Here is a 104,854-nt window from a genome sequence, read left to right on the forward strand (position 1 = left end):
TCTTTTTTTTTTTTTTTGGGAAACAATAAGAGGGGGGGGGGGGGGATGGTTTTTACAGCATGTGAATATTTATTTTAAAGAAAATAATGTTCCAAGATTTATCCAGGTGTAAAATCATCCTGGAATTAGTTGTCGCTTTTTGAATAAAATTATAAATTTTATATACATACGACTGAATTTATTTCACTTTACCTTCTAATACTGTTTATAAGCATTCAAGTTCCCTGTTTTGTTCATATCTTGACCTTTACTGCTTGTGCGCTCAGGGTAATTTTGATCTAGTTGGGAACAATTTCCCTGTCTTTTTTGTCCGTGATGGTATGAAATTTCCTGACATGGTCCATGCTCTCAAACCCAACCCTAAGTCTCACATTCAGGAGAATTGGAGGATTGTAGACTTCTTCTCCCACCATCCAGAAAGTCTGCACATGTTCACCTTCCTATTTGATGATTTGGGTGTTCCACAAGATTACAGGCACATGGAAGGTGCAGGTGTTAACACCTACACATTGATCAACAAGGCTGGGAAGGCGCACTATGTCAAATTTCACTGGAAACCCACTTGTGGGATCAAGTGCTTGTTGGATGAAGAGGCTATTAAGGTTGGAGGAGCTAATCACAGCCATGCCACACAGGATCTCTACGACTCAATTGCAGCTGGAAACTATCCTGAATGGAAACTTTACATTCAGACAATTGATCCAGATTATGAGGACAGATTTGACTTTGACCCACTTGATGTAACCAAAATCTGGCCTGAGGACATTTTGCCCCTGCAGCCAGTTGGGCGCTTGGTCTTGAATAAGAACATTGATAACTTCTTTGCAGAAAACGAACAACTTGCATTTTGCCCTGCCATTGTGGTTCCTGGGGTCTACTACTCAGATGATAAGCTGCTCCAGACTCGTATCTTTTCCTATTCTGATACTCAGAGGCACCGTCTCGGACCAAACTATCTGCAACTCCCAGTTAATGCTCCCAAGTCTGCTCATCACAACAATCACCATGAGGGTTTCATGAATTTCATGCACAGGGATGAGGAGGTACTTAAGCTAGCTACTGCATCTTTTAGTCAGTCAGACTTGTATGCTACCTTGGTGCCTTAGGCCCACAAATGGTGTAAGATGCTAAGGTGGTATTGCAATTTTATGCTTGTTTCATTCATATAGATTTACTCTGAAAAGTTATTATGATCACAATTTTTAGGTCAATTACTTCCCTTCGAGGTTTGATCCTGTTCGTCATGCTGAGCAGTTTCCAGTTCCTCCTGCTGTCTACACTGGAAAGCGTGAGAAGGTCAGTTTCCACCTATTGCATCTTTGTTTGTCACAGTATAATTTAGACTGGGGGCGGTTGTTGAATGCGTTCACCCATGTTACTCACAATTGTATAAGCCTTACACATTTGTTGGTTTGGCAAAGCTGTTACCTTGCTGAGATCATCTTCAAGCAGTATAGCATGTGCTTGATCTTCTTGATTGCATGATAAGAAACGTGAAAAAGAAAATAAAGTTGCGTTTCTTTTTCCTTCTCCTTGTCCTCAACTAATAGGAATGTTGAAAAATTGAAATTATCTTCTTTCCTGGATTTTATGGCATAAGTTAGTTCAAGTTTGACAAACAAACATGAAAATATGGTCAAAAAATGAATTGGAGTTCACACTGAATTTGTTCGTTAATGCAGTGCATCATTGAGAAGGAGAACAACTTTAAGCAACCAGGAGAGAGATACAGATCCTGGGCACCAGACAGGTACCTGTGTTCCTCCATGTTTTTAATATAATACTTGGATACCATGTATGAATGTCAATTTAATATATATTTTTTCTTTTGCGTCTCTTGTTATCTTTTTCTAGGCAAGAGCGATTTATCCGCCGATGGGTTGATGCGTTAGCTGAGCCACGTGTCACTCATGAGATCCGCAGCATCTGGATCTCATACTGGTCTCAGGTTAGTCTCTCTCTATTGCTTCAAAATTTATAGATGTGATTATTGAAATGTCAAAATTTGAATGGTAGCGTTGGATTAATTTTGATATTGCACTGATTTGATATTCTCTGCTGGCATTGTCTACAGGCTGACAAATCTCTGGGTCAGAAGATAGCATCTCGCCTTAATGTGAGGCCAACCATGTGAAGGGTGGTGCAAGCAATGTTTTTAATTGGAGAGAGTACAGTAAGAAAGAATACATGTGAGAGGATTCTGGTCATTTGGAAGGATAAATCAGTGTTGATCCTGCAATTTGTGTAATATTATCATATACTAAAACTTGCATGTTCCACTATTTAACCTGATATTCAATCTAATAAATGCCGGTTGTATGTGCATATTTTATCTATGGTTACGTGGAGTTGAATTGTCCTTTCATTTCCTTGTATACTGTGCGGTTGGGCTAAGTAATATTTGATGCGTTCCCATTGGGTCTTGCAAATGGTATATGTTAGTGGATTTTAGCATCAAAACCATACAAGTGTTCATTATCCAGTATTGTAATTGTAAAAAAATTTACAATTGTGCTACAGTAGCATCTTATTTATATGATGCTTCTGTAGCACAATGGTATTCTTAAAAATCATTTTTGAATGGTCTCTTTCCTACTTTTTATTAATAATTCCAACAAAAATTCTCTTTCCTACTTTTTGGGTTATATATTTTATTGTGTAGGTGTATTATTTTAATGTGTTGTATAGGAAAATAAAAGCTAAAATGTTAGATGTGTTGTAAAATAGTATGATATAATTGATAAATTAGGTTTTGAGATAGTAAAATAAATTTTTTTGAAGAAACCGGATATGAATGCATGTTCCAAGCAAGATTCAGGTTAGTCCATCTCTTAACAAACCGACCCCACAGTAAACTGTTTTGTGAGAACAAGCAAGATTCAGGTTAGTCCATCTCTTAACAAACCGACCTTTCAATCTCGAAGGACAACTGTGGTCACTAAAGCCCTCTATTTATCAGCCAAAGCTGTATCTCACAATTCATTTTAAAAGGTTTGTCTGGTTTGTTCCATGGTTTGGTTGTCAATGGGGCTTTCACTTTTGAGGTAATTAAGGTTGGAAATATTTTTGAGTTCATTGTATTTATTGTTTGACCACCAGATGATCTTGTTAACTTGGGAGTGTCTAGTCTTGAAGCAACAATTATGATGGATTGCATTTGAAGTTTTAAGGAGGAATAGTGTCATTTTTATAGAGGGATGGAAGAGATTCAGCGAAAGATTACGGCTAGTTTCAGAGACTATGTTTCAACTTTCAATCAAGTGACTCGTCCAAAGACCATAGAAATTTGTTGTGGAACAGACCACCGATAGCTGTATCCCAATCTAGAAGAACTGTCACACGAGCCTTTTTATCTGCCAAAGCTGTGTATCCCAATCTTGAAGGATAGCTGCCATAACTCATTTCTATGGTATTTGGTCTAGTCATTAGAACCTTGCTTTTAGAGCAACACAAATTCAAGACTTGGGTGATGGAGTTAGTCGTTCATCCTTTATCATTGTCGTTATTGGATTTTGGCCAGTGGCCGAGGCCATAGGAGTGTTATTGGAATAGTGGGATCCAGGAGGAGGGTGCCTGCCTAGGGATCAAGCTCAAAATGAGAGTGCCATTGTTAAGGAGTTGTCTAATAGGGAAAAAAAAGTTATCTTATGAGTTAAGAGAGTCTCGTGAGACCTTCCTCTCACAATATGTGGGATTTATACTGTGAGGACTGCGTATAATGTGCTTCATTTCCAGCAAGTTAATACACAACAGGGTTAATCATTAAATCATAGGGAAGGTGAGCAATTTTGAAGGAAACTGTGGGGTGTGCGGGTTAATAACAAACTGAAAATCCTCAAGTGATGAGCATGTTGAGATAATTTGGTCAGACGGAAAATACTTTGATACTCGACTTGTGAATGTTGCGGAGCTAAGGCTGAAACGTTCACCCATGCTCTTTTGATTTGCTCATACACTACAGAAGTTTGGCAAGCTGGTCTAAAGAGAATTGGTGCTTTAGTCCATAATATTGTTTTTGAATGCAGTAGATAACTTGTTGAACCGTCTACAAAAACCTGAAATTGGAAATTTTTTTAATACAAATTGCATGTATGCTTTTGATAGTATTTGGTGTACAGGAAATGAGACCAGAGTAAGAAAGGCATTCGGAATGCAGTTGCTTATGCTTCAGAGTACATGGAAATTAGTCATTCATCCTATATTAAGTTTATTATTCTGAGATTTTGTTATATTGATTTTGCAAAGTTTGCAATAGTTATTCTTTCTCTAATTGTAGAAGTTGTTTGGGCTTGATTGTTTGATAATTTTTTTGGGTTGGGTAGTAATATTTTAACTGGATTGGACTAGTGCATTGCTAATAAATTAAACCTAAGGGCATTTCCAATCAGGAAATTTTTCATCCAAATTTTAATTAAAAAATCGCTTTTTCTCTTTTATCTAATTATTTTTTAAAATAAAACTAACAAACTCTTCATTCTTTTCTCTATTCAATTAAATATTCATTAATTATTTTTTTTTTTTTTTGGAAAGTGAGAAGAGAGGGGAGATGGATGAATTTTATTTGCAAAAACAAATGGCTCATCTACAATAGCTCTCTTGGTGTGGCTATCACAAAGTTTTTGCACGATGTACAATGCAACTTGTTATTAGTTTTCTACAATATTTCAATAAGATTTAGCTTAACTGGTTGGTACCTCAATTTCCAATAGAGACATTCGGGATTCAGATTCTCACCCTTAACTATCAAAGTATAAAAAAAAAATTTAAATAAATTTCATTGTAAAAAATCATAAACTTTAGATATTTTACAGACAAAATAAAAGACACTTCAGAATAGTATTGGGATTTAATCATACTATGTGTGTGTGTGTGTGTGTGTGTGTGTGTGTGTTTACAATTTGAAAATTGCATGATATAGTGGCTCATATAGATAGGATAGGTATGTTTCATGCCTAGTAAAAAAAAAAAAAAAATTACAAATATCCTTCAATTATTTTTTTTTTTGCATTCTTGATTTCGTCTTACTAAATTTATTTATTTTTCCTTTTTGTTGGACATTATTTCAATTATTGCAAAAACAACTAAATTTAAGTAAGAATATCATATTTCAAATCAATTGTTCTCCACATAAAATAAAATAAAAAATCAATTGTTTCTCATATAAATAAACATATTTATTCTATTTGTTATCTTTCTAATTACATAGAATAAATACTACAATTTTAGTTACACACACACACACACATATATATTACATGTCACTAAAAGGAGTTAGGAAATTTAAAGGGTTAAGATTAATTTTAGTAAATTCACAAATTTTTTAAGTGGTTTTTGTGTCAATTATTGTCAGAGCAACTAAACATGAGAAAGAGTGTCATATTCTAAATCTATTATTATTATTCCAACTAAAAATTATTTCTTATATAGAGTTTATAAAAATAATCATATAAATTCATTTAATATAAATAATTAGTGCACAACTATAGATAATTAATATATGCATTTACTCTATTGGCTAATTCAATGAATTGATACTTTGATATAAATACAAACTTTGTTGAAGTATAAGGCTAAAGGAAGGGAACATCAAGGAATGCGCATCATGACATAACCTTATTAAAAAAAAAAAATTGTAGAAGACTATAAGACTAACATATTATAATATTTACCGTTAAATGTAGATTTTATTTTTTAAACTTATTAAATGATTATGAAATATATAAATAATAATTTAAAGAATAAAATACTTTTATATCCTAAAATTACATAAATTTAAGCAACCTCTCAAACGCTTTCTCAACCACTCTATTCTCACAACCAAATATGGAGACCTCAATCACAAACACTCAATTCATTATCTCAATGAAATTAAGGAAATCATTTGTTAGTATCAATATAAAGAGAACGTGATTAAACAAAGAGAAATTGGCTAAAAACACATCAATTTATCAAAATTTAATTGTTTTTAGTTGGGCTTTCGTATCCTTTAAAAAAAATGGAAAATCATCATCAATTTTTATTTTTAATCACTATGGTTCATATTACACAAAATAGTAGTAAAAAAAAAAAAAAAAAATCTACAAAGAAACCTACAAATTATGAGTTCTAACACAAAATAAAATAAAAAAAGCTAACTTCATAAATAATCAATTAGAATGTTTTTTTTTTCTTTAGATCTAAAACAAAATACATTTATGACTTTTCCAAACACCCAAAGACCCAAAGTGAATCACAACTTTCACAAAATCCACAATGTTCTATTTCAACATCAAAATTGTAAGTTACCGTCACTGAATAAAAAATGCAAGCCCCTTTCCTTGGTCATAGCCTATTCATACGGGTTAGGAATTAGGATCAAATGGTATTACAATGTTGGAGTTATGTAGATGTCGTTGAAAGGTTGAAGGTAAATGACATCATTTTTTGTCTAAGTGTATTTGAGATTAGATGGTATAAGGGGCTGTGGGCATGTGTATATAAAGGAGTAGGATTGAAAAAGGTGAATGGAAATGCAAAGAGTTTTTTATGTGTGAGAGAGAGGAAATGTCTTAAATATTGAACCAAATGAAACAAATAGTAATCTTAAGACATTGAATAAAAAATGTAACAAAAAGAAGTCTTGAAATATTGAACCAAAGGAATAATGAGTCTCTATTTTTAAATTTGTTCTTATCTCTAATGTGGCTTAAGATTATTTCAATTCTTTTCATAAAATGCGCCATATAGCAGAATCTCATACTCTCTTGCATAAGGTCTCTGATTATATATATATATATATATAGATAATTGATGATTGATTAGGAAAACGAATGTTTGATAATAATTTGTTGGAGTTTATTTTATGGAATAAAAATCCAAAATTTGGAGCGAAAAGGTTGAAAATGCTAAATTCTCTTTATAATTTTACCTAAATTTTACCCACCCCCCTCCCAAAAAAAACCCCCTTCTTTTCTAATTTTTTCCCTCCGATAGCCTCTCTATTTTTTTTTTTCTCTATTTCATTAAAATAAATGTTTTTATTCTTTTTCTTAATTAATTTTTCTCTACCAAAATCTTTTTATTTTTATTTATTAAATCCTTTATTCTCCACCTTACTTAAATGAGAGAGAGAGAGAGAGAGAGAGAGAGAGAGAGAGACATCTCCAAGGTCATGCGGCCTAGATCAATTGTGCATTTTTTTTATTAAAAAAAAAAAAATCAAATTTGGGTCTTAATTAGCAATGGATTATGTGGTTTCCATAGATCAATTTTGTATGTGTCATTGGATGTAGTGGATTCTAGATTGAATTACGGTTATCAACAATTTTGGGATCAATTTTCTAGGTTGTTGTTTGGCAAAAATGGATAAAGATAAAGCTGCAATGACTTTCTGGGTGTGAACAGTCACTATAACAAAATAAAAAAATTTAGAAAGTGTTTAAGAAATTGTTAGATCAATGATTTTAAGTGACGTCTTAAACAATAAAGTGGGAAGGGTAGATAGAAAAGCCTGTTGTAGATGCTAAGAACCTCAGCAGCAATGTTAGCCAAAAGTAAATAAATAAACAAATAAAATTTGATTGTTGATTCGGCAAAAAAGAAGCTTGTGTGGTCTACTATTAATGGGTTTCATTAGTAATTTAGTATTTCAAAACTTTCTATATAAAGTGGCCTAGATTCATATATAGTATGGCGAATTCTTTTATTTTTTTAATTCTATTTAGTTTTAGTTGAAGTGGTTTTCACGAGTGGTAAGGAGTGGCGTCACACAGCTCAAATAATTGAGGAGCTTTCAGGTAGTGTTATTTAAAGTGAACTAGGAAGTCTTTTAATAACAATTTATTCGCAGAATAGTCTTCTTATATGCCAATTCCAATCTTAATTTATTCAGCAAAAAAGAAAAAAAAAAATTCCAATCTTAATTCTAGGACCACACACTTTTGTACATTTTTTGTTATAAATATCTTATGTAACTAACTGTGAGTAGTGAAGAAAAAATTTTAGGTCTATATAGCAATGACAAATAAATAATTACAGTTTATCACAGAAGACAGTTGTAACAAAAAGAGTATGAAAGTGCGTAATCCTAGAATTATTTAATTTTGGAATCTCAAACAATTCTAGCTCAAAACACTTTTACACATCCTTTGTCACAAGATTTACAACTATCCTATGTGATTAAACGTGAGCAGTGAAGAAAAATTGATGAATTTATGTGAAAATAACAGACAATCAATCACATTTTGTGTCACATAAATTAGTTGTAATAAAAAAAATTAGTTGTAACAAAAAGAGTATGAAAGTGGGGGTCTTAGAATTATCCTTGGAATCTCAAAAATCTTACAGTGACTTCCACTGGGCATTTTTAAAAAAAAAAAAAAAAAAATTCAACCATGAATCTTGATTATAATATAAGATGATGATGTATGTGCAAACTGGAATCGAAAGTAAACATTACAATGATTTCCACTTGGTATTAAAAAAAAAATCGATCTCGATCTTGATACGGCGATTATTATATTCACTTGTGTTGATTAAAGCAGAGCAACTCGAAACCGTGGTGCTGAGTCTGCTGACGCTGTTTTTTAAGAAAAAACTCGAAACTGTGTGGACAAGCACAAACAATGAATCCATTGAATACAACTCACTTTTTTTCTTTCTTTCAAATTTTTAAATTTCGCAAAAAGACAATTCTGGTTGAGTGATTCTTACTAATTCCGATAGCTATCGCTAATAGTAATACCATATTTAGTAGCATACTTATATAAAATCATCTTACAATTGACATTCTACCAAATGCCATTTTTTTATTTACTTTTTAATAGTGCGCAACATAGTTACAATTCATTAAGTTTTATATTTTAAGTTGTTCAATTAAATTCAACTATATTCTTTTTAATAAGAATATATATATAGCAATACGTCAGCACATATATTGGCAAAGCATGCTAAAGATATAGTCAATAGTAATAACTTTGTTTTGTAACATGGATAAAAGAATATTCATAGCTAATTGAGTCGACTATTGCTTATAGTGTACTGAATTTATCTTCGTTTTAATAAAGTTACAAGTTTTTTTTATAGATTAATAAAAATTCAACTACATGGCTAGTTAAAAACTTAAAGTGTAATTACTCATAAAAAATAAAAATAAAAACCTTAAACTATAACATTTAAAGAATTTTTCCTAAGTTTTAGGTAAAATTACAACGATTCTTCAAAGTAAGGATTAGTTTGGTTAGATGAGTGAAAAAGTGAGAGAATATAAGATATTTAATTTTTTTTTTTTTTTTTTAATATGTGTTTGGCTGAAAAGATGGAAAAGTGAGAAGATAGAAAACTCATTTATTTGATTGGGAAGAAAAATGAGAGTATGAAAACTGAAGTTGGTATAAATTTACAATTATATCCTCATTAAATAAAACAAAAAGTATCACATTTTTTATTATTAAAGAATTGTGTATGTTCAACTAATAGATGGGTATAATAGAAAAAGACAAAAACTGTAAGGTTGAATTTATTCAACTATGTGTTGGCTTTATTTCGTGCCAAATTTACTTGTAATTTAGTATTTAGAAACCCTATATTTAAGTGGAAATAATGTAAAGGTTGTGTGTGAGAGAGTGTGAAGAATTGATCAAGTGTGTGCATTAAGAGGCAACTCGCGATTGGATCTCAGGACTAACTTGTGAATGGTGACTCGCCAGAATGTGTCCACATGTGGAGCATGCAGGAAGTTGAAGGGTCAGGACAGCTGGATCACTACATAACAAAAATTACAGACTGGCCTTTCTGTTATCTGGTGACTGGAACTTGCGACTCATCCTAGTCGCAAGTGACTCGCCAATGCACCCTGTTTTGCTAAAAACTGACTTTTCACATTCCATCTCATATCCTACTATAAATACCCTTATACCCACGAAATGTAGAGAGTCTCCAAAGAGAATTTGAGAGAGAAACCCCAGAGAACAATAAGATTGATTCATCCATAATCTTATGCATTTGATTCTCCAAATTCTTCTACTCTCACCCTCTCCATAGTTATACCCATGAGAGGATCTTAAGTTGAATTCTTACTCACCACATTTAGAGCAATGAGAAGGTTCTTGGTGTTTAGGAAGCAGTTCAAGAGAAAACCAATTCATTTTGGTTGATGCAATAGGCTAATTGAGGGATCCGATAAGTTAGAGAAGATAAGGTTAGGCACAACCTTGTTGGAGCAAGAAACTTGGAGGGCTTAAATGCATCGAGTAGATTAGGCTTGGAAGGTTTATTACTATTCATGTATCCCAACTGATTTTCTAATGGATCATTTTATCGCTTGGAGGGTGGTGAAGAGGTTTTTTGTTGGGTTCTTCGATTTCCTCTTCGATAATACGTGTCGGTGTTATCTTGCGCTTGCTTCTCTCTATATCTCTTACTCTTTGCTTTTAATTACTGTTGTGTTGTGATTAAATTCTAGCTTAGAGTAGTTTGCATATTTAGGTATAGCTTATATTTATTATTCCGCATATACATTGTTTGAATATAAGCTTGTTTTGGAATATTTGAATTTGGAGGTCTAAACATTCATAAGTATTTTATACACTAAGTGAGCTTTCAAAAACCAAAGGGAAAAAAAAGGTATGAAGAAGAAAGAGGTCAAAGAAGAAAACGACAAACCCATGTGCACATTGCACATGGGTTTTTTAATCCAATTTTTTCGTCTGTTTCTCTCCAATAAAATATTTTGGTGGGTTCGGGGAGAAAACATCCAAATCCTATCAATTCTCCCTCCTTTCTTTTTTCAAACCAAACTCTCACAAACACCATTTTCTTTACATTGTTCTCTCCCCATTTTTTCATCCCCCTAAAATCTCCCCTACCAAATGGACCTAAAAGGGTGAAAGAGAGGAAAGGGGAGGAGAGGGAATGGGTATCCTTCCTATTGTTTGGATGTTTTAATTTTAATTTTTAGATATCTTAAAAATAAAATAGAGGAGAAGAATAAAGTGAAATGACCATATAGATCAATATAGTCAAGATCAGGATTTTACATAGGACCAGTGAGAAGGTTTTGTGGATTGAACCAAGAATCGGAAGATTCTACTTTACATTAATAAAAATGAAAAATCATTAGTAATGATAATATATGTTAAGAATCATAAGAAAAATAGTAAGTGCGACACAAATTACTCTCAAAAGTTACTAACTACTTAGTACCAAATTACCAATATGTGAATAAATGACAAATTTCAAACTTACAAGTTTCAAGTTCCAACACCTAAAATATGCATAAAGTTCCAAATTAATAAATCTGCCGTTGGCTACAAAAAGAAAATCATCCCAATTCCAAAGTTTCAAAGACTTTGCAAATATTTCAATTGTATTAACATAATGAGAAATGCCAAACCCTTCAAAACCCATTACAACTTAATCAATAGGACTAGACAGTCCTAATCTCACCATAAAGATACATAATTACTAATAATTATAAATAATAAAATGGATAACAGTTTTGTTGTTTAGATGATATATGAACAATCTACATCGATTCAAATTGATTCTATGGAGTATGATCGTAAGAATTTTAGGAAGTAAGATCGTAATATATTACATTTCGATCATCCTATGCAAATCCTATCCCATAAAAGATTCCCCCTTCCAGGGGGCCCAAGCCATCAATGAGAAACCACTCTCAAAGAGTTAGAATTCTAACCTTGAGACAGGACCTACGGGCTAAGGGACAATCTCAAGTAAACAGTGAGGAGGTACCTCTTCTCCCAAAGTTACAAGACTATTTAGCCGAGTTCCTTAGAGGGGGTAGTCCTATGCTCGTAGGTATTCTCTGCCTACCCATTCTGGATAATGCTAACATTTAGATACCATCATTAATTCTACATAGATCTAGATCATTTTTATAGCTTGAGATGGTAGAATCTTAGGATTCTAAGATCAAGGATCGAGATTCTGATAACCATGATATAAATTAACAACTATGACTTTATTTTGCTAATTTTATAAATAATTTTTTTTAAAGATATAAATTAACATTAGAGTAGTGTGTATGTATTAATAATATAACCCCTCTAAGGCTATGAGCCTCTCATCTCCCCTCCTAATTTAGGATAATTTTCCTCAAACCCTTCCTCCTCATTCTTTATTAAACATTCATACAAGGTTTTTTTACCCATCCCAAATCCTTCTCTCTCACTCTTTAATAAAAAATCTAAATAAGATTTATTCAACCCTCTCCCATCACTTTCCCTCTTCTCCTCTCTCATCCCCTCCATCCAAAGTCCAAACATAATAGAGAAATTGGGAGGGATTCCATCTATGTAAATAATTTTTTAAAAAAAGTAAGGACCACTCTTATCATAATAATAATAATACTAATTCAAGTATACAACAGCTATAATATTCAAAACAGCAACATCATTGCATCAGCCAGAAAATAAAATCATCTCTCATTCTCTCTCACCTTAAGTTGACATTTCACAGCAGGAGTTCCAGGTAGCCATTGCGTACGTGCCTGCTTACGCTGGTGTGTGTGTGGGGTCATCCTCTTGTAAACGCCATAGCCCCACTAATATCATATTTCTAAACAGTGTGTGAAGCCGTTGTATTAGAAAGATTAATAATTATTACACAGTGTACACTTACACTAAAATTTTGTATTATAAATAAGCATAGTTCATTCGGCTTCGAGGTTGTATCTTTGGATGTAATAGCAGAGCAGGCCGCTGTCTTTGTTTGGTAGAGTAGACAAGGTACGAGACTCTCGAGGCTTTGACTCTGGAATGAAATAGCAAGCTTTTTTCTTTCTTTTTTTTTTTTTTTTTTTCTCAGACAGTTTTTTCTCTAGGGTATTTTAGAAAGAAAAATGTTAATGAGGACACTTAAAAGCATTGATTAACAATTTATTTTTAAAAAAATTTGACATTAATTTTATAAAAAATAAAAATAAAAAATTGTCAAAATATATATATTTTTTCTTTATAAAATCTTTTTTATTTGGATTGTTAACTAATGCCTTGAAAGCACGCAAGTAGAAAATATAAACCGAAATTTCTTAAAAAATAAAAATAAAAAGCCCACTTGGGTATCTCCGACTCTGAGAATCTTTAATATGGTTATTTGGTTAGTTGGTATTAACTGATTCTTATTCTTTGTTGGGTCTCTTTTTTCTGTCTTCATTTATTTTGTGTGTTTCAGGTAATAAAAAGAGCTTCAATTCTGCTATCATTGAATGTGATTTCTTTGTTTTTTATTTTTTTGTTTGAATTCTACTGATGGAAATGGGTGTCTCTTTTGTTGATGGAAATGAGTGTTTCATTTTGTTGAAACTTGAATCTTAAATATAACTTTAAGTTGTGAAAGTTATTGTTGGCTGACCATCTTGCAGGAATCTATGCAACTTGGTTTTCATTTTTGTTCTCTTTGTTTATTCCTTTTTTAAAATTGATTGTAACGCAACTTTGTTGCAAATGATGGCTTTCTCAATGAAATTTGGCTTGAGTGGTGCTTTTGTTTGAAATATTTTTGATTTATTGGGTGAAAAAGAGATATCCACTCTTTCATAAAATATTGAAATGAAATCTTCTTTCTTTCTGTATTGAGCTTTTGATTAGTGAAGTTTCCAGGCTATTATTCTTTGAGAAAGCTTGTTGGTTATTTCTCTTGTAATTGTAGTTTTCCATGTTGATGATTCAGGACGGTAAGAGATTTCTAGTAACGTTGTTTGCATTTTTAAAAAATATGTGTATAAAAAAATGTATAAAAATACGTATAATGTTATTTAAACACTGCAAATTATTGTTTAAACAACTATAGCAAACGGCCCTGACTCATTTGGATAGAATTATGTTTGAACTTTGAAGAGTGAAGATTGGAAGTGATCCTAGAACTTTGTTAATTGACTCTTTTTTTTCTCTCGCTCGTTTTAGATCAGCTTTGGATTCATATAGTCGCTGGGGGGTTTAGAGATCATAATGGAAAATGGATTTTCAGCACCAGGTACCATTTTGGGTGCTCTGCCTAATTCAGCTATGGAACTGGCCCTCTTCGATGAACTTTTTCAAGATAGATGCTGGTTGGAAGCAGCTGAGGGACTTGAATTCCTTCTTCAAAGTCCCTCCAGTTCTGGTTCAGTCTTAGGCCCTTCATTTGTATGGCCTGCTTTGGAGGCTCGTGACAATTTGAGCCTGAACTCATCTCAAACGGGCAATCTAGATGAGGCACAAAGACCATTGCCTGATGAAAGTCAGGAAAGAAGTCTAGTCAATGCTGTATCTCTTGGACAGAATACGGTTGACGTTGTTGCTGGGTGTTCTAATGAATCAGAAAATATTGTAATTAAAGGTCCTAAACTAGGCAGAAGGTCGCAGATTGCACCCAACATGAATCAAGGTCTTACATATTGTTTAGAAGAGAGATTAATGAAGGCAATTGAATACATTAGAGAATTCACAAGAGGTAAAGATGTTCTTATACAGGTATGGTTGCCTGTGAATAGAGACGGTAGACGTGTTCTAACAACTAGTAATCAACCTTTCGCGTTTGGTTCCAGTAATCCAAGTCTTGCAAGTTACCGAGACATCTCTGCGGATTTTCATTTTGCAGCTGAGGAGGATTCGAAGGAGGTGTTGGGATTGCCCGGTCGTGTTTTCTTGGGTAAGGTTCCTGAGTGGACGCCTGATGTTCAATTCTTTACAAAGAATGAGTACTTTAGAGTTGTTCATGCTCAACTGTATGATGTCCGTGGAACTCTTGCCCTTCCAATCTTTGAACATGGTAGCAGTAATTGCGTGGGTGTTATTGAGGTTGTGATGACTGCCCAGCAGACCCAGTATGGCCCTGAGATTGAAAGTGTTTGCAAGGCACTTGAGGTCTGTATTCTTTGCTTGTTTTTCAGAATTTTGCATTTTTTTTTCTTGGGTGTGTTGGTTTCTCCCTTTCCTTGCAGCTGAAGACTATGCATGAAATTTAGAATTACTTCCAATACTTTTATGAGCATTGCCAAATGACACTATGATGTAGTTTTCTCATCACTATCAAACTTATTCTTATTGCTTGGTTCACCTTTATGCTCATATCTAATGGATATGTTATATTTGTTTATTTCCCATGCTTTGGTGGCCCTAGCATGAGAGATCGCCATTGTGGTTCATACTTGAACAGCCACAAATCATGTGGCAATGCTCTTGATTGAGCATTTCCTATCAAGGACAGGAACTTCACCCTAAAGAACATAACAGTCTGTTCATTTGAAGTCTTGGACAGGAAAATGGGAACAGAGGACAGATGTATCTTGTCTACTTTCTGAGGTTTATTTATATATATTAATAGAGAAAAAATTTTAATATAGTGTCTTTTGCAGATAAGCTCAACTATTCTGCTTGGTTAACTCAACAGAACTTGTAGATTGTTTGTCTTCTCTTGTCAAAGCTATTTTTTTTAGGGTGCATCACTCAATAACTAATGTTTATCCTGAATTTTGCACATTACTAGTTCCTTTGCAATAATATTATATCCATACATGCGCTCATAGCATTTAGAAGATAAAAGTAGATAATATCTTAAAATTTGAAGCCAGAATCACATTTTGTTGTAATCTCCATAGGTTATGTCTAATAATCTACCTTTTTGTGAAACTAGAATGAAATTCCTTAGAAAATCTAAATATTTTGTAATATGATTTATTTGCAAGCTTACATTTGCAATTGTGATGGTCAAATTTTTATTGACAAAAATATGAAGATACGGCCAGAGTAGTGATTTTCAGTTGCTTTATGTCTTTGAATATGAAAAACAACATAATATGATCCATACCTACTCTTCATGGGTGTGAGGTGTTGTGTCAAATGAGATCCCTTGTTGAGCTATGCTCATTAAGGACTTGCTGATTCTGCTTTGCTGATTTTAACTTCCCATCTTGGTGTAAAACTCTGAGGAATTCAGGCATTTAGGAACTTAAATCTAAAGCTTGATCTTCAAAAGTTTGAGGTGTTAGATGAGTAAAACATTGGAATGAGTTTGTATGTGTGGTATAGCAAGATCAACAATCATTATTGGGAAATTGTCTTGTATTGGTCATTTTCAGGAGAAAGTTGCACTGCTACTAATTATTTTCCTCTCTGAAGTATGGAATTTATCCCATTCTAAGTTTCAATTTGTTCCCCCCCCCCTCCCCCCCCACCCCCCCCAAAAAAAACCCCCCTCCTCTCTAAACATATAAATACCATTTTTCTTTCTGAGTTCCATTTTCAGATTTGAATAAAAAATGTATAGGTTTGATTCTAGAACCATGAAGAGATTGTAGCTTCTCTTGTATAATTAACCTATTTATAGGCCAAATGTGAACATACAATGCAGAATTCATATTTATCCTGTTTCTCTAACTGGATCCAACTTGTTAATATGTAGGCTGTTGATCTTAGGAGTTTTGATGCTTTGAGCACCGAGAATCTAAAGGTACCTGGACAATTGTTGCAGAAGGATTTAATTAATTAAATGATCCAATTTTCTTTTAAATCTCTTGTTTATGATTCTTTTTTGCAGGCATGCCCCAAGTCCTACCAAGCTGCATTACCTGAGATTCAAGAGGTTTTGAGATTCGCCTGCAAGACACATAGACTGCCCTTGGCTCAAACTTGGGTTCCATGCATTCAACAAGGTAAAGTGGGGTGCCGGCACTCCAATGAGAACTACATTTATTGTGTTTCCACTGTGGATCGTGCTTGCATTGTAGCTGATCCCAATATGCAGGAATTTCATGAGGCTTGCTCTGAGCATCACTTGTTAAAAGGTGAAGGCATTGTTGGGGAAGCATTTAAGACCAATCAACCACGCTTCTCAAGTGACATAACATCCCTAAGCAAGACAGAGTACCCTTTGTCTCACCATGCAAGGTTGTTTGGGTTGCATGCTGCTGTTGCGATACACCTGCGAAGCATCCACACTGGTACAGATGACTTTGTCCTGGAGTTCTTCTTGCCCACAGATTGCAGGGATCCTGAAGAACAAAAGAACGTGCTTAATTCATTGTCCCATATTATACAGCAGGTTTGCCAGAGCTTACAAGTAGTTACAGACAAGGAGCTAGAGGAGGATACTAATTTGCCAGGTAATGGGACTAGGAAACTTAGTAGAGAAGACATATTAAAAGAGAAGTGCTCTGAGTTTTGCCAACCTCGTCAAGATTCTAACTTAAAAGTAAATGTTGATTGTGGTGAAGAGTGTTCTATGCATGGTGAGGGTAACTTCCCAAGTGTGGGTAAGGCTAAAGCAGGAGAGAAAAGACACACCAAGGCAGAGAAAACGATCCCTTTGGAAGTCCTTCAGCAATATTTTGCTGGCAGTCTAAAAGATGCCTCAAAGAGTATTGGAGGTAAATTGTCATTGCAATTGAAGCTATATTTTGATGCTTTATAGTCCCCCCGCGCCACAAACACCCCCCCCCCATCCCCCCCACAACCCGCACACGTACACAAAAAGAAGAAAAAAATTTCTCCTCAGAAAAGGAAGAAAAAAAAAATGGAATAAAAAAGAAAGAGAAGGCATGACAATGGGTCTGATCTGCACTCATCCCGGGGTGCTACGATTTACTGGATTGTGTATGGAAGTTTTGAAAATTATTGAATTTTTTTTCTTCACTATTTTACAATGTGGTTATAGGCCTGTCTATATAAGTTGTATCTGTTAACAACTGCTCCAAAGTAAATTCTTCCACAATTGTAATCAGCATCAGTTTTGTTGACTGCTTCATCACTCAATGCCTTTAAGTGTTTCTGAATGTCTGCATCTGGGTTATTTATTTATTATTATTACTTTTCCTTTCGGGTTGATTATGTGATAATTTCCACTATCAAGCTCTTGAATTTAACATTTTTAAACATCATTTACTTTCAGTTTGCCCAACGACTTTGAAAAGAATATGCCGACAACATGGGATTAATCGTTGGCCTTCTAGGAAAATTAAGAAGGTTGGTCACTCCATAAAGAAACTCCAGCTTGTAATCGACTCAGTTGAGGGTGCATCTGGTGCTTTACAAATAGATTCCTTCTATACAAAGTTCCCAAAGCTAGCCTCTCCAAATTTATCGGGAACCAACCCATTTTCAGCTTCAAAGCTCAGCGATCATCCACAGCCCATTTTGCTGCCTGAAGGAGGCATTTTCAGTCCTCAAACTGCTGCATCAAAATCATCCTACTCTTCATGCAGTCAGAGTTCAAGTTCAACTCATGCTCCCACTAGGAACGTTGTTTGTTGCAAAGATCCTATAGTTGGAGAAAACTTTAGTGATAGTGCACTACAGAGGATCACAAGTGAAGCAGAACTGCATGCCTCAAGTCAGGCACCAAAGCTGCAGCCAAAACTCGAGAGTCTTAAATCTTTTAATGAGCACCCTAGTGCCGAGAATTTTCCACCCTTACAGAAATTAAAAGTCACGTATGGGGATGAGAAAATCCGTTTACGAATGAAAAACAATTGGGGATACAAAGATTTGCTGCTAGAAATTGCCTGTCGATTTAATATAGATGACATAAGTAGGTTTGATGTCAAGTACTTGGATGATGATTCTGAGTGGGTCTTACTAACATGTGATGATGATTTGGAGGAGTGTATTGATATATGTCGATCATCACAGAGCGACACTATCAAACTCGCCCTCCAAGTTTCTCGTCATCGTGTTGGAAGGTCTTTAGGAAGCAATGCCACTTCTTGATTGTAAGATGCTCTTAAAGCAAATCAATAAAGCCTTTAGAAGTTCAAGTTCAAAATGGTTGCAATCCTGCCATTACTTTCTTGGTTTGTGTTTGTAAGATATATTAGGACCCTTGGGTTCAAATCTGTTGTAAAGCTCATTTTTGTAAGATGCTTGATTTGATATAAGCATGAAATTAGCATGCCATCATAACCTATTTGACTTCTTTCAATTTCACAACTTGCTTAATTAGTGCAATTGTGAATGGGCACCCTTGGGTTCAAATCTGTTGTAAAGCTCATTTTTGTAAGATGCTTGATTTGATATAAGCATGAAATTAGCATGCCATCATAACCTCTTTGACTTCTTTCAATTTCACAACTTGCTTAATTAGTGCGATTGTGAATGGGCAATCGTGAAGTGGTGGGTTGCACAAAGCAGAAAATGTCAACCACTCACAGTCTAACGCAGTTGGAAAGGTGCAAGAAGCAATTAACCTTACCAATGCAATTGGAAATTTGCAAGAAGCAACCTTACCAACACAATTGGAAAGTCACAAGAAGCAAAATATATTTGTTTCAAGAAAGTTAACCTTGAATCCACAAAGAGAGTTACTAGAATCCACCAAAAAATAGAGAAACAAATCTCTGAAATTTTATTAAATTGAAGTTCTTCAACTTTGCTTAGCCTAAAGGCCAATTTAAAGGATTCGTAAAACTTGACCAACAAAAAAATATATTTTAAAGCAAATCCTAATAGATATCCTACCATAATAAGACTCTTATTTGACTAGAAAAATCATTAAAGACGCCTAAAATCAAGTAAATAATAACCCTAAACCTAAAATTTTGAAAATTACATAAAAAATACCAAAATTAATAAATAAAAAATTTTAATTGCAGATTTTTCCCTATATCAGACCTCTCCACTTGGAAAAAACTCATCCTCAAGTTAATATTTGTGATTTGAAATTCTATATGTCAAGCAAACAAATATTTTGAATACTTTGGCCCCTTGATCTTCTTTCCATACTTTCACTCATCAATGGAGTAAACAAATCAATTTGAAATTATTTTTCCATAGTCTTTATGCAATCGTCAAGATTCACCATATAAGAGTCAATGGTTGAATCAAATCTTTCGATCCTAATAAAATCTATAAAATTTGATGTATTTCCTTCACTAAAATAGTAGGATCTTGAAATTTGCAATCATTTGAGTTGATTTCATCGAGATTTTTGACAATTTTCTTTGCAATTTCAGCCTCACGGTCTTTTGATTTACTAGAATCTTCATCAATTGTCTTTAAAACATCGATCTTTTTCTCTATAATCTAGATTTAGGATCTTTTTCTATAATGAGATCTCCATTAATTTCCTAAAAGATTTTCTGTATTTTTTTCTTTGATTTTTGCATAATCTTCAAGAAAGATATTTTATTCAACATGCAATTTCTCCGGTTATGGTGGAATATAGCATTCTTCAAAATAATTCATCAAGTATGAACTTTTTGACTAATAATCTTGCTTTGTATATGACAATATTTCATTATAATACAAATGATAAAATTAATGGCAAGTATCTTTTTCATCCATAGCCATGCTACTGTGTCACTTATTAGCCACAAACCAAGATAAGGATACGACTCTAATACCAATGGATGTAGTCGGAAAGTTGCAAGAAACAATGTTGGTCTGCTTCGAAAAAATAAACTGTAAATCTATAAGGGTTTCTCGAATCCACAAGAAGAGTTACCGTAATCCACTAGAAAATAGAGAGACAAAATTCCGAAATTATATTAAACCAGATTTAAAAATAATAACTGTAAATCTAAAATTCCAAAAATTATATTAAAAAAAGTTAATATAAGTTAAATTGTAAATTATGTTCTACGTCACAGTTGCATAAATCAACAAGTTGTAAAATTGTGTGCATCTAAAATTATTCATATAATATCTGACATTTTGGACAAAAAAAATGTTTCTAGAAATTGGAGAGTGCACCTTAGTTGGTGGAATTTGGAAGGGATTCACAATTGCATGGCTGTAGTCAGCAAAAAGTGGATGGAATAAAAGGTCTGAAACAGGAATCTGTGCATAATTTATTGAAGATAGTATTGTAATTGGGGTTGTCTAATTAAGTTCAGGCAAATGGCTGTACATTCGAAATCCAGGATACTGTATCTTGTAAAGTCAAACAAAAAGATACCACATTAAAAAAAAAGGAAGTTATACTTCATCCTGCTTGCTAGTTTGTTACTTGCTGTATATTTTAATTTTGGAATCTCCTAGAGGAAAATTGAAATGAAAGTGAAATTTCTCTGTTTTTTTTTTTTTTTCTTCTGAAAACTACTGGTTGGTTGGTATATATTAGCACTAACATCAGTTATTCAAAATTTATTTATTTTTATCTATTTTAAGGTAAGGGCAAAAATCCTGCACTGCCCCGCATCTCCACCGTTACAATCATATTGTTCCTGAGTTTTGCTTAATTTCCAAAACATTTTCCCCCACTCTTCAATCATAAGCAGATATGGAGGACAGTGTTGTGAGTTTCCCATAGTGAACTTGACTCAGCTGCTCGCAAAAGAATCAGACTTACTTGGTGTACTGAAGGATCAAGTCAAGATATTTTATGTTGTTCCTAACAACATAAATTAATAAGTAAACCAGATCTCATAATTTATAGAAAAATTATTTAGATAATGATATTTCACTAAAAATATATTTACAATAAAATTAGAGAACAAAGTTGAGATATTACCTTGCTTCAAAAAACATCTCATAAACATGATAAACAATTACTGTTAATTTCATGAATTTTTAGGTGGTGGAGTTAAGGCGCGGACCATGTCTCTCTCTTACGACGACATTCGCCGTTTACGGAATTTTCGATGTAGCAGACTAGCTTCTTATCATAATACCATTTGTAAGATATGATAAGAATTAAGAAGCTCTTAATAGGAATTTCTTTTATCTAGATTCTAGAAATAGAGTATAACAAAGATATAGTATATTTTTTTCAGACAAAACTTATGTACAATATCTTAAATGTTGTTTCTCAAGTTCCTCTCTTAAGATTTAATTTGCCATGTGGTTGCTTAGTTAAAAAATATATTTCTATCCCATTAAAAACTATAAAATACACTTCTACCCCATGAAAAAAAAGCCACATGGCAAAATTTTAAGAAGAGAACTTAAGGAACAATATCTAAGTACTGTACCTAAGTCTTGTTCTTTTTTCTTTTTTTTTTGAAGGGGGGAAACTGACAAAATAAATATCTCGATAGTTTTCTATTACATAAGGATAAAAAAATTGCTCTTTTATACAAGATTTTTAGACTCGGACCTTTCATTGAACCGTAAAAGAGAGAGGTTCAAGGTTTTTGAGGTCGAACCGTGATGACGTCATAATTAATTTAATAATTATTTTAAATAATGGTTGAATCAAATCTTTCGATCCTAATAAAATCTATAAAATTTGATGTATTTCCTTCACTAAAATAGTAGGATCTTGAAATTTGCAATCATTTGAGTTGATTTCATCGAGATTTTTGACAATTTTCTTTGCAATTTCAGCCTCACGGTCTTTTGATTTACTAGAATCTTCATCAATTGTCTTTAAAACATCGATCTTTTTCTCTATAATCTAGATTTAGGATCTTTTTCTATAATGAGATCTCCATTAATTTCCTAAAAGATTTTCTGTATTTTTTTCTTTGATTTTTGCATAATCTTCAAGAAAGATATTTTATTCAACATGCAATTTCTCCGGTTATGGTGGAATATAGCATTCTTCAAAATAATTCATCAAGTATGAACTTTTTGACTAATAATCTTGCTTTGTATATGACAATATTTCATTATAATACAAATGATAAAATTAATGGCAAGTATCTTTTTCATCCATAGCCATGCTACTGTGTCACTTATTAGCCACAAACCAAGATAAGGATACGACTCTAATACCAATGGATGTAGTCGGAAAGTTGCAAGAAACAATGTTGGTCTGCCTCGAAAAAATAAACTGTAAATCTATAAGGGTTTCTCAAATCCACAAGAAGAGTTACCGTAATCCACTAGAAAATAGAGAGACAAAATTCCGAAATTATATTAAACCAGATTTAAAAATAATAACTGTAAATCTAAAATTCCAAAAATTATATTAAAAAAAGTAAATATAAGTTAAATTGTAAATTATGTTCTACGTCACAGTTGCATAAATCAACAAGTTGTAAAATTGTGTGCATCTAAAATTATTCATATAATATCTGACATTTTGGACAAAAAAAATGTTTCTAGAAATTGGAGAGTGCACCTTAGTTGGTGGAATTTGGAAGGGATTCACAATTGCATGGCTGTAGTCAGCAAAAAGGGGATGGAATAAAAGGTCTGAAACAGGAATCTGTGCATAATTTATTCAAGATAGTATTGTAATTGGGGTTGTCTAATTAAGTTCAGGCAAATGGCTGTACTTCATTCGAAATCCAGGATACTGTATCTTGTAAAGTCAAACAAAAAGATACCACATTAAAAAAAAAGGAAGTTATACTTCATCCTGCTTGCTAGTTGGTTACTTGCTGTATATTTTAATTTTGGAATCTCCTAGAGGAAAATTGAAATGAAAGTGAAATTTCTCTGTTTTTTTTTTTTTTTCTTCTGAAATGCAAGTGGAAATTATTATTTTTTATTCGTGTCCTCTACTTGTATTTTACAGTCTCCAATCCATGGCATACGTTTTAAGATCTCCAATCCATGGGACTGAATTATTGGTGGTGGGTAGTGGCTCTGGCGTGGAAGTAACTTGAATTTATAAATATTTATTCACTCTTACGTCAATCCTGTCAATTTTGCAGTATAAAGGAGGCAGGTTTGCCCCCATTTTGATATACTATTCTGCTTATGCTGACTTCACTGCCTTTAGTTTCTGGGTTTTGCTTCGATACAAGCAATTTCCTACTGGTTGGTTGGTATATATTAGCACTAACATCAGTTATTCAAAATTTATTTATTTTTATCTATTTTAAGGTAAGGGCAAAAATCCTGCACTGCCCCGCATCTCCACCGTTACAATCATATTGTTCCTGAGTTTTGCTTAATTTCCAAAACATTTTCCCCCACTCTTCAATCATAAGCAGATATGGAGGACAGTGTTGTGAGTTTCCCATAGTGAACTTGACTCAGCTGCTCGCAAAAGAATCAGACTTACTTGGTGGACTGAAGGATCAAGTCAAGATATTTGATGTTGTTCCTAACAACATAAATTAATAAGTAAACCAGATCTCATAATTTATAGAAAAATTATTTAGATAATGATATTTCACTAAAAATATATTTACAATAAAATTAGAGAACAAAGTTGAGATATTACCTTGCTTCAAAAAACATCTCATAAACATGATAAACAATTACTGTTAATTTCATGAATTTTTAGGTGGTGGAGTTAAGGCGTGGACCATGTCTCTCTCTTACAACGATATATGCCGTTTACGAAATTTTCAATGTAGCAGACTAGCTTCTTATCGTAATACCATTTGTAAGATATGATAAGAATTAAGAAGCTCTTAATAGGAATTTCTTTTATCTAGATTCCAGAAATAGAGTATAACAAAGATATAGTATATTTTTTTCAGACAAAACTTATGTACAGTATCTTAAATATTGTTTCTTAAATTCCTCTCTTAAAATTTAATTTGTCATGTGGTTGCTTAGTTAAAAAATATACTTCTATCCCATGAAAAACTATAAAATACACTTCTACCTCATGAAAAAAAAGCCACATGGCAAAATTTTAAGAAGAGAGCTTAAGAAACAATACTTAAGTATTGTATCTAAGTCTTGCTCTTTTTTTTTTTTTTTTGAAGGGAGGAAACTGACAAAATAAATATCTCGATAGTTTTCTATTACATAAGGATAAAAAATTGCTCTTTTATACAAGATTTTTAGACCAGAACCTTTCATTGAACCGTAAAAGAAAGAGGTTCAAAGTTTTTGAGGTCGAACCGAGGTTGAATCGTGATGACGTCATAATTAATTTAATAATTATTTTAAATATATATAAAAATATTAAATTAGTAAAAGATAACTAAAATAGTCCAATTAAAACTATAAATCCATATTTTAACTATGTCTAATATATTCATCTATAGCCCATGTGGGGCCTGTTATTTAAAAAGATATAGGAATCCTCAGAAGTGGGCTCAGAGCCCAACGGCCCAATCCGAGGACGCTTAGTTATCCGAGGATAATGTAAAAAAAATTATTATTATTACTAAATGGATAATATAGGAGAAAGGGGTGGATATTGTATACAGCGACATAACGCACGTCCGAGGACACCAAAACCCGAGGTGAATGTAACTTTCATTTTATTCAAGAGACTCTGCAAAGTTGTATCTGAACTGAAAATTGAGTATAAACCTAAGGAGGAGTCGGGGAAGGTAGCAAATATCTTCCAAGGCCATCACCTCCACATTAAATGCTTTCCAGCTAACCCTCTGGCCGCATTAATGTGGAGATGATACCTGAACAGTAACTAAGCAGCTTTATGGCCACTAAGCAAAAGTTCCGGTAAATGCTGGATTGGACAGAAAGGAGTTCCCAAGATGAGAACTACACGTGTACGATGGAAATGGAGGATAGAACGGAGTATATAATATAGAAACGGATGATACTAAGGAAAAAGAAGAAGGAAAAGGAACAGAGATTCCATGCATAAGAGAGGCTTACTGAAACCTAGCATAATTAATTTAATAATTATTTTAAATATATATAAAAATATTAAATTACTAAAAAATAACTAAAATAGTCCAATTAAAACTATAAATCCATATTTTAACTATGTCTAATATATCCATCTATAGCCCAAATATGAAATATCTATCCAATAATAATAATAACCATTTTTTTTTTATAAAAAGAAAATTAAAAGCATCATATTATCTTTCCAATTTCCACTTTCCAATGCCCACGCGACCAACTGTCTAGCTCATATTCACAAACCTAAAAAAGCAATAGAAACAAAAGTGAATGAAATTAAAGGAAGAGATAAAAAAGCAATACAAACAAAAGCAGATGAAGAAAGAATTGTTATGTTATATCCACAATATTTTTTGTAATATTTTTACAAGAATCACATCAAAATCTTATGTGAAAGCTTGCTTCTAGTTCTAATTTGAACCCACCATTAAAATTATTTTTTTACTCACCAATATTAGTTAATAACAATCTATTACTTAAAATTTATTATAAAAATATTGTGATAGTATTTCTTAATTGTCATTTCTTAATATTAAATACCACATGTTTGAATAAATAAATAAAAAACCACATGATTACATAAAAAAAATAAATAAATAAATAAACTAAGGGATAAAGATTAAAGACCACCACACATTTTCATACGGACCCTATTTATTACTCAACTCTCAACCTCACATTTACTTTACAGTTATCACATTCACATATTCACATCAGAGAAAAGAGAAGAGAGAGAGAGGAGAATTTGAAGCGCTGGTGGAGATCGTGGTGCACCGATCGAAGGCCAGCGAAGATCAAGGTCGCCGAAAGGACAAAGCCGGTGGAGATCGGCGTTCATCATGCAGCACTACCTCATCCACCGCCCCACTGCCATTCGTCCCCCTCCTCCCCTAGGTCAGATCGGCTTGTTTTTCTTCTTCTTTTTTTCATATTTGCTTGTTCTAATTCAACTTTATTGTAAGAATTGGATTTTGTTTTGTGTTTGGATTATGTGAGACGTTTTTTGAGAGTGAAGCAAAGAGACTGAAACAAAGATCAGACGTTTTCTAGGTCAGATCAAACGTTTTCTAATTTCTTTTTACTTTTATTCAAATTCTTAACCAATGGATATTTTTTTTTTTCCAACCAAAAATAGTAAATATTCTAGTATGGTGCCGTTTAAAGCTTTATTATTATTTTTTTTTTAAAAAAACGGACCTATGAGAACCGTGAGGTCCAACCGCAGTTCACACGGGTCCCTGTTTTTTTCCCATAGAGCAGTTCTTGAGGCTAAAAGAACTACAAAAATAAACGGTTCGAGATTTTTCCAGTTAGACCGTACGGTCTGGTCCGGGTTTCAAAACCTTACTTTTATATATACAAGGATAAAAAAATTTTAAAAAAAAAAATGCTCCTCTCTTTTTTATTTTATGGCAGACATATAGGGCTATGTATAGAAAAGAAATGTGCTATTACAAACCATTTTTAATGGCATTAAGGTTAGACATAACTTCTTTCCTTTTATTGTTTGACTCATAAATAGAGTAGTAAAAAGTTAACGTTACAATATAACATTTTATAATGAAAGTTTGATAAGGCTAAATTATAAATTACACTCCTAAAAATTTAGAGATGTTTGGATTTTATACTATGAAATTTTAGAATTTGGATTTTATCCCCTAAAGTTTGGAGGTGTTAGGATTTTATACCTTGACGTTTCAGAATATGGATTTTACCCCCTAAATTTTAGGGGTGTTTGGATTTCACTCTAGAATTTGGAGGTATTTGGATTTTACATCATGAAGTTTCAGAATTTGGAGGTGTGAAATCTAAACGCCTCCAAACTTTAGGAGTAAAATTCAAATTCTTGAAATTTCAGGATGTAAAAATTCAAACACCCCTAAATTTTAGTATATAAAATCCAAATTCTAAAATTTCAGTATATTAAATAAAAACAATCCAAATTTTAAGGATATAATTTGCAATTTAGCCTACTGATAACATTATAAAGACAATATATTCATAAAGTCACTAATGCCAGCCTACTGATAACAATTTAAAGATAATATGACTTTTAAAGTCACTAATGCCATGCACTAATTGACTTGAGCCAACTCATGATAGGCAGGTTATGATATCAGTTTTTTTTTTTTTTTTTAAGAAGAGGTTATGACATAAGTGAAAAACTTATTATTACTAAATGGCATTATTCAACGTATGGATACTTGGATAGCATCAAATAGGCAATGACTATCCATTGATCATATATTCAATATTTAAAATAATATAATATTTTTTATAAAAATACTCCAACACTTCACAACTTGCTGTGAATGATCAAAGAGGTAGTAAGCCAAATAAGGGACGTGAGTTTTGGCAACAGATTATAAGCTAATTTTTTACTTAAATTATCATCTCACGTTATTTTTTATCTCAACTTTATTTTAAATAATTTAATTTTTTTTGTTTTTAAACAATGAACTAGTTTTTAACCTCTTCTTTTTTCTTTTTTCTTTTTGATAGAAAATAATAAGCAAATTCTAAAACATACAAATATGTTTTCCATACATTCATCACTATTGCTTTGACCGAGTCAGAACGCCTGACGAGGTTGCAAGTAAAGTCATCACAGTTTCCAACCAACACTCCCCTCAAGTTGCGCAAATTGCAGAAATTCATCCATAGTTTAATGTCTTCCAAATCTTGTACAGTACTTTTTTCTGGTACAAGAAAATTAGTTAACAAAAGTGAAGTTGGTATGAACCATAATAGTTGCTCAATGGCTCAGGAAATGGAATGGAAACTCTCCCTCAATGAGAAACTGCAAGAAATTCTCTTACTAAAAAGTCACTGTAATATTAAACCGTTGATATGACGAAATCCATTGCTATGAAGCAAAGATTAATGTAAGAATTGCATAAACAAAATACCAATATGCACGAAGAAATGGTGACATTTTTTATATATTAAAAATAAGAAAAGGGTGGATAATAAGCAGGGACGGAACTAGGATTCATACCTGAGGGGGGCCAAAGCTTAAAATAAAAATAAAAAAAACTTATAAAAAAAAAACTAATATCTATTTCATATTCAACAAAATACTACATACAAAATAAGTATTTCTTAAACATTTCATATTATAAAACACATCAATAAAGTATAACATACAAAATAAGTGTTTATTTATTTTGTCCGCGATTTTTGTTCAGTCCATATTTATTTTTTAATTTTGTTTTTTATAGTTAAAGGGGCATGAATTTTATTTATTTATTTATTTTCTTATAGGTCAATATCTAAATATTTTAGATGAGGAGAGACAAATATATATATATATATAAAAGAGCAAATCTTAATTTTTTTTTTACTATTTTTTTTTTAATTTATAATTTTTGTTGGGGGGGGCAATGGCCCCCCTCTGCCCCAACGTGGGTCCGCCCCTGTGTGCAATGTATCAGAAATTGTGCATGTAATGCGTGTACCTGAAACGACATGCCGCAGCAATAAAACTATTAACGTAGTTTGGGATTTCAGAGGTGGCTGACAAATCCAAGTTGCTCTTTTTAAGGAGACTAGTTCAAGTCCACACAGCTCTGTTCAAGGTGTTGAAGCTCAAAAATTCACAAAAATTTTATTAGTCAAATTAATTTGATAATTAATTAGGTACATTAATATGATTTAGTGGGAGTTTCAATATTCATTATTGGATATTAAATTTGATGGGTTGGAGTTACAAGGGGGCAATGGCCCCCCTCTGCCCCAACGTGGGTCCGCCCCTGATAATAAGAGATTATTGAAAAGGTGATTATATTAGAAACCACCAACAAGAGGAAAATAATATGAGCAAATAGATTCAAGCAAGGTCCAATCAAGCCGTTTTGTTACCATGTAGAAATCAAAATGAAATAGAGAATATTTAGAGAAGGCGTAAGCAAAGAAAGGGACAAATAAAATATGAAGGAATTAAAACATTTATAGAAAAAATGGTGAGGGATGGCTGGATTTGGATGACGATGAATTGAAAAGCTTGCTGTCCAATTGCTTGCAGGGTAAGAGGTATCTGATAGTCATGGATGACATTTGGAAAACTGATGTGTGGAAAGAGTTAAGGGTAGCCTTTCCTGACAACTTGAAAGGAAGTATGATATTGATCACAAGCCGTATAAAAGAAGTGGCAGAACATGCAAGTCGTAATATTCTTCCTTACTTTCTCCCATATCTTAAAAAAGATGAAAGTTGGGAACTCTTATCTAAGAAGGTGTTCCAATGTGATCCATGTCCCCTGGAACTTGAAGCTCTAGGGAGACAAATTGCTGAAAGTTGTAATGGTTTGCCACTTGCTATTGTAGTGTTGGGGGTCTTTTGGCCGGTAAGGAGAAAACATATCGAATATGGTCAAAATTGATTGATCATGTCAATTCGTATCTTACTGAGGATAGGTCACAATGCCAAGATATTTTGGCCCTAAGTTATAAGCACTTGCCCCAACGCTTGAAACCGTGCTTTCTATATTTGGGTATTTACCTAGAAGACTTTGAGATACCTACAAGGCAACTAATCCGATTGTGGATAGTTGAGGGATTTTTACACCAATTGGCAACAGAAATGTAGAAGATGTTGCTGAAGACTACTTGGAGGAACTCATTGGCTGGAGTTCGATTCAAGTGGCACGTACAAGGACGGATGGGGGAGTCAAAACATGTCGTATCCATGATCTTCTACGAGACCTCTGTATATCAGAGAGCAAGGAAGAGAAGTTTCTTGAGGTTTGTTCAGATTTTAACCTTTTACATATGAGCAAATCCCGCAGACTTTCTATAAACTGCGCTACCCCTTCAGACATGAACCTTCGTGATTCTTCAAATTGTCATTCTCTACTAGACTTTGGGTACGGGTACGATGAAAGCGACTTGCAAATTGAAATGGCTTTGCAAAAGGTTTAAATTAGTTCGGGTGGTAAATTTTGGGGATGCTAAATATAGTTCGATCCCTAAGAAAATAAAAAAAAGCTGGTTCTTTTGAGATACCTGAGGATTTCTGGTGCGCTTGATGTCATTCCGGCTTCCATATGTAGCCTTTGGAATCTGGTGACGCTGGAACTGAGAACTTCTAAAATAAAATGCTTGCCGAAAGAGATATGGATGTTAGAAAAGTTGAGACATTTGTACTTGGGTGGGCCAACATCTATACCTAGAGCAAGAACAGACGATAAAGCTTTACGGAATCTTCAAGTCCTTACTGGTATAGCTATAAATCAAGACACTGAGTATCTATTTGCCAAGGACATGTTTCCTAATTTAAGAAAATTGGGATTACATTCTTTAGAATGGCCAGAGACAGGGCTTTTGTCAAGCCTCCGTCACTTGCATCATCTGCAAACTTTGAAAATTTATGAACTTTTTCAGCTTCCAAGTCCAAACTCATTCCACTTGAAGCTCACGAACGTAACCTTAGTACACGCGAACTTATCTTCAACTGCCACTAGTGTGTTGGGTAGCCTTCCCTACCTTCGAATACTGAAATTACAAGGTTTTCGTCGAGAGTGCATAGAGATCTACCTCCACTGCAATGAAAGCAGTTTCCGTCAACTTGATGTCTTTGAAATGGTAGATTTGTGGATTTCATATTGGGAATTGGGAAAAGGTGCAATGTCAAGCCTTCGACGTTTGGTCATTAATAATTGCCCGTCTTTGATCATGCGCCCTGAGGAACTATATATGGTGCTTGACTGCCTTGCGGGATTTGGAAGTCTTACATCCCTCTGAAGAGATGGCAAAAACGCTTCAAGGGTTGCAGAGGAAGAATGGGTGTAAGCTCCAAGTCAATCAACCTCTGGATGCAACTAATTGATAGAATGTTGATGGCTTTATCTGCTTTTGTGTAAATGTTCCTGCCTTGTCTGTCATTTCAGGTTTCAATTATCCTATCTTAATGCTTTTGTTTTAAAAGGGACTATCTTTTGCAATAATTTTTTGTGTTTCTGGTGATTAATCCATTAGATATGTACTGGTGTGTAGAATGTTTGAATAAAAGGTTCTATGGTTCTCTAGTGGCTTAAGTTTTTAAATGTCCTGATACGTACTAATGTGTATCCCCCCAAGGTTAGTAGCTTAATACCAGTGACCCTCCTCCATGCATAGTGAACAGTGATTTCCAGTAATGCCTGCAGGGTTGCAATTTTAGTTTGTAGTGACCTATACCAAATCACATTTAGATCTTACAGATAACAGAGGCAACTAAAATAAATTGATATCTTCAATATTCTTAAAAAGTATTGACAGAGGTACATGGGTGTCTCAATGGGCATAGCTATGAAATGCTTCCCTATCTCTGCTTGAATTGGTCCTCTCTCTTTTTTCACGTGGTCTGTAGTGCAATCTCATTAACTGCTGTGTTGGAAAATAGACTGGGAGTCATGCCCTGTGTTTTGAGGTTGTATTTTTTAGGTGTGGCAACTGTCTGCTCTATTTTTGCAGCTTATATTACATGTAACTTTTTCTTATATTAATAATATATTTCTAACCTTTTTATCTCAAAAAAGGGTTATCAGTCATATTGTTTTACTTAGAAATTTGTTAAATCCGATACAATTGTAAGAGACGAGTTGTAGTCATCCCACTGTAACGGTTTGTGTCCTCAATGACGATGGGATTTTCCGTGAGGTCCAGCAAAGTTGAAGGGAAAGAATGGACGAAGATCTTGAGGAATTGTGGTGAAAATCATCTCAAACTGCGGAAGAGGATGAAGAAATTAGGGGTGAGGAGAGCCTGGTGGAAGAATTAAAACACAAACGCTAGTCGGCCAGTGTGCTTTACTGAAAAATTGCTCAGGCAAAAGAATGTCAACGTTTAAGGCGCCAAGAAATTTCTCTTGCATGGTCTTTGATAAGTAGAGGTCTCCCAGAACAGAAGATTATTAATACTATTACACCAATGTCTGTGCCCGTTGCCTCTTGGATCAAACTTGAATCAATGAGCACTCAATACCTCAACAATTTGCAGTATTATAACTAGTAAAAAGTAAGCTAATCTGTAATGACTCATTGAGACACCCATGATGGAACCACCCGCATCAGATAGCACCAAATTTATTTCTCTATATTTTTGGGAGATCCAACTCCCAGAGCAATTGACAGAAAAAAAATAACCAGCCCATCCTCAGAGCTGCAATGCTAAATCTGGCTTCTGAGGTGAACCAATCTGGACACTAGAACTAGGTGAACCCGTTTGCCGAAATCTTACATTTAGATCAGGAGTAAACGGAAAAGAATCATGCTTATGGTGCATTGATTAGAAAATAATAGCAAAAATAATGAGGATGATGAGAATGGTGGTGACAATAGATCTGTATGGGATACGATACGAGTGAATCATAGAGAACAGAAGAAAAGAGCAAGCATACCTAGCTAAAAGGTTAAACAACTGATTGATCATAAACTTGTGAGAGAATCTCAATATATTAATATTCCTAGCTAGATGAGATTGTGTGTGGCAATTCATTCAGGTTTATTATATATGTATTTGTTCGCGCTCACCCTTTGCGTGATCTTGGTGCTGTGTAGCATTGAAATAAAGAAAGGCAACAACAAAAGAATGAGCCCTAAAAAATGGAACTTACGTTTTCATGCATCACTTACGTCTCTTTTTTCCTTTATTTTATTTTAAGACGTCTACACAATTTTTCCCCCAAATAAGTGAATTATTGTGACATTTATCTCAATTAGATAGATGACTTTTGGGTTTTTTTTTATTATTTAATTTTTTATAGAGAAATCTATCTTCTATTTTGATGTTCTCTTAAACCATTTTTCAAATGGAAAGTACAACAAATTTTAGGAGATAAGTTGTTATTGGTTTCAATTTAAACTCATTACTAAAATTCTTTTTTTACACACCTGTCAATAACAACCAATAATAATCTGCTATTTATGATTTGTTATGAAATTGTATATAAACTTAGCGTATTGGTTTAAGAAATATTTCTAGAAGTTTTTTATGGAAAAATAAAAAAGTAATTTTTTTACAACTTTTTATATTTTTTTATAAAAAGTATATCAAAACTATCATAAAATAATTTATAAACAAATATCCTAAGTTCACCTATTAACCAAACCCATAAATAAATCAAAAATTATATATTTTTTTTGGAAAAGGCCCACTTAGGTATAAGATTCTTATTTTCTCTTCTTTTCTTCTTTACGGGCAGGTCCATTTGGGCTTGATCTCTTTGCTTCAGACCAGGCCCATTTAGATTTGGTCTCTTTTTGTTCGGGTCAGGTCCGGAGTTAAACACAATTGGGCTTTCTTCTTCTTCTTGTTCTGCTTTTTTTTCTTTTCCTAACCGGGTCGACCCGGCTTAGTGTTTCAAAATATCAGTTTGTTGTCTCTCCTTTTGGTTTGTTTCTCCTTCATTTCTCTTCTTACCAGAAATTTTGATATTTTCTTGTGTTCTCTTTGATTTTGAATGGAACGTAATTGGTTTTGTTAAGATTGTTTAGAGTTTTGATTTAGGATTTTGAGAGTTTCCACACTTGAATCTGTCAATGGGGTGGGCACAAGTTCATGAACTACCAAGTGTTTGAAAATATTCTTTTATGAGGGAAATTTCACATGGGTTTGTGTTTAGGTACAGAGTATGTGAGTGGGTCTCTTGAAATTTTACTTGTCTTGCCATTTCTTTGCTCTTTTTTTTTTTTTTTTAAATAGAAATTTTACTATAACATAATCTATGTGTGTGTAAAGTTCTCTCCTGAAAACTTGAACCCCAGCCCTTGTCCCATCTTGAAGTTTATTTAGTTTGACTTGTTAGCATGTGTTCTAAATAAAAAATAAAAAAACTATTTTGACACATCAAAAACTTACTTTATCTATTTTAACAAACCACTTTAGAATATACTCTACATCACATCTTCTATTTCTTACCACTTTATTATATAAATATTCTTTCTTAATTCTTTTTTAATTATTTCTTTTTGCTTTCTCAAGACCAACGATCATTAAAGACTACCAAAAATAGAGAAATTATGAGCATCTAAACATAAGAAAGAGAAAAAAAAAAGTATGAATAAAATGTAGTCAAAATATTTATAGCATACTTGTCCGTGCACTTCTATTATTTAGGATTCTATTGTAGCAAATGTCAAATAAATTTAGTATTTGACATATCATATGAAGGTGATTTTTTGTGTTTAATATGCTAAATTTTAACATTTAGCACACATGATGCTAGTGCTCTTTTTAGAGAAAAAAATCATTTGGTTTATGGGTTGCTTTGATCTAGAGGATTTTGTTTAATTATTTTTCAATTTTGTTTGCTTGATGTCTTTTACTGTCTTGGTGAGTGGTGTCAATGAAATAAATTCATGATTTTGAAAACTTTGTAGTAACTTCTTGAGCTTGGAGAAAAAAATCTTGGGAGTGCAAGACCCATTCTTAGACCCTAGGAGTACTAAAGTTCCTTCTTTGTAGTCACGGGTGATTATTGGTCCACGTTTTTCTTTGGTTCTTTGCCTTAAGTGTGAATGAAATGAACGTTGATTTGGAATTTTCTTTTGATGATTAGCTTCAAGGTGAATGTATGTTGGTGGTTTAGATTATTGCATTCTAAAGTGTTCCAAATTTTAACAAAATGGTTTCAAGAATTTTCTGATAAAAATGGATTTTTAGAATTGTCTGAGAACAGTATCGTTTTTTTAAGATAAAAATTATTCTGATAATTGAGTACCTTTACGTATTTACACACCAAACATAAGATTCGGCGTAAGAATCTTAAAAAGTATCTCGATGTTGGATTAATTTGTGACAAATATGATCCCCTATCACTTAAACCTAAAAATTGGATATATTAATCTATACAAAAATTCTCCATAGTCAGTCTGTAATGACTCCTTGAGACACCCATGATGGAACCACCCTCATCAGATGGCACGGCAATTTATTTCTCTATATTTTTGGGAGCTCCAACTCCCAGAGCAATTGACAGAAAAAAATAACCAACCCATCCTCAGAGCTGCAATGCTAAATCTGGCTGCTGAGGTGAACCAATCTGGACACTAGAACTAGGTGAACCCGTTTGCCGAAATCTTACATTTAGATCAGGAGGAAACGGAAAAGAATCATGCTTATGGTGCATTGACAATCTCTGCCAAGATGCTTGCCCATCAGGTACTTGTGATGTTCCATGCGACTTGAGGCCAGAGCCCAGGCCTAATAGATTTCCAGAGTCTGTTCTCGCAATTTCAGAGAACCTGGCTTCATTCGATTCGATATCATTTTGGGTCACTTGGTACATGGTAGTCTTGCCACTTGAATTTATGCCAGGCATTTGAGAACGCACTGAAGTATAATCAGAATCAGATGTTCCGGTTAATGAGGCAAGTCTAACCATCCTAATTTGGGATGAAAAATCAGACCCAAAACCATCATTTAAGCCATTGATATCAGTGGTAATTATGGGTTTCTGCTGAACCCGAAAAGGAGGCACGGATTTTAGCCCACCAATGCTGCTGTTCAGTGAAATCAACTCACAATGGGAATCTATGTCTGTACTTTCAAAGTCTTCTTGACCTTGCGACAAGAATCCATTTGCAACAACAGTGTTTAAGCTGGATGTGCGGTGATGTAATGCCTTGCTTGTATCATTATCTGGTATTGAGCCATCTGAAAATTTCTCCTCATTAAATAAAGACTGTTGCTGCTTTGGTGCCTCATTTTCTCCTACCCATCCAGGACCAAACTTGAGTCCAGCGGGCAAAACCCTTTCAATTTTCTGAGAAGCAATCTTCCACACTACAGGTCCAAGGCCTGCAGCAAATCGAGTTAGGCTTCTTGCATAACCATGCTCGAAGTGTAGACCTACCTGATTTAGACATTTACATTAGAAAAAATTGTTACAAACAGGCAATAATATAAGGCAGGTCCACAAACAACAATCACACATTAAATTGAGACAAGTAAATGTCATTCTTTCTTCTTATTGTTTTTTTTTTTGGGGTACAAGTGGCAATCAGACCATCTTCGCAATATACAAAGCCAAAAACTTGCCAACTTCATGCTCTTTTCAGCAATCAAATTTTGCTATAGCATTCAGAAAAAGACATTTGCACCCCCCCCTTTTCCCCAGCAGCAAGGACACGAAAAATAAAGAAAGAAAAAACAACAAACCCTTGTACATACCGCCATCAGTTGCTTCAATTCTCCTTCGAGGGTGGCCAAGACAGATGGCCCATGCCCAGAATCCAAGGAATGCTGATAGGTGTCACGCCTATTCTCATCTACTGCAAATTGCTTCTTCCCGTACTTCAATACACTTTTCAAAACAGAAGCTGCAATCCAAGAGAAAATTAGCTTGGCAATTGACAGAAAAGCTAGAATTTTGAAACATTAGAGAAGAATAGATGGTGTATCATGTATATTTATAAAGCAATAAAAACCAATTCAAAACTTACCTGGAAATTCATTCTCCCATTCAGACCACCAACTAGTGCCTGTTTCACTGTTCAAAGACCCATGGGAGGCCCTGACCAATGCATCAACAGGAGGGGACTTGTATGAAGTTAACCCTTTTCTTAAATTGTAAGTATTGGAACTCCCTGCATTACCTCCTCCTGATGCAAGAGTTGCATCTGGGGAAGGCTCTGGACAAACAAGCTCATAGGGAGATCCACTAAGGGACTTCTTCAGGTTCTTGCCTGGAGGCCTGCCTCTCCGAACAACTTTGGGTTGTGGCTCATTATCATCACTCTCTTGCCTCAAATTTTCAAAGTCCTTTTTTGCCAACTCTTGCATAGAACGTGCCTAAGAAAACAGTAAACTTTTAATAATGCAATAAAGAGAAACCCAAACCAACCAGAAATGAGAATACAAGTACAGACATGACCAAACCTGTCTAAAAAATACAGTATCTGGAGCATTGTACTGCATTGCATTTGTACAAATTAGGAGCACGTCTTTCTGCACAAATTAATTAGTAAAGAATTTCAGATTCTGCTGAGTTGACGAAGAAAACAAGTCTTCACTATAACCAAGAGTAAAGGAAACTAACTTCCCGTTGTACAGGATTAAGGTACAAGGACATTTCATTACATTTTTAATGTCTGGAATCAAAAAACAGCAAAATCCCATGTTGTCGGTGCACTTTTGTTCACCGATACCAGACAAAAGCCATTTTATAATCATATTTTTGCACTAGAAAATACTACACAAAAACCACTAGCTACAACAGTAGTAGCCGGTTATCAGAGTTGTTGGACTATATGATCCATGATGTACAAGAACATTTGATTAAGACAGCCTGTGCAATCCCTGGAGCCCGGATCATTTCATATATTAATTAGGTTTCACTTTATATTTTACCAGTAGTTAGTGTAAGGCCATACAGCAAGTTCTAATGAAATAACAAATGTGGGTTATCCTTAAGTTTCCTAGTTGCAGATTCCTTTTGCCGTCTTTGCAGCCTAAAGTTGAATTGAATTAGTTCCTCCTTTTTCCAGTCGTCAATCATACAACAAAATATACAATAATTTGTTCCAAATAATGATTCTTGAAGACACTGAAATTAGCACATAATATTTGTTACAGTGCATTGAAAACTACTACTAGAGAAATTTACAGGAACAATCAACAACTAAAGGCCAAAAGAACACAACTGAAAAACTAATCTAGAGAAAAACAAGATGAAGTATATTTGCAGTATTCCAATAATAATCAATGTCAAAATGACCTAGAAAACATGATATGTTGGCAAAGAATTAACTGACTGTTAAAGATCATTCAACCAATCTTATCAACTATGCTGCAGGAAATCCCAGATCAAAAACTACAAATACAGTAAGTGGTCCACATACACATCACAAACTCTTCAATGCTTTTTGTCCCATTTCACTATTGGCAGCAGAGTATATTGCCAAATCACATTCCCAGAGAAAACAGACAAATCCACATTGACAGATTTGATGTATTTTTTTAATCTCAGTACATAACTTCTTAGCATTGGTAAGTCTAAGTATTGGCTTCTACAATTCGCATATACATTTACCCTGGGGAGCTTTCTGACGCAAACTAATATAACTTTTAATCATTACACCCGAGAGTAGTTCTTTGATGGGACAACTACAATCAACAGATCAATAAATTGATTCTTTCTTCCAACTCCTTAGCCTGTTTATTTGCTACTCCTTTCCCACTGCTTCTAAGATAATACAGTACAAAAGCAACACTTTCAAGACTCGTGATAGGAAGCCCTGTTCTTGAAGTAATGATGTGTTTGACAATTCTTTCATGCTAGAAAATCCAAACTAGTCTTTATCCAAAAAATAAACAAATTTAAATAAATAAATAAATTTTCAAGTGAGCTGAATGCATGAAATTGAAGGTCATAATAGAGGATATTTTTGATAACTCAATGGTTGGGGGAGGGCAATTTGGACTTTGGATGTCTCAACTAGAAACACCAAGCAGTGCCAGTTGAGCTACACCCTACAAGGCTCTTCGCATGTCATGAAGAAGGATACTATTATAACAAGGCATAGTCACAAGAAATTTTTTTTTTTTTTTTTTTTTGGGGTTTTGTTAATTCATGACTTGATAAACAAACTGAGGAGCGAAGGCATGCAAGCCCACGTTTTCAGTGGACAAACACAGGCAAGAACATAAAATAACTAAAAGAAAATCTATGACCTACATAATAATCAAAACTGAATTATAAATCAGAGATTAACTTTTATGCAACTCTGATAAAATGTCACCCAAAACCAAAAACAAAGAGAGTGAAGGTCACTAGTTCAAAATTTTAAAAATCTCCCCTTTCACCTCCCCTTGGCACCAAAACTTACTTATCTGAAAAATAAACAACTTACACATGCGCACACATATTTGTGTGTGTGTTTGCAGAAAATGCTTTTCTAAAACCAACCTCAAACTGTTCCAAGTTGGCATAAGCTCCGCCATCTAATTTCTTCCTCACGGTACCAAAATCCATTGGGTTTTCAACGATGTCATGGTAATCAGGAAGCTGTGAGGAAACAAATTTACAACAAATCAACAAAAGGGTATTCAACTATCACACAGAACTCCAAAAATTACCCAGTAAAAACGCATCACCTCTTCAGGATCCACAGGCTCCGAGAATACTCCATGAGTGTCCTTTCTACAACATAGTTAAAACAAACCCAGTTAGAAACCTAAACCAAAAAAATTCAAAGCCCAAAAAACATAGAAGCTAAAGTAAATAAATATAAATAAATAAAAACACACACTTTTGAAGCCTGTCAAGGATGAACACCAACAACTTTTTGTCTGGCAAAGGTGTCGTGGGACCAGACTCCACCTGCGAACCTGTCCCTGTAAAAAATGTGACCATTATTATTAAATTTACTCTCACTATTTGTAACAAAAGACAAAAGAAAAATCAATCACTACAAAAAAATTCCACACAATGCCTTTTTAGCAAAGAACTGAGATTGATTGACAGTTCGATACCATGAATGGTGTCTGTCGCTTTCCAAACCTTTTCATCCTGCAAAAACCAATCCCAATATCAATGGTGGAAAATACCCACAAAAAGAAAATTAAACCCAAAAGAAAAAAAAAAATCATTGCATAAAATTGATAAATACTTTCTGTCATTATTACCAAAAAAAAAAAATTAATAATTGAATGGAAAGTTTTTTTTTTTTTTAGGGGAATTTGATTATAGCTTAAGGTTAAAGTTTCGCTAATATATTTTATTAGAAGTGAATTTAACAAATACACGGATTATATTTTCTTTTAATATCTTCCATATTTGTAAAGTTTTAAAAAATAAAAATTTAATAGTTATATTATCAATTAAATATTTAAATTTCAAGTTGCTATAGTATAAAATTATGCTTAAAAATAAAATTATAAATCGATCAGTTAAATAGCATACGATTCACACCATTTTTTAAATTTTTTTTTTTGAGTGTGAAGAGCATAAAAATTATTCAAACCCAACACGTGCCAAAGCGTTAACATCACATGACCTTCACACCGCGTCGCGTAATTCACACATGCCGACTCTCCCAATCCCCCAATTCCCAATATCCCCAAACACACCTTATTGAGTTTTTTTTTAACCGAAAAAATAATAAAAAATATTTGAACGGTCCGTTTGGAGATAAAGAAAAAGAAAAAGCAAAGAGAATAAAAAAAAAAAAAAAAAAAAAAAAGAAAGAAAAGAAGAGCAACGAAAATGGGCGAAGTATCATCAGGAACAACCATGACGATGCAACAGCAACAACAGAACAATCAGGCGAAGAAGAAGAAGAAGGGTCGCCCTTCTCTCTTAGATCTCCAAAAGCGCTCTCTCAAACAACAACAACAACAACAACATCATCAACAAAGAAACCCTAATTCCTTCAATTTAAGCTCTAACCCTAGCCGTCGCGCCTCTCGCCGGAACCCTAACTCTGGCTCTGTTTCCGGCGAAGACGATAACGACGGAAGCGGCGGCGACGACGACGACGACGAGCGCAAAGAAAAGAAGCTCAAGCTCCTTCACGGCCTCAATTCTCATCCTCAATACCCGACATTGTTGCCGAACTCCTTGTCCTTTACTTTGAACCCTTACGGCTCTGATCTCCCCCCGAATTCGAATTTCGACGACAATCTCGAGGCCGACATCAAACGCCGCAAGATCACCGCCGTCAATCTCGGATCTGATCCAATGGTGATTGATCAATTTTGCATATTAATAAATCAATTTTCAATTTTTATTATTTATTTCAAACCTCAAAAACAAAAAACGTTTTTGAAAAAAAAAGGCGAGTGTTTGTTTGTTTCTGTTACCGTTTGTTGTTTTTGGATTCCGCGCGCAAATTTGTAGATTTATCTTTTTTGGTGGGTTGGTGGGCTCGTTGAATCGGTGAGTGGATAGATGAGTTTTTGAGTTTGACTCGGTCTAAATTTATTTAGTACTATTATTCTTTAATTTTTATTGATTTCTGGGTGCCCTTTCACTTTTTTTTTTTCTTTCTTTCTTTTTTTTTTCAATTTTATTTCCTAATTTAATTTATATTCTTATATATTGTCTGTATTAATATTTATACACAAAGACAAACAAGCACTACCCATGTCTGGAAGAAAAAAAAAAGAAGCTTGAATTTGTCTTTTCTTTGATTATTTTCCAGTTTTTTTTTCCACACCTGTACTTTCTCTGCTACTAGTTAACTTTTTTATGTAACTTTGAACTTTCCATTCAATTATTAATTTTTTTTNTTTGTATAAATATAGCAATTAAAACCTATTTCTCTTTCTTATTTAAAAAAAAAAATGTATACTCTTTTTTACTAACAAAATATTATATTTATAGAAAAATATACTACCCAAATTATAGAAAAAATGATACTAATTTTTTACTGTAATAGACACTGTAATATAATAGTTATTCTTATAGTTTAGCTATTCAATAGTTTAATTATATTTTTATTACAATAAATAGTTATTCTTTATGAATAACTGTTTTTTAAAATGAAGAATAACTATTTATCTCTAAAAAAAATTTAATTTGTGTATTTGTTAAATTCACATCTAGTAAAAATATATTGAGCAAAATTGTAGGCTACAATCAAGTTTGTAAACAAACTTTTGTTCCTATATTATACTTCATTTTCTTTTATCAAAGTTTAATACGACACTCCTCTTCCTTTGGATTTGTGTAAATATAACAGTTAAAATCTATTCATCTTTCTTTAAAAAAAATGTTTATACTCTCTTTTACTAACAAAATATTCTATTTATAGAAAAATATATTACCCAAATTATAGAAAAAAATAACACTCATTTTTTACTGTAATAGACATTGTAATGCAATAGTTATTACTATAGTTTAGTCATTCAGTAGTTTGGTTATATTTTTATTATAATAAATAACTATTTTTTAAAATAAGAAATACATATTCATCTCTAAAAGGGATGTAATAGTTATTTCTTAGTAAGTGTATTAATTTCTAAAATTAATATACTTTCAAATAAGAAAACTTTCCATATGCACATAACAATTATAAAAGTAAAAAATCATAAAAAAATAACTAATCTCACTTTCAAATTTAAAAAAATATTATTTTAAAAAAATATAATTATATGAGTCAGATATTTCCTAAAATATATATTAAGTTTGTTTCAAAATGCTTTCATTCTATTGTCTTTAGAATTCTATTATTATGTTGTCACCAAACAAATTAATAACAATAAGTATTACATTACACCATCTTGTATTCCTTGTAATACCTATTCATATTCTTATGTAATTACCGTTACAGTCTATCAAACATGCCCTGATTTGTAGATGAATGGCATGCATGTATAATAATATTTTGTTAAAATAAAATATTATCATTGCATTTACACAAATTTCAGTAATAATTTTTTATTATAAAAAAAAACTTGAATAAAGACGAGTGTAAAGACTTGAAAAATGGCCTAAACACTTAGAACAGTGGAACCTAGTACTTTAAGCTCAACACAATAAATTTGTAAGAGAATAGGTTTTCCAAGTCAACTGCAATACTAAGTAATTACAGGCTTGAGAATAACTAGATTGACATAGTTAATATAAACACAAGAGACACAAATTCAATGTAAATTGTTCATTAGGCAAGTCCAAGGAGAGGTTGTTCATTAACAGTAAAAGCTAATATTTTTACAATAGGGTCTTTATTTCTCTCTCTTTCCTTTCTTTGTAAAATTTTCTCATCCCCTTCTTCTAGAGGGGTTCCTTTTCATTATATAGTCATTTCTATTGCATCTCAACCTTCCTTCTGTACGTCTCAGGGGAATAAATTGGATGCTTGTCTCGTTAAGACCCTTTTGGAGGTAGTAGAGAGAGTTGTGAGCTGTGGAGTCACTGTTCAAGTGTCTTTTCCTCATAAATGCAGCTAGTTCAGTTGGTGCAATGCATTAAATGTGGAGGTGATAGTCACCTTCCCAGATATTTCCTCTTTTCGTTGCTCGCACGACTCTAGTGTCTTTCATAGTGCCTTACTTTCTGGTGCAATGGGCTACATAAGGTACTCCTGAGGTACATTTGCTCATCAAGCTCCTTGGACGATGGGCTAGTTGGCCTCCTTTCCTCGGACCTCTTACTCCAAGTTTTAGTCTCGTTCTGAGTGGTCTTGACATCTTCTCTCCTCGGTCTTAGCCCACGTGTCAGACGTAGGTTGACTCATGTGTGGGCTTTTGATCATCCTCAGGCAGGGCCTATAGGCCTTTAAATGTTTTCAGATCATTTACTCTCACAATTGGCATAATATTTTATGTTTAGGAGCGTGTATTTTCTTAAATGTGGAATCAAAAATATATTTAATTATTGTTGATATTCAAATTTTTTTTTATATAGTATTAAGATCAAATCATAAAATAAGAGGCCAAATTGACTTTGATATCAAAATAAAGACGTGTTGACCAGCACAAAAGTGGGCTGATAAGCAATACCCCAAAATATCTACATAATGGATGGGCCTTTAAACGGAAAAGGACAAAGCAACAATAAACGTGGTAAGTGTGCTGGAGCATGCGTGGCAATTAGTTTTACCAATCTTACACTCTATCAGCCCACTTTCTTTTTTCCTTTTTCTTTTTTAGAAGGCTACCATCAGCCCACTTTGACTTTCATTATGAAATTCTCCTAGATTGGAAGATTTGAAAATGTGGATATATATGAGAAAAAGAGATTATCCCATGTTATTATCCCTTTTAAAATTACTAGTTAGGGCGGCACGTGCTAGCCATTAAAAAAATAAAGTAGTGATTAGGATCAATTTTAAATTTTATTTGTATTATAAAATAAAGATATAAATAATTCGATTTTTAAAATACATAGCGATTTAAGTTAATCAAAAGAGACATTAATTTTAAGAATTTTGATAATTATGTTATAAAAAGTTAATCTCATTCGTATAAGACCGTGACAGATCCCAGTCTAATATTTTATTATTTTATTTTGACCTATAACTTACACCTCAATAATTGTGAATATATTGTAATAACAACAATATGTCACGACATTTTTAGCTGTGCTAGATCTCGGTATGATATATATATATATATATATTTTTTTTTTTTGACCCATAAGGAATTGACACATTCGTCACAACATTTTCACAATATCTCTATGTATACATTGTACTTAATTACAATGTAAATTTATATTGTAGACACAAAAAAAATTGGCAAGTTTTGTACACATTTACAAAATTTGTACAATATTTACCATTTTTTGTGCAAATGTGTATAATATTAACCACTTTTGTGTATTTACAATGTAAACTTGCATTGAAAGTACAAAGTAAACATATAAAGATCTTAAAAAAAAAACAAAAAACAAAAACAAAAACAAAACAAAGCTTAAACCAACTAGCATACTTTGAAGGAAAAAAAAAAAAAACAAACAAACAAAAAGTGCACCTCACTAATTGAATAAACCAAAAAAATACTATACATGAACCTTTGGCTCTTCTTATATAGTTAATAGATATGCCAGTTTACATAAATATTAAAAAAAAAAAAAAGTCACTGTAACTACAGTACAACTTGGTACTGTAGCTATAATGCCGCTACTCACGAAGCCAAATGTACAGTGCCAAAGCACTGTACACGTCAATAATTGTAAAAATATTATAAAATTTGTTGTATCAATATAACAATATATACACCAGCTTATATAAATATTTAAAAGAAAAAAAAAGAAAAAACACAAACCAATTACCTAAAAAAAAAAAAAAACCTGGCTGCTCATGAAACCAAATGCACAATGCCAAAGCAAGTACTGTACACATCAATAATTGTGAAAATATTGTGAAATTTTTTGTGTCAGTATAACAATATATATACCAGCTTATATAAATATTTAAAAGAAAAAAAAAACATAAACCGATTACTTAAAAAAAAAAAAAAAAAACTTAAGGCACTGTAGCTACTATGCTGCTGCTCACAAAACCAAGCACAATGCAAAAGCACTGTAGTGGCATTGCCATTTTTTATATATAGAAATTTGTTGTGTTAGTATAACAATATATATACCAGCTTATATAAATATTTAAAGGAAAAAAAAACGCAAACCGATTACTAAAAGAAAAGAAAAAAAAAAAAAACAAACTTAGCTATAGTGTCACTGCTCACAAAACCAAGTACAGTGCAAATATTGTGAAATTTGTTGCGTCAGTATAACAATATATATACCAGCTTACATAAATATTTAAAGGAAAAAAAAAAAAAAAAACCCTTAGCTACAGTGCCGCTGCTCACGAAACCAAGTACAATGCAAATATTGTGAAATTTGTTATATCAGTATAACAATATATATATTAGCTTACATTAATATTTATAAAAAAAAAAAAAAAAACTTTAGGGACTGTAGTTATAGTGCTGGTTAACTAAACCAAAAGCATTGTATATAAAGAAGAAAGGAAAGACAAAAAAACAAAAGCACAAAACAAACCGAAAAATTTATATAAAAAAAAGAAAAAAAAAGAAAAAGAAAAAAGACTCACGAAACCAAAGTACTGTTGCCACTACAATGCTTGCACAGTGCAAACACACTGAGTGCACAGTGCCAAAGCACTGTAGCAACATAGCGGCTTTTTATATAAAGATATTGTGAATTCCAGTTAGCTTAATTTATAAAGACTTTGATAGTTGAATAAGAGATTTGAGTTTCAATCCCCGTTTACATAAAAAAATAATTGGTGTCTTGGTTTGATGATAAAGAGCTATCATCAAGAACGGATGCCATAAATTGAAACTTTCTCAAAAGTTTGGAGTAAATTGAAATAATAATTTTCCATCTAATTCCATTCATTAGTAAATGGATTCACTGCTCATCGACTTGGGCGAGCATCATGGGGAAAACAAATTGTGCCATAGTTGGTTTCCTTGATGTCCAAAATGAATTGCAAAATCATCCCTATTTCAATATCACATTTTTAAGCCACAACCATAGTATATGCCAGTTCTGCTTAGAAAAATAAATGAAAACTATTTCAAAATGTAATATATTTCTCTATATGATTGCTTGTTACCTTGCATGATTCATATAAAAAACAATAAGGTAAACAACATGGTTATTGGGATGGTCCTAGGTGGCTAACCTTTAAAAATAATAAGTGTTAAAGGCATAAGATATAAGTATAATAATTAAACAATAATTCACCTAGTACAATATAACCGTAGGTTCCAACAACTAAAGTTTGGTTGGAGGAATTAGGATCAAGAAGTCCAGTTGTGCCAAAATCAAAGATAAAAGTTTCTAGCTCAGAGTTCAATAGAATATTGTTGCTTGATATATCATGATGAATAACCACTAGTACGCATTCATGATGCATGTAAGATAAGGCATGTGCTATGCTTTTGATGATAGGGATGACAATTTTGCCCTGCCTTGCTCCGCCCCACCTTGCCCCTTGCGGGTTTTCCCCGCCCTGCAAAGGTGGTGGGACAAGGATGGGGCAATATTTTGTCCCCACACCCCGAGGCGAGGCGGGAATGGGTTTAGTATTTTTATCCCCGCCCTGCACTAATAAGGACTATAATTGTAAACTTAGTAAACCTTAAATCACTAATATTTAAAGTGAAACACAAGAGTACAAAACATGAGATAAAATATTTTTTATTCTAAAACCCTATTGCTATTGCTGCCTTCTGACCCATCCCTCTTCTCTATAGTCTATACGTGTTTTTCAAGTTTCAAGCCAGAATCCACTCCACTCCAAGTCCAAGACGTTGCTTTTAGGTTCATCTCATTCACTATCTTCCTTTTGTTTTAGTGTTTCTTAAATCAATTTTTTTCAATTTAAATTTTGGTTCTTTTTTTCTTTCTAAAATTGGTATTTTTGTTTATAGCTATTGAAGAAGCACAGTTGGAAGGAAAAAAGGATGGTCACGTAGTGCTTCCAGTAGGTAGTAGGTTTGTTTCTTATCATATTCCAATTGTTTCAAATTTTTTTTTTTTTGAACATTGTTTCATGCTTCCAATAGGCAGTAGGTTTGGGCACACTTGGATTTCATTATGTATTAGGCAATTTGAAGCTAGATGTGATTCATTATATGTTCGGCCCCACACTTGCTATTAGGTAGTTTTGAATTATGTTGTTACGTATTAGACTATTTAAATACTTTGTTTATTTAAATGCTTGGATTTTAAAACATTTTGTTTTGTTGTGATTTATATTATTGTAACAAATATTATATATATATATATATAATTGTATTAGGGGTGGGGGTCCCCACGGGGCCCCAATGGGCAGGGATGGGGCAAGGTAGTTTGCCCCGCACCTCAAGGCGGGGCGGGGATGGGGAAGGGCAACAACCATGTGGGGCGAGGACGAAGATCCCATCCTCCAGCCCCGCCTCACCCCATTGCCATCCCTATTTGATGATGTTCATCCTCTTAGTGGGGATGGGGAAGGGCAACAACCATGTGGGGCGAGGACGAAGATCTCATCCTCCAGCCCCGCCTCACCCCATTGCCATCCCTATTTGATGATGTTCATCCTCTTAGTCCAATCCAATTCCATTTGCTTCAACATCATTGCTTAGGATACAAAATAAGCTTCCCCTTTCCATGTATTAATAAACCAAAAACATGCATTGTTTATGCAAGCAATAACCATGAAGTTTCACAATATTTCGATGCCTAATTTCTGTTAACATCTTTACCTCGTTCTTGAAACTCTTGTCAAAAGTTGGGTCCTTAGCCTCTAAGCGATGAAGTTTTTTTCAATGCAACAACTTTTCCGCTAGGAAATTGTGCTTTGTAAACACTACCATAACCACCTGTTCCAATGCAATATCTAATGTCAAAGTCCTCTATGACCTTAATGATCTCTTCATATGTAATTTTTCCATCATAATTCCATATTGAGAACATGTCCCCATTTTTTGCACTCCTTGTCTCTGGTTGTGTTTTTCTTAACCCGACATTGAGCGTGAAAAATATACCCAATAAGTAAAATTGCAAAGAAAATGGTAAGGGGAACCAAAATTTTTACTTGGAGCATGGTTTGAGAGGTTGGAGGGCAATGAGTAAAACCTTTGATATCGCCACATAAATCCTTATTGCCAAAAAAATCGTTCGAATGCATAATTTTGGAAAATATCTGGGATTCGAGTATTCGACCCTCCAAAAAATTGTATGACAAGTTAAATTGAGCTTTGTTAATGAGAAAAAGGCGAATGTTGCCCGTAAGGTTATTGTAGCTGAGGTTAACATAAATTAGGAAGGACAGGTCTCTAATGCCAGAGGGAACAGTTCTGGTTAAGTAGTTATGGCTTAAAAATAAGGAGTTTAACAAGGAGCGATAAGCCAAAGTGGAGGGGATTTGACCAACTATCTTGTTATTGCCAAGGTTCAACTCAATCAAACTCTTCATATTGCCTATTTCTAGGGGAATGGAACCGTTGATATGATTTGAATCAAGAAAAAAATATGACAAATTCGTTAGCAATCTTATTTCTGATACTATAAAACCACTAATCCCATTAAAAGACAAATCCAAATCCTGGAGTTTTTTGTGTCTGTCCTATGAAGCATGCCTCTCAAGTTTTCTCTCATATAACAGACTAGTTACTCTTTTTTTTTTAAAAAAAATCTAAATCTAAATCCAAAAAGAAAATAAGAATTAAGTAAAACTATCCTCATCACCCAATTATTCTTCCGCAGTTCTTAAATCATACAGGCTCAGATCTATACAAATTTCATCTTTCATTGTTCAATTATGTCTAATACACTGAGAAAAAAATCTTTTTTTTGAACCAATTGTGAGAAAAGCCCAGAAAATGGTTTATTGAGACAAATAAAAGCAAGCTCAAAGTCTCAAACATGACAAGTCCCTATCAGTTATCCTGCAAAATTTCCTCAACAAAGGACGTGCTAATCCAAGCATTAAAAAAAAGTTCCTAAGGCCTAGGGGAACAAAGTTTTCCAATACATTATGAGACATTGCAAGCAATTTACAAGCCTCAAAATTGGTTACATATTATTCATCACGTGAAATTATTGGTAGGAATTAAAGTTCGTGAGAGTAATATTATACAACAAATAGAGAATAAAGTTCACAGTTTGCTCTTGGGGTCTTGAACTATTTAGCCTCTAACCTAAACGACTATTAAATGGTTTCAATTATTAAGTTCCAAATTTTATGGATTAGATTTGGCCCCGTATCGATCTAACCTAAATTATTTAATGATAGCGCATACACCTTTTAAAAGTCTTTATGCCCTGCAGCTAGGTTTGCGATTATAGTATATTTTTCTAAAACATGTGGCATTTTGGTTTGAGCCAACCTAAATATTAAAATTGTATGTTTGTTCCTAAAAAAAAAAAAGGGGATAAATGTTTCACATTACTTAAGAGAGTGTGTTGTGGCATTTGGTCTGAGCCAACCTAAATATTAAAATTGTGTGTTTGTTTCTCAGAAAAAAGAATGGATAATTGTTTCATATTATTTAAAAGAGTGTGTTGTGTGTAATATAACTTACCCCACCCTCCCTTATCATGGCTTTTGAGTGGAATTGTGGTGTGTTTTTGTATTAAAACCCCTTTCCCTCTCTCTTGTATGTGTGTGTTTGTTTCTCAAAAAAAAAAAAAAATGGCATTAGCAAATGTAATTATCTGTCGCTTTGAATTGACATACTACTATATTTGATTTAATTTTTAAGCATGTTTTCGGCTTGGATATCTAATTATATATTAGTTGTTGATGTGGAATATTTGTTTTTAACTTAAAAGAGTTATTATAAATGGCTTAGACAATTGATTCAATCTCCTAACTCGGTATATTTTCACAAAATGCAACAAGTCCATTTAAATTTATATTTTACAAATATAATATTTTTCTAGGCATTTATAAATATGTTAATATCAAGTGTTATGATGAATTGGGAATGAAACTAATGGGGGATGTCTAGTTCCAATTTCGAGTTAGATATTATATGTGCTTGCTCTATTTCTATTTCTTTTTTCTTTTCTTTTTTTTTGAAGTTGAAGCCCTTTTTCGGGCCATTAGTTTGGATGGCTTGGATATTTTTATATCACATCAAGATATAAAAGAAGGTGGGCGAATCATCAAATCTAACCCTTCTCCTATAAGATGGTCCTCTTCTTTTTCCTTTTTAATCAAGGAGGATAATAGAGAGAGAGAGAGAGAGAGAGAGAGAGAGAGAGAGAGAGAGAGAGAGAGAGAGAGAGAGAGAGAGAGAGAGAGAGAGAGAGAGAGAGAGAGAGAGAGAGAGAGAGAGATCACCTAACATAATTTTTTTATGAATGTTACAACACTCAATATAACTTTTAGAGCATTCACATCAGTCTGACCAAATTTTTCGGTCTATTTTACACTAAAAACCTACTTTTTCTATTTTACACTACCACATTTCCAAAATACCCACATCAGTTTGTCTATTTTACAAATTTATTCTACTTAAATAATATTATTTATATTTATTATTTATTTATTAATATCTATTTATTATTATTATTTTCACTTTCCACACTTTTTTTTTTTTTTTTTTTTTTTTATAGTTCTCTTAGCTGATTCTCTCTTTCCCTCACTCTTTCCTTCACAGCCGCCTCACTTAGCCAGCCGTCGCCGCTAAGCCAACTCGCCACCGCTGCCACCTTAACCCTCCGCCGATTCAGCCTCCCTCTCGCTTTTGCCCTCCCTCTCTCCTTCACCCTCCCTTTTTCCTCCACCATCGACCCTTTGTCTTCCACCCTTAATCGACGACCCTTCGCCTCCCACCCCCAACCGACGACAGCAATAGAAGATTCAGTGGTAGCAATGGAAGACCTGATGGCAGCAAATCCAGCTCTGTTGGGCTTTTCACATGAGTTTTCTGTTGAGTATGGTTTAGGCTAGGTTTTCTGGTGGGTTTGGACTATTTTTGGGTTGGGTTTTCCGGTGAGTTTTGATTGATTTTGAGTTGGGTTTTCCAATGGGTTTGTCTTGATTTTGAGTTGGGTTTTCTAATTGCTTTTTCGTTGATTTTGGGTTAATTTTCTGTTGATTTTGGGTTAATTTTCTGTGCTAGGTTGTGGTGTTTGTTGATGGTACTGGGTTTGGTGCTTGGGTGATTATTTCTTCTTCCTTCTTATTCTACCGTGTTTGGTTGTTGTAGACATTGGGGAAGCTGCTGGTTGTTGTAGACGTAGAGGAAGAGAAGTAGTTTGATAAAGGAAAGAGAAAAAAAAGAATAAGAAAATCATTTGCACAGTAACCATGCATATATGCACGGTTATTATTTATTTGCAAAGTAGTTATGTATATTTGCACATTTTTACAAGTACTGATGTGAGTGTTTTTGGGGTTAAAATATGTAAAATTGGGCACTTTTTTGTATTTTGCACATTTTTGCAACCATTGATGTGGTTGCTCTTAATTGAATATTTCCCTTCTATCATTAAATTGCATATTTTCATTATTCTTAATATGTATGTCAAATTTTGTATTATTTTGAATGCTAGTATTTACTATTTGATCAATAAAACTATTTTTTATGTATATTTTTTTAATTAAAAATTTTAAAATTTCACAAAAACAGAGGATATTTGGCAAAATATAATATAACTGCAGACTTGTCAAAATACACATTAAAAAAAAAAAAAAATCTATAGTTACAATGATAAAAGATGAGCTTTCGAACATTGATTCATTTAATTAAGGAAAACAGGTCACAGTATTACTAAGTGAAGAATCTTTATATCCAATAACATTAACAAAAGTTATATTAGGGATAACTTAGACTATAATCTGTTAGGTATAACTTAGACTAAAACCTACATATATATGTTATATTGTGTGTTGTAAATAAAAAATTAAAAAGAAATGGATTTGCATGAACCATAGCAAAATGAAGTTGTCACATCACATCATGACGCAGTACTGCATTTCATATGAAAGCTTACCGATTGGCTTGTACGTGTAAATTTGTATCAACTGTGTGCTTTGAACGTATCCAAACAATTAATTAATTAAAGCAACCGTAGCACCGTTTAGTTGGGGAAGAAATTATTAGGATATTGAACCAAATGAAGACCTGTGCATGGATGGATTTTTCAATTTAGTTGTGAGTATGAATTAGTGATTTTATTTATTTATTAAGTTTAGTAGCTTCTTTATTTATGTATCTATTTTTAAAAAAATTAAAAATTTTAAGTGCAATTTTTATTCCCGTGGATAATTAATTTTTAAGTGCAATTTTTATCCATTTTTTTATTATCAAATAATCAAATCAATTTTAATAAAAAAAATCCAAGTGCACACTTAATATGAGCACTTCAAAATTAAATGCATGGTAATGAAGGGTCATTAATTAATTGATTAAGGAAAATACTAACGAGTGCCCTTAGGACACTTGTTAATAATTTATTTAAGGAAAGTTTTGATATTACTTTTATGGAAAATAAAAAAAATGTCAAAATATTAATTAATTTTTTTTTCATTTCCCATACAAACTTTCTTTAAATGAATTATTAACCAGTGTCCTAAAAGCACTCGTTCGCATTTCCCATTAATTAATAGGATTAACTTTCTATGCTTAAATTTACTATAAGGGCCATCGGGCCGAGTAATGATTTCAACTCAAGGACGAAGATAGATTAAAAGTTATTAAGACACGTGTGGAAGAAAAATTAATTATATAAATAATAATATATACTGATAAATAATAAATAAATATAAACTCAATTCATTGCATATCAATCAACTTAAGAAATTAATCTAAAAAAATAAAAAATTAGACATGTAATTTGCTTACTCAAAGTAAATTAGAAAATAAATCAATATAATGTGTTAAGAGTATGGCAATTTACACAAGATGAATTAAAACAATGCAACATAAAATTAAAGAACAGGAAAAATAGAAGAAGATAGAGAATTCAGTAGTTAACACCTAGGGTTGTTTGGAGTCGACACCAAATAAAAGAAAGCCACAATGTACCAGCACGTAAGGTTGGTATTGAGTTGGCATCATGACCATTGAGACAATGTCATTAAAAATAAAATTTTCCTTCTACTTCCCACATCAATAATATATCCAGAAAGTTGCATAGATTACATTTATTAAAAAAATTATTTTGAATTTACTTTCTAGGTTCGTTTAGAATCCGTTTATTTTACTGAAACTAAAATTTATTTTGCTGAAAGTACTGTAAATAAAAATAAAAGTTAGCTGAAATAGTACAATTGAACTTATGAATAGTACTAAAAAGTGCAGTGGGACTCATATATAGTAACAAAAATAAGTTAAATAGTAAAATAAGTTAACAAAAATAATTTTTGCCAAACCGATAACTAGGACGCAATTTTTTTTTTTTTTTTTACGAAAATCAAGGTTTTTTTTTTTTTTTTTTTTTGGGGTTTAAGAATCACTTTATAATCGAGACAACCATTTCATGGCGTCCAAAAAACCATACATCAACACTCGGATTACAAAAATGGCAGCTTGGATAACTCTGGACGCATCAAATATTTTAGTGTCGGCGCCTCTGGTTTCTGAAAGTGAATGCCTACTTTACTCACCAAGTCCATCACCGGTTTTGCGGTTTCCTTTTAATGCTTATCAGTTATCATCCAAAAACAAAACTAGGTTAAACCCGGCTGGGGCAACCCTTTACCCTTATCTTAATAGGCATTGAATTTGAGGATATATTAATAATTTACACGTATAACATACGGAGTTGATCACGGTTGTCGATTGCATTTAATTAATACTTAAACTAATTTGAGGATATATTAATACGTATAACATACGAAATTTGAGGATATATTAATAATTAAACTAATTTGAGGATATTAGTTTGATATCACGGTTGTTGATCAAGTACCTTTGAATATCACCAAAGGATTAATTTATCGCTTCCGATGTTGTTAATTGCATTTAAGTATAAAATATAGGAATATTTTTTTAGAATACAATATTTTAACACATACATGAGAAGAGGGAAAAGAATGTTTTAAAAAAACTGACAATAGTATATTACATCTTTTAAAACTTTAAACAATATTATATCTTTAATATATATTTTTTGTTAAATGCAAATTTTGACAAATCCACAATTTAGACTACACTTTCCTCTTATTGATTATTATACATTTCATACTTGTAAAATTTCAAGATGATGGAAACTAATAGCTATCTCATCTATGAAAAGTTTAATTTTTAAGTTTTTATATTTTAAAAATCTGCATAAATGATAAGTTTATAGATCAAATAGTAAATAATATCCTATTTACGTGATATTTGACATTTGTGTTACGAATATAGAGAACATATAATTTAATAATGGAATTTTCAAAATATTAATTCTTTAAAAGTTATCAAGTGATAAAAAAAAAAAATGTTTAAAATTATACTACATGCAACTTGATCTAACAAAAGTCAAATACTTGCCTTGTAGATGATTTCGGAGTATTTTTAATTTGTAGATTTTTATTTTATAAAGGGTAAAATGGTTTTAGACTGTCCTACGTATGAGAATTTTTGAACAGGCCATGGCCACTTGTTTTGTATAAAGTATAAACCACAATAACTCAGAGATGCGGCAGTACCTAATTCAATAGCCTATAAAGTCAGTACAACGTGTAATTGTGGTTAAAGCCGAAACGCATGCAAAATCAGTTGATGGTCAAGTGAACGTTAACTTCTTCCACATTCTTATAACACCAGAAGGTTTCTTCAGTTTCGGTAGTGAGTCTAGTGACTAAAGGCCAAGCTTTCAAACTCTATCAAAACTCAGAATAAGCTTCATAGTTTAGAACAATGTGTATAGCTGCGTTTGCTTGGCTAGCCCACCCGCTATACCCCTTTCTTCTCTTGCAAAATAGAGATGAATATCACAACAGGCAAGCTTATTAATTTTGATTTGTCATTTTATTTTTCTTTCTATACTTTGGTTTAAATATTAGTATAATGAGATCGGTATTTTTTGTGTGCTTGAAGGCCTACAGAACCATTGGCTTGGTGGGAAGGTTGTGAGATACTAGGAGGCAGAGATGAGGTTGCAGGAGGCACATGGTTGGCTTGTTCAAGAGGAGGGAGGGTGGCTTTTATAACAAACGTGTTGGAGCTTCATACTCTCCCCGAGGCAAAGAGTCGTGGAGACCTGCCTGTGCTTTTCTTAGAGGTATACATGTGGCCGACCTTCGTTGTGACTTGTGATTAGTCTGTTAAGAATCCATAACATGCTCCAAAGTTTTGGATTTAGGAGTTTTGGGTGTAATAAAACAAAAGATACTCCTACCGCTAAATAAACCTAATAACTAGTCATTTTATCTACTAATCTTGACTGTAAAACAAGGAATCCTTATCCACTTCTTACAAAGGGAAATTGCTAAATAGTAAATTCCGACTTCTTGACATTCACTCAAGGGGAAAAAACTAGGCTGCCCCTTTGTTATTGACTCAATTTCGTAGTTGGTTCACTTTTTATTTCTAACATGTAATGATTGCAGAGCACAAAGACTCCCAAGGAGTTTGCAGCGGAACTGATTAAAGAGGCCCATCAATACAATGGATTCAACCTTATTGTGGCTGATACCTCTTCCAAAACCATGTTTTATGTCTCCAACAGGCCGAAAGGAGAACCCACTCTCATGCAGGAGGTTTCTCCGGGCATTCACGTGCTTTCAAATGCAAAGCTTGACTCCCCATGGCATAAGGTTAGAACAGAACATGTACTCTTTTTATTCAAAATAGAACAAACACAATGGAAAAGGAAAAATACATACTGCCAAATTGGCTACTAGGATTAGCATTTTTTATAATAACATTATAGGATGGACAAGACAAGAAGAAGAAAAAAAATTCAATGTAGTTTAGGCAACTTAAAACACAAGTTATGCAGAAAATGACGAATGATTTAAGAAGCCTCAATAAGCTAAACAACACAAATAATGTAGCTTAAATATGAAGATATTTCTTCCCTACGTACCATGGATTGTTGTTTCTTATAGCATGGTTTGAAAATAAGATTTGCAACGTGTTTCATTCTTAATCTCCAACACATCAGAACAAAAGAACACTTCCTATATCTGGCTCAGTATATGTCAGCAGAGTCATCCAGCAGAGCCAGAGTATCATCCTGCATACTACATTGTTTAACCCTAAAATAACATGTATAACCAAATAAACAATCAACTTTTGCCTTTTTCTTTTTTAAATTCTTCAGGCTCAACGCTTAGGACTGAGTTTTAAGGAACGGCTTGCTAAACATGGCAAGGGTGAGATACCTTTGAAGGAGATGGTTGAGAAGCTAATGAGGGACACAGTTAAAGCTGATGAAAGCAAATTACCTCATATTTGTTCCCTAGACTGGGAGTTCAACCTAAGCTCCATATTCGTTGAAGTTGACACCCCACTGGTAAATATTGTTAGCTAATATACAATTCCCACACAGGGAATTTCTAAGTTTTACTCATCCCTCTATCTTCTGATGTACAGGGACTTTATGGCACTAGGAGCACTGCCGCATTAACCATAAAAGCCAGTGAGGAAGTTAGCTTTTATGAGATGCATCTTGACAAGGACACATGGAAGGAAAAAACTGTAAATTACCAAATTCAGAGGCTGAAGTCATAAATGGAGAGAATGCAACTGAAAGCCAGCGCCTGAATAAGAGATTGCCCATCTATATACTCACATGTATGCAACAAGCCACTTTGTTGATGTATTTTGTAAATACATAAATAAAGGCCTAACATAGGCATATTTATATCATAACATACTCCCAAAACCAATAATCAAATTAAGAAGGCAATTAACTACTAACAATAATCAAATTAGAAGACAATCAATCATGGATCTCGTGTTCAGAAACTTAGCCATGGAAGTGCCTTTTCTGCAGGGTGGGGTTGGTGGGGGGGAACCCTAGGGGAATTGCACATATGGAAACACCCAGTCAAGCAGACAAGCTGATTGATTGTGTCTATGGTAGGAATTTTTTGCACCAAGAAACCAGAAACTTGAACAATGAAAATGAATTGCATAAATGCAGTAATCCAATTTAGCCATCACTGTTCTGGGGATACAAACTGTTCCGTAAATGTGGGTGCATTTGATAGTCTCTGCCATTACTGACAAACTAATGGCATGGGCACCATTTGATTGGAATATGTGAATCTGGAAGTTATTAGAGGTACCCAGAGTAACACAGAATATGAAGATAAAATAGAGAAAGAAAAGCAATATTTTTTTTCTTTGCTGAGCAAAAGAAAAATGCCTACCTCTAAATTACCATTTTCAAAGATTAGACACTGTAATAAATATAAAAATTATCAATTCATGTGTAAATTGGTCTAAAACAAAAGAAATTTTTGGAATTATCCAAATTTTATGAATATGGTTTTGGGGAAACTGAAGAAACTAACCATTCCCTAGAATGAAACAATTGATATATATATACCTCATTACAGTCAATTGTAATTATAGAAACACAGACATTCATAAAATAAACCAAGACATAAACTAGCAAATAGCAATCTACAGTCCTACGTGTGCAATGAAACACACTTTCAAAGAAACTTGATAAACTCAACTTATATACTGTATGAAATTACAATGACATAGTTGCTCATATATTGTAAACTATATGACGTAAATGAAACTGCAGTTGTGTCCTTCTCATGTTTAAATGTGTTTATTGCATCGATTAATTAAATTGTACTTCTTAAATTAAGAATTTGTGATGTCTTATCTTTGAAAGAAAGATGCAAATATATATGGTATCTTCATTGAAAACAAAAATATCCATGGTCTCTTATCTTTGATACAGATAACATCTCAACCCCTACCCCCTTCAAAACAAAGAAATTAAACAAAAAAAAAGAGAGGATAAGGAGCATAAATAATTACAGTAGAAGCCACAGTAATTTTAAAAACCTAACCTTTTATCTCTTTCAAATTGCAACCATGATGTTGTTTCTCTATCCAACCTGAATCCTGCCAGCTCTGCCTCCTTACAGACCTCCTTACATTTGGCCAGCCTCCCAGAAATCATGTAAATTTTAATCATGTCCCGGTATATGTCATATGTGGGAGAGAAGCCCGCTTCTTTAAGCTTCGAAAAATATCTTACAGCTCTTGAGAGATCATTCAAAGCAACAAAAAGCCTAATTACCACGCGATAAGCTGGAAGATCAATGAGACAGTTAGAAGCCTCCATTTCCCAAACCACAGCCAATGCCTCCCTGTACTTGTTCTCTGAATAACGGCTATGAATCAAAGTAGTGTACATAACAACACTTGGATCACGACCAGATTGTTTGAACCAATTAAACAGACTCTCTACAATTTCAAATTTCCTAAGCCTAATGCAAACTTTCATGATAGCTGTACAGTCCTGTTGGCTTAAACTGAAATCCTCTCTTTCCCCAAGTTCATCCAGTAAGGCCACAACAAGCATTTGTTTATCCGGGTGCTTCCCAAGCTCCAATATTAACTTTGCATAAACACCAGAATCCAACATTCTTTTACCATCCTTGGCTACCAAAAGAACTTTCCTAGCAAGACGCAAGCTTCCTCCTCTAATAAACCCTCTCACCATTGCCTCGATCACACCCCGACTCGCCAAAGAAGTGAACTTTTCTAAATTGAATGGCATCTTCAGCTCATGATCCCTTGCCAGGACCTCAACTGTCGAAGCCAATACCCGATCATCCGGGAAAAGCTGAGGTTGTTTCTGAGCCCAACAGAATGTCTGTAAAGCTCTCTCAGGAAGACCCATGTGACCCAATTCCCGAATTGTTAATGACAAGGACCCTTTCCTTAAAAATCTGGCCCATTTGTTGAGAATGACAGACACATCTGCCTCTGAACTAAGGCTTCTAATTTCTCTGGCTATACCAATCAGAACACCAGGATTTTTGTACACTTTGTTGGATAAGGATACACGTGAAGAAACTGCCATTGGGGAAACTAATTTAACATTATTCTTTGGTGTAGGAAGTCCCACAGGTCTAAGCTTATGGGGAAGTGGGAGTGGAAGTGGCCTTTCTCTATTCAACTTTCCAGGTTTCTGAGGTATTCTTCCTTGGAAAAGGGATGAAATAGCTTCAATCTCGTCTGAATCCCAAACAATACCATCTTCTCCTTCTCCTTCTTGGTTATGTTCGTCTTCTTCTTGGGTATCTTCTTCTACTGCCAAGTGAGGTTTTTGACTATTTATCAAATCAGTTAGAGATGGGCCAGTGGTGCTTTTGCTTCTGTTGGCCTTCTTCAAGAATAAATTAACACCAAAGTCCGGAGGAAGCTTGGTGCGCCGTGGATACTGAAGGTTCTTGGGCAATCTTCTCCTAGTACTTGAATGGGCAGAAGCCATCAAAGCTACCCTGCCATTTCTTCCCCATGGGATGGGATATAGACTAATGGTAGAGAATGTGCAATCCATTGTTTGGAAAATTGGAGGTGTGTGTGTGCGTGAGAGTTTGAAGATGTGTTGGTGTTAAACTACTTAGACGCATTTCGATGTCACTGAGAAATTTCAACAAACGGCTGGTGTGCTTGGAGAGGTTTATCATAAGCAAATACCGACAAGGGAATCATTCCCGTGCTTTTCTGTTTTCTCTTTCCTAAAACACTGTTGCATGTTACTTATTAGTTACTGGATCGTCCCCGAAAGCTAATTTCCTAACCACAGCACATCGGGAAGCCCATAAAGCCCATCAGGCTAATCACTTTTTGTTCATTTGTCAATCAGTTAAAGAAGGCCCGGAAGATTTAGTCTCACACTCTGCAAGCCCAATGGACCAAAATACAAAGTAAAACAAATGTTATCCTGTGTCTCCTTTCTCAAGCTTTTAGGGTTACTATGTTGGAGGTTAATATAGCCTTCGTTTGGATAGTGCTGAAAAGCACTGTGTCTGCATTTCACCCTTTTTTTTTTTTTTTTTTTTGAGAAGAGAGTTTCACGTGCACTATTTATGAGACCCACAAATTTCTTTTTTTAACAAAACTTTCATTAAAAATGGGTTACACGGCACTATTTACACATTTAAAAATTATTTTGCTATTTTCAATTCTTAACAAAATAAGCGGTATTCAAACAGATCCATAATGTAAAATTTAGAATCCAATTAATCCAAAATAGACGAAATTGACTTAAGTAGATCGAGCTAGACCAAATAGACTAAATTGGACCGATATGAACCAAAATGTTATGCTCATGTGACTCAAATGGAGCATAGTAATAATAAATACTTCACTTTAGCTTTTAAGTTTATCATATTTTATATTAAAATAAAAGTTAATTAATTTTCAAAAAAAAAAAAAGTTAATTAAGAGAACACCGTGTTGAACACTAGATGCAGAGCACTCAAGCAACAGGGAAGTGCTATTGTACACAACTGTAAAAATGTAATTAGTCATGATTAAAGTTCATACTTCATAATACTCTTCACCTTCTCATTATTTCAGAATTGCAAAAAGTAAATTGTAGGAGTCAATCGTGTTTTCTCAAGCTCATGTTCATCAACCGAAAGGGAAAGAGGGGAGAAATATGCCTCACCTCTGTGTGCATTTCTTTATTTTCTGGGCTCTTATGACTTTGTAAAATTCATCAGCAACACCACCAGACACCATCTATTAAATACAGACCATGACCCTCTAATTTGCCACAACACTAGAGTTAGTCACAACCATCACATCACGGTTGCAGCCATGACACATCCATCTTAAATGATGAGAAAGTTTATATAATTGCTCAACATTCTAATTCCTGACAGGCTTATGCAGGTCATTACTTCTTATGGCGAGCATATAAATACAAATTCTCTGAAAATATGTTGTACTTGCCTGGTTTATAAATTAACATTCAACAAGAAATGGGAAATTTTTTTTATTAACAATCTCAATAACTGTGAACCCTGTTTATCATGATCACATTGAGCAGATGACCCAAACCCCACCATCCATTCTTCCCATTGATCTCCTCAAGTAATCCTATTAGAAAAAAGAAGTTATAAGCACATTCAGCAATACATTTAATATTATAAAGAAGAGGAAAACTTAAAGCAGTTTGACTCCGGCTTCCATCAAAGAGTCAATGACAGCTTTGACCTTCCCATGATATCTCTGTTCTCTTTTCAAGTGGACAGCAACAGCTGGGATGTTTTTAAGCAATAGGCGCTCCCCCAATATTTTTCCAATCTTTGCAGCAGCAGCCACATCCCGGGTAGTTTCCAAGCTTGGCCTCAAGGCCTTCTCCTGTGAGCTTGCAGCAGAGGCAACAGTGGCAGTTGGTGAATGTATCACCTGGGCACTCACGTACTTGTTTGTAAAGTGCATCTTCAGGACATAAGGCTTAAGATACTGTGTAATTCTTGGAGGCCTAACAGGTGGAGGAATAACCATTCTGTTTCACACATAAATGGTAAGTTGAATCATAATATAAAACCAAGAACTTTTAATTTGCATACTCAAGAACATTATATAGATCCTTTAAAAAATGAAAATCATATGGATAAAATATCACAAATGATTTTTTTTCCCTTGTGCTGGAATATATTACAACCAGTAACTTGATTAGAAAATGATCAGAAAGCCAAAGAAGACTAACTTAAATCAAGATAATAATAATTAAAAAAAAAAAAAAAAAAAAAAGGGCATCAGCGGAAAGCTGCTGCTAGGGTCGCACCTAGGCATGGTCTTCCATGGACTAGGATCCCCACCGTCTTTAATTAGCTTTAAAAGAAAACCCCGGTTGTGCACATTCATTTCCTTAATTTGTCTTCTTGATGTGTGATGATTAAAAGATCTTGTTTTTCAAACATTTTGTTTTTGGCCAATTGACTGTATGATATAACTTTTTTTTTTATTTGGGTGAATTATGATATAACCTTTTGTTATACTCTATAAATAGGAAATGATATTTAGAAAGGAAAAAAAGTTAGAGCTTTGGGTTAGTCTGAGGCCATTATTGATGTTTGGTTGTCAAAAATAGTATGGGTGTTTGGTGAGAAATAAAAAAAGATTAAACATTAGCTTTTATATTAGACTGATACTTTAGGAATTTTTTAAATTTAAGAGGAAAAGGCAGTTCTTCGTATAATGTTCTTGATTATGGACTTTGGAGATATGAAGTCAGAAGATCTCACATTAAAATTTCATTGTTTGATTCTTATAAAAAAAAAAATCATGTTTAATGTTTCATATTTCACAATATGTTGGTAAAATTGGCAAGAACAGTTGTTCATTTATCTTTTGCAGTAGCAGTAAGCATTTTTATTTGATTGCTTCAAGAGAATTGTGGTAACAGAAAAGAATATGGGTAGAAGTATTATTGTGTGAGGGTTTGAACATTGCTTTGAATTTGGCATGTGGTTTGGTGAGAAGGTTTTGCCTATGAGGTGAAGTTCTTTAGGATATAATGGCATGCCATCTCTTATCTAGATATAAAGCCTATAAGGCAATGTAGTGTACTTACCTATCAAAAAAAAAAAAAAGGCAATGTAGTGTACTTATTTTTATTTTCCTTCTCTTCTTAACAATTATATCGGATGGGGGAGAGTTTGTGCATGTAAGTTTAGAGCTCAATAGGCTTCTCTTGTTCATCATGTGAGTTTTACTTAAAATTGTTTTCCTTTCTTCACTGGAGGTTCCTCTCTTTAATCTGGGTATAGTAGATGTAAAAGCTTCCATGTCTGGTGTTCTGTTCTACAGAAAGGGAAAGACAGTCTATCAGCATTTTAGTCCAAAATTGAAGAAAAAATTCATAAAACTTAAAATAGGAAGGAAAATTGAAGTTGTGTATCCGAATGTAATATCATGGTTTCCTTAGGTCTGAAATCATTTGGTTCTCCACTGAATAAGGAGTCATTTTAAGATCAAGTTGATACCCCACCTTAAGCCAGTGATTTTAGGCTCAGTTACCTGGAGTGCAGTGTCTAAGGGGCCTATAAACCACTTCCTATATAAAATTCAGATGTTTTCCCATATATTTGGCTTAAATCTGGAAAGCAGTTGATCATTGACTTCGTGTAAGTTGGGTTGGTCATACAATTGGATAATGTAACCTTTTTTTTTTTTTTTTTTTTTNAACCTGGTGCAAAAAAGTGGATGACTACACCCATTGCCAACTACGATAAGCTGTTGTTGCTCTTCGCAAAAGAAAGGGATTTTGCAAGGGGTTCGAAGGTGGATGCGCACCAGCATGGTACCTCACGAAATGGAAGCTTACTTTATGATATTAATCAAGTGATGTCACAGAATGAAATTACTCTTACTCTGGAGGACTTGAATGATATGAATGATGGTACTAATCAGTTACCTCCTCCTATTGAAGCAAATTCTCAGGCAGATTCTCAACCACCTTCTCAGTCAGCTACATCGTTGAAAGGCAAGAAACGAAAGGCTCCAAGGGATGTATGTGAGGGAAATGCTTATCAAAGGAAAACAGATGTTTTTGAGAGGGAGTTTGAGAGTATAAGGGAAGCAATAAAAGACGTCGCACAGGCAATTAGGGAGGGAAATGTTATTGCAGAAAGAGGCCGACCACGTGTGTACTCAGAACAAGAAGTTTTCACAGAATTGGTGAAGATTGGTGTTGATGTGCAATTGCGCTATAAGGCCTACACTTTCCTTATTGCAAATGCTGGAAGGGTGAGGGCATTCTTTGGTTGCCCAGCTGAGGAACGTAAGGAATTTTTGCTCCAGCTGATGTATAGTCCCCCATAATCTTGGTAGTTTTCATTGTGGTTGATGTGGCTTTTGTAGGCACTGGAATGGCTGGTGTATGGCCTTTGATGACTTTAGAACTCACTAATATAGGTTAGAGTCGTCTTTTGTTTATACTTCTCAGTGTGGAAATATGTTCATAAGTAGTATTTTGGTTTATATGTTCAAATGATGTCCCTACCAGACATTGGATTAGATACAATTAAAGCATGTTAGTTATCAAGCCCGCTATAAATTAAAACCTCTGTCTCTGTCTCTGTCTCTGTATGTTTATGATATTCCTTGTACCAAAAATATTCATTCTGCTGAAGGTGATGCCGAAGCAAATTGAGACAGTATAGTAATATGGGCAAATAGATGAATCTTGAACTCACATGCGTTTCTTTAGAACTTGTCAGTTATTGAAGATAATTTGATACTTTTAGTGCCAAATTTGGCCAATAGCTCTGCAGCTCAACTGGTAATTTTTAGTGTTTTCAATAAAGATGTATGTGATTCAAATTTCCTGATATTAAAGAATATTAAACTTTTCCTATCAAATAAAACTTAGAGTGCCAGATTCAATGTAATCTTGGGCATTTTTAGTGTCTCACCAATTAACTTCAAACCAATGGTAAAAAAAATTAGAAATAATCTGTCTACCAATAATCCAGTATTGTTTCAAATCACTCCCAAAATAATTGTAAAAAATTCACTGGTTGTGCTCCCACAAAGTCAAAATGCTTGTATTTGTTTTTACAATATTTCTGTGCAATTTAAAAAAACCTTTAAAAAAAATTCAAACTTAGAAGCGTTGAATACACCGATTTGTGTCCTTATTACCATTGTGAGCATAATGATTTCTTAAAAGCCGATAAACTATAAAGCCCAGGTAACTAGTTTCCCAGCCCAAACAACCCAAACACATGGACCAGACTCAGATTCCAGCATACCTAGCCCAACCCATACCCATTATCTCACTAAACGAGGTTTTAGAATTTTCTTTTTTCTTTTTTAGGTAAAAACTTATTGGGTCCAACGAAAAACCCCAGGAATTGATCTAAGCACCGGGTTACAGCCTCAGTACTCACTCTGAAGTCTGAACTTGGATCTTCCTTGCCTTTTTGTCATCCCATCAGGTACAAATACTCTTCAAAGTTTTTTGTTATTTTAGTTTCTTATTCCATATGAAAAGAACAAGGTGTTTCTCATTATACTAAGGCTGTTGGTTTCTGATGAATATTTGATAATTGATGCAATAAGAATATATCAGTTGGTGGAAATTTAAGTTCAGAAAACATTTTGAACAAAGCTTATGTTTTTGGTACTGGTTGAATTATGTGGGGGCTTGTTCTTTGTGGCAACCCAACAAGAATGATTAAAAAGTTTAAAAAAAAAAATATTGAGAAATCATACTGCTGAGATTTGGGCATTGAATCTCAACCAACAAAGAATTAGCATTTAATATACTTTCTGTGATATACACCATTTCAATATTCTCTCTTACCCTTTTGTTTAGGAGATAATGTAGGGAAAAGGATTCAAAATTTTGATTACAGGAAGTCTAGCATCCAACAGATATTAATAATCTCTTAAACTCACAGTAACCCAAGAAAGAGTATTATCTGATGTTACTTGGACCCATCAGGACTTAAGTTAAGCTGTAATTGAACCCATCTCAATTAGTTTCTCACTCGTTTCGGCCCCTTAGGCATTGGTCATCAGCGGAAAGCTGCTGCTAGGGTCGCACCTAGGCATGGTCTTCCATGGACTAGGATCCCCACCGTCTTTAATTAGCTTTAAAAGAAAACCCCGGTTGTGCACATTCATTTCCTTAATTTGTCTTCTTGATGTGTGATGATTAAAAGATCTTGTTTTTCAAACATTTTGTTTTTGGCCAATTGACTGTATGATATAACTTTTTTTTTTATTTGGGTGAATTATGATATAACCTTTTGTTATACTCTATAAATAGGAAATGATATTTAGAAAGGAAAAAAAGTTAGAGCTTTGGGTTAGTCTGAGGCCATTATTGATGTTTGGTTGTCAAAAATAGTATGGGTGTTTGGTGAGAAATAAAAAAAGATTAAACATTAGCTTTTATATTAGACTGATACTTTAGGAATTTTTTAAATTTAAGAGGAAAAGGCAGTTCTTCGTATAATGTTCTTGATTATGGACTTTGGAGATATGAAGTCAGAAGATCTCACATTAAAATTTCATTGTTTGATTCTTATAAAAAAAAAAATCATGTTTAATGTTTCATATTTCACAATATGTTGGTAAAATTGGCAAGAACAGTTGTTCATTTATCTTTTGCAGTAGCAGTAAGCATTTTTATTTGATTGCTTCAAGAGAATTGTGGTAACAGAAAAGAATATGGGTAGAAGTATTATTGTGTGAGGGTTTGAACATTGCTTTGAATTTGGCATGTGGTTTGGTGAGAAGGTTTTGCCTATGAGGTGAAGTTCTTTAGGATATAATGGCATGCCATCTCTTATCTAGATATAAAGCCTATAAGGCAATGTAGTGTACTTACGGTTTTACCTATGAACCAAAAAAAAAAAAAAAGTTCCTCTACATATGAATTTCATAGATTTAAGATTTTTAAGTTATCATTTTTTGATAAGCAAGTTTTGCCGAGAGGGGGAGGGGGGAAAAGTTTCAAACTAGTGACCTTCGCTTCATGAGGCGTGGTCCCCAGTTGATTGTGCTACCCCTGAGGGTTTTCATACAAGTTAAATTATGACAAGGAAACAAACCTTTATCAATGCCTTCCACACCTCAGGTTTAGCAGTCCACATTTTTGTTTCCGAACTCCACGTAAAACCATTTGTATCCTTAAAAAGGTCATAACACTCATTGAAATTATGTTTAAGAGTTTTCATTCTATTCTTCAAGTGATCTTTTTCAAATGGCTTGCCAATCTTTTCACGCAGTTCTTTCACTATATTATCATATGCTTTCGTAGTGAAAACCTTGTCAATTCTGTTTCCCATGCTTTGTTGGCGAACAAGTGCTTCAACAAAAAAGTCATCCCAACGTTCTGTCCACTTTACTATGTCCCTTTTATCGACATTAGTCCTTTTTTTGTTTCCCATTTGTATTGTCTGCATATCAAAAGAAATAGGAGATGAATAAAAACTATTTATCAAAAGATAAGCAGGTATCTTAATCAAACCCATTATGTGTTACTTGATGGAAGGTAATGAAATGAAATTATAAAACACACTTGTAGGGAAGCATTTGGATGCTAGAAAAGAAACGAGAGGGGGTAATTACTTCTATTTGATTAGCCAATTAGAAACAGAGACATATTATATATGCTTGTCTCAAAACAATGGTTGGAAGAATTTCACCAAGTGGTGTCATTCAGTTTAAACATTTTCCATTATCGGCATCACCCTAATTGAGTGTATGGTTTGAATTGAAACATTATGAAAGTGTAAGGTCTAATTTGAAACTTCTAAAAATCTGGGGTTTGATTTGAAACTATCCCTAAGTTATGGCTTTAAAATGTAATTTGTCCAAACATAGTTGGAGAAATAGGAATGAACATAATGGGAAGTCAAGGAATGAAGTAGAAATACAGAAGTTGATTATGCAGGATTTTAAGGGTAGGCTCACAGTGAAGAAGTTCAAAATTTTCACTCAGAATTGAGTACTTTGCATATTGCAGTATTTGTAGAATTCCTATAGATGTGATTGTTAAGTAGTCCCTTGTGTGTTAAGTTACTGTTAGTGATTGTGAGGTCTGCCGTCTGGGATTTTTTTTTGGGGGGGTGATAGGTAAGTTACACATACGCACACGCACATAATGGGTTTTGAATCCACGACCTCACCCTCCACACACACTTAGAAGAGGAGGAAATGCCATCTGTACCACAACCCATTGTCCTTCTGTCTCTGGTTTTGTTCTTTTTGGATATTCTCACTCTAACCGCTTTCTTTATCATGGGAAGGATTGAGAACTAGATAAAATAACAGGACTGGTCTAACTTCAAAAAAAATTATGACATCTTCCTTCCTCCATTTCTCTTACCTTATCTTCAGTTTTATACATAGAATAGATATCAAATAAATATGTGTGTGTAGAAATATTCAAACAAAAGGTACAGGGACAGAGCATCAGCACATGTACTTGTCAACAAGAACTTACCTGAAGTTCAGAGATCAAGTGTAAACCATCATTTGCAATATCCAAAACAAATACATACAAGTATTTGCATGGAAGAGTGTGTGTGTGCGTTCAAACACAAGGTGCAAGGACAGAGCATCAGTACATGTATTTCTCAAGAATTGAACTTACCTGAAGTTCAGAGATCAAGTGTAAACCATCATTTGCAATATCTTTTTTGATAAGTATGCATATACAAGTATGCATTCAAGTGTGCACGAGTGTGTGTGTGTATTCAAACAAAAGGTGCAAGGAAAGAGCATCAGTACATGAATTTCTCAACAAGCGAACTTACCTGAAGTTCAGAGATCAAGTGTAAACCATCATTGCAAAATCTTTGCACCAAAACAAATGCTTATGTGTACATGCATGCAAGTGTGCGTGTGTTTTCAAACAAAAGGTGCAAAGAAAGGAGCATCAGGTCATGAATTTCTCAACAAGTGAACTTACCTGAAATTCAGAGATCAAGTGTAAACCATCATTGCAATATCTTTGCACCAAAACAAACGCATATGGATAATACGCATACAAGTGCATGCGAGCTTGCGTGTAGAAACAAAAGGTGCAAAGAAAGAGCATCAGTACATGTACTTGTCAACAAGCAAACTTACCTTAAGTTCAGAGATCAAGTGTAAACCATCATGTGCGCTAACTTTGCACCGAAACAGGAAAAACCTAGAAACGGCATAATAGCATGCCATATGATAAAAGCATTTTCTTTGGATTGTTAATAACTACCAAAACTAATCTGTTACACACATATATACCTATGTCTAATATATATATATATATATATATATATATATATATATTGAACCATAACATAAATAATAAAATTCAAGAGCATAATGACATAACAACAAGATGGTGGTTAATTTTCACTCAATCTTGACATTAATCAACAAGGAACAAGAAAGAAAGATGGCAAACATTTCAGACCAAGCAAATATATATATATATATATATATATAATAATAAATAAAAAAATAAAACCTCTTTGACATCCCATTCTGCATTGTTCTTGAGGAATGAGGAGGCAACTCAAAAAAGTTTACCAGTAATATCTGGAAACTCACTCACTCTACTCTATTTAGAATGTTTATTTGAGAGAGATGAAGGATTTGTACTTAGACTACTCCCGCTCACTCTTAGCTCTTTTTTGTGTGTGGCCATAAGCTATTGAGTATGTTACTAAGAGGACTACATGTGTGGCTATTAATTTTTAAGGGAATACTTCTAATATTTAACTAGTTAAATTGGTTTAACTTGAAAGTTGAAACGTTTGAGGTTTTTTTTTTTTTGGAAAATGTTTGAGGTATGGACTTTTCTTATCTTCTCTTTGTTTACATTTTTTTTTTTTTAATTCTCAATCAGTAGAGCTATAAGGTTTGAAATTGAAGAAACATTTGAAAATTAATTAAATAAATGACAGAACGAAGTAACGGAAACATTAATTTTTATAAGATAATCTCATTTAGTTACAAGTCAAGAAATTTTTTTAACATATTTTTTGCCCCCCCTAAGTCTAAAGTCTGGCTCCGTCCCTGACCATAACAAACCTATACTATTATCTTTAATAACTCCCCACGCCAGCTTTGGTTTATTGATTAAAGTTTCCTTTTTCTTTAAAACAAGAAAAATACTTGGTTTAACCCTAATTCTTTTATCTCTCTCAAGCTGACCTGTGCACAAATTATTGGATTGCATTGAAAAGGCATTGGAATGGAATATTAGATAAGCTCGGGTTAGAGACTTTACAAGAATTATTGTATGATTCAAACCTCACATTAAGTGGTTGTTATCTAAGAAATTTTTGTAAAAAAAAAGTTTTTTTGTAACAAAAACTATATTTATCATTTGTATAATTCTATGTGAAATTCAATTTATATTTTTATACAAGTATTAATTTACTACTCCATCAGAAATGTTACGTACCTTTTCTTGGTTTTAAAGGTAGTTGATAAATTTTAAATTTAAGCTCTTTTTAACCTTTGTTATGGATGTGTAGTAAGTGGCTAACTTTTAGGACAAAGAAACTAAAATTTTGGATAAAACAAAAAATTGATAACTGTTATTAATTTTTTTTGAAAAGAACAACAACACCAAAAAACGTGGATCCTTACATACATAAAATTTTAAATTGAAGCTTTTATTTACTTCTATTATGGATGTGTAGTAAGTGGCTAAATTTATGATTAAAAAACTACATTTTAGGATTTAAAAAAAAAAATGATAACTACCACACAAAAAATTTGTAAAAAAAGAAAAAAAAAAAGAAACAACAACAACAAAAATTTGAGTCTTTTATCGTAAAAGAAAAAAAAAAAAAAAGGTAGTTATGGATGTGCAGTACATGACTAAATTTTAGGATCAAAATACTACATTTTAGGATTAAAAAAAAATGTAGTTGTTAAATTTTAAGTTTAAGCTCTTTTTAACTTTTTGTTATGGATGTGTAGTACGTGGCTAAGTTTTAGGATTAAAACACAACATTTTAAATAAAATTAAAATAATTAAAAAAAAACATCAAAAACAATACCCAAACAAAAACAAACGTGCATCTTGGATGCTTTTCATTTAACCAAAAAAAAAAAAAAAACCTAACATGAAAAAATGTCAGCCCTTTACCATAACAAAAAAATAAAAATAAAAACTATTAAAATTTAGTACTTTGTTTTGTTATTGATGTGTACTAATTGGATACTATTATAAACAGATAACAACTATGTTCATTCTTCTAAAAAAAACACACATTTATTTTTATTTCCATAAAAAAATGTTACATACAGTTTTTTGGTTTTAAAGGAGGTTGTTAAATTCTAAATTTAAGCTCTTTTTGACTTTTATTATGAATGTTGTAGACACTCAATTTTGCACTCATAATTTAATCTTAGAAGATGGCTAGAATGACCATTCCTATACCCAAAAAATCATAGTTGCATTACATGTATTAATTCATTCATTGCATATCATAAAACTGATCTTGAGATTCTAACAGTCATGATGGTATGTCTGATTCCCAAATTGGACCGTAGGATTGAAAGATATCACGTGATCAAGTTTTCACAGTCTACATGCATGTATGGGGTGAAACCAATCATGTGTGAGTAATTGAAATTAATTTTGATTGGTTAATGGTTAAAATTAACTAAATTAATTTTTGTGATTGGTTAAGTATTTTTCTTAAAGTGATATTTGTTGTATGGGATTAAAACAAATATGCTGATAATATTTAAAGGCTGTAGATAATTAGGCTTAAGACACTTTTGGCATAGTAGAACTCAAGATTCGGACTAGGCTATTTCTGGAAAAGTTGTAAAGAATCTAATTTCCCTTCAGCTGTCAAATTTTCAGCTTAATCCAAATTTTGAGTAGATAGATATGATCAAAATACTAAAACTTATTCTGATTTGAAAAATCAGCTTACTCTTATCCAAATCTCCTTTTTTTAGGATTTTTTTCCATACATTTTTTTGCTTATTTTTTAAGCTGATTGGACTTATTTTTTAAGCAAACCTAACTTATTTTATAAGCAACTAACACCTCTATAAATAGGGGAGGCCTCCTAACATTCAGCACCCGTTTTTGACCCATTTTCAGCCCTTTTTCTAGCCCTTTTTTCTTACCTTTCTTTTTCTGACTTCTCTCTCCCCTTACATTAAAGAAGTTCTGGAAGCCCTACTTTAGGAACTTCTTTTTTGTTAAGAGGCTTCACTTAAATCCTTAAAAAAAAAAAAAAATTGTTTCTCTTAAGGATTAAGTTCGTGCAGGTATAAATAATTATGTTTCTCATATGTTATCACANTTTTTTTTATTTTTTTTTTTTTTTTTTTTTTTTTTTTTTTTTTTTTTTTCTGGTGTGAATTTTGGTGAAGTGTGTTTGTTTCAGGATTTGATTGTAGTTGTGTTGTTGGTATATTTTGACGAGCAATTTGGTTTATAATATAAGGTATTGAGAATCTGAGATATGAAATTTGGCTGTAGGAGAGAATGTCTAATATATTCTCAGTCGTCTATTTATTGTTTAGGAGTAGATCTATCATGCTCCAAACTGTATGAGTCAATGACTTGACAAAAGTTGCACATGCAACACATCAATCGTCTATTTATTGTTTAGGAATTAGGAGTAGATCTATCATGCTCCGAACTCAACCGTATGAGTCATCACTTGACAAAAGCTGCAAATCAACTGTCTATTTATTGTGTAGAAGTAGATGAGATCTATCATGCTCCAAACTCAAACTGTTTGAGTCAATCACTTGACAAAAGCAACGTGCAAGACCGTATTAAAGGATTGTGTTTGTTTTACACAATGCTTTTTTATAACTTGAATAAGTGACTTTAAATGACATTTATAAGTCACAGTTACACACATTGGTTTCTCCAAAAAAAAAAAAAAAGTTACACACATTGTCTAGAACAAGTTTTTGCCTTACTAAAAAGAGTCATAATTATCTCCTAAAATTAATGGAGTAAATAATAGCTAATAAAATACCATTAACATTTCCAAGAATAATTCTATAATAAAAAAAGAACTATATATATATACACATTGACATGATCCACAATATGTACCATAGTAAAGAATAATGAAGAAAAGTCCGTGGATTCAGAGTTGCATTGGATAATGTCAATAAGTTTTACATGAGATAGCAAATTAAAATAGGGTTTTTCAATTTGTAAACTTCAATTCTACTATGCTGATTTGTTTTCCTTGGAATTGGTAGTTGAGCCGTCGCAATAGTTTTTCCTATGGAATAATTTTTCCATCGGTTTTCTCAGAGTCACCATATTGCTCATGCTTTTGGTTCTGGTGTTATTCCTATTAGCACAATATTGTATTTGATTGCTTTAATCAAAGCCCTTACATAATTGGACTAAATAATTAACTAGACATAATTGGCACAATCAGAGTCTCTGCCTCTCTTCTTGTTTAATAAATAAGAATTTATTCAATAAAATGGAGATAAAATTGGAACATTTTGCAAATAAGCATCATTAACTATTTCAAAATTGACAAATATTATTAAGTGAGAACACATAAGATGGATCCTTAGATTCTATCTGTGATCATAGCTGACATAATAAACAAGTATTACATTTATGAATGAAAATCCAAAACCAGACTTGACTTGAGGGAAGGACCAGGGCTGAACCATTGAAATTGATTGTAGTGGTGGAATTCAAAAAGAAGAAATTGACTTTACTGATGTCCGAAAAGCCTATTGTTGTCATTCTTGATGACTTGAGAAGTAATGATCTTGTATGCTCTTTCTGTGGGATGAAAACTATCCCAAAAAACATAATCATTCACATCTGTACAGATTGCAGATGATGGGTTACATATTGGAGCTACCTCTATTATTCCCGTACCACAGCACCCTTTCTCCGCTATCTTAAAGCCTGTATATGTAATATACAAAATTATTATTATTATTATTATTTTATAAAGAAAATAGCAAAGATCAATTGGCGAAATAGGAGGTTATTTGCTATTTATTTGATGTTTCAAAAACAATTACTTAAGTAGCCTCAAATGGAATTACTTAGTTATGTAGCCTCATTTGGAACTCGAGTATATGAGAGTCGAGTTTCAAGGGGTAACTCAAGTCTCAAAAACTCGAGTTCCATAGAAAAAAAACACCTAAGTTGAGATTTTTAAAAAGTTTTTAGTGGAACTCAAGTTTTAAAGAGTCAAGTTCTTCACATTGCTAAATAGTCTCATCTGGGACTGAATCCCAAATGCTAGAGTTGCAAATGAAGCTACTTAGCAAAATAGTTTCATTTGAGGTTACTTAATGAAATTGTTTGTGAAGTTCAAATAAATAGCAAAAGAGGCTAGTGAAACAGGATGATGGTAATGGTTGATGACAAAGTCATTAAGATAACAACGTACGATTATTTTAAATAAATAAATTATAATAAAAAAAAAATAAAAAAAAAACCTGCTGTAAAATGTTCTTTGGGTTCCTAAAAATTAACTACAGATCTTTCGAAATTGACAAATATTATTAAGTGAGAACGCATAAGATGGATCCTTAGATTCTATCTGTGATCATAGCTAACATAATAAACATGTATTATGTGTATGAATGAAAATCCAAAATCAGACTTGACTTGAGGGAAGGACCAGGGCTGAACCATTGAAATTGATTGTAGTGGTGGAATTCAAAGAGAAGAAATTAACTTTACTGATGTCCGAAAAGCCTATTTTTGTTATTCTTGATGACTTGAGAAGTAATGATCTTGTATGCTCTTTCTGTGGGATGAAAACTATCCCAGAAAACATAATCATTCACATTTGTACAGATTGCAGACAATGAGTTACATATTGGAGCTACCTCTATTATTCCTGTACCACAACACCCTTTCTCTGCTATCTTAAAGCCTGTATATGTAATATACAGAAAAATTATTATTATTATTATTATTTTATAAAGAAAATAGCAAAGATCAATTGGTGAAACAGGAGGTTATTTGCTATTTATTTGATGTTTCAAAAACAATTACTTAAGTAGCCTTGAATGGAATTACTTCGTTATGTAGCCTCATTTGGAACTCAAGTATATGAGAGTCGAGTTTTAAGGGGTAACTCAAGTCTCAAAAACTCGAGTTCCATAGAAAAAAACGCCTAAGTTGAGATTTTTAAAAAGTTTTTAGTAGAACTCGAGTTTTAAAGAGTCAAGTTCTTCACATTGCTAAATATTCTCATTTGGAAGTGACTCCCAAATGCTAGAGTTCCAAATGAAGCTACTTAGCAAAATAGTTTCATTTGAGGTTACTTAATGAAATTGTTTGTGAAATTGAAATAAATAGCAAAAGAGGCTAGTGAAACAGGATGACGGTAATGGTTGATGACAAAGTCATTAAGATAACAACGTACGATTATTAAAATTAAAAAAAAAATTAAAAAAATTAAATAAAAAAAAACTGCTGTAAAATATTCTTTGGGTTCCTAAAAAGTAGGTTAAGTTTTAGGAATTTAAAATGTTTACATTTTGTTATTTTGACCATTCATTTTAAATTTCAATGACAAAAATAGAACAAATATAGTGAAGGTTCCATTTTTGTCACTAAAATATGTATTCTATTAAACATATTATTACAAAAAAAAAATTAATGAGTGTGATTAAATTTTCGTTTAAACCAAGTTTGAATAAACCATTTTTGACACATAATTAGTTTTATAAACTGCCATGTCCAAAATAGTCTACATACCATATTTCTTGGACCCAAAAAAAAAAAAAATTGTGACAAAAATTTGAGAGTTACCATTCTTTTCAGGGTATTCAATGAGATCAAGTAGAGGGTTGTAAATATCAAGATAGACCATTCTGCTATCAGGCATGTCCTTGTTAAGGGAATCCAACAAGGTAGTCAGTTTAGCATTGAATAACATTGCTAGCTGATTGTGGCCTTCTCCACACTGTCTGTGTAATCCTCCGGCAACAGTTCTTTGTGATGGCACACATCCGATTGGCGGAGCTCCGAGTACTCCAATCCTTCGTGCTCCTAGTGAATAAAGTTCCTTGAAAAGTTTGTCCTGTTTGCTCCAACAATTCCTTGAAGCCTCACAATGTATTCTTTCAACATTCCAAGTTGATCGGACATCGACCAGGTTAACTTTGATAAAAAAATAAACAAATTAATTAATTAATTAAAAAAAAAAAGATAAAAAGGGAAATACACACAACTGTGCGTGCACCCAAAAAAGAGGAACAAAAGTATTGTGCGTGTACCGCTAGTTTGGGTGTCAAGGGATCATATCCAGAGCCACCAGAAGCAAAGCAAACACCTGTAATGAGGTCTTGAGGTTGCAGGTTTGGATCCAAATATGCAGGTAAAAGCTCTTTAATTTCCAATTCCGCCGCTAAAAGTTGAAATGGAATCAGATATTGAACTTTGGGCACGGATTAAGGAAACTTTAAAAAAAGAATGAAAAATTCTATTTTGACTTGTATGTATTCTAAAAGTTCAAGTGCATTTGGAACAACTTGTTTGTATAATATTTATCAAAATATATAGCTTATTTAGTTATTTGTATAAACTTTGAATTTCATTTTTTAGTGTAAGTGAAAAATATAGCTCATATAAAAAGTAGAAAGAAAAAAAGAAAGAAAGGGAAATTACCCTTTTTTTTTTCAAGCTTAAACTGTACTACATTTTACATTTACCATCTTAAACGACGAAAAACAGTGCAGCTAAGATGAACAATAATTGTTGTGAAGGGGCATTTCGGACATTCTAGGTAAGCTTAGAGGGTTCCATTTTAGCAGGTGTTACTTGAAACTCATATACCTCAAGTAACTTAGGGTTATTTGATAACAGTATCTAAATATTGTTGTTTAAAATAATGTGAAAATTATAATTTAAAAAATGTTGTAAAAATATGTGTTTTAAATTACTTATAATGTAAAAAAAAAAAAAGTATTTAGGCATATTTTAAAATACGAAAAAAAAGAGATAATTATATGTTTGATACAGGTGTTTATTTTTTTTAAAAGTAAAAAATATCTGACATGAATAGTACAATTAGTACTATTTTATTTTATGAGCTTGTTCACTCGCCCTTTCTTTTTTCCTTCTCTCATCTCTCTCAGTAGACAGTGCTCTTTGTCCTTCTGAACCCCAGGTCCCAGCATCTTTGCTTTTCTCTTGTTGTTTCTTTCTTTTGTTTGCTCTAAATGTTTGATTTGGTTTGTGTTTTGTGGGTGAGGGTTAAACCCATATGGGTTTTATTTTTGGGGTTTGAGATTTTGTTTCTATGGGTTTTGTTTTGTTGGCGGGGTTAAATTCAACTGGGTTTTTATTTTATTTGAAAGAAGAAGACCACCAAAACAGCAAAACAGCAAACCCAAATAAATAAATAAATAAGAATGAAGAAGAAGACCTTCTTCGACCACGAGTGTGAGTTTGTGCAAGAGAGATAGGAAAAAAAAAAAAAAAAGAAAGAAGAAAAATGAAAGAAGAAGACAAAAGGTGGGTTCCGTGCAAGAGAGGCAAAAAGAAAAAGTCATTTTTTTTTTAAATATATTTACAATAATCTCATTGAGTAACGTTGTTAAGTTTTAGGGGACAATTGTTCATTATTTTAGTATATATAAAATGGATTTTACACATTAATTTTTATTTTTAAAAAAAGTTATTTTGAGGATTATTACTTCTTCAATTTAGAAAAAAATATTTTAAAAAATAAAAAATTTAATTAAAATAATATTTTAAAAAATAGAAAGTTTAATGTGTGCCTTAAGAGCATATATTAACCAAATTCATATAAAATAATATACGGTTTATGACGTGATTTTTCCAAAAATACAAACAAACAAAAAGAAAATAATACCAGGAGAGAGAGAGGTATCATGAGTTAGTACCTATCATGTCCGATGGGACCCTGCCGTTGCTGAATCTGCCTGTTGCAACTTTTCCTTTAAAGTCATTCCCATACGGACGGTAATTAGCCCTAGATGGAGTTATTCGATTGTTGTTGTTGCCTGTATCCACTGTCGAATCTCCGAAGACAAAAATTGCAGGATACGTTTCATTTGGTGGTAGCTTTTTGACAGCCGTGGTGTTGTAGAAGAGAACAAGCAAAATGAGATTGAACAATAATATGGAACAAGGATGGGAGTTCACAAAGAGAGAGTGCATTATCTTTCTACGCTTGCTTGCTCACAGACTCACAGTGAAGGACGTGTACAGGTTGTCGGGGAGTTCAGTTTCCTTTGCAAATGTGATATAAATAGTAGGTCGAAGTTGAAATATTGTTTTAATTCTCCACCTAACCTTCGTCTTTGTATTAATTCTGTCCCTAGCCCCAACAGTGAGGGAAAATTAAATGTGACATGTCTTAATTCATAAAACTAAATAAATAAATAAATAAAAAATAATGTTAGAGATACAAATTTTTTTTACAAACTGTTGATGTGTTTAGCGGTTATTAATAAATAAAAAAATGATGCTAATGGATAGTTTAGATAAGAGAGATGCTACGTCTACTACAATTTTACAACATTTTTACAACAAATAACAAGTGGTTAGTTGTTATTAATTCAAATTTGAAACTAACACTAAGATTACTTTTTGGCCACAACAATAACAACCAGTAACAACCTGTCACTTAGGATTTGTTGTAAGAATATTGTAAAAATGTTATAGACATATCATTTCTCTTTAGATTAAAACCAATAAGAAGTTTGTTACATCAACGGTTTGTAAAAATATTGTAAAATAATTTGTGACTGTAGTATGGCTCATAAATAAATGTGACATGTCTTACGCACTTTAAGTATGGTGATTTTAATAATATGATATTAAATCAACAATTTAAATGTTGAATAGTTTTAGGAATTTTAGTTTTTGTTAGTATAAACTATAAAGCATAGGAGACCCACATAAGAGCTTCTACAGGGATTTTTTTTATTTTTTTTGGGATAAAGTTTCAATTTATGGTGTCTACTTTTAATAATTATGTTTTTTTATTATCAAACCAAGACACCAATTAGTTTTTGATGTAGGCAAGGATTAAACTTTAAATATCTTATTCAACCATCAGAAACTTTATCAGTTGAGTTAACTGGAATCCACTATAACAAATATTTTTTTAGTACACTCCTTTGGATATTTTTCAAAAGGGAAAAATTATTCAACTTAGCATCATTGAAAGATATTAATTTTAGGGGAGGCCATGAAACCCACCTCATCTATATGTATAGTTCTAACTCTATCCTCCATCTCAACCACCACATCCCATTAGCCAATTGCAAATTAACATATATTATATATGGATTAGGTTTTGAAATAGAGCCCAATGCCCCAGTCTAATCATAAAACCACAAATAGCAACAATTGGAATTATCCATAATTTAGAGCTTCTAAAGGTTCATGCTTTCATTATTTCTTGTAAATCTTGAGATTATAAGCATATTTGACACATCCCATTAGCCAATTGCAAATTAACATATATTATATATGGATTAGGTTTTGAAATAGAGCCCAATGCCCCAGTCTAATCATAAAACCACAAATAGCAACAATTGGAATTATCCATAATTTAGAGCTTCTAAAGGTTCATGCTTTCATTATTTCTTGTAAATCTTGAGATTATAAGCATATTTGACTTGTTGATGCCTGAGTCTCATATTCAAAAACAAATGTCTTAAAGTTTAGGAATGAGAAACAAACTTTTGGTAAAGTTTAGGGGTCAAAATAGTATTTTACCCAAAAATTAATAATAAGTGATGTGGCAGGATTGATATCCTTTATTATTATTATTATTGTTATTATTATTTTTTGCTAAGAACAGTGTAGCTCAATTGGTTGACAATTCCTAATATTTTCAATATGTCCATGTTTCAAATTTTTATTCTCTTATTGTAGCTATGTAATTATCAAAAAAAAAAATCCTTCATTTTATTTTATTTTTTTGAATCTTTATTTTTGTGGTTAAGGAACAGAGTTACAGAGTTGATTTGACTAAGCCCTCAAATTTCTTTTATTATTTTTCTATAAATACTTAAATAAGATAGGACTATAAGAGTAAAAAGTAAAAGAAAGAATAACAAATAAAAATAAATAAATAAGGGTAAATTGTAAATTATACTCCTAAAATTTTGAGGGTATTTTGATTTTACACTCTAAAATTTTAGAATTTAGATTTTACCCCCTAAAATTTGAGGGTATTTGGAATTTACACCATAACATTTCAGAATTTGGATTTTACCTCCTAAAATTTGGAAGTGTTTGAATTTTACACCCCCAAAGTTTGAAACTTTAGAGTGTAAAATTTAAATACCCCCAAACTTTAGGGAGTAAAATCTAAACATTTCTAAAATTTAATGGGTAAAATCCAAATTATGAAATGCAAAAGAAAGAAAATGAGGCGGTCGATCATTTTGGTAGATGAATACTAGGAAAATGACCCTATGTCATCAAATAGTATTGTTAGATGTGAACATTATTAATACTAGCTTGTAACTCTCATGCGTATGTATGGATATACTTAAAGATGAATAATGCTAGAGATACAAATTATTTTACAAACTATTGATATGGTGAGTGATTATTGGTAAATAAAAAAGTGATGTTAATGGTGGGCCTAAATGAAAACCAATAAGGAGTTGGCCACATCAACAATTTGTAAAAATGTTGTAAAATAGTTTGTGGTTGTAGCATTACTCCTTAAAGATATACAATAAGATACATAGTATAATTCCTATATATAATTTAAATACTATTGATAGTCATTTTTATATTTTATTAACTCTTTAAAAAGTGTTGTAAGAATATTATTAGGTATAAAATGTAAATTGTTCATGTTTATTTATTTATTTATTTTTTATTTTTCTATTACTTCTTAATTTTTGTTATTGTGAAATACTTTTTTTTTTTTTTAATTATTTATTTATTTATTTTTTATTTTTCTATTACTTCTTAATTTTTGTTATTGTGAAATACTTTTTTTTTTTTTTACAATTTATTTATTCTAGAACTCTTTAGTTTTTATACTCAATAACTCACTTGGATGAATATTTAAGATATGATCTCATATTGGATTCTAAAATTAGGAAATAAAACTTTCTTTAAAAATAAATAATTTATGATACATTATGTAAAATTTGACTCTAATTTAAAATTCTAATTAGACTTTTTTTGAACTTTGCCAAATAATTATAATAATAATATGGCATGGTTTGCAAATCCTATAAATGGGCAACTAAAAATAGTAAACAATAATTCTGAACATTTTAGGTGCGAGTTTGGATCCATAATAAATTCAGAGGTTCGTACTATGAAGGAAAGAAAGGGGCAGTTAAATGCGGTTCATTAAAGCCACGTGATTAAGCAGTTGATGGATGAGACCGTTCAATTAAAAAGGACTATACCCCATCAAAAAATAAAAATTACCATCAGACTGCTACTGTTAACGATTGCATCCCTTAATGTCCGACGCTGATATATACAATACATCAAATAGTGATAAAGGCTTAAGTCATTGTTCAGCAGTTAAAATAGTTAAATATCACGTTTTGATAAAATTTGTGATAAATTAGTATTATTTTAAAAATATTTAGCAATATACTACTTTTTAGTACTTAAATTTTACAAAATTGAGCCTAAATAATACTAGAGTTCTGAAGATGAGTTGTCAGCATGGTATGGTTGACTTGAAACTCGTGTAATTAAAAAAATTAATGTGATACTCAGTATTGCAAAAATTAAATACTTTTTTATAGAATTGGAGCTCAGCAAAAGTTGAGTGCCTTGTTTTTCTTTGGGATAATTACAATAAACCCACCTGAGGTTAGGCCCGTTTTCACTTTGCCTACCCGTGGTTCAAAACTTATCACTTTGCCCACCTGAACTTCAATCTGTTACCCATCCGTTGCCCACCTCACCCTCAGACGTTAGAAAAACACCCTTTTATTAAAAATAGAACATAACACGGATCAAACACGAACCATTAAATCTTTTCCTCATGAACACAAGAACACAACATTTGTAAATATAGTTCAAAATTTTCAGTTACACAGGTCCACCACAGTGACCCATGCCAAAAACCACAACCACCACAGTGACCCACGTTGTTGCCCACGCCCAAAAAAAAAAAAAAAAAAAAAAAAGCAACCACAGTACTGCCGAATCGCAACCCACCAGAAAAATTGAGCCACTGTGATGTGTGATGTATGTTGGGAGGAGAATGGTGTTTGGGTCTGAAGAGAGGAGAGAGTAGATGGAGAAACAGAGAAGGAAGAGAGAGAAGAGAACTTAAATAATGAGATAGAGGAGAGAGAAATTTCAGGGGAAAAAGGGAATAAATTTTTTTTTTGGAATACTGCTACAGTACAATTCTAACTTTAGAATTGAACTATAGCACTATTGCAAAAAAAATTGCAATAGTTGGATTTAGCATTGTCTGATGCAAAGGATTTTAAGGCTTAAAATGCCAAATTGCCCTTAGATATGGTATTAGCATTCTCCAATGCTAATGCTCTAACATTTTTGGTCAAAAAGTTAGGTACAATTAACCATTTGCGAGTATTACTTTATGGGTTTTCCTCAAAATATCAAGACATTTTTGTCACAAAAGGAAAAAAAACTAAATAAGTTATTTTCAAATGAGTACTGGGGCTATTTGCTGCCGGACTCAAGTCATCTTGGGCCACAGCCCAAAAATGTAAAAAATAGACAGAAAGAAAGAAGGCCAGGGATGAAGGGATTCACAAAATTTCACACCAGTCTCAAAGCCTAAAAGACCTGATGCTAGTGTTCACTGCTCCTTCTTTCCTTAAACCAAATACAAAAACATAACATGAACCATGGTCCACCCCAAAAGAACTTTTGGAGGAGAAGGGAGTTCACAGACTCTAACTCCTACTCCTACTCCTACTACTCACCGCTCTACTACTAGAATCAGAATGGCTGCCACTCGCTGCTAAGGAAAACCTTCATCTTTCTCAACTCTTACTTATTCTGTTTCATCATCAGGTATAGCCATATCTCATTTCTCTTTTCTTTTTTTCTTCGTCTATCTCTACTCTATATATATATATATGTGTGTGTGTGTGTGTGACCTACGAAAAGTTTCAAAACTTGAATTTAGGGTTTCCGTATAGTCCGATTAGCACGAGAGCCTCACTAGTTTATTGCAACGTCGTTCTCGCCTCCCTCTTTTTTTTTTTTTTTCTTTTTTTTTTTTCGTAATCTCAAGCACTACCTCACTAGACCTCTGTTTGCCGCTGTAGTACCTCACCGAACCTCTGTCCGCCACTGCACTACCTTGCTGGACCTAGGTGATTTGTTCTTGTTCTTAATATTGATGGGTTTTGCTATATTTTGATATCTTCACGGTTTGGGACCATTGGGTATTGGCCAAATACCACTTTTTTTTTTAAATTTTAAGCAAAAAAACACTATTTCGGAAATAAATAGCAAAGTACCACTTTTTCTAGAACTCGAGTTTCAGAAACTCGAGTTCCTCATCAATTCTACCACCGTGATACTGCTGAGCTGGAATATGTGCAATTAAAAAAAATTATGTGGTACTCAAGCTTGGTAAACTCGAATTCCATGTAGCATAATACTCAAGTATACCAGGCTCGAGAGAAAACATAAACTCCAAATAAAAGAAATTACACAGTACTCGAGTTTATAAAACTCGAGTACCGTGTAATTTTTATTTTTTCCCCTCACTGTTGGAGCTAGGGACAGAACTAATACAAAGGCGATAGGTGGANGTTGTGGGTTTTTTTTTTTTGCTGTGACCGATGCCTAAAAGGGTTGTGGGTTGTGGTTAGGTATGGTGTTTGGGTTATGGTTGGGTCCGGTGTTTAGGTCATGGTTGGGTTGTGGCTGAAGTGGGTTGGGTCTGGTGTTTGGGTCGTGGTTGGATCGATGGGTTGGGATTGGTTGATGGTGGGTTTGAAACAGTGGACCTGTTGATCGGTAGGTGGATCAGTTGGGTTGATCATCGGTAGCTCCGATGATGGCTCCGGTGATGATTTTTTTTAATGGGTTTGCTCCGGTGGGTTTCAAATCAGCGACATGGGCTGATGGGATTTTGGTGCTATTGCTGTGGTTGTTGATGGGTTGATTGGCGGCGTGGGTTTTTGATCGGTGGCTTGGGTTTTTGGTGCAATGGCTGTGGTTGTTGATGGCTTGTGTGTTGCTAGAGGTTGAGGGAGAAGGAGAGGGAAAAAAAAAAAAAAAGATTGTTGGAAAGCCCAAGAAATATGAGTCTTAAAAAAAAAAAATGACAGTTATAAAGAAATATTAAGAAATAATATTTTAATAAAAATAGAGTTTTGGGATGCTGGAGGTATTGTAAAATGGGATGGTATAATGATAAAGTGGCTTATTGGAATGGTAAAATAGAGTAGAATTAGAGTTTTCTAATGCTAATGCTCTTAGGGTGGGGATGAGCAACAGTACCTAGCTGGTTAAGCAATAAGTTAATCGATGCAAAAAAAGAAAAAAGAAGGCTTCTTTTTTGTGGGACTCAAAAACGAAAAAACAAAAAGATCCCTTATATCAGCTTATAATCGTGTCACAAATGCACACCCAATCAAGTCAAATATTAAAAAGTTCAAAACTTAATCATTTTATTTTAAATATGAGATGGGTTTGGGCTCATATTAATAATTTATTTGTTGGGATTCGTATCTAAACACATTCCTTAATTAATAAAAGTGTTTTATTTTATGTGAATTATATGAACATTAGACGACATCCATTTGATGAATAGTCTATGAGATGATTGTATGTGATTTAAGTATGGAATGTGATTTGCCTATAGAAGATATAAATTTCAATTAATTATAAACTCATAAATCTTAGTTTGTAGTGTGCGATAAAAGTGGACATTTCATCTTTTCAATTTATATCATATCAATCATGATGACTGTCTTAATCATAGAAGTGAAGATTTCTAATTGGTATATTGGTGTATTTGGAATACATTGAACTAGACCACTATACATCAATGTTCTATAACTACTATCACTTGAGCAAATAATCTCATAAGAGGCGTACATTAATAATTTAGGTAAAGGTTGAGACTTTGTAAATTATAATTAAAAAAAAAAAGAAAAAAAAAAAGAGGATTGAAATACAATTTGGTTCTTAGAAGTTTACAGAGGTTAGTATTTTTGACAATTATTTTCGTTCTTAAAGTTTGAGTTTGGTCCCCAAGTTTTCAGACATAGCCAATTTAATCATTTTGTCGGTTGCCATTACAATTTTGCAACAAGTTCGTATAATGAACCCATTTTTAGTATTAAATTTAGGTTTTCTTTCCCTTTTCAATTTTTTCAATCTTTCTCTCTTCTCTCCTTTGGCACAACCACCTCTTTTATTTTGGTCGCTACCACCGCTCCTTTATCTGATGAAGAACCAATTTAATTTAATGGGTTTAAGTTTGAAATTTACTATCGAGGGGTGTGTGTACAAGTTATTCTACTATAGATTTGGTTTACTCCTCTTGCTTTTTTTTTTTTTTTGGTGAGAATTTTGGTGAAGTTTGTTTGTTTCAGGATTTGATTGTAGTTGTTTTGTTGGTAATTTTGATGAGCAATTTGGTTTATAATGTAAAGGTATTGAGAATCTGATATGTGAAATTTGGATGTAGGAGAGACTGTCTAATATATTCTCAATTGTCTAATTTATTGTTTAGGAGTAGATCTATCATGCTCCAAACTCAGTTGTATGAGTCAATGACTTGAGAAAAGTTGCACATGCAGAACATCAATCGTCTATTTATTGTTTAGGAATTAGGAGTAGATCTATCATGCTCCGAACTCAACTGTATGAGTCATCACTTGACAAAAGCTGCACATCAACTGTCTATTTATTGTGTAGAAGTAGATGAGATCTATCATGCTCCAAACTCAAACTGTTTGAGTCAATCACTTGACAAAAGCAGCGTGCGAGACTGTATTAAAGGATTGTGTTTGTTTTACACAATGTTTTTTTATAACTTGAATACGTGAATTTAAATGACATTTATAAGTCACAGTTACACACATCGGTTTCTCAAAAAAAAAAAAAAAAGGTTACACACATTGTCTAGAACAAGTTTTTGCCTTAATAAAAAAAGTCATAATTATCTCCAAAAATGAATGGAGTAAATAATAGCTAATAAAATACCATTAACATTTCCAAGAATAATTCTATAATAAAATATATATATATATATATATATACACACACATTGACATGATCCACAGTATGTACCATAGTAAAGAATAATAAAGAAAAGTCTGTGGATTCAGAGTTGCATTAGATAATGTCCATAAGTTTTACATGAGATAGCAAATTTGAATAGGGGTTTTTCAATTTGTAAACTTCAATTCTACTGTGCTGATTTGTTTTCCTTGGAATTGGTAGTTAAGCCGTCGCAGTGGTTTTTCCTTTGGAATAATTTTTCCATCGGTTTTCTTAGTGTCACCATATTGCTTATGCTTTTGGTTCTAGTGTTATTCCTATTACCACAATATTGTGTTTGATTGCTTTAATCAAAGCCCTTACATAATTGGACTAAATAATTAACTGGACATAATTGGCACAATCGGAGTCTCTGCCTCTCTTCTAGTTTAATAAATAAAAATTTATTCAATAAAACGGTGATACAATTGGAACATTTTGCAAATAGGCATCGTTAACTACAGATCTTTCGAAATTGACAAATATTATTAAGTGAGAACGCATAAGATGGATCCTTAGATTCTATCTGTGATCATAGCTGACATAATAAACATGTATTATGTGTATGAATGAAAATCCAAAATCAGACTTGACTTGAGGGAAGGACCAGGGCTGAACCATTGAAATTGATTGTTGTGGTGGAATTCAAAGAGAAGAAATTAACTTTACTGATGTCCGAAAAGCCTATTTTGTTATTCTTGATGACTTGAGAAGTAATGATCTTGTATGCTCTTTCTGTGGGATGAAAACTATCCCAAAAACATAATCATTCACATTTGTACAGATTGAGACAATGGGTTACATATTGGAGCTACCTCTATTATTCCTGTACCCACACCCTTTCTCTCGCTATCTTAAAGCCTGTATATGTAATATACAGAAAAATTATTATTATTATTATTATTTTATAAAGAAAATAGCAAAGATCAATTGGTGAAACAGGAGGTTATTTGCTATTTATTTGATGTTTCAAAAACAATTACTTAAGTAGCCTTGAATGGAATTACTTTGTTATGTAGCCTCATTTGGAACTCAAGTATATGAGAGTTGAGTTTCAAGGGGTAACTCAAGTCTCAAAAACTCGAGTTCCATAGAAAAAAATGCCTAAGTTGAGATTTTTAAAAAGTTTTTAGTAGAACTCGAATTTTAAAGAGTCAAGTTCTTCACATTGCTAAATTTTCTCATTTGGAAGTGACTCCCAAATGCTAGAGTTCCAAATGAAGCTACTTAGCAAAATAGTTTCATTTGAGATTACTTAATGAAATTGTTTGTGAAATTGAAATAAATAGCAAAAGAGGCTGGTGAAACAGGATGACGGTAATGGTTGATGACAAAGTCATTAAGATAACATCGTACGATTATTAAAAATAAAAATAAAAATAAAAAACTGCTGTAAAATATTCTTTGGGTTCGTAAAAAGTAGGTTAAGTTTTAGGAATTTAAAATGTTTACATTTTGTCATTTTGAACATTCATTTTAATTTCAATGACAAAAATAGAACAAATATAGTGTAGGTTCCATTTTTGTCACTAAAATATGTATTCTATTAAATATATTATTACAAAAAAAAATTAATGAGTGTGATGAAATTTTCGTTTAAACCAATTTTGAATAAACCATTTTTGACACATAATTAGTTTTATAAACTGCCATGTCCAAAATAGTTTACATACCATATTTCATGGACCCAAAAAAAAAAAATTGTGACAAAAATTTGAGAGTTACCATTCTTTTCAGGGTATTCAATGAGATCAAGTAGAGGGTTGTAAATATCAAGATAGACCATTCTGCTATCAGGCATGTCCTTGTTAAGGGAATCCAACAAGGTAGTCAGTTTAGCATTGAATAACATTGCTAGCTGATTGTGGCCTTCTCCACACTGTCTGTGTAATCCTCCGGCAACAGTTCTTTGTGATGGCACACATCCGATTGGCGGAGCTCCGAGTACTCCAATCCTTCGTGCTCCTAGTGAATAAAGTTCCTTGAAAACATAACAAGGACATCAAGTATTATTATTGTTCTTGTCTGTTTATTTTTAAAAACGAGAATATCCAGACCTTATGGTTATTCATGAGGTTCCGTTATTCTTGTCAATATCATTCTTTTTTGGTTCTTTGGTAATAGAGATAGGAAAGCAACACTATTGCTACAATTATGAGCTTGAGTTGTGACCAAGAAAGTTGTGTCATTGAAATTTGAAATTTAATTGGTAGGATGAACCTTACCTTCAAGAATTGGGCAGCGTACTTGAGCATAAGGTCAGCGTAGGAAGCGAAATCGTACTCGTATCTTCGTGAAGTAGGTCCAAAATATACATTGGCAATGTCGCAGCTACTCAATGAAATGACATATAGACTTCTGGTTAAGATGAAGTTTGTCCTGTTTGCTCCAACAATTCCTTGAAGCCTCACAATGTATTCTTTCAACATTCCAAGTTGATCGGACATCGACCAGGTTAACTTTGATAAAAAAAAAAAAAAAAAATTGATTAAATAATTAAAAAAAATAAAAAGGGAAATACACACAAACTGTGCGTGCACCCAAAAAAGAGGAACAAGAGTATTGTGCGGGTACCGCTAGTTTGGGTGTCAAGGGATCATATCCAGAGCCACCAGAAGCAAAACAAACACCTGTAATGAGATCTTGAGGTTGCAGGTTTGGATCCAAATATGCAGGTAAAAGCTCTTTAATTTCCAATTCCGCCGCTAAAAGTTGAAATGGAATCAGACATTGAACTTTGGGTACGGATTAAGGAAATTTTTAAAAAAGAATGAAAAATTCTTTTTTGACTTGTATGTATTATAAAAGTTCAAGTGCATTTGGAGCAACTTGTTTGTATAGTATTTATCAACATATATAGCTTATTCAGTTATTTGTATAAACTTTGAATTTCATTTTTTAGTGTAAGTAAAAAATATAGCTCATATAAAAAGTAGAAAGAAAAAAAAATTACTTTTTTTTAAAAAAATATTATGAAAATACATATTTAAAAGTACTTAGAGCATTCACATCAGCTCATGCATTATACACATATATTTTTACACTAAAAACTTACTTTTTCTATTTTACACATTCATTTTTACAAAACACCAACATCAGTTTATCTATTATACCCCTTCTTTTATTTAAATAATCAATTTTATCCATTTTTTTATTATATTCTCAACTACTATCGGTTAAATACGCGGGTCTCTTTTTCTTCTCATTTTGTCTGATTTCTTGTTCTCTCTCCATGCCCATCTCTCTACTCTACCCATCTCCATACCCACACATCACTCTACCTCACAGCTCCGGCCCACTCTCTCCCTCACAGCTCCGGCCCAAATTCGTCTCCCTCACAGCTCCGTCTCCCTCACAGCTCCGGCCCACTCTCTCCCTCACAGATCCGTCTCCCTCACAGCTCCGGCCCACTCTCTCCCTCACAACTCCGTCTCCCTCACAGCTCCGGCCTACCCCTCACAGCTTCGACCCACTCTGATCCCACCCCTCACAGCTCCGATCTCACCCCTCACTCTCCCTCATAACTCCGATCTCACCTCACAGCTCCGATCCAACCCCTCACTCTCCCTCACAGCTCCGATCCACGCATCAACGAGCTCCGATCTCACCTAGCTCCGATCCACACATCAACGAGCTCCGATCGTTCCAGTCAAGCTCCGATCAGTATCTTTGTTGTTTGTCCGTGTGGGTTTGCTTGTGTGTGGGTGTGTTTGTGTATCTCGTGTTTTATTTTATTTTATTTTTTTGAGCAAGTGAATCTCTGTGTTGATCGGAGCTGTGTGTGGATGTGTTTGTGTGTGAGTGTGTTTGTGTGTATCTGAGGAAAAAGAAGAAGATGAGAAGTGGTGAAGGTACTGAGGATGTTGAGCACGGAGAAGAGAGAGAAAAAAGGAGCAAAAAAAATTAATAAAATAATCTATACACAAGCTACAGTAACCGTGTAAATTTACACGGTTATTGTAGCTCGTGTATAGATATACACAGTTTTAGACATTTTTAGAAAGACTGATGTAGTGTAGTTTTGAGGCAAAATATGTAAAAATAACTTTTTTTTCTATTTTACGTGATTTTCCATTGACTGGTGCGAATGCTCTTATAATATATAAAAAAAATTTATACATATTTTAAAATATGAAAAAAAAGATAATTATACGTTTGATGCAAGTGTTTATTTTTTTAAAAAAAGTAAAAATTATCTGACATGAATAGTACAATTAGTAGTATTTTATTTTATGAGCTTGTTCACTCATTCTTTCTTTTTTTCTTCTGTCTTCTCTCTCAGTAGTCGATACTCTTTGTCCTTCTGAACCCCAGGTCCCAGCATCTTTGCTTTTCTCTTGTTGTTTCTTTCTTTTGTTTGCTCTAAATGTTTGATTTGGTTTGTGTTTTGTGGGTGAGGGTTAAACTCAAATGGGTTTTGTTTTCGGGGTTTGAGATTCTGTTTCTGTGGGTTTTGTTTTGTTGGTGGGGTTAAATTCAACGGGGTTTTATTTTATTTGAAAGAAGAAGACCACCAAAACAGCAACACAGCAAACCCAATAAATAAATAAATAAGAATGAAGAAGAAGACCTTCTTCGACCACCAGTGTGAGTTCGTGGAAGAGAGATAGGGAAAAAAAAAAAAAAAAAACAAGAAGAAAAATGAAAGAAGAAGACAAAAATTGGGTTCACCAATACCCTCACAAGCCAAGGTACGCATAATTAACCCCGCTCTAGCACCTTAGAGTTGTGAGAAGTTCTAACTTGACCTTCGGAGGGTATTTGGCCGGTACCATACCGGTACTCCTCTTAAGGCCTTCAGCTTTTGTGTTGTGCAGGTGCTGTTTTGAGTGTGCGAGGACCGTGTGGCTCACTGGTGGTTTTTTTGGCATCATCAAAGATGAAATGAGATATGGTTTACGATGTGATATTCCCAAAAATACAAACAAACAAAAAGAAAACAATACCACGAGAGAGAGATATCATGAATTAATACCTATCATGTCCGATGGGACCTTGCCGTTGCTGAATCTGCCTGTTGCAACTTTTCCGTTAAAGTCATTCCCATACGGACGGTAATTAGCCCTAGATGGAGTTATTCGATTGTTGTTGTTGCCTGTATCCACTGTCGAATCTCCAAAGACAAAAATTGCAGGATAGGTTTCATTTGGTGGTAGCTTTATGACAGCCGTGGTGTTGTAGAAGAGAACAAGCAAAATGAGATTGAACAATAATATAGAACAAGGATGGGAGTTCACAAAGAGAGAGTGCATTATCTTTCTACGCTTGCTTGCTCACAGACTCACAGTGAAAGACGTACAGGTTGTCGGGGAGTTCAGTGTCCTTTGCATGTTATATAAATAGTAGGTTGAAGTTGAACTATTGTTTTAGTCCTCCACCTATCGCCTTTGTATTAGTTCTGTCCCTAGCTCCAACAGTGAGGGGAAAAAATAAAAATTACACGGTACTCGAGTTTTATAAACTCGAGTACTGTGTAAATTTCTTTTATTTATTTGGAATTTATGTTTTCTCTCGAGCCTGGTATACTTGAGTATTATGCTACATGGAAGTCGAGTTTACCAAGCTTGAGTACCACATAATTTTTTTTTAATTGCACAAATTCCAGCTCAACAGTACCACAGTGGCAGAATTGATGAGGAACTCGAGTTTCTAAAACTCGAGTTCTAGAAAAAGCGGTACTTTGCTATTTATTTCCGAAACAGTGTTTTTTTGCTTAAAATTTCAAAAAAAAAAAAGTGGTATTTGGCCAATACCCAAAGGTCCCAAACCGTGAAGATATCAAAATATAGCAAAACCCATCAATATTAAGAACAAGAACAAATCACCTAGGTCCAGCAAGGTAGTGCAGCGGCGGACAGAGGTTCGGTGAGGTACTACAGCGGCAAACAGAGGTCTAGTGAGGTAGTGCTTGAGATTACGAAAAAAAAAAAAGAAAAAAAAAAAAAAAGAGGGAGGCGAGAACGACGTTGCAATAAACTAGTGAGGCTCTCGTGCTAATCGGACTATACGGAAACCCTAAATTCAAGTTTTGAAACTTTTCGTAGGTCACACACACACACACACATATATATATATATAGAGTAGAGATAGACGAAGAAAAAAAGAAAAGAGAAATGAGATATGGCTATACCTGATGATGAAACAGAATAAGTAAGAGTTGAGAAAGATGAAGGTTTTCCTTAGCAGCGAGTGGCAGCCATTCTGATTCTAGTAGTAGAGCGGTGAGTAGTAGGAGTAGGAGTAGGAGTTAGAGTCTGTGAACTCCCTTCTCCTCCAAAAGTTCTTTTGGGGTGGACCATGGTTCATGTTATGTTTTTGTATTTGGTTTAAGGAAAGAAGGAGCAGTGAACACTAGCATCAGGTCTTTTAGGCTTTGAGACTGGTGTGAAATTTTGTGAATCCCTTCATCCCTGGCCTTCTTTCTTTCTGTCTATTTTTTACATTTTTGGGCTGTGGCCCAAGATGACTTGAGTCCGGCAGCAAATAGCCCCAGTACTCATTTGAAAATAACTTATTTAGTTTTTTTTCCTTTTGTGACAAAAATGTCTTGATATTTTGAGGAAAACCCATAAAGTAATACTCGCAAATGGTTAATTGTACCTAACTTTTTGACCAAAAATGTTAGAGCATTAGCATTGGAGAATGCTAATACCATATCTAAGGGCAATTTGGCATTTTAAGCCTTAAAATCCTTTGCATCAGACAATGCTAAATCCAACTATTGCAATTTTTTTTGCAATAGTGCTATAGTACAATTCTAAAGTTAGAATTGTACTGTAGCAGTATTCCAAAAAAAAAATTTATTCCCTTTTTCCCCTGAAATTTCTCTCTCCTCTATCTCATTATTTAAGTTCTCTTCTCTCTCTTCCTTCTCTGTTTCTCCATCTACTCTCTCCTCTCTTCAGACCCAAACACCATTCTCCTCCCAACATACATCACACATCACAGTGGCTCAATTTTTCTGGTGGGTTGCGATTCGGCAGTACTGTGGTTGCTTTTTTTTTTTTTTTTTTTTTTTTTGGGGGGGGGGACTATCCTCCATCTCAACCACCACATCCCATTAGCCAATTGCAAATTAACATATATTATATATGGATTAGGTTTCGAAATAGAGCCCAATGCCAGTCTAATCATAAAACCACAAATAGTAACAATTGGAATTATCCATAATTTAGAGCTTCTAAAGGTTCATGCTTTCATTATTTCTTGTAAATCTTGAGATTAGAAGCATATTTGACTTGTTGATGCCTGATTCTCATATTCAAAAACAAACTTCTTAAAGTTTATGGATGACAAACAAAATTTTGGTAAAATTTAAGGACCAAAATAGTATTTTACTCAAAAATTAATTATAGGTGATGTGGCAGGATTGTTATCCTTTATTATTATTATTATTATTTTGCTAAGAACAGTGTAGCTCAATTGGTTGACAATTCCTAATATTTTTAATATATCCAAGTTTCAAATCTTTATTTTCTTATTGTAACTATCTAATTATTCACACCAAAAAAAAAAAACCTTTATTTTATTTATTTTTTTAGAATCTTTATTTTTGTGGTTAGGGAACAGAATTACAGAGATGATTTGACTAAGCCCTCAGATTTCTTTTATTATTTTTCTATAAATACTTAAATAAGATAGGACTATAAGAGTACAAAGTAAAAGAAAGAATAACAAATAAAATAAAAAATAAAAAAATAAGGGTAAATTATAAATTATACCCCTAAAATTTTGGGGTATTTTGATTTTACACTCTAAAATTTTAGAGTTTGGATTTTACACTCTAAAGTTAAAGTTTGGGGGTGTTTAGAATATACACCCTAACGTTTCAGAATTTGGATTTTACCTCATAAAGTTTGGAAATATTTGGATTTCACACCTCCAAAGTCTGAAACTTTAGAGTGTAAAATCTAAACACCTCCAAACTTTAGGGAGTACAATCTAAATTATGAAATGCAAAAGAAAGAAAATGAGGCGGTCAATCATTTTGGTAGATAAACACCAAGAAAACGACCCTATGCCATCAAATAGTATTGTTGGATGTGAATATTATTAATACTAGCTTATAACCCCATGCATATGCATGGATATATTTAAAAATATACAACAAGATGCATAGTATAATTCCTATATATATAATATAAATACTATTGATAAACATTCTTATATTTTGTTAACTCTTTAAAAAGTGTTGTAAGAATATTATTAGGTATAAAATATAAATTGTTCATATTTATTTATTTGTTTATATTTTTCTGTCACTTCTTAATTTTTGTTATTGTGAAATACTTTTTTTTTTTTTTTTACAATTCATTTATTTTAGAACTCTTTGATTTTTTTACTCAATAACTCACTTGGATAAATATTTATAATGTGGTCTCATAATGAGCAACTAATGTCTCTTTTAGAAAAGGCAACTAACTACAAATGTAAATCTCCTATAAATGGGCAACTAATAGGGGTGTGCACCCCACCCGTCAACCCGTCAAAACCGACCCAACCCAACCCAACCCACTAGGTTGAGTCAGTTTTTAGGGCTTGGTGGGTTGGGTTAGGTTACAAAATTTTTTTTTGATAGTGGGTTAGGTTGGATTCGGGTCATAAAATTTCAAATATGCCAAACTCAACCCTACCCACCCATATATTTAATATATATTTAAAATATATTATATAATTAACAAATTTTTTAAAAAATAACAAGCTCTTCCTATCCTATATAAAAGCCAATTAGTTTACACAAACCCTAGCAAATTACTATTATTGTTTTGTCATTAGTGTTGTTTACCTTTAAGGAATTATATTGAAACTAATCTTTGGGTTTTTTAATATATTTATATTTATATTTTTTTCGCTCAATTTAATAATAATACTAATAAAAAAAATTGTTTAACTCGATCCAATTCAACCCATGTGAGTTAAATTAGGTTGAATTTATGTGATGAATTAGGTTGGGTTGAATTTTTTTAAATTAAATCAAAAAATCACCGACTAAACCCAACTTAGGTACAGCCTAGCAACTAATGTCAACCCTAGCAACTAATGTCTATTTCGGAAAAGGCAACTAATAGTTCTGAACATTTTGGGTGGGAGTTTGGATCCTTAATAAATTGAGGTTCGTACTATGAAGCGAAAAAAAAAAAAAAGGGACAGTTAAATGCAGTTCATTAAAGCCACGTGGTTAAGCAGTCGGTGGAAGTTCAATTGAAAATTGAAAATTGAAAATTACTATAAGACCCCATCAAAAAATAAAAATTACTATCAGACTGCTACTTTTAATGATTGCATCCCTTATTGTCCGACGCTGATATATAGATACAGTTAAAAACTGAAAACTGTAAAATATTGTAATAAAAAAATTTTAAATGTGTAAATAATACTGTGAGACTCATTTTTAACGAAAAAATTGCTGAAAAGTGAAATTTGTAGGTTCATAAACAATAAAATTTGTAGGAAAAGTCAAATATTGCGTTCATTGAACAGTAACCGCAACAGTAAATAAACAGAAAAAAGTTGACACAAACCTGTGAAAAAAAAGAAAAAAAAGGCTGAAACGCAGACGTGCGTTTTAGCTAATCAGCCAAAGCCAAACAAGCATTAAGTCAAATAGCGATAAATAGCGGGTCAGGCTTAAGTTCAATGTTTAGTAATACTAAATCTGTTAAAATGATGATATATATTCATTTTTAGACACGTATTACTATCTGACCTGACCTACTCTAATGCATCTTTATTTTTAAATACATGTCACTATCTGACCTAATTCATTGTACTAGATACGCTAAACTTATACCAAGTCATAAATAGCTATTGAATTATGTTCGCAATTACGTCACAACTCTGACACATTATAAATTGCGATTGAATTATCTTTCTCAAGTATCAATGGTTGACGATTCTCCAAAAAAAAAAAGTATCAATGGTTGACCTATGAGTAAATGATGTAATCTTGTGTATGATTTTAGAAGAACTCATATATACATCAGCTAGACGATGAGACAAATTTACAGCTTCATCAAAAAAAAAAAATTGTTGTTTGATGTACAAATAAATTACTCATCATGTTTATTAAGAGCATAAAGAACATGCTATTCAACAATTATATATAAAGAACATACTATTCAACGATTCAACATGTTATTAAGAGCATATTCAACGATTAGATTTTTCAAAATATGTCGTAATTTTGTAATTAAACTTTGTCCATTTTTTAATAAGGAAATATGAGTCAATTTATATAAATTATATTTTCCATCCTCCTACTTAATTTTCTCTCCAACCAATAAAATAGTTTTCCATCCCTCTAACCAATACACATGAGAGAAAACTAAATCTTTTACATCTTCATTTTTTTTTTCACCCTTTCACTATTTTCTATCCTCTAACTTTTTGATTACCCCAACCAAATAGATCCTTAAGAAAATATGATATCTTTTGTTTGGTTAAACACGCAAGATTGCCAAGTTTATTCATGGTTGCAAGTCTTACATTTATTCATGGTTTGCCAACCTATAACTATAAACTCAACACATATAATACACTATAAGACAAGTACATTAAAATGATGTACATTTTTTATTAATAAAAAAATGTAGTGAAAATAATTGTCTTAACTGAAACTCTACCTGCCAAGTTTCAAAATTTTAATAAAATACTACTATGATTAACAAACTATATATGCTATAGTACTATAGCATATATAGTTTTTTTTTTTTATTTGAAAATCAACATATATAATTTATTATTATTATAAGTACAACTCTATTGCAAATTTTTTTAAAAAATTGCTTTCATTGAAATTCAATTATCAAAAAATTTCAAAATATTTATAAAGAGTTTTATTATAAATTTCAAATTATTTTATGATATATCATAATTATCAGTTTTAAAAAAATTATTTAAGGTATATCATAATTATTATTTATATATAATTGTAATTTATTTGTACATCAAACAACAATTTTTTTTTTTGATGAAGCTGTAAATTTGTCTCATCGTCTAGCTGATGTATATATGAGTTCTTCTAAAATCATACACAAGATTACATCATTTACTCATAGGTCAACCATTGATACTTTTTTTTTTGGAGAATCGTCAACCATTGATACTTGAGAAAGATAATTCAATCGCAATTTATAATGTGTCAGAGTTGTGACGTAATTGCGAACATAATTCAATAGCTATTTATGACTTGGTATAAGTTTGGCGTATCTAGTACAATGAATTAGGTCAGATGTGACATGTATTTAAAAATAAAGATGCATTAGAGTAGGTCAGGTCAGATAGTATACGTGTCTAAAAATGAATATATATCATCATTTTAACAGATTTAGTATTACTAAACATTGAACTTAAGCCTGACCCGCTATTTATCGCTATTTGACTTAATGCTTGTTTGGCTTTGGCTGATTAGCTAAAACGCACGTCTGCGTTTCAGCCTTTTTTTTTTTTTTTTCACAGGTTTGTGTCAACTTTTTTTCTGTTTATTTACTGTTGCGGTACTGTTCAATGAACGCAATATTTGACTTTTCCTACAAATTTTATTGTTTATGAACCTACAAATTTCACTTTTCAGCAATTTTTTCGTTAAAAATGAGTCTCACAGTATTATTTACACATTTAAAATTTTTTATTACAATATTTTACAGTTTTCAGTTTTTAACTGTATCTATATATCAGCGTCGGACAATAAGGGATGCAATCATTAAAAGTAGCAGTCTGATAGTAATTTTTTTTTTTGATGGGGTCTTATAGTAATTTTCAATTTTCAATTTCAATTGAACTTCCACCGACTGCTTAACCACGTGGCTTTAATGAACTGCATTTAACTGTCCCTTTTTTTTTTTTTTTCGCTTCATAGTACGAACCTCAATTTATTAAGGATCCAAACTCCCACCCAAAATGTTCAGAACTATTAGTTGCCTTTTCCGAAATAGACATTAGTTGCTAGGGTTGACATTAGTTGCTAGGCTGTACCTAAGTTGGGTTTAGTCGGTGATTTTTTTGATTTAATTTAAAAAAATTCAACCCAACCTAATTCATCACATAAATTCAACCTAATTTAACTCACATGGGTTGAATTGGATCGAGTTAAACAATTTTTTTTATTAGTATTATTATTAAATTGAGCGAAAAAAATATAAATATAAATATATTAAAAAACCCAAAGATTAGTTTCAATATAATTCCTTAAAGGTAAACAACACTAATGACAAAACAATAATAGTAATTTGCTAGGGTTTGTGTAAACTAATTGGCTTTTATATAGGATAGGAAGAGCTTGTTATTTTTAAAAAATTTGTTAATTATATAATATATTTTAAATATATATTAAATATATGGGTGGGTAGGGTTGAGTTGCATATTTGAAATTTTATGACCGAATCCAACCTAACCCACTATCAAAAAAAAAAATTTGTAACCTAACANACTGAAACTCTACCTGCCAAGTTTCAAAATTTTAATAAAATACTACTATGATTAACAAACTATATATGCTATAGTACTATAGCATATATAGTTTTTTTTTTTTATTTGAAAATCAACATATATAATTTATTATTATTATAAGTACAACTCTATTGCAAATTTTTTTAAAAAATTGCTTTCATTGAAATTCAATTATCAAAAAATTTCAAAATATTTATAAAGAGTTTTATTATAAATTTCAAATTATTTTATGATATATCATAATTATCAGTTTTAAAAAAATTATTTAAGGTATATCATAATTATTATTTATATATAATTATTTCGTATATCGGATATTGTTTATTATGTAATCTATAATCTTATATTTTATATATAATATTAAACTACAAAAATTTTCAGTTTAAACAATTTACTGATGATATAGTTATTGTTCTTTAATTATATAGAAATTTTGTAAAGCATTGAGGATATATATAAGAAGAAGATGCAATCCAATGGTAGATTTGTTAAAATTCACCTCCAATAAAAAGACGTTAAGTAAGGTTGTAACCTTATAATACAATTAAATTTATACCTAATTAAATTTTGTCCTAAAAAAACTTACACCCGATAAAATAAAATGAAAATAATCAACAAAAAAAGTAATCACACTAATTTTATTAAAACAAAAATCATGCCCAATTAAAAAAGAAAAGAAAATAAATAACCAAAAAACCCAATCTTGCCCAATTAAAAAGGGAAAAGCAAACCAAAAAACAAAAAAACAAAAATCAATCATGCCCAGTTATTTTTATTTTTATTTTTTAACTTGAAATTAGGCCTATCCACGAGTTGGGTCGGGTCAGATTGGGTTGGGCTCAACTTGCTTCCGACTCGACCAGATTGGGTGGACAAACTTTCAACACACTGCCGACCGGGAGGATGACAGGTTCGGATGGGTTGGAACATCAACGAGCAGCGGTCGGGTTCGGTCAAAGTCGAGATCTAGAAAATAGAGGAAATCTAGTAAGAAAACTATGAAAATCGACCAAAATCCTTTAAGATTTTGCCGCAAATAGCCAAGATCTCGACTAGATCTGGCGAAATCTCGCCAGATCTAGCCAAGAACTTGACTAGATCTAGTGAAATCTCGTCGGATCTAGCCAAGATCTAACCAAATAACATCTTAAAACTCACCAGACGATGAAAAAACGGCCAATATCCTTTGAGATTTCGTCGGAAATAGCCAAGATCTCGACTAGATCTAGCAAAATCTCGTCGAATCTAGCCAAGAACTTGACTAGATTTAGCGAAATCTCGCTGGATTTAGCTAAAAAACATCTCAAAACTCGCCGGATTTATCAAATAACGCCAGAATATTTGTGGGTCGGTCAAATCGGGTTTCTTGGATTTTGAAGAAGGAGAACTGACGTTCGACTCATCAAAGTCGGGTTCTGGAGGAAGCAATCCGTCGCCGACCATCGAAGATGTCGGTTTGGTCGGAGGCAAGTCGGGTTCAGTTGGCAAATGTAGGTGGGTCGAGTCCGACGGTTGACTAGACAGCCCTACCTAAAACGAAGGCAACAGCCAACCAAAGGAAAGGAGCATTTGCGCCCAATTAAAAAAAAAAAAAACACACACACACACACACAGGTTGCATAGTAAAACACAGTGTTGTATTGTAGACACCTCATTTTGTACTCGGTTAATAAACTTTAGTCCTCGGTATCAATGATGTGCTTGACATGTTTATAAAAGATAATCAACCATAAAAATTGTAAGTTGTACATTTCATTTAGCAAAATGAACTATGATAGTAAGTTTTTATTTAATGCAACTTTTTATGAATTGTATTATTAATTTGTTCTTTACTTTGTTATTATCAAATTATATGAAACTTAATAATAACATATTGTAAATTTTTTTTTATTATATATTAAAAATAATGTAAACATGACTCATCAATTATATTATAGTTTTTGTTACATGTATGTTGTTGTTGTTATTATTATTATTTTTAGGGGAACTTACACTTTACCATCCTAAACTATACCCTAGATTACAAATTGCACCATAAACTTTTCAAATGCATGTTTTGTACCCTAAACTATGACCCTTATTACACTTTGCACTCCGACATTAAGTTTACTGTTAACTTGGAAGGAAATCTAAAGTTTAGGGTGTAAAGTGTAGTTTAAGGTGGTAAAATGTAATTTCTTCCTTATTTTTAAGGGATTGAGAAAAGGGGCAATTGGATCTTTTCACATAATATCATACTTTTCCATCTAAGTTAATGGCAAACTTAACGTTGAGGTGCAAAGTGTAACAATGATCATAGTTTATAGTGTAAAATGTGCAATTAAAAAATTTAAAGTGCAAAGTGTAATCTGTGTATAGTTTAAGATGGTAAATTGTAATTTGGTTGTGCATTTTTTTTTTTTTACAAGTATCACTCTACAATTCTTGCAATCTTTCAGTTGTTATCACAATTGTAATAAGCATCTTGACTCTCTACAAGCATTGTAAGTTATATCTAATATTTAGCATAAAAAACTGTAGTAGTTACTATATATGAATTTTATTATTTTGTATTGTTGTTCTTTTTTGTTTATTTATGATTATCTTTTTTTCTTTTTTTCTTTTTGAGAAGATTTTTATGATTATTTGTTTGTGTTTTTTTTCTTTCTTTCTTCTCTTGCAAGTATCACTCTATACTTCCTACAATCCTTCACTCTGTATTGCGATTGTAGTAAGCTTCTCAACCCTCTAATTTAATTGGAAATTGTTTTCTTGTATAGATGGTTTGTAAAAAATATACCTTAAGATATTGTAATTTTTGAATGTCAATGTTTATATATTAAAGATTCTGTAAAAATGCTTCCTCACTTACATTATAGTTTCTATTATGTGTGTATGAATTTAAGAATATAATTAGAATTATAAGTATGATTATTATTAATTTCTTATATAATTTTTAATTTAGTTTAATTAATTAACATGTATATGATTTTAATTACTATGTATTTATTTTCCTTCTTGTTCATTTTTTATCATGTAATGGGTTTTTCTATTTTCATTTTCAACTGTCACTCCCTAAAGCTAGTATGCATAGTTTAATATGACAATTATAGAACGTTTGTTATTACATTAAATCCATATGATGACGTACGTTTATTAATTTGTACAATAATACATGGTTGGCGCTAGACATGAAAGTCGAACTGGTTTACAGAATTTATGACTTATAATTCATATAGATGCCTAATTCTATTACACTTAGAGGGAAAACAGTAAGTAAGCAAATGAAAAATGACATGCAAGTCAATGTGTATTATTAAAATTATTGTTGTTGCTAGTGTTATTATTATTATTACTTACATTGTTATTATCTTTGGCGTCATTGTTGTTGGAAGACATGTATTACTGTACATGCATGACCCAATTATGATTATGATTAATTTCTTATATTATTTTTACTTAGCTTAATTAATTAACATGTATATGATTTTTATTACTATGTATTTATGTTCCTTTTTGTTTATTTTTGATTGTGTAATGGGTTTTTTTATATTTCATTGTCAACTATCACTTCCTAAAGCTAGTATGTAGATTTTAATATGACAATTATAGTAGGCTTGTTATTACATTAAGGGCATGTTTGGTAGACTGTAATAGGCGCTGTAATGTAATAGTTATTCCTATGATTTAGTTATTCTTTAGTTTGGTTATGTTTTTATTACAAAGAATAATAATTCCTTATGAATAGCTATTTTTCAAAATGAGGAATAACTATTCCTCTTCAAAAAGTTGTATTAGTTATTCCTTAGAAAGTGCAATAATTTCAAAACTTAATATATTTCCAAGTAAACAAACTTTCCATATACATCTAACAATTATAAAAATAAAAAAATCATAAAAAATAACAAATATCTCTCTTAAATTTAAAAATAACAATTTTTAAGGAAATATAATTGTATGAGTAAGAAATTTCCAAAAATAAGTGTTAAGTTTCATTCTAATGTTATAACTTACAATTAAACTAATGAAGGTTTAGTTATTACATTACAACACATTTTATTCATAATAATAAATATTACAATTCTTGTTGTAATTTTTATTCAGTATACCAACAGGAATTGTACACTGACTTTTATTAATTGTACAATAATATATGGTTGGCACTAGATGTGAAAGTTGTACACTGACTTTTATTAATTGTACAATAATATATGGTTGGCACTAGATGTGAAAGTCAAATTGGTGTACAATAATATATGGTTGGCACTAGATGTGAAAGTCAAATTGGTGTACAAAATTTAGTAACTCATAATTCATACAGATACCTAACTCTATTACACTTAGAGGGGAAGGCAGAAAGTAAGAAAATGAAAAATGACATGCACATTAATGTGTATTATTAAAATTAGGCGAAAACATTATTTTGATCCGTTTATTTTGGAGTCATAGTCAATTTGGTCCTTACATTTTAGTAGTAGTCAGTTTGGTCCCTATTATTTTGAACATGCAGTCAATTTGGTCCCTACTGTTAACTTATTAATGGAAAATTCTTACATGGCACACGGCATGCACAGTAGACACACTTAATGCCTACGTGGCCACTGAAAATAATTGTAATAAAATTATTCACCATTTAAAAAATTCCATGTTAGTGTTAAACAAAAAATCCAAAGCAGAAAAAAATAATTTTTTGAATGGATTATTTAATAAAATTCCTTAGTTTTTCTTGGTAGCCAAACACAGAGACCCAAAAACACAAAAATCAAACTCAATCCAGAAAATTCACAATAACCAAATTTTGTTTCAAGAAAATAAACTTGGTGTTCGCGTACTAACTCAAACTTATCTTCTCCTCCTTAACCATCTGCAATATTAACACAATGCAACGCACACAAATCTCTCTCAAAATTTGATAAAACTTGGATTCAAATAAATAATTACACAATAGTATACAACATTGCCTCCTTGTAAGGAGGGTGAGAAGGTGGTCTTCTAAAAGCATAAGGCTTGATGGCTTTTAGGGGTGTGTAGCCAACCCGTCAAAATTGACCCGATCTAACCTAACCTGCCGGGTTGGGTCAGTTTTTAGGGCTTGGTGGGTTGGGTTGGGTCACAAAAATTTTTTTGATAGTGGATCGAGTTGGGTTTGGGTCATAAAATTCCAAACCCACCAAGTCCGACCTAACCCACCCATATTATATATATATATATATATATATATATATAATATTATATAATAACCGTCTCTCAGACTCGCTCCGGATCCAACACCGCACGACAAATCGAGTCCTCCATCGACATCGACGACGACGAGTCTTTGTATTCCTCACTGTTGTATTGGTTTCTTACTAGTTTGGTTTCCACAACAATAAGAAACCAAACCCACTCTCAAAACATTGTTGCTGGATTTTTCTATACCTCACACTTCAGTTGTTGGCTTATCTCTATCTCACTCTCCTTTATTGATAATCGTTGCTTGTTGTTTGAGATGTTGGTCTTCAGGTAAAATTTGGTTCAAAATTTGATTGTTGTGAAATTGTTGATATTGTTATAGATTAAAAATATTTCATTGAGCCATTTGATTAGGTGATTTGCTCTTCCACTTTTCTCATTGAAGTTCATGAGAATGAAAAACCTTAGCTTTTTTATTCTTGTTATATTTGTTTTCCTAAAATGTGTTTTTCTAATGGCAAACAGAGAGGGGGGTTATGGAAGGCTAACAGGACTAACCTCAAGTGGGAAAGTGTAAATGATTGAATCACGGGTAGGCAAAGTGCAAATGGTCATACCATAGATGAGTTTACTTAATCATCCCAAAAATTTAAAAAAAAAAAAAATATATATATATATATATATATCCACATCAGGCCCAAAAAAAAAAAAACAAAAAAGAGTCCCCGTTTGTTCTTGCTCTTTCTTGGCAACCAAACACAACAATCTAGAAAGCAAAAATCAACCAGAAAATTCATAATAACCAAATCCACGTCAACGAAGGCATTAGAGAAGTAATCTTTTTCCTCTTGAGTAACTTCTCTCGAGAGAATCGTGGCAGTGGTTGCTATCTTTGGGGTTGAATCCAATAGCTCAAAAACTCTATAGTTTGATTGGCCACGTTGTGTACCTGCTTCGATTGAATCCAAGAAAGCCAAGGAGCATAAAGCCATTAGGGTGTGCATGGTCGGGTTGGGTCGGGTTAAGGGGATTTTTGACCCAACCCACCATGGTGGGCAAAAAAATTCAACCCAACCCATCACATAAATCCAACACAACCCACATGGTTCGAGTTGAACCCATGGGTTAGACAAATTTTATTATTATTAAATCGAGTAGAAAAAAAATATAAATATAAGTATATTAAAAAAAACCCAAGATTAGTATTAATGTAACTCCTTAAAGGCAAACAACACTAATGACTAAACAACAATAGTAATTTACTAGGGTTTGTGTAAACTAATTGGCTTTTATATAAGATAGAAAGAGCTGGTTATTTTAAAAAATGATTA

At 32.7% G+C, this 104,854-nt stretch overlaps 9 protein-coding genes and 6 non-coding genes across 17 annotated transcripts; 4 read left to right on the top strand and 11 right to left on the bottom strand.

Annotated features, from left to right (window-relative positions):
* The first annotated feature begins 237 nt into the window (after positions 1-237).
* LOC136064372 (catalase isozyme 1-like) lies at positions 238-2,336 on the top strand. The gene is made up of 5 exons (XM_065766036.1): positions 238-1,043; positions 1,207-1,296; positions 1,683-1,750; positions 1,855-1,948; positions 2,075-2,336. Exons 1-5 carry the CDS (start codon positions 321-323, stop codon positions 2,132-2,134), a joined length of 1,035 nt encoding a protein of 344 aa, XP_065622108.1. The 5' UTR covers positions 238-320; the 3' UTR covers positions 2,135-2,336.
* Positions 2,337-13,927: 11,591 nt separating this feature from the next.
* On the top strand, positions 13,928-18,897 carry LOC112016190 (protein NLP2-like). Of its 2 annotated transcripts, XM_065766045.1 has the most exons (5): positions 13,928-14,846; positions 16,384-16,431; positions 16,519-17,083; positions 17,195-17,347; positions 17,869-18,897. In XM_065766045.1, exons 1-5 carry the CDS (start codon positions 13,950-13,952, stop codon positions 18,684-18,686), a joined length of 2,481 nt encoding a protein of 826 aa, XP_065622117.1. In that variant the 5' UTR covers positions 13,928-13,949; the 3' UTR covers positions 18,687-18,897. The 2 variants fall into 2 exon arrangements, with proteins under 2 accessions (XP_065622117.1, XP_023920408.2); XM_024064640.2 differs by having other exon boundaries at positions 16,519-17,347.
* Positions 18,898-29,466: 10,569 nt separating this feature from the next.
* On the top strand, positions 29,467-31,162 carry LOC111994770 (late blight resistance protein R1-A-like). Its single transcript, XM_065766040.1, has 3 exons — positions 29,467-29,747; positions 30,001-30,291; positions 30,472-31,162. The coding sequence occupies exons 1-3, from the start codon at positions 29,467-29,469 to the stop codon at positions 31,160-31,162; spliced, it is 1,263 nt and encodes a 420-aa protein (XP_065622112.1).
* A 3,994-nt stretch (positions 31,163-35,156) lies between these two features.
* On the bottom strand, positions 35,157-40,004 carry LOC112016187 (uncharacterized). Of its 2 annotated transcripts, XM_065766042.1 has the most exons (8): positions 39,875-40,004; positions 39,652-39,736; positions 39,497-39,542; positions 39,309-39,407; positions 37,280-37,348; positions 36,844-37,192; positions 36,572-36,720; positions 35,157-36,254 (listed from the first exon to the last, which is right to left on the bottom strand). In XM_065766042.1, exons 4-8 carry the CDS (start codon positions 39,372-39,374, stop codon positions 35,400-35,402), a joined length of 1,488 nt encoding a protein of 495 aa, XP_065622114.1. In that variant the 5' UTR covers positions 39,375-39,407; positions 39,497-39,542; positions 39,652-39,736; positions 39,875-40,004; the 3' UTR covers positions 35,157-35,399. The 2 variants fall into 2 exon arrangements, with proteins under 2 accessions (XP_065622114.1, XP_065622115.1); XM_065766043.1 differs by lacking the exons at positions 39,497-39,542; positions 39,652-39,736; positions 39,875-40,004 and having other exon boundaries at positions 39,253-39,367.
* Positions 40,005-54,987: 14,983 nt separating this feature from the next.
* On the top strand, positions 54,988-57,198 carry LOC112016195 (uncharacterized). The gene is made up of 5 exons (XM_024048719.2): positions 54,988-55,248; positions 55,346-55,529; positions 55,858-56,064; positions 56,574-56,765; positions 56,846-57,198. The coding sequence occupies exons 1-5, from the start codon at positions 55,166-55,168 to the stop codon at positions 56,981-56,983; spliced, it is 804 nt and encodes a 267-aa protein (XP_023904487.1). The 5' UTR covers positions 54,988-55,165; the 3' UTR covers positions 56,984-57,198.
* A 909-nt stretch (positions 57,199-58,107) lies between these two features.
* On the bottom strand, positions 58,108-59,986 carry LOC112016188 (pentatricopeptide repeat-containing protein At2g01860). The gene has a single exon (XM_024048707.2). It carries the CDS (start codon positions 59,787-59,789, stop codon positions 58,275-58,277), a length of 1,515 nt encoding a protein of 504 aa, XP_023904475.1. The 5' UTR covers positions 59,790-59,986; the 3' UTR covers positions 58,108-58,274.
* Positions 59,987-61,210: 1,224 nt separating this feature from the next.
* Positions 61,211-61,784, bottom strand: LOC112016194 (uncharacterized). The gene is made up of 2 exons (XM_065766046.1): positions 61,457-61,784; positions 61,211-61,339 (listed from the first exon to the last, which is right to left on the bottom strand). The coding sequence occupies exons 1-2, from the start codon at positions 61,748-61,750 to the stop codon at positions 61,277-61,279; spliced, it is 357 nt and encodes a 118-aa protein (XP_065622118.1). The 5' UTR covers positions 61,751-61,784; the 3' UTR covers positions 61,211-61,276.
* A 5,027-nt stretch (positions 61,785-66,811) lies between these two features.
* LOC112016180 (uncharacterized) lies at positions 66,812-92,392 on the bottom strand. Its single transcript, XR_010626002.1, has 2 exons — positions 92,056-92,392; positions 66,812-67,161 (listed from the first exon to the last, which is right to left on the bottom strand). It is a non-coding gene; the product is annotated as an uncharacterized LOC112016180 (transcript).
* LOC112016201 (small nucleolar RNA snoR101) lies at positions 68,176-68,237 on the bottom strand. Its single transcript, XR_002883295.1, has one exon. It is a non-coding gene; the product is annotated as a small nucleolar RNA snoR101 (small nucleolar RNA).
* On the bottom strand, positions 68,324-68,387 carry LOC112016198 (small nucleolar RNA snoR101). The gene has a single exon (XR_002883291.2). It is a non-coding gene; the product is annotated as a small nucleolar RNA snoR101 (small nucleolar RNA).
* On the bottom strand, positions 68,487-68,550 carry LOC112016197 (small nucleolar RNA snoR101). The gene has a single exon (XR_002883290.1). It is a non-coding gene; the product is annotated as a small nucleolar RNA snoR101 (small nucleolar RNA).
* Positions 68,642-68,705, bottom strand: LOC112016200 (small nucleolar RNA snoR101). Its single transcript, XR_002883293.2, has one exon. It is a non-coding gene; the product is annotated as a small nucleolar RNA snoR101 (small nucleolar RNA).
* Positions 68,803-68,866, bottom strand: LOC112016199 (small nucleolar RNA snoR101). The gene has a single exon (XR_002883292.2). It is a non-coding gene; the product is annotated as a small nucleolar RNA snoR101 (small nucleolar RNA).
* Positions 73,202-77,964, bottom strand: LOC112016181 (GDSL esterase/lipase EXL3). Its single transcript, XM_065766038.1, is given in 5 exon segments — positions 73,202-73,631; positions 75,501-75,761; positions 75,764-75,851; positions 75,968-76,098; positions 77,600-77,964. Coding segments are annotated over 5 exon segments (957 nt in total). The 5' UTR covers positions 77,877-77,964; the 3' UTR covers positions 73,202-73,431.
* On the bottom strand, positions 86,746-91,218 carry LOC112016182 (GDSL esterase/lipase EXL3). Its single transcript, XM_065766035.1, has 5 exons — positions 90,901-91,218; positions 88,500-88,630; positions 88,151-88,384; positions 87,651-87,906; positions 86,746-86,786 (listed from the first exon to the last, which is right to left on the bottom strand). The coding sequence occupies exons 1-5, from the start codon at positions 91,175-91,177 to the stop codon at positions 86,746-86,748; spliced, it is 939 nt and encodes a 312-aa protein (XP_065622107.1). The 5' UTR covers positions 91,178-91,218.
* Positions 92,393-104,854: the final 12,462 nt, after the last annotated feature.

This window comes from Quercus suber, unplaced genomic scaffold (assembly GCF_002906115.3).
Source record: "Quercus suber isolate HL8 unplaced genomic scaffold, Cork oak 2.0 scaffold_676, whole genome shotgun sequence".
Taxonomy (NCBI): domain Eukaryota; kingdom Viridiplantae; phylum Streptophyta; class Magnoliopsida; order Fagales; family Fagaceae; genus Quercus; species Quercus suber.

Coding starts and splice junctions, on each gene's coding strand:
- LOC112016190 (XM_024064640.2), top strand. CDS start 13,950: ATGGAAAATGGATTTTCAGCACCAGGTACCATTTTGGGTGCTCTGCCT. Junction 14,847..16,383: donor GTGTTTGCAAGGCACTTGAG/GTCTGTATTCTT, acceptor GTTAATATGTAG/GCTGTTGATCTTAGGAGTTT. Junction 16,432..16,518: donor TGAGCACCGAGAATCTAAAG/GTACCTGGACAA, acceptor TCTTTTTTGCAG/GCATGCCCCAAGTCCTACCA.
- LOC136064372 (XM_065766036.1), top strand. CDS start 321: ATGAAATTTCCTGACATGGTCCATGCTCTCAAACCCAACCCTAAGTCT. Junction 1,751..1,854: donor AGATCCTGGGCACCAGACAG/GTACCTGTGTTC, acceptor ATCTTTTTCTAG/GCAAGAGCGATTTATCCGCC. Junction 1,949..2,074: donor GGATCTCATACTGGTCTCAG/GTTAGTCTCTCT, acceptor CATTGTCTACAG/GCTGACAAATCTCTGGGTCA.
- LOC112016188 (XM_024048707.2), bottom strand. CDS start 59,789: ATGGATTGCACATTCTCTACCATTAGTCTATATCCCATCCCATGGGGA.
- LOC112016195 (XM_024048719.2), top strand. CDS start 55,166: ATGTGTATAGCTGCGTTTGCTTGGCTAGCCCACCCGCTATACCCCTTT. Junction 56,065..56,573: donor TTGACTCCCCATGGCATAAG/GTTAGAACAGAA, acceptor TAAATTCTTCAG/GCTCAACGCTTAGGACTGAG. Junction 56,766..56,845: donor TTGAAGTTGACACCCCACTG/GTAAATATTGTT, acceptor TCTGATGTACAG/GGACTTTATGGCACTAGGAG.
- LOC112016182 (XM_065766035.1), bottom strand. CDS start 91,177: ATGCACTCTCTCTTTGTGAACTCCCATCCTTGTTCTATATTATTGTTC. Junction 88,385..88,499: donor CCTTGACACCCAAACTAGCG/GTACCCGCACAA, acceptor TTTTTATCAAAG/TTAACCTGGTCGATGTCCGA. Junction 87,907..88,150: donor ACGCTGCCCAATTCTTGAAG/GTAAGGTTCATC, acceptor TATGTTTTCAAG/GAACTTTATTCACTAGGAGC.
- LOC112016194 (XM_065766046.1), bottom strand. CDS start 61,750: ATGGTTATTCCTCCACCTGTTAGGCCTCCAAGAATTACACAGTATCTT. Junction 61,340..61,456: donor AACAGAGATATCATGGGAAG/GTCAAAGCTGTC, acceptor TTTTTCTAATAG/GATTACTTGAGGAGATCAAT.
- LOC112016187 (XM_065766042.1), bottom strand. CDS start 39,374: ATGGATTTTGGTACCGTGAGGAAGAAATTAGATGGCGGAGCTTATGCC. Junction 37,349..39,308: donor CCAACTTGGAACAGTTTGAG/GTTGGTTTTAGA, acceptor TAATTTGTGCAG/AAAGACGTGCTCCTAATTTG. Junction 36,255..36,571: donor AATTGAAGCAACTGATGGCG/GTATGTACAAGG, acceptor TGTCTAAATCAG/GTAGGTCTACACTTCGAGCA.
- LOC111994770 (XM_065766040.1), top strand. CDS start 29,467: ATGGATGACATTTGGAAAACTGATGTGTGGAAAGAGTTAAGGGTAGCC. Junction 29,748..30,000: donor TTGCCACTTGCTATTGTAGT/GTTGGGGGTCTT, acceptor AATTGGCAACAG/AAATGTAGAAGATGTTGCTG. Junction 30,292..30,471: donor CTACTAGACTTTGGGTACGG/GTACGATGAAAG, acceptor TTCCATATGTAG/CCTTTGGAATCTGGTGACGC.